The following is a 144,179-nucleotide window of genomic DNA, read 5'->3' as shown; positions in this document are numbered from 1 at the left end:
ATTCTGGAAAACCATAGAATTTGTATAAAATATAAAACTCTTCAATGAATGTAACTCAGAAGATAGATAGGCATTTTATGATAACACTTTTCTATTTTTTTTGTCTTAAAGAATATATAGAGATGAATTATTTACCTGTTAAGAGAATAGAAAACAAATATCTTATCATAACCCACAATACAAATATCATACAAATAACATACAAATATCTTTGTGTCTCAAAAGGGTCATAGAGAAAGGATTTGGAGAAGATTCTGATTTGTTTCCTTGTATCCCTTATCTTTGTGTTTTATTGTTTTTATTTCAGATAAATAGTTATGAATAAATCAAAATAGCTAAAAGTCCTTTGTTTTGAAAGTAATTAGTATTCAAAGAGAAGCATGACTTTCTATCTTAATTTAAATATTTTCATATTTTTTAACTAAATCCTGGCTTCCTTTATTCCTATTTTCTTGGAACAGTCTAAGTATAAAATATAACCAATCCTTACTTAAATCCATCCTGGCTTTCTTTTTATATGAGGCAAAATCAGAATATACAAACCAGATAAAAGAAATAAAAAAGTGAACACAACAAATACTTTTATTGAACAGGAGTAGGGAGAGAAAGTTAGAAGGGAGAAGACCCTTTGGAACTTTCTTCAGTTCTTAAAGAGGCTCTTCCAACTGATAGCTTCAAGTCCCATAATGTTTTCTAGGAATCAATAGTTTCTCTTCACTTCTCTGTCTTCTATTATAGCATAAGATCCTTTCTTTCCCTTTCTTCTTCCATCACCCCATAATGTTATTTTTCTCCAGTTCAGCAAGTTAAAGCACAGATGGAACTGAGGACATTGTCTCTATAGGAATATCATTCCTATAGACATTTATCTCAAGAAGTCCATGTTTCTTCCTCTCTAATACATTTTTTTCATATGTGTGTTTTTTTAAATTATTAAAATGACTCCTGTCTACCTTTTTCTTAAATATTGTAATAATAGAAATCTCTCTAAGGAAAAAATTAAAATCAAATCTCAGAATAACAATCAGTTCTCTTATTATATTCATCACCTACTCAGTACTTTATATAAGTAAACATGATTAATCCAGTGTCCCAGCTATTCATGTTAGAATACTATTCAACAAAAAATATATATCGACAATATTTGAAGTGGACCTATTTCCCTGTTTTGTTTTGTGAGAATAAAGTGAAATAATAGTTGTAAAGTGGTTTGAAAAGCCTTAAAGTGCTAGTTGTTGTTGCTGTTGCTGTTGTCATTCTAATTGTCCTTATTGTTACTATAGTTATTACAATGCAGAATATTACATGTGTTTAAATTGCTTGTAAGACAAATTCTTGCATGTGTCTCAGTGGTATATGATTATCCATATACCAAAAATACACATGACATGATGTTACCAACATCAACATATTTTGGGCACAGAACTAATATCAAAACTAAGCATAGAAAGCAAATTAATTTAGCTATATGTGTATGATGCTAATATAAAACAAATAATAAAAAGAAATAAAACAAGATCATATTAAATATGTGGTAATTAGAATTTGCATCAATGGACTTATTTAATTACTTGTAAGGTACTTATTGAATCAGTAAACATTAATATTATAATCTGGCTAACCAACTATGACATCCTTTAACCAGTTTCACTTGGAACATGCTAATCTTATCATTGGCCTCATAGTTATTTTTCTTTTGCAACTTGACTGGTTTATGTGCCTCTATAGCTTTGTCAATTGATGGTATAGGATAATAATAAACATCTTCAGCATTATAGTACTGTCATCTTAAATCTGAACTTGTAGAGACATGACAAATTCTGGGTCAGCAAGCAATATTAATAATCTTGATGTCTCTTTGGCTTAAATACTAGATATAAAAAGTGCTAACTATGTTCAGTTCTTTCCCATTACTTGAAACATTTGCTAGGGTGCAATGTACAAAGTCTTCTTCACTTGAAATGTATGTTTCTGACCACTCTCTGGGTCACTCAATATTTACTCAAATTCCAGGCAGTTTCACCAGGTAGTTTCACTAAGTGCTGAGATGAATTCATCAGTCTCAATTTGCTCATCAGAAAATACAAAATTATAGTGATTGTAGTGGATTGTCTTTGTTGGACTCTCACCAGTCATCCTGGGTTATTTTACAAACAGATAAATTACCAACTCCATAGTATATTGCCTTAGTTGTCTCCACAGCTGGGGCTGTACTAGTTTTCTATAAGTCTGGAAGGGTATTTTCTAAACACAAAAACTTCCTAGCAAAATTGAGTCACCATTTCAAAAAATTTCAAAGGTTCCCTATTACTTTTAAGATTAAATAGTGTCTTCTCTTTGATTTTTCAAGTCACTTATAACATGCTTCTTTCTTATCTTTCCAATTTCCCTACATTTTACTCCCCTACATGTGTTCTGTGATACATTACTACTGGTCCTCTTCTTGTTCCTTGAAAGAAGCATTACATATTTTGATCCTGAGCCTTTTCGCTTAGTGTCCCCCTACCTTGAATAGTGTTCCTTCCCACTTCCACCTCCTTGTTTCCCTGTTTTTTTTCCCCCAAGTCTCAGTTCTGATTCCATTTCAGATTGTCTGCAAGTAGCCTTTCCTGGTCCTTCCCTCTAAAATTAATGCTGAAGGATACCTTACACATGAATTGTGAATACATAGTTATTTGCATAGTTTTCCCCATTAGAATGTGAACTCCTTGAGTGCAAGAACAGTTTTGACCTTTTTTTCCTATCCCTAGTACTTAGCACTTACTAAATATGTTTACTCATTTGACTTAATAACAAGTTCAATTATCATTCATGTTATTATTTGTTTCTTTAAGAATATTTCTGACCTAAAGTTGTTGCAAGATGGTGATCTTTATTTCCTGTTTCTACCATGCCATGTACCCTGCTTCAATTTTCTCATCTATACAAGGTGAATGACAATTATATCTATTCCCTGGGGTTGTTGTGAAGATGATTATTACATGTTTAGCTAGCACAATGCCTGACAAATAGTAAAGGCTATATAAATCTTAACTATTATAATTGGTATTGCTATTGTCCTTACTGACTTTGAGTATCTCGACCTCCCCATTTTCAGAGACTCTTAATCTCAAATCAGTAAACAAGTGTGACACATAATCAAACATCAGCAAATATAAAGTCAGTAATAGTATTCCTGAAAGAGTATATGCATGGATTAGGAAAGTCACATATTGGCTCCACAGAGATTTTTGTTCTGATCTCAATGTCCTTATCATATTTGGGGGTCTTCTGTTGAAACATTCAAACTATGGGTCCCCTTAATTCAGATAAGGTTTTATTTAGACTTTTTGATACCAGATGAAGCTAACATTTTCTTGAGCTATATATATTTTCAAAGGCTCTACCTTAATCTGAATGGATGTGAATAGGAAGTCCTACTCTGAGAAATGCTTCTCTCACAATGCTCTAGCAAGTGTGGAAACATTCTGGTTCCTGGTAAGATATTCCTGTGCACAGCTTGTAAAATGATTAATACATATATTTGTGTGTATGTATATATCTACATACATATATCTACACATGTATATGTAATCTTAATATAACACATATCTATATAATATATATTAATATAACCAATATATATATTTCTCTCAGAGCCTTCTAGGGATCAAAAATAAATTTAATGAGTTCTTGAACTTGAGCACAGCATAATGATATCAGTGGTTCTTTTTCCATTGAAAATTTTCTTTTATGATTTTCCAAACCAAAATGCCAATCCCTGCATGCCAACACCTTCTCCTTTTTGAATAGAAGCTTCTTAAAAGTACACAATATCTTTAATTTTATATTTATATCCCTAAACACTTGGCATATTACTTAGCATGTAGTAAGCACTTAATAAATGTATTTTCATTCATTCATAAGCACAAAATATGAAAGAAAATAGAGTAACTTCAAATGGGAATAAAGAATTAAAATATTACTCCCAACACTGAAGCTACACATTTTCATATTACTAATGGTAATAGTAGAAATAGAAAACCATGCTCTATATTTTTCATAAGTTTAATAATATATCACATATCTCTAAAAACATAAAAGGCACTTAATAATTTTCTTGACTGAATGACTGATTCATTCATTGGTGGCCCTCACAAACATCACTTGCATACTTCTAGGTGAAGGATGATAAATGAATTGGCTAAGAGAAAAATTGACTAGGACTTGTCTCCAACAATGTTGTAAGAACATTTTTTATTTAAGTAGAAGTATGTATGATTTCAAATATTTTCTATCCAAGGACCAGTTTTAGATAAATGGCCAAAGGTTCCTCCCATAATACTGGTCACTAGATGATAAAATTCTTTTACCATAATGACATATGAAATAGATAAACGAATAATCAGAAAAAGAGGAAAGAAAAAGTCTCCAGCAAAAAACTTTACATTCTTCTTTATTAAATATGACTAATATTGTCAAGGGGAACATTATTCCTCAAAAAAGATGAAGATTTGTGGGGAACTGAGAGGTACTCTGATTCACTACTTGATTCTAAATGAATGACTTGTTTTCACATAGACTGTTCTTGTTATGGCTATGCATATTTTCATACATCTCCACTGTTTTTAAAAAAATAGCCCACAGATTCTGAACAGCTATGCAATTCTCTGAAAGAATTTGAACTATGCTTAGTTATGCAGATTAATCACAGTCACAGGCAGCAAGAGGATAACTTGAAACTTAATTTACTATGACCCATATACAGCTAAAAATTTTGTACTTATCCTCAAAGTTAGACATTTAGTGTAATAGGAAAAAAAGGAATGGCAAGCCTTCAAATATTTTGTGATGAGTAAAAAAAGTCATTTTGTCTCCTTGATAAAGCAGGGTTTCGAGAAGGAACTTACCTCACTTTCTCGATATGAAGGTCACAAAAGAAACAACAAAACTTGTAAAGATGATGTTCCCATGTATCATTTCTATCAACCAAGGTTAAATGTAGCATCGATTAGATGTGAAGTTCACTTCTTTTGAAAAGACACTTAAAGAATAGTAGAAAGAATATTAGACTTGGAGTAGAAAGAATAATAGACTTGGAGTGAGGAGATAGGAACTAGAATCCCAATTATTTTACTCTGTAACCTGAAAGTCTAGATTTGCTCCACCAAAAGATAGGAATATTTTTTTTCTCCTGATATATTTTTATATTGACCATCTTCCTCCGTTCTTCTCCCAATTTTGTTTAATATGTAGCTTAAATACCTTCTACATGCATCTTTTCCAAAGGCTTCCAAAAAGCTATGCTTCATGTGTAACTATGTTGTATTTTTTTTTTAATTTATTCTGTATCTCTATCTTTTCATCCCTCCTCAAACTTCCCATGACTACCCATCCCTCATTTTCAGATTATATTCTTGTTTTATATTTTACAAGAAAAAATGAAACCATTTGCTGTGAGTTCCCTCTTGTACCTTCTTTACCTTCTCATACACAAATGCCTTCTTCCACTCTCCCCTTCACCCCTATCCTACACAATGAAGTAGCTCTATTCCTTACCAAGAGGAACTTCTTTACTTGGTCAAGTACGTTCATTCAATCCTGTTTCCTCCAACAGATTGCCCCATTTCTATAACATTTATTTTAATCTTTTTCTGTCTACTGGCCTATCTCCTACTATCTATATATATGTCCATTTTCTAATAATTAAAAAATAAAAAAAATACTTGTTCCTTCTATTCCCACTAATTATAGCCATCTATATTTTGTAGTTAACTTCCTCAAAAAGACTGTCTACAATAGTTGCTTTGACTTCCTCTCTAAACCCATCAGTCCATTCCCTTAATCCTTATAATCCAGATTCTGATATCATTTACCAAAACTCTTCTTTCCAAATTTATTAATAATCTTAGTTGCCAAATCCCATGACCTTTTCTCAATCCTCAGTCTCCTTGACCTCTCGGTACTGTTTGACACTCTTAACCATTTAATGCTTATAGAATTCTACATCAATAACCACATATAGATGTAGGTAAAAACATTTATTACCTAATCAAACAGAAGTATGTTACTTTAAAGGAAAATTTTTCATTCATTCATTGTTTTTGTATTTCAAGGGTCTACATGTTAGGACTTTATTAAACACCTGTTGATTATGATGCCTACCCCCTAGATTGCTGAGAGAACTTCTTTTCTTAGAGTGCTACACAAATATACTTTATCAGAAATCAGGAATTGGATAATTGTACTGGTTAATATGCATCAATTAGCATTTCTGATTATGCTCAATTAACAATAACTTATTGACATCACAGTACTCTATGACCTATCTTTATTTTTGTATTGAAGAGTGGGCTCATATGTTATATTTCAGACATGTAAACCCCTTTTCTCTACTAATGTAGTTTTGCTCATCTTTAACTCACAGATTTATATAGTTGTCTGAGATATTGAGAGAACAGAGACTTGTTTTGTGAACTGAGGGGTTAACAGGTATTTACAAGGTCACATAATTAGTATATTCCAGAGACACTACTTGAACTTAGAATTTTCTGACTCTAAGAATCACTTTTTATACATTCCAAAGTTAATAATTTCTCAAGGTCTCTACTAGTCTTTTCTAATTACATTATATATTTTGTCTATTAATTCATTTTTGAGTCTTTTTATTATTAACTTAAAAAAAAAAAGGTTAATTGAAAATTCTTCAAAAATAGAAACCTGTCTCTGTAGCTCAAAATTACTATACCATAGGTATTTACCATACCTATGAGCCTATGGAACATTTCATCAGAAGAGGTAGTGCAAAGATAATGCATATAGTAAAGAAAGTTAAAAAAAAGTTTTAAAAAATGGACAACTAGTATTTCAATCAAGACCAAATATTCATTTGTTTAAAAAAAATAACTCAGAATATCAAGATTGAAAAAGACCTTCTACGTAATTTTATTGAACCTGTCTATGAACAAAGATTTCCTTTATAAAGTAATGGAATCTGATCTTTGCTTGAAAACATCCAGTGAAAGAAAACCCACTTAAGTAGTTTTTATTTCATTATTTCTTCCATCTAGAAAACTAGGCTCTATAAATACATTTAAAAGACATCTTTTAAGAACAGCTATATGATGCAGTGGGTATAGCACTGGCCTTGGAATCAGAGGGACCTGAATTTAAATCCAATCTTTGACATTTAACACTTGCTCATTGTGTGACCCTGAGCAAGTCAATTAACCCCAATTTCTTCATGCCAAAAAAAAGACATCTATTGAAAGTAATATCAAAGAACCATTATAATTTCCTAGCAATGTATCTTATGACTTAAATCATCTCAGTATATTAATTGTTCACTACTTTCTTATATATCATTTAATTATCAGCCTATAAAAGCAACCTAAACTTCACATGCTTAATTATTATGAAATGATGAACCATTAATTCTAGCTTCAGGCAATTTTCATCTCTAGTCCAACCAAATCTTCAATTAGCTTGCAGCTTGTTTCACTCAATAGCTATCAGAACATAGGACTCATACTGACCTTCATGACTTGAAAAAATTGCCAGAGTTAGAAAGGCAGACTTGTTTAAATCTTCTGTTTCAAAATTTTTATTATAAGGACACTGCTGAATATACTTTGCTACTACATTAATCACTTTTTTCTTGAATATTTATGACCATTCCCTTTGATGTCTACACACATATTCTGGTGACAGCAAGCTTATATTTAGGCTAGATTTGCCTCATATATGAATTTTCTTCTCTTTCATTCTCTTCTTTTCCCTTTCTTTTCTTTTCTTTCCCTTATTTCTCTTTCTCTATCCTTACTTTCACTTTTTCAGTAGGATAGGGGACTTTGAATCAAGAAACTCAATATACCAAAGGACAAAGTTATCTTTTCAAGAATCTAGTTTTGACAAATTACCTGGAATGCTAAAAAAAAAAAAAAAAAAAAAAAAAAAAAAAAAAGTGACATCCAGAATCACAAAGCCAATATGTATCAGGAGCAGGATTTGAATTGAAAGTCTCTCTAAGTCTTAGGCCAGCTCTCTAAGTGCATGAATATCTTATGAAAATCTCAAAATTAAATTTACCAGTCTTGAGAACGAATCTTCTACAGATCCTAGTCTGTCTTCAGAGAACAATTACTTTTTCAGCTTTGTTAGGATCATATAAGTTTATATCTATGATACAAAAGAAAAGCAAAGAATTGAGGCCTTTAATTGGAGCATGTATATAAAACTGTAAAGAACCTTAAAGGTCATTTAGTTTACCCATCTTTTTTTTTTTTTTTTACAGGTGAGAAAATGAAGGCCCAAGTAGGTTAAGTTAATTACAAAGAGTTTTATGGGTAGCTATTTCCAGAGGTATGATGGAAATGTAGGTCCTAAGATACAGGAATAGTCATTTTTCTGTATTAAGTCACTACTGGAAATTCAAGCCAACATCGTAGTTTTACTTGAAGTAGTACAATTATTCAATGCTAAAAGCAATTGCTATTGTAATCCAATTATGGTATGTATGGGTTACTGGGGAAATGGTAAAAAGACCCAAATGGAAAATGGCTTGAGTTAGCTTGAGTTTCATTAAACTGCAAATAGAATTAGATAAAATTTTTTAGAAATGCCTGCATGACATACAAAAACAGAGTGATGAATAATTAAATGAATTTGGAAAAAAGTCTAGGAAATCTTTATTTGTATTATATTCTTCATTGGATGTCTATGTATGACCAACAATAATAAAATTCAGGCCATGATCATGTTCTCCTTATATACTTTAGGTAAAGCAAATTATGGACAATTTGTCATTATACCTCCTCCCCAAACCTTGCATGTCACCATTATTCTTGTCTATTAATTCACAATGAATAAAGTGTCAGTCTTCATTATGAATTGAAACTCTAATCAATACAGGCTTGTACTTATTGTTGTTGCTGAACACACATACAATCACACACACACACACACACACACACACACACACACAAACACACACATACACACACTACCGCAAAATAGACTTGAAGCTATATGTAATTTTCCTTCTTTTATTTTTTTCCTTAAGAACTACAAAACAAAAAGATAAAGAAACAATTCTCTTGTAGAGAAACCCATTTTGGATAATCATTCTTTTTTTTATATTTCTCTTTAAACATTGAACGTACAACTTAATTAGCAATAAAAACAAATGTCTAAAAGATTGTGAAATATTGGAAAAATGAAAGAGATACGCTTGGGAGTAAAATTTAATCTTTTTGCCATTATTGACTGAGCCCTCCCCAAAGTTCCATCCAAAAGTAGTTTAGCATATATATGGGACTTTTAAATTTTAACCCTGAGTAAACCTACAGGGTAAGAGTATCTGCAGAGTCCAGAAAAAAAAAATTAAATAAAATGTGCAGTGAGGCAAAATCAAACATTTGGTTACAGGAAAGCAATTTGGGGGGTTTATTTTATTTTGAAATGGACATTCAGTGAAAATGTCCTTGAACTTTGAGATGTCGCATAGTTTTATTTGTGCTTTCCATCTTTGGTGTACAGATAAGTTTAAAATGTTCCGCTAAATGTCACATGTCATATTTGTAGGTTAATATAGGAGTCTTTTTTTTTTTTTTAAGGAATCCATTATGAGAAAAGTTTCTAAGGTGGAGGAATTAGTCAGTCAATCAGTAAACATTCATTAAATATCTACTATTTGCTGAGAATTATGGTGATTAGGAGGAGTTAAGGAAAATATTAATAATTTTCTGGTGAGTAATAAGTCTTTAAATTAAACTTCATCTAGATATTTGGTGCTTTGCAGAGTTGGCTAATTAGTCACTAACCAGTCACTAACATCACTTAAATTTTGGGGTAATGTTTCCTTTTGTTTACTGTTGCATAGTGTCTAAAATAAACATAATTATTAATGTTAACATAAAATGTTACATTATTTTGTATTGTTTCTGGTTATATAAATTTATAACATGTAAAAGAAATTTTGAGAATGACTCTTCTTGCTTTTGTGAAAGACTAGGATATTGGTGAGGGAAAATAACCTCTGCCAGGACAAGTTATATTGCAAAAGATCTCTGATTAAGTAATGAATCACTTGTTCCATAAATACATCTTACAACTTGTCCATGATATCTCTCATTCTTTGTAATTTTTGTTCATATTCTTAATGAATTATTCCACAGAGGATGCTATACATCTTTCTTCAGTTTTTTTCTTTTTTATAAGCTTTTTTAATTGTTGTTATCTGCTTACTTGTTTCATTTTGAGAGTGTTAATGAATAATTTGAGCTATTATCTCTCTTATCCTTGATTCTTGATATATTATTGATTGACCTCCTTTTTTAGTCTTACATTTCTTCAGTGATATTCCTTTTTGATTAAAATTCATCATTGGAAATAAACATATCACCCCTCCCTTCTACTCTTACCTTTTTTTCTGCTAGTGTTTCTGCCCTCCCTTCTCTCAAGCCCCTCCCTTTTCTTTCCTCTTTTTCCTCCTACTTCTTTATAGGATTAGATAAATTTCTATACCCAATTGATTGATTAAATTATTCCCTCTTAGAGCCAAAATTGATGATATCAAGCTTCAGATAGTGCCCATATCCCTCCCTTCTTTTCTTTGATTGTAATAGGTCTTTTGTCCCTCTTCATGTGATCTAATTCATCTCATTATGCCTTTCCTTTCTTCTTCTTTCAGTACCTTTTTCCATCCCCTAATGTTTTTTTCTTTGATATCATCATATGACAATCACACCTTTTGTCCATGTAATGCCCCACTCTGTCTGCCCCAGTGGCAGATAGAGTTCTCAAGAATTATAGATATTCTTTTCCTATCTAGGGATGTAAACACTTTGCCCTTTAAATAATATATATTTTGGAGACAGGTGGACAGAATAATAGCAGGAACTCAGCCAACTTCTTCCCCAAAGTGCTTCAAATTCCTTTAAGTAATGACTCTAAAGAATTTTAAAGCATCACAACACCCAAAAAGTTAGAGTAGTACATTTCCCAGTGAAAGGCAACTTAAAAGCTCAGTAGAAAAGGTCTCTTGATACCAAAATGGGATTTTTGGGGCGGGGCACGCCCACTCTGCCCTGAACTCAGTCCCAGCCCTGGCCTAGGCCCAACCTCTGAATCAGCAACAGAACTCATGACTTCCAGATTCCTCAGCCTGGAGATACCAGGAAGAACTCAGAAGGTCAGTGGAAAGAGTCTGTAGCAACCAGGTGGGAATCTGATGTGCAATCCAAATGCAGCCCAGTTAGCAAAGCCCCAACCCCTGCTAGCATATTATAGCTTACAGTTACATTGGGGTGGAGACATACCTAACAGTTCCAGGACAATGCTGTGGCCAGATTTCTAGAAAAATTTCTGAAAACAGCTGGACAAAACCCCTGAAGTTTGGAACAATGCAATCTCCACCCCGGAAACAGAGCTCTACTTTAACTTACAGTTAAAAACAAAGTAAAAGGCTAAAAAAATGAGCAGAATACAAAAATAGTTTCATACCATAGGAAATTATTATGGTGACAAGGAGAATCAAAATATACAGAGAAGGTGATGACAAAATCAACATTCCTATATCCAAACCCTTAGAGAAAAATAAGAATTGTGCTTTGGCCATGAAAGAACTCAAAAGGGACTTTGGAAATCAAGTAAGAGATATGGGAAAGGGGGCAGAGCCAAGGTGGCGGAGAAGACACACGCGACTTTCTAAGCTCTTCTCTTACCCTCTTTATCAATATTATATCAAGCCTCAAAAATAGTCTTGACTGCTACAATTCATAAAGATAAGAAGTAGAACAACTCACCAGCCAAAGAAAATCTGCAGTCCGACCTAAAAAGGTTGTTCCGGCAGGGGATCCAGCACAGATGGGGAGAGAAATTAGGTCTGAGAGAGTCTCAAACCAAGTGAAAGCACAGATCTCAGCACAAGCTCACAGCTCCAACCCCGCAGTACAGGGCTTTTCCTTGGGAGTGTGATCCTGCACGGCAGGAGGATGCAGCCCCGTTAGCCTCCAATCTGCAGTGGGGGCTCGGCTGGGCCATAGAGCTTTTCCAGGGCTGATTTGCATTGGGCAGAACACTGGGGCAGAGTTAGAGGTCTGCAGTCTGCAGTCTGCAGTCAGCATGCTAACTCACAGTCCCACAAGAGGCTCCGGCCTGGGGCAGTGACACTTCACCCTTAGTCTCTAGCCGAGGGCATCGCAACCCACACAGCCCAACTGGGCACTTCCATAGCTCGGCCAGTGCTGAATCCACTTCCTGTTGGGGAAGGGAAAAACTCTCACCAGAGCACTCCCAAACCTCGGAGTCGGAAATCGGTTTACATCTCTCCCTGCTGTGCAGAGGAAGCTTGTAACCCCTTGCCTAGAGACATACCCTAAAGGCTTTAAAACATGAATAAAAAGATGAAAAGAATGATTGACAGCTTCTATGCAGAAAAAGAGCAGGTCAGCAAAACCTGAAGAGACCTCAAACAGCAAAAATGCATCAGACTGTCCCTCCTTTACATGATGCTCTCATAGAAGAGACCATTAAAAGTCTCAAAGAGAGTTAGAAGATAAATGGAGAAAGGAAAGAGAAGCTCTTACAAGAGAGCAAACTATCTCCTAAAATACGAATTGAAAAGTTAAAAATTCCCTAGGATGTCAAGGAAACAAAATTTGTGAATTGAAAAAGTAAAAAAATCTCAGGAAAGTAAGAATTGTGAATTGAAAAAATAAAGAATTCTAAGAAAGTAGGATCTGATGAATTGGAAAAGAAAATAATTCACTAAAAAAAAAAAAATTACTGAAATGGAAAAAAATTCCACAGACCAAAACAATACATTTAAAAACTCAATTGACATATACAGAAAGAAGTAAAAAAAAGCTAATAAGAAAACAAATTTTTAAAAATTAGAACTGAACAAATAGAAACTAAAATTCATTGAGACAGCAAGAATCAGTCAAGCAAAAACAAAAAAATGACAAACTGGAAAAACCATGAATTATCTACTTGCAAAACGATCAGACTTGGAAAAATAGATCTAGGAGAGATAATCTGAGGATTATTGACTTCTCCAAAACTATGATGAAAAAAAGAGCCTAGATACAATTTTACAAGAAATCATCAAAAGAACTGCCCAGATGTAATAGAATCAGAAGGTAAAATAGGCATTGAAAGAATTCATCAAACACCTTCTGAAAGAAACCCTAAAATAAAACCCTCAAGGAATATTGTGGCAACATTTCGAACTATCAGATTAAGGAAAAAATTTTACAACAGCAAAAAAAAAAAAAAAACATTTAAATACCGAGATTGCACAATAAGGATCACCCAAGATCTGGCTGCCTCTACATTAAAGGAAAGAAGGGCCTGGAATATGATATGCCGAAAGGCACAAGAACTTGAGATGTAGCCAAGAATAAACTACCCAGCTAAGCTGAGCATTTTCTTCTAGGGAAGAAGATGGACATTTAATGAAACAAATGAATTCCATTTGTTTCTGAAGAAAAAACCAGAACTAAACAAAAAATTTGATCTCCAAGCATAGAACTCAAGAGATGCAGAAAAGGTAAAAATAACTCTTGAGAATTGTATTTGTTGTGGATATACAAAAAGAATACATGTATAATTTGACTGTACTGATATAACATAAAAAGGGAAGTAGATATGGAAAAAGGGCTGATGGCAGAATAAGGTGGGAAGGAGGGATAAAAGAGGGAAACCACATCCCACAAAGAGGCTTAAGGAAACTTATCATCTTAGGAATTTAGAGAGGGAGGAACATTGTGTGAATCTACTCTCATCAGAGTTGGCTCAAAAAAAAATAATTGACATTTGTTTTAGAGAAAATTCTCTCACCACATTTAAAAACCGGGAGAGGAAAAGGAAAAGAAAAGAGTAATAAGGGAAGGAAGGAGGAAAGACTCAAAGGGGAGAGGAGAGATTATAAAGAGGATAAGTATCGTGATACAAGAGGGACATAAGTTTAAAAGAGGAAAGAGGGTTGGGGAGGCAAGAATAAGTAAAGCATAATCTGGGGTTATTAGGATGCAGGAAATACAGATTTAGTAATTCTAACCGTAAATGTGAATGGGATGAACTCCCCAAAAGAGGAGGCAGATAACAGACTGGATTAAAAGTCAGAACCCTACAATATGTTGTTTACAACAAACACATTTAAAGCAGGGAGATACACAGAGTAAAGGTAAAAGGCTGGAGCAAAATCTATTATGCTTCAGGTGAAGTCAAAAAGAGGGTAGCCATCCTTATCTCAGATCAAGCAAAAGTAAAATTGATCTAATTAAAAGAGATAAGGAAGGAAACTACATCCTGCTAAAGAGTAGCATAAACAACAAGCAATATCAATATTAAACATATATCACAAGTGGTATGGCATCCAACTTCCTAAAGGAGAGTTAAGAGAGTTGCAAGAAGAAATAACAACAAAACTGTAATAGTAGGAGATCTCAACCTTGCACTCTCAGAATTAGACAAATCAAACCACAAAACAAATAAGAAAGAAATTAAAGAAGTAAATAGAATATTAGAAAAATTAGGTATGTTGGATCTTTGGAGAAAAGTGAATGGAGATAGAAAGGAATATACTTTCTTCTCAGCAGCTCATGGAACCTATTCAAAAATTGACCATATATTAGGACATAAAGACCTCAAAATTAAATGCAAGAAAGCAAAAATAGTAAATGCTTTCTTTCAGATCATGATGCAATAAAAACTACATTCAACAAAAGTTAGGGAAATAGACCAAAAGTAATTGAAACTAAACAATCTTCATCTTAAAGAATGATTGGTGAAGCAGCAAATTATAGACACAATAATCACAAAAAACTTTAATAATTTCACTCAAGATAATGAAACAATGAAGAGAATCATACCAAAATTTGTGGGATGCAGCCAAAGCGGTAATAAGAGGGAATTTTATATCCTTAGAGGCTTACTTGAATAAAACAGAAAGAAAAGATTAATGAATTGGTTGAAACAAAAAACTAAAAAAAGACCAAATTAAAAACCCCCAATCAAATACTAAATTGGAAATTCCAAAATTAAAAGGAGAAATTAAAATATTGAAAGTAAAAAAACTATTGAACTAATTAATAAAACTAAGAAGTTGGTTCTATGAAAAGCCAATAAAATAGATAAGCCTTTGGTAAATCTGATTAGAAAAAGGAGGAGGAAATGAAATTAGTAGTCTTAAAAAATGAAAAGGAGAACTTTCCACCAATGAAGAGGAAATTAGAGAAATAATAAGGAGTTATTTTGCTCAACTTTATGCCAATAAATTTGATAACCTAAGTGAAATGGATGACTACTCCAAAAATACAGACTTCCCAGACTAACAGAGGAGGAAGTAAATTGCTTGAATAGTCCCATTTCAGAAAAAAGAAATAGAAAGCATTAAACAACTCTCCTAAGAAAAAATCCCCAGGACCAAATGGATTTACATGAATTTTACCAAACATTTAAAGAACAATTGGCTCCTAATGCTATAAAATTCAATTTGATAAAATAGGGAAATGAAGAGTCCCAACCAAATTCCTTCTATGACACAGACATGGTAACTGATACCTAAACCAGGTAGGCATGAAAACAGAGAAAGAAAATTATAGACCAATCTCCCTATGAATAATTGATGCTAAAATCTTAAATAAGATATTAGCAAAAGACTACGAAAATCATCCCAAGATAATACACTATGATCAAGTAGGATTTATACCAAGAATCTAGGGATCTGGTCTCAATATTAGGAAAACTATCAATATAATTGGCCATGTTAATAACCAAATTAACAAAAACATATGATCATCTCAATAGATGCAGAAAAAGCATTTGATAAAATCCAACATCCATTCCATTAAAAACACTTTGAGAGTATAGGAATAAATGGACTTTTCCTTAAAATAAGTCACAAGCAATCTATTTAAAACCATCAGTAAGCATCATATGTAATGGAGACAAACTGCAACACATTCTAATAAGATCCGGAGTGAAACAAGGTTGCTCCACTATCACCATTACTATTTAATATTGTATTAGAAATGCTAGTCTTAAGCAATAAGAGCTGGAAAGAGATTAAAGGAATAAGAATAAAGCAAATGAGGAAACCAAATTATCACTCTTTGCCGATGACATGATGGTATAACTTTAGAACCTCAGAGATTCTTATAAAAGTTATTAGAAATAATCCACAACTTTAGCAAAGTTTGTTGGTTATAAAATAAACCCACATAAGTCATCAAAGATTCTTATATATCACTAACAAATCCAACAGTCAGAGTTACAAAGAAGGAAATTCCATTTAAAGTAACTACTGATAATATAAAAATAGATTTAGGAATCTATCTCCAAGGAAAATCAAGAAACTTTTATGAGCAAAATTACAGACCACTTTTCACAACAAATTAAGTCTGATCTAACCAATTGAAAAATATTAAATGTCTTGGATAAGAGCAGAAATAATAAAGATGACAATATTACCTAAACTAATCTATTTATTTAGCGCTATACCAATCAGAGTCCCAAAAAACTATTTTAATGACCTAGAAAAATAACAACAAAGTTCTATATGGAAAATAAAGGTCAAGAATTTCAAGGAATTAATGAAAAAAATCAAATGAAGGTGGCTTAGCTGTACACAGATCTAAAATTATATTATAGAGCAAGCAGTTACCAAAACTATTTGGTATTGGCTAATGGAATAGATTAGTTGATCAGTGGAATAGATTAGGTTCATGGATAAAAGAGTCAACAAATATAGCAACCTAGTCTTTGAAAAACCCAAAGATCCCAGCTTTTGGGATAAGAACTTATTGTTTGATAAAATTGCTGGGAAAAATTGGAAACTAATATGGGAGAAACTAGGCATTGATCCATACTTAACCCAGAACCAAGATAAGGTCAAAATGGGTCTCATGACCTAGATAAAGAATGAAATTATTAATAAATTAGAGGAACATAGGATAGTTTACCTCCAGACCTGTGGAAGGGAAGGTCTTTATGACCAAAAGAACTAGAGATCATCTGATCAAAAACAGAAAATTTTGATTATACCAAACTGAAAAGTTTTGTACAAACAAAACTAATGCAGACAAGATTGAAGGAAGCAATAAACTGGAAAATATTTTACAGTCAAAGTGTTCTGATAAAGGCCCATTTCCAAAATATATAGAGAATTAACTCTAATTTATAAAAAATCAAGCACCTCCAATTGAAAATGGTCAAAGGATATGAACAGACAATTTTCAGATGAAGAAATGGAAACTATTTCAGTCATATGAAAAAGATGCTCCAAGTCATTATTAATCAGAGAAATGCAAATTAAGACAACTCTAAGATACACTACACACCTGTCAGATTGGCTAAGATGACAGGAAAAATAATGATGATTGTTGAGGATGCAGGAAAACTGGGACATTAATGATTGTTGGTGGAGTGTGAACAAATCCAACCATTTTGGAGAGTAGTTTGAACTATGCTCAAAAAGTTATCAAACTGTGTCATACCCTTTGATCCAGCAGTGTTACTACTGGGATTATATCCCAAAAGATTATAAAGAAGGAAAGGGACCGATGTGCACGAATGTTTGTGGCAGCCCTTTTGTAGTGGTAAAAACTGAAACTGAATGGATGTCCATCAGTTGGAGAATGCTGAATAAATTGTGGTATATGAATATTATGGAATATTACTGTTCTGTAAGAAATGACCAACAGGATAATTTAGAAAGGCCTGAAGAGACTTACACGAACTGATGCTGAGTGAAATGAGCAGGACCAGGAGATCATTATATACTTCAACAACAATACTATATGATGACCAGTTCTGATGGACCAGGCCATCCTCCAAATCAGATCAACCAAAATCATTTCTAATGGAGCAGTAATGAACTGAACTAGCTATGCCCAGAAAAGAACTCTGGGAGATGACTAAAAACCATTACATTGAATTCCCAAACCCTATATTTATGCACACCTGCATTTTTGATTTCCTTCACAAGCTAATTGTACACTATTTCAGAGTCTGATTCTTTTTGTACAGCAAAATTACGTTTTGGTCAGGTATACTTATTGTGTATCTAAGTTATATTTTAATATATTTAACATCTACTGGTCATCCTGCCATTTAGGGGAGGGGGGGGGGGTAAGAGGTGAAAAATTGGAACAAGAGGTTTGGCAATTGTTAATGCTGTAAAGTTACCCATGTATATATCCTGTAAATAAAAAGCTATTAAATAAAAAAAAATAAAATAAAAAAAAGAGATATAGAGGGAAAAAAATTAGGGAAAAGAATTGAGAGAGATGCAAAATTTAATACAAAAAACTAATGAGGAGGAGAATGCTGTAAAAGCAAAACTGACCAGTTGGGAAAGGAGGTACAAAAGCTTACTGAATAAAATAATTTCTTAAAAAATAGATTTCAACTAATTTTTTATGAAAAATCAAGATACAATAAAACTAAAAAAAAATGAAAAAAAAGAAAATATGATGTATTTCATTGGAAAAATAACTGACCTGTAAAATAAATGCAGGAGAGAGAATTTAAAAATTATTGGTCTACTTGAAAGTAATGATTAAAAAAAAAAGAGCCTGGATATCATCTTTCAAGAAGTTATCAAGAAAAATTGTCCAGATATCCTAGAAAGAGAGGGTAAAATAGAAATTGAAATAATCCACCATCATCTCCTGAAAGAGATCTCAAAATAAAAATTTCCAGGAATAATATAACCAAAATCCAGAATTCCCAAGTCAAGAAGAAAATATTGCAAACATTCAGAAAGAAACAATTGAAGTATAGTGGAGCCATAATCAGGATTACACATGATTTAGCAGCTTCTTCATTAAAGGATGGGAGGGCTTGGAATATGGTATTACAGAGAACAGTGGAGCTAGGATTGCAACCAAGAACCACCTACCCAGTCAAACAATATAATCTTTTGGAAGAAAAGTTGGTCATCCAATGAGAGGATTTTTAAGCATTCAGGATGAAAAGACCAGAGCTAAATGGAAAACTAGATTTTAAAATACAGGATTCAGGGGAAGAATAAGGAGGTAATCAGGAAAATGATATCATAAGGCACTTAATAAAGTCTATCTGTTTATACTTCTACATGGGAGGATAATATTTGTAACTCATTAGAACATTCTCATTATTATGGGAGTTAGAAGGATCATAGATAGAGGGCCTAGATGTGGGTTGAATATGAAATAATAGTATCTTTTTAAAAAATAACAAAATTAAGGGATGAAAGATGTATATTTATATATATATATATATATATATATATGCACAAATATATACACACACATATAAAATAAAGGTATACAAAACTATTTTACCATGCAGGAAAATAGGAGGGGAATAAGATATGGGAAGGGAGGGAGGGTGATAAAAGAGAGAACATACTGGGAGAAGTATTGCTCAATAACAAAACACTTTTGAGAAGGGACAGGATGAAAGGAGAGAGAAAATAAATGGGGGGAAACACAATTATCAATATTAATTGTAAATAAAAATTTTTGAAGCAGGTTTCTCTGATAAAGTATTATGAGCATGATGATTTCAGAAAAAAAAAACCTGTAAAGTCTTCCATAAACAAAGTGAAATATACTGTATATAAAGTAATAGCAATATATTGCAATGACCAGCTGTCAATGACTTTGTTATTCTCAGTAAGACAATCACCCACACCTAGTCTGAAGAATTATGAAGAAAAATCTTATCCTTACCCAGAGAAAAAACTGATCAAGTTTGAACATAGATCGAAGCACTCTCTATTTCTTTCTCCATCTCTCTATTTTTAACTTAATTTTTCTTGATGATTTTTATTTTCATTTGGGTGGGAGATCTATGTTTTCTTTCACAACTTGACTTTTATGAAAATGTTGTGTAATTTCACATGTAGTTTCTTAATTATGAGGAGGCATAAGGGAGAGAACCTAGAACTCAAAAATCTTAAAAAGGAAAAGGAAAATGTTTTTTGAATGTAACTGGGGGAAAATATTAAATAAAAGAAAATTCAAAAAATATATAAATAATATATATGTATATATATTTTCCTGCTGTTTACATTTGTATGCTTCTCTTGAGTCTTGTGTTTGTAGATTAAATTTTCTGTTTAGTTCTGTTTTTTTTTCCCCATAGAAATGACTTTAAGTCTCTTCTTTGAAGATCCATTGCCTCCCCTGAAAGATAATGCTGGGTCTTGCTGGTACTTAATTCCTGGTGGTAACTCTATATCCTTTCCCTTACGGAATATGGTATTACATCCTTTATTGTAGAAGCTGCCAGATCCTGGGTAATCCTGATTATTACTCCTTGATAATTAAATTACTTTTGTGTAGCAGCTTGCAGTATTTTTTCCTTGAGATTGTAGTTCTGGAGTTTTGCAACAATGTTCATGGGGGTTTTCTTTGTGAAATTTCTTTACACAACACTCCTTGTATTTGCAGGAATACCTTTGCCTGTTCTTTTCAGGAAATATACTTCTGAGTTTCTGAGCTGGGACTGGAGATGAACTACTGATCTGTACTTTTAGTGATCCAGGACTGAGGATCTCTGTTGTTAATTTGGGGTTTCCCAAAATCTGTGTGAGCTGGGCTGAACATCTTTTTCACTCCAGTGAGACTGTCCTTTCTTGAAGTTTGTCCAATCTGTCTTGAACTAGTGAGTGGTTTCATTTCATCAGACTTTGTTCAGAAGCTTGGTTTCATGTAGTTTTTGAGGGAATCTGGGAGAGTTCAAGCATCTTCCTTGCTTCACTCCGCCTTCTTGCCTCTACCCACAGAAGTGCTAAGCATATTTATTTCCTTAAACTTAAAGTGTGAAGTACTGGAATTCTGTGATCCCATAATTTTAATTTTGCTAGTCAAAATTGGGTCTTGTAAACTTTTTGTCTTCTCATATTTCTCTTCCTGTTTTCTGAGCAATTCTTGGAAAAGTTATGACTACCACAAATTGCTTACATTGACCCTGAATGATTCTTTATTATATTCCTCCTAACTTTTCTAAAACATTTTTCTTTACTGTTTAGTTCCATCCTATATTTTTCGTGTTTTCAGAAGATATTCTCACTTACAGTTTTACTCTGTCATCCAAGTCAACTACTGAAATCATTCCCAACTTTCTTTGTCTGTCATTTCAATACATATCAATTATAACTCCTTCCTCTCTGTTTCACTTAGGTGGCACAGTGGATATAATTGTGGGGCTAGAATCAGGAAGATATGACTGGTTCAAATATTACCTTAGATCAGTGGTTCTCAAAGTCTGGTCCAGAGAATCCTGGGAATCTCTAAAATCCTTTCAGAGAGTCTACAAATTCATAATTAGTTTTATTTTTAATGTGATCAATATCTATAACTATAAACCACATAAACAAAAACTCTTTGGACAGATCCTCAATCATTTTTAATAGGATAAAGATATTGAGAACAATAGTTTGAGGACCACTGCTTATCATTTACTAAGTGTGTATACCTGGGCAAGCCACTTAATCTTAGTTTCTCTCGGTTTTCTCAAAAGTAATATGGGTACAATACCAACACCTACTTCCCAAGGATGTTTGAGGTTAGATAATATTTATAAAGCTCCTTGCACATAATAAGTCCAACATAAATGTGTATTTCTTCCCCCCTTCCTTTTCTCCATCTCTGCTATTATAAAATGAAAGATGTTTTCCCTCATTTACAAAGTTAATCCTCCACCTATAATCTTAACTCCTGACTCTTTCCTTTTGTTACCAAATTCATTGGAGTAGTACATACCCAATGCATCCATTTCTTTAATACTCCTGCTATAACATCTTGGAATCTGACATCAACCTTCCACCACATCTAGATCTATTACAAGTCACAAATGATATAATGATGAAATTCAGTAGGATTTTCTCATTTCTAATTATTCTGACAACTTTTAAAACAGTTGACAAAAATTGGTAGCAATCTTTGTTGTTGTTGTTGTTTATAACAAAATCAAAATAAAAAAGACAAAACCAGAAAAGACAGAAAAGGGGAGAAAATTGTCATGGGCCCAGAAATACATAAGGGAAAATTAAAAAATAATAATGAACTTCCGTTAAAAAATATAAATAACAATAGAAGACATTATATTCATGACTTTCCATCTTTTCCTTCTTTCCTTATAGGTTTCCTTTTATTCTCTGCTATGTAATTTTTCTTTATTTCTATTTTCCCTTTTCCTCCCCATCATTTCCCCCAAGCAAGCTACAGTTAAGCACAGATATATTTATGTGTATGTGCACACACACATTAAGATATATCTATATGTACACACATTTACTACATATGCACACAAATATATATATAGATATGCATTTACACATACATAGACATGCACCTAAATAATATCAATATGGGGGGGGCATACAATATACATTTCTCTCTTGATTGAATCTTTAATATTGACTTTGTCTGAGATTGATACTCCTATTATTTTTCTAATAAAGTCTACTCCAGATCATTGTTATGACTTTTGTGTATACCTCTTGTTTCCTATTCCTGCTAATTCTTCTAATTTAATTTACTCTTTAACTTGCCTTGTTATTACTTAACCTTCTCTCCCCATCCCTAGCCCTTGTTTCCATTAATATGATCTTCCCACACCCCTTCCCTTCTTTGTTTTCTCATTCCTATTAATTCACTCCCATTAATCTAAACATCATTCTATATCCTACTGTATCTTATGCCATCTTTTCCCTCACTCTTTATTCTTTTCCCACTAATCTATACACCTTGTCCTACTCCTATTAATATACACATTCATCTATACCTCACTTTATCCTATTCCTTGTCCCCTTATTTCTTTTTTTGTAGTATTTATTTTTTATTATATAGGCTTTCTTAAGATGGAAATTTATAGCTTTATATTTTTAATCCTCTCATGTTCTGCTGTGTACATGACAATATTTCTTGTCTCAGGTATCTAGAAGTTACAGGCAAGTGTGTACAAAAGAATTTGTAGCTGCCTTTCTTTTTGCCTTTCTTTTTGTTATTATAACTTTTTATTGACAAAACATATGTATGGGTAATTTATTACATTATCCTTTGCACTCACTTCTGTTCTGACTTTTCCTTTCTCTCCCTCTACCCCCTCCCATAGATGGCAGGTAGTCTTATACACGTTAAATATGTTATAGTATATCCTAGACACAATATATGTGTGAAGAACCATACAGTTCTCTTGTTGCACAACAAGAATTGGATTCAGAAGGTAAAAATAACCTGGGAAGAAAAAGAAAAATGCAAGTAGTCCACATTCATTTCCCAGTGTTCCTTCTCTGGGTGTAGCTGATTCTGTCCATCGTTGATCAATTGGAACTAAATTAGATCTTCTCTTTGTTGAAAATATCCACTTCCATCAGAATGCATCCTCAGACAGTATTGTTGTTGAAGTATATAATGATCTTCTGGTTCTGCTCATTTCACTCAGGATCATTTCATGTAAGTCTTTCCAACCCTCTCTGTATTCATCCTGCTGGTCATTTCTTATAGAACAATAATATTCCATAGCATTCATATACCGCAATTTACCCAACCTTTCTCCAATTGATGGACATCCACTCAGTTTCCAGCTTGTAGCCACTACAAACAGAGCTGCCACAAACATTTTGGCACATACTGGTCCTTTATAATCTCATTTTTTATGGCTAAATCATGGACCCATTTTGATCTTATCTTGGTGTATATTGTTAAGTGTGGGTCCATGCCTAGTTTCTTCCACACTAATTTCCAGTTTTCTCAGCAGTTTTTGTCAAATAGTGAATTCTTATCCCAACTTTTGGTGTGTTGTCTCATTGTTGTCATTCTCCTGGGTGAAATTATTGTGTCTATGATTAGCTGTTTCACCCAATAATTCTTTAGGATGAGATTATTTAGTTTCTAATTATTTTTGGTCTATTTTCCCCTGGCTTTTTATTAAATGTAATTTTCATTGTATTGTGATAGGTTTCCTTTGCCTCTTCATGAGATGTAATACCCCCAATTTACCCTTTTTCTGGTACAATTTCCTTTCTACCTCTAGTTTCTAGAACAAATTATACATGTGTTCTTTATGTAACTTTATAACAGAAATATAGTTCCCAAGATTTCTTTTTACCTTTTTATGTTTCTCTTGAGTCCTATATTTAAAGATCAAACTTTTTTTTAGTTCCTGTTTTCACTCTTGCACTTTATTCAAATAATATAATTAATATTTTTATTTTTTCCTAAATAGTTTTGCTTTTTAGAATCACATCATATTCAGCTATACTCCAATGTTTCTCTTGGATTGCCCAATATTATGACTGTCATTCTTAGACATATGTTTTATACTTTCATGTATAAAACATAATTAGTTTGTCTTTATTGAACCTCTTTAAATTAGTCTTTAATGTTGGTTATTATATGTTAAATTTTCTATTAATCTGATTAAAAAAGGAAAGAGGAAAATCAAATTGTTAGTCTTAAAAATGAAAAGGGAGAACTCACCAGTAATGAAGAGGAAATTAGAGCAATAATTAGGAGTTACTTTGCCCAACTTTATGCTAATAAATTTGATAATTTAAATGAAATGGATGAATACCTTCAAAAATATAGCTTGCCCAGATTAACAGAGGAAGAAGTAAATTGGCTAAACAATCCCATTTTAGAAAAAGAAACAGCACAAGTTATTAATCAACTCCCTGAGAAAAAATCCCCAGGATCAGATGGATTTACACATGAATTCTACCAAACATTTAAAGAATAATTAACTCCAATGCTATATAAACTATTTGAAAAAATAGAGAATGAAGGAGTCCTACCAAATTCCTTTTATGACACAGAAATGGTACTGATACCTAAACCAGGTAGGCTGAAAACAGAGAAAGAAAATCATAGCCCAATCTCCCTAATGAATATTAATCCAAAAATCTTAAATAAAATATTAGCAAAGAGATTACAGAAAATCATCTTCAGGGTAATACACTATGACCAAGTAGGATTTATATCAGGAGTGCAGGGCTGGTTCAATATTAGGAAAATTATTAGAATAATTGATTATATCAATAACCAAATTAACAAAAACCATATGATCATCTCAATAGATGCAGAAAAAGCACTTGATAAAATCCAACATCCATTCCTAATAAAAAACACTTGAGAGTATAAGAATAAATGGACTTTTCCTTAAAATAGTCAGTAACTCCTATTAAAACCGTCAGTAAGCATCATATGTAATGGGCATAAACTGGAATCATTCCCCATAAGATCAGGAGTGAAACAAGGTTGCCCACAATCACCATTATTATTCAATATTGTTTTAGAAATGCTAGCTTTGGCAATAAGAGTTGAAAAAGAGATTAAAGGAATTAGAGTAGGTAATGAGGAAACCAAATTACCACTCTTTGCAGATGATATGATGGTATATTTAGAGAACCCCAGAGAGCTCTTAGATACTAAAAAGCTATTAGAAATAATTCACAACTTTAGAAAGGTTGCAGGATACAAAATAAATACACATAACTCATCAACATTTTTATACATCACCAACAAAATCCAACAGGAAGAGATACAAAGAGAAATTCCATTTAAAATAACTGTTGATAGCATAAAATATTTGGGAATCTATCTACCAAGGGAAAGTCAGTAATTAGATGAGCAAAATTAAAAACCACTTTCTACACAAATAAAGTCAGATTTAAATAATTGGAAAAATATTAAGTGCTTTTGGATAGGCCGAGCAAATATAATAAATATGACAATATTACCTAGACTAATCTATTTACTTAATGCTATACCAAGCAGACTCCCAAGAATCTACTTTAATGACCTAGAAAAAATAGCAACAAAATTCATATGGAAGAACAAAAGGTCAAGAATTTCAAGGGAACTAATGGAAAAAAAAAATCAAATGAAGGCACCCTAGCTGTATCTGATCTAAAACTATATTATAAAGTAGCAGTCACCAAAACCATTTGGTATTGGCTAAGAAATAAACTAGTTGATCAATGGAATAGGGTGGGGGTCACAGGACAAAATAGTCAATAAGTATAACAATCTAGTATCTGACAAACCAATTTCTTTATTTGCTTCTGCTTAGCTTACTCTTTCCCTTTTCACTTTTCCCCTCCCACTTTTCAATGAGGTGGGGGAAGTTTCTTCCTAAATTGAATATGTCTAATATTTTTTTCTCTTTAAACCAATTCTGATGAGAATAAGATATACACTATGTTCACCCCTCTTCCTTCTTTCCCTCAGAAGTAAAAGGTTTCCTTTGCCTCTTCGTGAGATGTAGTACCCCCATTTTACCCTTTTTCTGGTACAATTTCCTTTCCACCTCTAGTTTCTAAAACAAATTATACATGTGTTCTTTATGTAACTTTATAACAGAAATATAATTCCCAAGATTTCTTTTTACCTTTTTATGTTTCTCTTCAGTCCTATATTTTGAGATTAAACTTTTTGTTTAGTTCCTGTTTTCACTCTTGCACTTTATTCATATAATATAATTAATATTTTTATTTTTCCTAAATAGTTTTGCTTTTTAGAATTGCATCATATTGAGCTATACTCCAATGTTTCTCTTGGATTGCCCAATATTGTGACTGTCATTCTTAGACATATGTTTTATACTTTCATGTATAAAACATAATTAGTTTGTCTTTATTGAGCCTCTTAAAATTAGTCTTTGATGTTGGCTCATATAATTTTCTATTAAGTTCTATCAATAAAATCTGAGAGTTCAATGAATATCCTTTAAAGATTTTATTCAGTATACACTTAATTTTGTTGTTTATGATATTTTTGGTTGCAAACCTAATTCTTTTAATTGTCAATATATATATATATAATATTCAAGAATCCGAAATCTTTTATTATAGTGCTGATAAATCCCACAAAATTCTCATTGTAGCTCCAGCATATTTCAGTTGGGGTATTTTTGTTCCTTTGTTTTTTCGAAATTTTTCTCTTTGATCTGTGGATTTTGAATTAACAGTAATGCCCCTATTTCTTTTTCTTGCAGGATCTCTTTGAGGTGGTGATCATTGATATTTTTTTCTTCTATTTCTACCTTTCCCTTTTATTCTATCACTTCAGGACAAGTTTCTTTGATTATCTTTTATATTATCATGTCAAGATTCCTTTTTTGGTCGTAGCTTTCAGGTATTTCAATTTTTGTTGTTTTTTCTTCTTGATCTGTTGTCCAGATCTGTTGTTTTTATTATGATATGTTTGATATTCTATTCTATTTTTCATCCTTTATATTTTCTTTTGTTATTTCTTGGTCTCTTATAGCTTGCTCCTCCTTGCCCAATTCTAGTTTTCAAAGGATTATTTTTTATCTTTAAGAGTCTGTATCTCTTTTTCTAATTGGCTGGGTTTTTTTTCATAATCTTGTTTTGCTTGGATGGTTCTTATTTTTTTCCCCTTAATCTCTCTCATTTGATTTTTAAAGTCTTTTTCAAGTTCTTCAATATTTGTTTTTGAGCAGATAACCATTTAACATTATTCTTTGGGGTAGAGGGTAGAGAAGACTATTTTTACTTCAATGTCCTCCTCTAAATATGAACCCCAGTCTCTCCTATTCCAATAATGAGCTTCTCTGGTTGGGTTCTTTCCTTTATGCCAACTCATCTCTAGTCCTGAAGTTGAGGGAATGGTGCCTTTGGCTTCACTTCAAGTCTTTTTTCAGGCCTGGAACTACAAACTAAGAACTCCATTCTCCTGTAAGTGCTACCAGCCAATAGCTACCTAACCCCATGGTTTCTGCACTCACAGGGGGTGCTTATTTCTTCTCAGCAAGGGCCATATCTCATTAGCAGAGCTAGACTTGGTATTTCTTATCAGCAGAGGTTCCCACAATATATCTGGACTCAGACCATCCACTCACTCCCCAAGTGGTTGGGGAAGTGAAAATTACTCTGGTTGGAGCTAAATCTTACTCTGAGTTCAGCTGGCCCCAAGAGTTCCCCTCTGGTCAGAGCTAGCCTGGAGGTATTTACATTTTATACCAGGTAAATCTCTGTGCTAGGTTTTTCTTTGAGTCTTCTGAGGTTGTACTAGGTAGACCCCAGTTCTGCTCCAAGTTTTAATTGTATTTCACTTGTCTATGTTCACTCTGAGGCACAATTTTGTTTTGTTTGTGGAGAAAATCTAGAGAGCTTGGAATTTTCTGACCTACTTCTCCATCTTTCCAGAATCCTCCAACTGTCTATTTCTTTAAAATAAATCTTTTTTTAAAATGTCTTTAATACCTCATTTCTTTTCTTTTCTCCATATTTTGGGTCCTTTCCTCTCCTTTTCAATTTTCCCCTATCTCTCTCAATTTCTCTCTGTTTTTATAGCTCTCTCTGTGTCTCTATATCCTACTCCTACCGCACCCCCAAGTGCAGTGTTGATTAGTGGTATTGATCCCATTCTTGATTGGTGTGATAGCTTTGACCTATTCTCTCTTTTTCTTAAATTTGCCTTTTCTTAAGCATCCAATGATCCCACACTCCCAGGGTCTCACATATGATACATGGGGATATCATAATTATCAGACTTAGTATGGACACAAATAAGCTTTAGTCCTACTGTAGTTCAAAACTTCCTTACTCAAGTGAAGCGCCAGTATTAGTTCTATCAGTAGCAGGGATTTTAGCTGTGTTATCACCACATCTGACCTCTAATTTTTCTGTCTTGGCTGTACCATTTATTCCTACAAATTAAATGATGTCTTCAAAATATATGATTCTTACACATCTATGATTAATTAGATTTTCTCAAGCTCAGTTTTCCAAAGCAGTTATGCATCATATTTTTATTGTTTATTCTTCAAAATCCAGTCCATATCATTTTTCATGATATATAAGCTCAAGATAAATATGAAACATTTGTTTAACAGTTCCATAAAGTTTCTTTTCAGCAGTTGCTTTTCCTTTCATTGAGGGGACTAGAATTAGATGAACAAGTTTAATAGTCTATTTCAATGATCACCCAAAAGCTGAAGTGATCTTGGTTTTTTTCCTTTAGTACCTTAGTTGTATCATTCTCATGCCACATTACATGCTATTTTGTTGTTTTGTTTTGTTTTGTTTTAAATATGACTTGAATTGCTCTGATGCAGTTTTCATACATTATTCTAGAAATTTATAAAGGTACAAATCTTTTTTACATAAGATCCAGAAGTTAATTTTTTTAAACTTTTTTTTAATTAAAAAATTCAAAAGTCATTTTTAGTGTAAGGGGGTAAAAGGATTGTGAGGATTTGATACTAACACAAAATGTATAAACCCCTGCGCCATTCAGAGCAGTAGCTATTTGTGTCTAGACTTTATACTCCATGAGGTTTGAAATATTGTCCAATCTAATGGGCTGAAGCTCGAGTTGATGCACTGAGGTCCCAAGCTCATGAGGCTAAATAGTATTTGGACCATACTCTATTAATATATATGCTTGGAGAAAGAATGGCCCCTGCCCGCTCTTTGTGCAAGTCCTGATGTGTTGTATAGGAAGTGACGATTTTGGTGGGTGGAGGCAGAGGGGCAGGAAGAGAGGCGGGGAGAGACTGCTGGCTGGTTTCCTGTTGCAGCTGTAAACATTGGGATCGTGATCCCCTCTTCACCTCCGATCCCCCTTCACCTCTGATCCGTCTTCACCTCTACTGAGAATAAAGATTGAAGATTTTTCCTTAACCTGAATTCCTGATTCCAGCTGATTTTAAAATATGCGATCATCACAGTCCAAACTTTGTCTTTCTCTCTTAGATTCTAAAACGATATTTTGTAAACAAAAAAACCAACTAAAAGAAGTCCAACAAGTATGATTTTGAGAAATTTAGAGGTGTGGAAACCATTTGTACCTTTTTGCTAGGAAGAAACAACTAAATAAGATACACATATACATAAGCACACACACATTCTATAACTATAAAACATTTAAATTATTTCACTTATCCTTCTTCCATAAGGAAAAGGAAATTTATCTTGTACCTCTATTTCCTGATTACCAATTCTAGATGTCCAGATGAACAAGGGCAGGCTATGTGTGAGTGTGTGTATGTGTGTGTGTGTGTGTGTGTGTGTGTGTGTGTGTGTGTCAACTACAATCAATAAGATAATGTTGATAGGTGTAATCTTCTCTGAGAAGCATTGTTAAGTACTCTTCTTACACAAATGTTTACCCAACTCAGGAACTAAGGAATTCTTAAAGCCCCAAGTTCTTCAAGCCATCTAGGTTAGAACTGTCTGTTTACCAGAATTACAAGTCATTGAACTATATTCCAAGAATGAGATTGAAAGTCTTATTAAAAAGGCAGTTGGGCATTTGAAGTCCAGTCTCAAATGTGCTGAGGCAAGCATATATTATTATCTCTCTTCTACTTGATGGAAGTCCAAGAGAGAGAAAGCCTGAATGAAAAGAAAGAGATCTAAATGAAATGGAGAGAATTGTTTTTCTTTTTTCCAGCTTTTAAATACTGCAGAGGGAAGAGACTTTATCACAAGAACCTATTTCCCATATTCTTCTGCCATCAATCAACTTTGACAAACCATCACCACAGATAACTAGGGGTTATTGTGGAGAGGACATTCAGCCTGAAGTCTGAAAGACTTAAATTCAAATACAAGCTCAGATGCTTACTAGATATATGTTGCTGGGAAAGTCCTTTAACCTCAGTTTGCCTCATTTTCATCAATTATAAAAATGGGAATAATAAAACACTTACTTCTCATGGTTGTCATAGGGATCAAATGAAATAATATTAATAAAACCTTTACCTTAGTACAATGTCTGTCAAATAGAAGGTACTTAACTTATGCTTCTTTACTCCATTTCTTTCTTCCCTTTCCTTTTATTCTTCCTTCCTTCTTCTCTTCCTTCATTGAGAACCAACAAGGTGTTTCCTGCAGCATCTCCTAAAATTAAATATTCTTCGAAAAAGAGCTAGAAAACATTCCTAGCTCCATGGGAGTTGTCATAATCTAACAAATAAGAGATTTATCTGATGGTTCAGCTAAACATGTTTTTTTTTTTTAATTTTCTCAATATCTCTATTCTGTAGAAATAAGCCTTCTTTGAAATATAATATAAAATTATTTTAATTTACTAAAATATAATTGTAAATAGTAACTTTTTTCACAGAAAAAGGAAGCATGACATAATGGAAAGAATAGTAGATTAAAAATCAATTGCTGAAAGTTTGAGTTCTGATTTTGCCACTTATTCACTTTGTTACTTTTAGCAACTCATTTTTTTTTTTCTATTTGGGCCACATTTTCCTTGTTAGCAAAATAAAAGGATTAAACTGGATTATATTCAGTGTGACTTCTAGGTCTAGTATTCCATATGTATAGCGATTATTTATATTTAAGTGAAAGAACAGCCTCTTATTAGATTTGGGGATCATTCATTTTCCTCAGCACCTTTGGATACTGTTGGACCATCCAGAAGTCACTGATCAGAAGCTAAAACTAAATACTGTGAATATTATGAATGTCTTTTGTTTCATAAAGCACTAATATGAGGGAGAAAGAAAACACCTTATTGTGGGTTTTGTGAGTAACATCTGCCTAATGAGCACAACCTGCTCATTATTCATTTTGTTTTGACCACATTTAATGGAAAAGCAGGTAGTGATTCTATCATCAATGACAGGGAAGAACAAAGTATGTATGGTGGGAAAGCTAGAGTAGGCCTCTGAGAGGACTTTCCCCAAGTCCTTGAGAGAGTGTTAATTTTATTTCAATGACTATTCCTAAGCTATCAGTGCCTATTGTTTCATTGATAATATGCTTTAATTGATTTTTCTCTGGTATTTAATTTTGAAAAATAGCCTGAAATAAAAAATAGCACATGGTGATCATTTAAAAGAATAAAGGTTAATATTAGACTAATTTTAGTTGTTGCTGATATTCTAGGAAAAACATATAGAAGAAAGATGGAAGGACTGGAAAAATAATGAAAGCAGAAAAAAAATAAGCAAGTTGATGGTTCAATTCAATTGATAAAACTATAATTATAGGTTTGGAAGTGACCTTAAAAATCATTTAGCCTAAATCTGTCATCTTACCATTAGGAAGGTCTAGTCCAGCTTCTTTGAGATTAAGGCCACTTTTCTTTTTACACTATATTTTTGGAGGCCATACTGCCTCCAAAAATGTTTATTAGACAAAGTAGATAGAGAATTAGTCATTGCATCAGAAAGAGCTGAGTTCAGTTTCTATCTTTAACTTGTAAACCTTGTAAACCAAAAATAAATTATTTAATTTCTTAGTGTCCCAGACTAACTTTTTAACATTGTAAATTGCAGAAGAATTTATGATGTGAATCAATGAAGGAATTTTTCATAATAGTACTTGTCTATCTCAGAGGTGAATCAAAATATGTGCTGAAAATACATACACGTAGGCATATACACATATATAGATACACACATTTGTGATCATGAAATAAAAGTCAATGTGCTAAATACTATTTAATGAAAATAGGTATTATGTTTTTCAAATCAAATTTTAACTCCATTTTACATATTACTTTGCTTTTTAAAACTGATTAGAACCATTTAATAAATCACTCAATCACAATTTTGTCATCACTGTTAAAATTTGTTTATTTTCTACCATTTCAGTACATTCACATAAGCTTGCTGCTAAGGCTATTTAACAAAAATTGTATAACTGTGGCTTTCTCCCTCCAAAAAACTTATTTTCACCTTTTCTTTATCTCCTGTGAAGCTCACACTGATAAAATTAGAATTTCCTTGTAAGTTTATATTTAAAAATATGGCATACCCCAATTATGTTAACTTATGTAAAGCTATACTTCATTTCTCTCTTAATTTCCTGCTATTTTCTCATAACTGATTTTTCCTTTGCTTTTTATTTCATGATAATATATGTTCAAAGCATCTTTCACAGAATTAAAGGAATCTTCATTTCATTTTCTTGAGTAAGTTCATATTTAGACTTTTATATTTTTTTAAGAGAGCATCTGCCTATTTCACAGGCAGTTCAAGAAGTTGATTGCACTAGTTATAAATGCAAGGCTTTTTATCAGCTCTATTTCTGACCTGACCTCCACATCAGGTACCATTGTGCTCACCTTATTAATCCTAAATGGACTATTAGAAACCCAGTTGGCTTAACCCAATGAAGTTTTGAACTCTCAAATCTCATGATTTCTACTAACTTCAACTTATGTCTCCCTGGTGCTAGGAATATAGATTTGTTACACTAAGCCTGACATCTAAACATTTCTAAGTAAATAACTATTATAAAGACATGATTACTTAGCTTCCTCACAATTGGACCTTTTAGAACTTCTTGTATCTTATTTTTAAGGTATCAGTATTTTCACAATGATTATCTTTGATTATGTTAAACCCATATTTTGAAAGGTCCTTTATCTTTTCATTTTAATAATAGTATGAATATTTCACAAAGGCAGATTTAGGTATCTACTCCTACTTACCTACTCCACTTAGAGTGATTTCTAGAATGTGGAGAGGTTAAGAGGGTCATGTAGCCAGTGTGTACTGAAGGTAGGATATGAAACCAGGTCTTCCCGATTATGGACTCAGCTATCTATCCACTTTGCCATAATGAATCAATTTGACCATAAATGACCAAAAATAAACTTGTATATCTATATCTAGATAGATAGATGAACATTTCACTATCTTAGCTAATATATTTTCAGCAGAATCTAGTAAAAAAAAATAAAGAAAGAAAGAAAATTAGGGACAGAAGTGAACTTAGAACTTCATCTATTTTCAGGATACCTTAAAGATGAAATAGCCACACTAGCATCATAAAGGGAAGGAAATTACAAAATCATGCTCCTGTCAGAGAAATAGAAATAGAGACAGACAGTTCACATCCTGTTTTTCATTTCCTGGTATCATCATCAAACAATGTTTGTCAAACATCTTCATGTACTAGGTTCTGTACAAGTATCATTTTAAAAAAATATGGTGCTCCTTTCTTTTATTGAAGACATGACAGACTGGCCTGGGATATTGACGATATAATTAAATGGAAACTATCAGTCAACTTGTTTTGCTTAATTGTTTTTCTTTGGTACAAAACAAGGTTTATTGTCTAGTTAATAAGCAACCAGTCAATCAGGCAATGAGCATTTATTAATCCCTTAATATGTACCAGGCACCATGTTAAGTCCTGGGAATACAAAAAGAAGGAAAAAATAGTCTCTGATCTCAAGGAGCTCATGTTCTAATGAGTGATACACCAATAAATATTTAAATATATTTTATATAAATATATATATATAGGTAAATTGAGATAATATATGTATATGTGTATGTGCACACATACACACACACACACATATATATATCTATATCTATATCTATATATATATATGGAGAGAGAGAGACAGACAGACAGACAGACAGACACAGACTAAAGCGGGGGGGGGGGGGAGGAGAAGATGAAAAAATAATTTTAATTTCAAAGAAGCCACTCACAAAGAAAAGAAGTCAGAGCAGGGGAGAGCTTCTTGCAGAAATACCTGAAATATAACAAAAGATATTAGTAAAATTTTAAAGTTGAAAAAAATCCTCTGATGGACTGCAAAATCTGGCTCTCCACCGAATTTGGCAAAAGGACACTAGAAGTTTGGCAAGTTTAATATTTATCTGAATATTTCCATTTTAATGAAGAAGACACAATCTACTTTAGAATTTTTTTCATTTTCTGTGTCAATGAAACAGGAGTAGTGTTTCCAAAAGAAACACCAATTTGTTTACTTGAAAGATAAATGTTGCTATGGAATTCAAGGCTATGGTAAATTTTGGATGCTTCACTCATGCCTGGAATTAAGCAGAATCTTTGGTTGAGGTATTTTTCTCTCAGATCCACCTGGAAGTTTTGTGAAGACTACCGTAATCAGAGTAAGCAAATTATGTCAAGTCAGCTGAAAACCTCACTAACAAACATAACTGTGGGACCATTCTCATGGCAATTAACTTATTAAATCCCAAAGCTTGCTATATGACACCAACACAGCAAAAAATTAAGTCAATAAAGCAATCTTTACCACATGATACTACACTACTTAAGAGTATGGCATATCTAGTAAAGCACTGAACTGGAAGTAAAGATATAGGATTGCATCTAAATTTTGATACTTAATTTGGTAAAGATAAATTAAATAGGAATAAAGATTGAATGAATGATTTCATCCCTAGAATGAACTCTTGACTGAGAAAGTTCTCTCTACCAGTTTGGAAAGATACTTCATCTGCAACATAATGTCTGAGCAAGTTACTAATGAGACTGAAAATTTTAATGACCTGCTCAGGATCACTTAGCCATTTGGGATCAGAGACAGGACTGGAACTCAAGCCTTCTTGTTCAACTCTTCATCCACTATATTATACTGTATCTCAAATGACATAGTGTTTGACCAACCTTTAAGCACCTACAAATATAAACTGTCATCATTTCCCATCTTCTGCATATCCCAGACTGGTTAAGCAAAATTTAACCTGATAATATGTATGAGCCAGATCCACTCTCTATCAATCATTTCCTGCATTTGGACAGTACTATCAGTTTGCAAGAGTCTTTCACAACAGTTCACTCATGTGAACCTCACAAGGACTCGATAAGGGAGGCAGAAGAGCAGTTATTGTCATTTCCATTTTATGATAGACTATTACTCAGAGAGGTTTAAATAATTTACCCAAAGTCACAAATCTAAAATAATGGAGCCTAAGGTAGGAACTAGACCATCTGGCTCTTAGTTCATTGCTTCATTTACTTTCATTTAATTTCTATAAATTAAAACTCAGAGAAAGGACTGAAAATGTGCCCCTTGATAAAGCTTAAGCATAATGGTCATTTAAAATTATTATTTTTTCTTATTTTAAATCTCTGGAGTGGGACATCTCAGGTTTCCTTGTGAGTCTGCAATTCACTCAGTGAAAGGAGAACAATTTGGATTTTTTAAAATTTAAATTCTAAATGAAAAGAGATTACTACCCAAAGAAAATGGAGTGAGAAGAGGAACACTTATGACATATACAGCATATAGAGAACAGTGAAAATGATTATGGATAATTGCTAAATGTAGGGACAAGCATCCATTATCCTTTAATGCCAAAAAGAAAGTGTCCTTCCATGTGAAACATTAGACTGAAAAAAAGGAATCTTAGGGAATGGCAAGAAAAGGGCAAGGAGCTTCTGATTTTGATCCTGTAAAAATTATATCCATCTATGTAGATAGTCTGCTTTTATTAATTCAGAGTATTTAACTTGTAAACCTACCCTATTCCATTGATCAACTACTCTATTTCTTAGACAGTAGTACATGGTTTTTATGACCACTGCTTTACAACATAGTTTTAGGTCTGGTGCATCTATGTCACTTTCATTTGCATTTTTCCCCATTTCTTGTAATTAATTTAAAAATCAATCTGATATGTCTCGTAAAAAAAATCTAAATAAATTAAATTATTGTTTCTTTTTTTCTTCTTCTGTGAAGAAGACTTCTAATTAATTAAACTTTCCCACAATCCTCTCTGGGTGTAGATGACTCTCTTTGACACTGAATAAGTGGAACTGGTTTGAATTGTTGAAGAGAGAGCCATGTCCATCAGAACTGATTGCCATATAATCTTGTTGACGTGTATAATGATATCCTGGTTCTGCTCATTTCACTTAGCATCAGTTCATGTAGGCCTTTCCAAGCCTCTCTGAAATCATCCTGCTTGTCATTTCTTTTAGAACAATAGTATTCCATAGAATTCATATAACATAATTTATTTAGCCATTGTTCAACTGATGGGCATCCACTCAGTTTTCAGTTTCTTGCCACTACAAAAAGGGCTGTTACAAACATTTTTGCACATGTGGGTCCCTTTCCCTCCTTTAAGATCGCTTTGCAATATAAGCCCAGTCAAAACATTTCTGGATCAAAGGGTATGCAGTTTGATAACTTTTTGAGTATAGTTCCAAATTACTCTCCAGAATGGTTGGATCTGTTCACAGTTCTACCAACAATGTATCAGTGTCCAAGTTTTCTCAAATCCCCTCCAACCTTCATCATTATCTTTTCATGGAATCTTAGCCAATTCGACAGGTGTGTAGTGGTATCTCAGAGTCATCTTGATTTGCATTTCTCTGATCAATCCAAATCAATAGTGATTTGGAGCACCTTTTCATGTTACTAAAAATAGTTTCAATTTCTTCATCTAAAAATTGTCTATTCATATCCTTTGACCATTTATCAATTGGAGAATGGTTTGATTTCTTATAAATTATATATTTTAGAAATGAGGCCTTTATCAGAACCTTTGATTGTAAAAATGTTTTCCCAGTTTATTGTTTCCCTTCTAATCTTATCTGTATTAGTTTGATTTTGTGGTCTTTATGTCCTAAAATATGGCCCCAATATATATTTGTATAGGTTCCACGAACTACTGAGAAGAAAGTGTATTCCTTTCTGTTTCCAATAAATTTTCACTTTAGATCATCTACATTGACAGTAAATCAGAGAGATCACCCATTCAAGTAAAGGCTTATTGGATTGGACAGAAAGCTATAAATACAATGCTGCCTTTGAAATTCTCCCAGTCTGTGCTTTTAGGCTTTGTCTGTACAATATAACTGCTGGCCAAAGAGAGGAAAATTTCAATTCTTCAACTAATTGCTTTGCTCCAAGAGAGCAAATGAACAGCCCAGTTGAATTTTTTTCTTCCTCTTCCTTGATTTATGGGCTGATTTGACTTTTTGGCTTTGTATCATGTAAACAGATCCTGCCTACAAAGTTTGTGTAATTTCATGGGGAAATCATTGAGGTCCTATGGATTTTATGCTCCTGGAAAATACATCCCTAATGCAAGATGAAAATGAGTTGATAACAACAAGAAAAATTCACCTGCTTCAATACCTTTAAAAAAGGAACTTTTGTGGGGCAAAGCCAAGATGGTGGAGAAAAGTAAATGACTCCCTGAGCTCTTCCCCAAACCTCTCTCAACATTTTTTAATTAACGGTATAGAACAATTCCTGAGCTAGCTGAACCAACAAAAGGATGGATTAAAATAATTTTCAAAACAAAGAGAACTTGGTTAACAAAAAAAAAAAAAACAAAAACCTGTCCCAACTTGGTAAGAGTGGAGCATTGTCCAGCACAGGCCTTGCCACAACACACCCAGCTTCAACAAACCAAAAGCAGGCCTTAGAAACAAGCAATGGCAGCAGTAGTTTTCAGAGCTCTTAGCCCATAAATTGTAAGAAGGATAAAGGACTGCTCAGAAAGAGATTATAGAACTCTACTTGCTAGCATTGAGGTCGGATTCTGTTGTTTTGCCAAATATTGGAACTGGGTCCTAGTTCTAAGTGGCAATTCCAAGATAAGGAAAAACATTACTATACCAGAGCTTGTGACCATAGTAGAGCATTGAACTTTGTCAGAGTTTAAGGACAGAAAAGAGTGCTTGTGATCAGTTATAGGCCAGAGCATAGACCAAGTGAGTAATAAATACATCTCACCTTAGATCATACCATCTTGGAAGAACTGAAAACTTACAGATCCCTAGAAGAATCTCTTAAAACAGCTACACAAAATCTGGAAGCCAGGGACAATATACACTTCACATGGAAAGAAAGCCTGTCTTTAGCAAAGAGATAAAAATCAAGAAATTCTGTGCTGATATGGTTCTGATTGCTAAACCAGGTAGGGTGAAAAGAGAGAAAGAAAAATATAGACCAATATCCCTAATGAATATTGATGTAAAAATATTAAATAAATATTAGCAACAAGATTACAGAAAGTCATCCCCAGGATAATACACTATGACCAAGTAGAATTTATGCCAGCATAATTGATTCAATAGCATTATTGACTATATCAATAACCAAGCTAACAAAAATCATATGATTATCTTGATAGATGCAGGAAAAACATTTGATAAAATCCAACACCCATTCTTATTAAAAAACACTAGAGAGTATAGGAATAAATGGACTTTTAAAAAATTGATTAGTAGTATCTATTTAAAATCATCAGTAAGCATCATATGAAACAGGGACAACCATTCCCAATAAGATCAGGGGTAAAACAAGGTTGCCCACTATCACCATTACTATTCAATATTGTTTTTAAAATGTTAGCTTTGGCAATAAGAGAAGAAAAGGAGATTAAAGGAATTAGAGTAGTCGTAATGAGGAATCAAAATTATCATTCTGCAGAGAATAAGATGGTATAACCCTAGAGAATCCTAGAGAACCCTAGAGAATCAACTAAAAAACTACTAGAAGCAATTCAAAACTTTAGCAAAGCAGGACACAAAATAAATCCACATAAATCATCAGCATTTTTATATATTACTGTAGAGAGCGGGCACTCTGAAAAGTTATACTTAAGACTCAATATGATTGATGTAATCTTACAACAAGATATTAACTTAGTGGCATTGATGAGATAATGGTTCCCTAGCGACATAATGACTGGCTTATACTCAGTATGAGGAATTGATGGAATTGTAATAGAGTATTTAAGAGGCAGACTCAGAACCAAGACAGAGACTGAGATGTGCAGACTGCTGACTGGATGATTGACTGACTGGAAGAGATGAGACACGGCAGATTAACTGACTGACTAAGGCTGTTGGTGCAGACTGGGAGACTGAAGGAGACAAGACTTTGGACTTTATTCCTGACTATTCTCATGGTGATTATTCTGCTGAGAGTTAGGTTGTCTGAGGTGTAGTATATTGATAGAAATAGGCCTGTAAAGATTTGGATGATTAGGCATATTCCTAATAGAGAACCAAAGTTTCATCAGGGAGAAATGTTAGATGGTACAGGGAGGTCGATGAATGAGTGATTAATAATTTTTAGAAGAGGATGAGTTTTACATAGATTGGTCATTAGTTTTTGGCCTTGGTCCCAGTTCAGAGGACTTCCAGAAAGCTTGCCAGAACATTACATATTACCATCAAAGTCCAACAGCAAGGGATACAAAAAGAAATTCCATTCAAAATAACTGTAAATAGTATAAAATATTTGGGAATCTATCTGCCAAAGGAAAGTCAAGAATTATATGAACACAGCTACAAAACACTTTCTACACAAATAAAGTCAGATCTAATCACTTGGAAAAATATGCTCAGAAATAGGCCCAGCAAATATAATAAAAATGACAATACTACCTAAATTAATCTACTTATTTAGTGCCAAACTCCCAAGAAATTATTTTCAGACCTAGAAAAAATAACAACAAAGTTCATCTGGAAGAACAAAAGGTCAAGAATTTGAGGATAATTAATGAAAAAAAAATGCCTATGAAAATACCCTCACTGTGCCAGACCTAAAACCATATTATAAAGCAATGGACATCAAAACCACTTGGTACTGACTAAGAAATAAAGTAGCTGATCAGTGGACAAAATAGTCAATTACTACTGTAACCTAGTGTTTGACAAACCCAAAGACCCCAGCTTTTGGGATAAGAACTCACTGTTTGACAAAAATTGCTGGGAAAATTGGAAACTAGGAAGAAACTAGGCATGGATCCACACTTAACAATGTACAACAAGATAAAATCAAAATGGGTCCATGATTTAGGCATAAAGAGTGATATTATAAGCAAATTAGAAGAACATAGGATAGTTTATTGTTGGTGTTCTTTTTCAAAACACAGCCAGGTGATAAAAGTTCAGATCTTTTATTGTGTCCTTCAATATAGCCCGGTTAGCTCAGGCCTATCTCTCTGCTTGGTTCTAAGAGCTCCTCCAAAATGTCTCCAAATCTAAAGGTTTATCCTTCCGACTCCAGCCAGCACCAAGGTAGAAGATACAAGGAATCTCTCTTGTCTCGAAGATAGGGCTTGTGGGCTTCCTCCCAGAGTGTTCCTCTCCAACCCCAGTCTATGTTCCCAAGAAAACTCTTTCAAGTGGCTCACTGGAGCTGTATTTATGCTACTTCTCTGAGAGTGGGATTGTGGGATATCTCCCAGCATGCTCTCTGGCTCTAAGAGCTTCAATGGGAGGTGTGAATTCAGATATCTCTTTCTAAACCCTGAAATCTCTCAAACATGTGAACTCCAATGAGTACTTAAATATTTGTTGCTTCTATGAGCTCTCTAAAGGTGTGAACACAAGCATTGTTTCCATGAGTTGTATTTAGTACCTTTTTCAAGTTCTGGCCCAAAATATCTCCTTCTAAGATCAAATCAATCATATTGAATCATGCTAAATTAGATAATTATTGTTTCTATCAACTCTAATGGCTTAACAGTTTGTAAAGATTCCAACAGTTTATCTCTCAGATCTGTGGATGAGGAAGGAATTTGTGTCCAAAGAAGAACTGGAACTTTTAATTGAACACCAAATAGATAATTTTGATTATATGAAGTTAAAAAGTTTGCATACAAACAAAACTAATGTAGTCAAGATTAGAAGGGAAGCAATAAATTAGGAAAACATTTTTACACCTAACGATGCTGATAAAGGCCTCATTTCTAAAATATATAGAGAATTGACTCAAATTTATAAGAATTCAAGCCATTCTCCAATTGATAAATGGTCGAAGGATATGAACAGACAATTTTCAAATGAAAAAATTAAAACCATTTCTAATCATATGAAAAGCTCTAAATCATTATTGATCAGAAAAATACAAATTAAGACAACTCTGAGAAACCACTGAGATTGGCTAAGATGACAGGAAACGATAATGAGGAATGTTGGAGGGGATGTAGGAAAACCAGGACATTAATATATTGCTGGTGGAACTGTGAATGGATCCAGCCACTCTGGAGAGCAATTTGGAACTGTGCTCAAAAAGTTATCAAACTGTGCATACCCTTTGATCCAGCAGTGTTACTACTGGGCTTATATCCCAAAAAGATATTAAAGAAGGTAAAGGGACCTTTATATGCCAAAATGTTTGTGGCAGCCCTTTTTATAGTAGCTAGAAACTGGAAATTGAATGGATGCCCATCATTTGAAGAATGGGTAAATAAGTTATAGTATATGAATGTTATGGACTATTATTGTTCTATAAGAAATTATCAGCAGGATCATTTTAGAGAGCACTGGGGAGACTTACATGAATTGATGCAAAGTGAAATGAGCAGAACCAGGAGATCATTGTACATGGCAACATCAATATTATATGATGATCAATTCTGATGAACCCAGTGGCTCTTTTCAACAATGAGATGAATAATGCCAGTTCCAATGATCATGTGGTGAAGACAGCTATCTGTACCTAGAGAGAAGATTGTGGCAACTGAATATGTATCACAACATAACATTCTCACTCTTTTTGATGTTGTTCACTTGGATTTTGTTTCCTTACTTATTTTCTTTCCTTTTTGATATGCTTTTTCTTGTGTACACATAAAAGAAAAAAAATAGTCTGTGGAAATATGGAAACAATTTTAAAAATCTGACCATAGAACATTACTATAGTGACAAGAAAGATCCAAATACCACTCAGAAGTTTAAAAAATTAAAGTTCCTACAACTAATTTCTCCAAGTAAAATATGAATTGGCCTCAGATCATGGAAGGGCTCAAAAAACAATTTTGAATATTAAGTAAGGCAGGTAAAAGAAAAATTAGAAGAAGAAATCAGAGTCATGCAAGAAATCATGGGAAAATGTGGCAACAGTATGGTAAAAAAACATACAAAAAATACTGAAGGAAATAATACCTTAAAAATAGACTATGCCAAATGGTAAAGGAGGTGCAAAGAGCCAAGCAGAATTAACCAAATAGAAAGATACAAAAATTAGGAAAAATTAGGAAAGGAGGTGGAAAAGTAAAAAAAAATAATTCTTTAAAAATAGAATTGAGCAAATGGAAGCTAATGGCTAAATAAGAAATAAAAAATAAAATAAAAACAAAAGAATGAAAAAATACAATGCAAAATATTGACAAAACAATTTAAAAATAAATGCTGAAGAGATAGTTTAAAGTTAATTGGATCACCAAATCATGATTTAAAAAAAGAGCCTAGACATCATCTTTCAAAAAATTGTCAAGAAAAAATGTCCTGATATCTTGGAACCAAAAGATAAAATAGAATTTGAAAGAATTGAATAGTAATGGTGATAGGGGCAATTTTGTTTCATCCTTGATCTTACTGGGAATGTTTATCTCCATTACATATAATGTTTGTTAACAATTTTAGAGAGGTGCTACTTATAATTTTAAGAAAAACTCCATTTATTGCTAAATTCTCTACTGTTTTTAAAAGGAAGGAGAGTTGTATTTTTTCCAAATTCTTTTTCTGCATCTATTGATATAATCATATGTTTTCTATTAGTTTTGGTTATTGGTATAGTTAAATATGCTAATACTTTTCCTAATATTGAACTAGTCCTATATTCCTGGCATAAATCCTTCTTGGTCATGGTGTATCATCCAGCTGATAACATGCTATAATCTTTTTGTTAATATTTTATTTAAGATTTTTGTCAATACTGTTTAGGGAAATTGATCTATAATTTTCTTTCTCTGTTTTGGTCCTTCCTAGTTTACGTATCAACACCATATCTGTATCATAAAATGAATTTGTAGGACTCCTTCTTCCCTATTTTTTCCAAATAGTTGTATAGTATTGGAATGAATTATTCTTTAAATGTTTGTCAGAATTCACTTATAGATCCACCTGGCCCCGGAAATTTTTTCTTAATAGATTGTTCAATTCCTTTTTCTAAAATGGAACTAATGTTTTCCTGTCTCATTCTCTCTCTCTTTTTTTTTAATAATTATAACTTTTTATTGACAGAACCCATGCCTGGGTAATTTTTTACAACATTATCCCTTGCACTCACTTCTGTTCCAATTTTTCCCCTCCCTCCTTTCACCCCCTCCCCCTGATGGCAAGCAGTCCTATACATGTTAAATATGTCACAGTATCTCTAGATACAATATATGTGTGCAGAACTGAACAGTTCTCTTGTTGCACAGGAAGAATTGGATTCAGAAGGTAAAAATAGTCCTGGAAGGAAAACAAAAACACAAACAGTTGCTTCTGTCCATCATTGATCAATTGAAATTTAGTTAGATCTTCTCTTTGTTAAAGAAATTCACTTCCATCAGAATACATCCTCATACAGTATCATTGTTGAAGTATATAATGATCTCCTGGTTCTGCTCATTTCACTTAGCATCAGTTCATGTAAGTCTCTCCAAACCTCTCTGTATTCATCTTGCTGGTCATTTTTTACAGAACAATAATATTCCATAACATTCATATACCACAATTTACCCAACCATTCTCCAGTTGATGGGCTTCCATTCATTTTCCAGTTTCTAGCCACTACAAAAAGGGCTGCCACAAACATTTTTGCACATACAGATCCCTTTCCCTTCTTTAGTACTTTTTTGAGATATAAGTCCAGTAACAGCACTGCTGGATCAAGGGGTATGCACAGTTTGATAACTTTTGGGGCATAATTCCAGATTGTTCTCCAGAATGGTTGGATTCATTCACAACTCCACCAACAATGCATCAGTGTCCCAGTTTTCCCACATCCCCTCCAACATTTGTCACTATTTTTTCCTGTCATCTTAGTCAATCTGACTGTGTGTAGTGGTATCTCAGAGTTGACTTAATTTGCATAAAATGGAACTATTTAAGTAATTTATTTCCCCCTCTGTTAATCTGGGAAATCTATATTTTTGTAAGAATTCACCCATTTTACTTAAATTATCAGACTTATCGGCATATAATACAATAACTCCTAATTATTGCTCTAATTTCCTCTTCATGGGTGGAAGTTCACTCTTTTAATTTTTGATACTGGTAATTTAGTTTTCTTCTTTCCTTTTTCCACTAAATTAATCAAAGATTTATCTATTTTGTTGTTTTTATCCAAAAAAACAAACCCTTATTTTTGTTTATTATTTCAATAGTTTTCTTATTTTCAGTTTTATTCATTTCTCTTTTGAGTTTCAGAATTCCTAATTTGGTATTTTTGAAGTTTTAAATTTGTTCTTTTTCTGGCTTTTTTAGTTGCATGCCCAATTTGCACTATTTTAATATTTATGGAATTATTTTCCTCAGTGAACTTTTTTACCTCTTCTCTCATTTGGCCAGTTTTCCTTTTTAAGACATTCTTCTCCTTATTACCTTTTTTTGTAGTTCTTTAACACCACTCTCAATTCTTTTCCTAAAAACAGCAAAGAGAAATCAAGGGACTTAAAACATTTAAACTCCTTAAGATGATATTTCTAAATTATAAAAATTTTCTCATTAGTAGGCCAGTTAGAAGAAGTATATATTTACAGAGGATAAATGTGTGAGTTGAATAGGAATAGATACTATCTAAAAGAACAAAAACAAATTTAAGGAGTAAAAGAGAGATGTTCTGGGAGAAAAGGAAAAGGAAAGAAAGAAAGCAGTAATTTATTTATCTCAATAGAAGTGACAAGAAAAAGTCTTTACTGTAGAGGGGAAGATGGGTGGGACCTAAGGAAGAATAAGTCAACCTTATTATCATCAGAATTGTGTCAGAGGGAATAATATCCACCCTCATATAGAAATAGAAATTACCAACTTAACTTACCAATATAGGAGAAGAAGGAAATAAGAAAGAGGTGGTAGTAGTAGAAGGGAGAGCAGTTTGGGGCAAGGGCTAGACAAAATCAAAAGGAAAGTGAAAATAGAATAAGAAGAGCAGTATAGAGGAATGTATAATTAGCAATAGTAACTGCAAAAATAATTTTGAAGCAAGTTTATCCGATAAAGGCCTCATTTTTCAAACATGTAGAGAACACAGTCAAATTTATAAAATAAGTTCCATTCCCTAAGAGATAAATGGGAACTGTTTTTAGACAAAATCAAAATTATCTGTCGCCACATTTTTATAATGCTCTGATTAATTATTGATTGGAGAAAGGCATAGTAAAACAATTTCCAGGTACTATACATATAATTATGAAGTACTAGATCATACACACATAGGGCAGAAAAGGAATATGACTAATGATGGAGGAGATATGGGAAAAATAAGACAATATACTATTGGAGATTCAACCATTCTGTAGAGTTATTTGATACTATGACCAGGGGTTATAAAACCATACATATCCTTTGATTTTGCAAAACTACAACTAGGTTTGTATCCCAAAAAGATATTAAAAAAAAAAGAAAGGGACTTTTTATACCAAAATATTTATAGCAGCTCTTTTCTGGGGGCAAAGAATGGGAAATTGAATGGCTGAACAAATTGTGGTATGCAAATTTGATGAAATTCTATTGTACTATAAGAATGAGGAAGAGTGTAATCTCAAAAAAAAAAATTGAAAGGACTCTCATGAGCTGATGCAAAGTGAAATGTACTGTGTACAAACTAACAGCAATATTGTAAGATGATGGCTCTGAATGATTTAACTATTCTCATAAATACAATGATCCAAAAAAACTCTGAAAGGACTTATGATGAAAATTACTTTTCAGACTCAGAGAAAAAACTGATGGTGTCTGAATACAGATTGGAGGACATTTTTTTTACTTTATTTTTCTTGAGGGATTGTTTTTTTTTTCCTCTGTTTTCTTTCACAACATCACTAAAATGAAAATATTTTGGTTGATTACGCATATATAGCCTATATCAAATTGCTTGCCTTCTCAATGGAGGAGGAAGGGAGAAAGACAAAGAAAAAATTTAAAAAATAAAATTATTGATTCATTAGGGGGAAAAGTCAACTATCAAATCTTATACTTTGATATTTCTCTTAAAAACAAATAATTGAATAGAAGAAACAATGTTAAGAAAGTTTTTTCAAAAATTATGAACAAAAATAAAAATTGGGAAGGAGATCTTAAAAATATTAACAGAAAATGAGGAAGGAATCCTAATACATCAAAGAGTGGTGAATTTTTGGATGAACTTAAAATAAGATGAAAAAGAAAACTATTATTTGGCTACAGGGGAACAAGATATCTTTCCTAGATAGAGACAAGAGTGAAGACCAGGAGAGCAGTGATTGAAGCTCTCTCCAAATCACACCCACTGAGAAGTACAAAAAAATTGCAGATACCTAAACCTAATTCTGAAAACAGCAGAATGAAAAAGCCTGAATCTCTGGATAGTGTCTTGCCATCACCAGGTGAGTAAAGTCCAATATTAGGATTAAATTCAAAATAAAAACATAGATTTGAAAAATGAATAAATAACAACACATAATTAAAAAAAAACTAAAAAAGGCTACTCTCATGGGAGGTAAGGTCAAGACATAGAGGAAAATAAAAATGTGAATGAAAACAAAGCCTCAAAAAATGTCATTTAAATATGTCAAACAAGAATTTCTGGTAGAAATCTAAAAAAGACACAAGTGAGAGATAAAAATTGGGAAAATAAATGAGAAAACTGCAAAAAAAATTATGAAAAAGAGAATTAATAGTTTGGAAATAAAAGGCACAAAAATCCTGGAAAAAATAATACCTAAAAACCCCAGAATTGATCAAATGATAAAAAGGCCAAAAATCCACTGAAGAAAATAATTCCTTAAAAATTAGAATTGAGTAAGTGAAACCTAATGGTTCAATGAGATATGAAGAAATAATAAAAGAAACTCAAAAGAATGACAAAATGGAAGAATGTCAAATATCTCACTGGAAAAACAACTGACCAGGGAAATACATTAATTTTTGCACTATCTGAAAGCATTGATTCAAGAAAAAGCCTGGATACTACATTTAAAAAAAAATTTTCAAAGAAAACTATCTTAGTTCTAGAAAGCAAAATAGAAATTGAAATAATTCATTACACATTAGACCTCATATGGGGTCACAAACCACAGTTTAAGAAGCTGGGCGATGAAGCAATAATTTACATTTTTTACATCAAATTTCTTAAATAAAGGCTTCATTTATCAAATATAAAAACAAAAAAGTCAAATTTATAAAAATAGGAACCATTTCTCAATTAACAAATAGACAAAAGATTTGAACAGGCAGTTTTCAGGTGAAGAAATGAAAATTATCTTTAGTTACATTGAAAAAGATATTGTAAATCACCATTGAGTAGTGAAATGCAAATTGAAATAACTCTGAGGTACCACCTCATACTTATCAGAAATGCCAAATGTTGGAGGGAACAAAGGAAAATACTTACCCTAAACAACTATTGATGGAATTGTGAACTATTTAAAATATTCTGGAGAATAATTTGGAACCATGCACAAAGGGTTATAAAACTGTGCATACCCTGGAATCCATCAATACCACTATTAGGTCTGTACCCCAAAAAGAGCAGAGGAAAAAGAAAAAAGGATCTATAGGTGAAAGAAATTTATAGTAGCAAGAAAAATGAAAAATGAGATGTTCTTCATTTGTGAAATGGCTAAACAAGTTGTGGCATATGATTTTGATGTTCTACTATAATTTTCCTGTAAAAAATAATGAGGGGGATGATTTCAGAAATAACAAAGGAACCAATAAACCAACGCAAAGTGAAGGGAAAAGTGGAAGATTCTTGTGCCCAGTAACAACAGTTCTGTAATGATGATCAACTAACTATGAATGACTTGGCTATTTTCAGCAATAGAATAATCTAAGACAATTCCAAAGGATTCATGATGAAAAAATTCTATATAAATCCAGAGAGATATTTTTACACTGAGTTATATTTTATAGATATGGAAATAAGTTTTACAGAATTTCACATATGTAATTGATATTTTTGCCCTGACTTCTCAATTGGGACAGGGAGAGAAGAATTTGAATTCAAAATTTAAAAAGAAAAAAATTAAAAATAAATAATATATCTGTGCTTTTGATAGATAAATACATGCTTATCCAAAAATATTATATTTATGTATGTGCTTTTATACACAGACACAAAGGTCATTTCTAGACCATGGATGTGCAAATGGGATGGATTTGATCTAGGGATGATAGTTTGCTGACTTCTGTATTATATCACAATTCCGTTGGAGTATGAGAAATGCCTCCATATCCCAAAGCAGCGTCCTCCAAAAATAAAACACAATGAGAAAGGATTTTTTGTCTAAGTAAAAGGATGTCATTTATTTTGTTAAAAAAGGAAAGAAGAATTGGACCAAGAATAAGTTAGTAATGTGAGATCTCAAAGTCCTTTGAGAATAAAAATACCATAAAACACGCTTTAGAGTTAGAAGTGAAATTAAGGTCATTAAGTCCAACTCTCTAATTTTTCAGTATTCTGAAACAGATTCTCAACAATATGTTTTGGCTTCCTTGTTACTCTAGAAATGAGGAACTTTTTTTTTCCTGCCAAGGGCATTTGGATAATTATTACATTATTCATAGGCCATACAAAATTAGCAACTTATAGCATTCAAGCAGTAGAAGGTTGTTGTACCCAGATTTCAGCTCATCATCACCTGCAGTTGCCTCAGCAAATGATTTTGTGAGCTTTATATGGTCTATGACCCATACATTCCCCCTCCAACTCTATACCATTCCTCAGCTGCTGATGTCTTTTTATCCTGAAACATCCCTCCCACAATGTCTGTCCACTGATGAATTCCTCGCAGGTCCTTCATTTTGGGAAGGACCATAGAGTGTCCATCTTTCATTGCCCTCCTGCCTCTGCTTCTGATTTTCCTAACTTTAAACTACGCCCCTATGCAGAAAACACTACCCTTTTTATTACTCCTTGAGAGTGGATACTGTCTTTTTGCTCTTCAAACTCTAATTTAGAGTTTAGTACACCCTGACACTTGATAAGCACTTATTAAAAGCTTATCACTGTCTGCCAGAAACATTAAATACTAATATCTGAGGTGAAATTTGAATTCATTTCCCTCTGACTTCCAAGTCCAGCCTCTATTCCCTTCTACCCCCCTATCTGTTCCTCAAGACTATGCCATTATACAAGGATAAAAAATTGACAAATCTTCATTCATAAAAATTATTAATTCATCTAAATATGGGCAGTAGCTCAAAGAGTAACTCCTTCTCCACTAAAAACAACAAAATCCTAAAATGAGACCTAATGTGGGTGAGCTGCTTTATGTTTGTTTCAGTGTTCCTTTTATTTTATTTTATTTTTCTTGGTGTTTCTCACCCAAAGTATCAGGATGCTACTACAATTTTTAGTGGAAATTTAGATCTGCCAAGCCCCAAAATGCCTGAAGGTAAATGAAGTGTTACATTGATTTTACCTACCACTCCAGCTCTAACATTAAGAGCCAGATTATTATTGCATTTCTTAATGCACCATGCATCCCAGAAGCAAGAACATATTAGCCTGAAGAGTCTGGATCTAGTTTCCTGAATCAATACACGTTCTTTCGTAGTGACACAGTAGCAGACAATTGCATAATGAAGCTGTCTGTCTTTATTTACACAATGTATTTTTGTATTCACTAGGCCAGAAAGAATAGTTCTGTGTAGCAGCTGTCATTGTATTTTTTGCTTATCTCTGTCCTGTCTGCCAATGTTATAATTCACCAGCTGACACCAGCCTTGGCAGAGACCAAGTGCAGAGATTCAAAGCCAAAGTAACAACAGTGCTCTGAACTCTGACACAATTCATCTTAGTTCGAATGAGCAAAGGCATATTCTTTGGGTTCTCTCTGTTGATGCATTTCACTGCTTGGAGCGGTGGGAGGGGGAGACTTGGGGTGGTGTAGGTAGGGTGGGAGCCGAGGAGAGAAGAGGGACAGTAGGTTGGGAAACAGTTATATCTCTGTCCCACACAGTGGAACAGCCTCACAGGAAAAAGAAGACAGGACCAGTTGTAAGAGATGATGGCTGGAGGCACAGATAATGAGATTCTGCTTGTTTGATTTTTGCAGAATTGGAAGGATATGAGAGCACATTTGGGATCCAAAAATACACTTCTGTTCAGTTTTACACTGTTTGGAAGTTCAAAGTGTAATTTCTGGCACTTTCCAACTTAGGAAGCTTGTAATCGGGGATGAAGGCAGTTGATTGTGGTCATCCAAAAAGAGCCCAGCTTTGATTATATATGAGAGACCAAGTAAAACCCACTCACTCAGTTGGGTCTCTATAGATGCATTTCTGTTACCACTAGTGTAACTCCAAATACCACTTGGATTGAACTTTTGCCTTAAAGTATGGCATTTAAGAAATATAGAAAAGTAGTGATCATATGAAATTATGAACTTCTCAGTCTTTGCCACTCTTTTTTTGTAACTGTCAATCTTTGTCCCTGACAATCTCTGGCTCTCTTTCTGTTTCTGCCTTACTCATAACATCTCTCCTGGCTCTCTATATGCCTCATAAATACATACTACATATATTCCCAAGATGCCCCAGATCCCTGTATGTAGAACAAGAACTCTATTCTCTAACCTGACAGATTCTATTTTCACATATAAATAGCACCTTTATACATATTTCAACAAATAAAAATTTAAGATGATTATCTGAGTAATTGAGGACTGCTCAAAGTAATTCTTGCTTCATTTACCCAGAGACATCAACCAACTGAAAGCTTCAATTGTTGGACAGGTTGGTAGTGGACAGTAGAAGGAGCACTGAATTTACAATCTAAAGAATTGGCCTGGGTTTTGCAATCTAACACCAGTTTTAGAAAATTACTCTACATCTGGATATCTTACTTTTCTTAGCTATAAAATTAAGACAGTATCTGTTCTACATATTTTAGGGAGTTGTGATGACCATATTAAAACATTGATGTATATAATATTTATACATATACATACCCACATATACATATATGTATATGTAATGGGGGCTGGAGCTAAAGTACAACACAATATGGAAGAGCCTGGGGAATCTGTTTCTGGAAAGGTATTATAAATATGCACTGGAAGTGCTCAACTTCCTCATTTGGAACATGTGTAGATATGCATGAGAAAGCTAGGTGGCTTAATCAATAGAGCACTATATTTGGAGTCAAGAAGTTATTGTTCAGTCATTTTTTCAGTTGTGTCCAGTTCTTTGTGAACCCATTTGGTATTTTCATGGCAAAGATATGGGAGTGGCTTCCTATTTTCTTCTCCAGCTTCTTTTACAGATGAGGAAACTGAGGCAAATAGAGTTAAGCAATTTGCCCAAGGTAACACAGTTAATAATATCTGAGGCCAGATTTGAACTTAGAACTTCTTGACTATAGCATACAGAATATGCTATCTATTATCACCCAGCTGCCCAAAACCTGTAAAGTGTTTTGCACACCTCAATATAAATTCTAGCTATTGTTATTTAGTATTATCATTCTAAAACTGCATCTGATTTACTAAATACAGATGAAGACATAGCTTATTAAATGGTTTTAGAGCCTAAACCGGGATGCATTCAAAAGGTGCTAGAGTCTACTTCTTAGTTTTCCTTTTTCCTGCTTAGTTGTATTCTGATATGAGAAAAATTATAAAGAAAGAGGCTTTGGGTCATATAAACTGTGAATAAAATTCTCTGTTCTTTGCCTCTTTGTATTTGTTCTTTCCTATTTTAAGTTAAATAGACTAAGGATGGATGTGACCTTGTGAGTCTTGAAAGATTAGGAAAATGAGACACCAGAAATGTGAAAGTATTCTAGGACTTGTATGAAAGCTAAAGTATAAAATGTAATAATCTGAGCATACCTTTCTGGATCAGTACACAACAGCAGAGTTGTAGGCTCATTTATACCATGTTTGGAAGTCAACCAGGAGGAGAAACTATGTAGAAATTGTTCGGTCTGAGTCCAAGCTCCACAGAAACAAAAATGGTATAGGAAAAAATGTATCTCCAGGGTTTAGAGGGGAAATGTTTATATTTCTTCTTGTATATATGGAACAAATACCTCTTTGAAAAGTTTAATTGATATTTGGTCAAATGGAACTGAGATAATAATCACTGATGGTTAACAGCGAGGCCAAAATTGAGGCCCAAGCCAAAAGAATTAGAGATTTACTCCTGACCCATCAATAGTACCCTAGAACCATTAGGGAGAGAGACAGCCTTTCTTCTAGAACAGTGTGTTCAGAGTCAATCAGTACATATAGACATATAGATGATCTAACATCTATTTATCTACATATATAATATTTGTATATGTACAAATTTGTATATATATGTATTATAGCAAACATTTTTCTATACTATATGGTAACACAAATTTATATGCTTTGTTAGTCATGAAGTATTCTACAAATTAATAGGTAATTTCTTCATTTTTCCATTTCTCCTTGTTTGCAGCAACACAATCTAATCAAGAAAGCTGTCGTAATGGTCATCACCATTAATTTAGAAAAAAAGTTGGCACTTTTTTTCACATGGTAAGGCTATGGGCCTTGATGGATTCTGGCTATATTCCAGAGCTGCTATGATTTCTCTGCTGTTATCTTGGTATTATTTAATAGGTTCAGCTGTTGAAATCAAAGAGGAAGTTGATATCACAGTTATTAGGAATTTCGCAGGGGAAGAAGGAAGGATGATGATTAAACAAAACCATTTAAATCTAAATTATAACCAGTACATAATAGAACATTATGAACAAAAGAGTGACATGTGAACTGGACAACAAAAAGTTGACATCATAGCTCTTAGTTACACCAGCCTTCCTGCCAAGCATCAGATGGTAGAGACTAAAGAGGAATATACCTTCCTTTGGACATGTTCTCACCCCTCAGGAAATTATATATATATAATGGTGGCTTTACTACCAGACATTTTTCTTAGGACTTCAACACTTGCCTAGTGTGATAGGTCAGAAATTGACTTGAACGCCATGTAGTTGGTAAAAGAAAATGAGGTGATGACAACAATGTTAATAGAAAGAATCACCATAGTACAATCAAAATCAAATGCTATGATGTCATAAAGGGTATTCTTGGCTTCAAAGAAGAGATATAAGATGATTCTTTCCCTTTTTCCTGATCAGATGATGAGGGGTCCATCTGATAAACATCAGAATTCTTCAATATGTTGATTAGCTTTGTTGACTTTTTTTTTTTCCCTTTCCTTTTAAAAAATGTTTTATAGTATATCTCTCTTAGAGGAAGGGAAGAAGAAAGACATGGAGAGGGGGTTTAAACTCATGGGATGCTACAGAACATTTTAAAATTCCAAGAGAAATACACTAACATTCAACACGTCTTGAATTCAGGGGAAACTACTAGCTAGAGGTGGCTCACTTTGAAATTATTTCAACTAAATTCCTTTTAATGACATTTTCACATGTTTAAGATATGCTTTTGTTTACTTATTTCTGTAAATGGCAGCATCTTTTCAAACTTTCTCTTAGGTGGTGTTACACCTTTTCAAACATGGACTTTCAGAGGTTGTTTTAAACACAAAGTCAATATGTAATGAGAAAGAAGTTGCCCTGCAGCCTATCAGATTCCAAGGATTGACAAGTGATGCAATGCCCAATAGGCATATATATCACAATAGTAAGTAAACACAGTTATTTAAGAATAAAATAAAAATATTTTCCCATTTATATGGGCTATTTTTTGAAACAGCTTCTAAGTTGCTAAGAGATAGTTTTAAAATTATTTATATCCATTTAATATATAAAACTGTTAAATATTATTATTATTTTACATATTGTCATGATGAAAACATTATTGAGACACTAAAGCCATTGTGACAAGAAAAGTTTGGGAACTTATATGATAGTGTTTTTAAACCCAAACAGAAAAAGGACTCTACAAGCATAAATTATGAAACCTTTGGGCATATTTTGACTTACAACATTATCTGTATTTTATTGTATGAGTGCATTTTTATTTGTATCTCTCAATTATGCTTTCATCTTCTTTAGGTCACATTTCAGGAAGAAGAAACATTTGGACACAGTCATCAATAAAAGCATCTGGAAAATGACTATTGAAGGAGAATTGCCACCAAGAGTGTGCTGGAGCTAGATAGTATTAACTCCCAAGAGGTGATTGTTAAATTTTCAATGGGAGTATACATATCTCAAAAATCAACAAATGCTACAAATTAGGACTTGCTTTATTGTTTCATTAATTGCCAGTAGTTCTCAGGGCAGAATGCTCAACCTTGATAAAGCTAAAATTTTTAGTAAATTTTCTTGCCTTTTAGGCCTAAATTTACTTCTTCGCAATTTCCATGCATTATTGCTAGTTTTACCATCTGGAACTACCATCTGGAAAATAAATTTAATCACATTTTCACATGATAGACCTTCAAACACTTGAAGATGAGTTTGAGGATTCATCTCTTCTCCATACTAACAAGGTACAGTTTCTTCAACTAATCTTCATACGACATGAACTCATAATCCATCACCATCTTTGTTACCCAATTCTGGGGTCTTTCTAGTTTATCAGTGACCCTCAGTCTATGGAACTATTAATTGAACACATTTTCCTTATAAGCTATGACACAGATAGAGTCCAGGGGATCACTATCTTCCAGTTATTGAAAATTTTGACCCTATTCATACAACCCAAGATTGAATTAGTTTTGCTGCCACCATCACACTGGTATCTCATACTAAATTCAAAGCACCTAAGAATTTCTTCAAGACAATTTTATCAATCTTATATTCATGAGACTGATATTTTTATGCTTAAGTAAAAGACTTTATATTACTTCCTATTCAATCTCCTCTTATTGTATTTAACCCCAAACTCCAGTCTATCAAGATTCTTTTGGAACCTGATTCTATTAGCAAATGTGTGATCTATTCTTCTCAGTTTTGTGTCATATTTGATGAGACTACAATCTATATTTTTATTAAGCCACATAAAAGTGTTAAAAAACAGCACAGGACCAACAACATCTTGCAGTACTCCATTGGACTAATTCTTGCAACCTTCATATTGCACCATTAATAACTAAACTTCCAAACAAACCATCAAATCTGTAGTGATTCCATCTGGTTGTATTATCATTTAATTCATACTTTTCTAAAATCTCCACAAAAATAATGAGATAATTTATTAAAAGATTTGCTAAAATCCAAAGTACATTCACAGTATTCCCTTGCTCTGTTTAGTAATCCATGATTTTGGGGGGTTTTTTGCATTTATTTTTGTTGTAAATATTATTTTATTTTTCTATGTACATGTAAAGAAGGTTTTCAACATTCATTTTTATAAGATTTTGAGTTCCAATTTTTCCCTCCATCCTTCTCATTTTCTCCCCCAAAAAGCAAGCACTCTGATGTGTTATATATGTGCAATCATGTTAAATATATTTATACTTTAGTCATATTGTGAAAGATTCAAAACAAAAGGGAAAAACTATGAATAAGAAAAAAAGTGAAAATAGTATTCTTCAATCTTCAATAGTCTCCATAGTTCTTTCTCTGGATGTGGATAGCATTTTCCATCATGAATTCTTTGGAATTTTCTTAGATCATTGTATTACTGAGAGGAAGTAAGTCCCATCATAGATGATCATCACATAATGTAGCCATTATTATGCTTGTTTTCCTAGTTTTGCTCACTTCATTCAACATCAGTTCATGTAAGCCTTCCCAGGTTTTTATGAAATCCACTTGCTAACCATTTATTACAATACTATTCCATTACATTAATACAGCACAATTTTTTCAGCTATTCCCCAGTAGATGGATATACCCTTAACTTCCAAGTCTTTGCCAGCCCCAAATGAGCTGCTATAAATATTTTTGTACATGTGGGTCCTTTCCCCCTTTTTATGATCTCTTTGGGATGCAGACTTAGTAATAGTATTTCTGGGAAAAAAAGGTATTCACAGTTTGATAGCCCTTTGGGCTGGTCAAAGATGGAGTCCAGAGTTTGGAGTCTGGAGTCTGTAATCTTGTCATGTGTCTGTGTCTGAAACTCCGGAGTTCCCAGTCCTTTCAGCCCTTAAATACCTCAGTATAATTACATCACTATAACACACTGATCATGTGCTAACTGTAGAACATTATATCACCACATCACACTAAGTATATGCCAATTAGAGTGATTACATCATTACATCACATTAAGTATATGTCTAACTAGAGAACCCTTATCCTATGAATCATACTTAGTAAGTGCTTAACTATGCTTGATTCAAGTATACCTTTCCAGAGTTCTGGCCCTCTACATTATTCAGTCATTCTTTAACTTACAGGCAGCTAGCTACATTTTTGACGAACTTTGTGGTGGCTCTCCTAACTTTATCATTTCTGCAACTAAAGACTAAGGCCCATCCAAAGATCCTCCAGAAAGCTAGCCCAGACATTACATTTTGGCACCCTAAATGCTGGGCACTGAAAAGGCAAATCTTTTCATATCCTCTTTATCCAGAGAGATGGAATAGAAACACAAAAAAGCCATTCTCTAGGCAATTGAGTAGGAGATGGAAGTCCAGGCTTAAGAATTCCCATATTTTGTTTGCATCTGTTCATCTACTTTTCTCAAATCAGTCAACATCCTCCATTTTCCAGATTTCTTTTTTATAATAAATACAAGGGAATTCCAAGAACTTAGAGAAGGTTGTAAATGTCCTTGGTCAAGTTCCTCTTGTACTATATATAATAAGGCCTGACTTTTATCACTAGCTAAGGGCCACTGTTCTACCCACACTGGTGTATTATTTTCCATTTAATGGGAATAGGTGAGAGTGCAGGCAGGCCTTCAACAGCAGCTCTGCCTAAAAAGCTGAAGTACTCAATTGTTATCCTAACTGTTGTAAGATGTCTCTTCCCCACAGATTGATGGGGATTTTTTCAACTACAAAAGGAGTAAAAACTCCTGTTTCATCTTCAAATATTCCTATTAAAGTAAGTAGCACTAACTTCAGCTGCTATTGATCCTCCTATGCCAAACATATGAGTGTCTGCCTTAATCTTTGGCCAATGACTGGGCCAGCTGGTACCTCTAATAACTGCACAATCTGCACCCACATCTACCAACCCTTTCAAAGGGTTGCCATTTACATACATAGTGAGCATAGGACAGTCAGCTATAATGGCTGCATTTCTGGATTCTGTTGCCGGGAATCAAAATCTGGATAAATATCACCAGATTGCCTATCATAAGTGTGTATCAGTAAAACTGATGCTACTACTTCTCCTAGGTGTTGTCATACATTGTCTACCTGTATTAGTGATTGAGATATTAGCTACACATTCCACAGTTTCCCAAATCAGTGTATGGATGGACACAGTTTTGTAAGCACTCTCAGAAGGTGAAATGATCAAGCCTACTGTGCCTGGAGGCAAAGGATCTATAGGCTGGACAGGGACAGATTTCACCTCTCCAGGGAATATCTCAGTAGTCTCAGCTGCATATAACTCTATTCTCCCTAATTGCAACCCCTTTTGTCCATCAGGTTGCTTCTCGGCTGATTGATCATGTTGGAGTACTGAACTTCTAAATACTCTCTGGGTGTAACATCAGCTTCCATCATGTCCCAAGTATTTTTTTTTTTGGGCCCTGGGGCCCATCCAGTTTCCCTGAGTCAATCTACATTCTAATGCCCAATAGAAAACTGTTGCATTTTGGACATGGGGTTTTGGATCTTGTTCTCCCACGCTGTTTTCTCACTCTATTTTTATGCCAATATTGAGCTTTCAAATGCCCTACTTTACCACATTGAAAGTATTGACAAGTTTCTCTGGAAGTCCCTTGCCAAAAGGGATCTTGTCTTCCCCATGTTCAAATCTTGAAAAGTCTGCATCATAGCTTGGGTATAAAAAGTATTTGTTCCTACTGTGGCACAGTGTCTTATGATCTTCTCTAAAGGAGCATCCTTGTGTAGTTCTATTATAATTCTTCTACAAACCTCATTAGCATTTTCCTTAGCAAGTTGTTTTATCATAATTTCTGTTGCTGCATTTTTACCAATAGTTTATATGACAGCTGTCTACAGACATCTCATGAAATCACCAAAGTCACTTGGACCTTGCACTATTTTTGTGAAGGTTTCCCCTCTATCTTGTTTTCCTGGGCAGGTACACCATGCTTTGATAAAAGCAGCAGCAATTTGCTCATATGCTGTCAAAGGGTAATTAATCTGCACTAAAGTGTCTGCATAAGGACCAAAACCTATTAATTGATCAAAGGTGACTGGTATATTAAATCCAGGTTCCCTATTTCATCGGGCTTGTATTCTACAGAGATCACTATACTTAGAAAGCCACAAGTTTTGTCCAGATTCTAAATATGGCAGGATCTATAGCTTTGTAATATTCAGTTAGTTGCTCTCCCACTATTTCCCACTTCTCTGGCTCTAATTTTTCTTTCTTAGCGATCCAAGGAGACATGTGCTTTACTATATTAAAGAGTCCAGTGATCTGCCTCTGAGTTACCAACAAATCTTGCTTTTCTATTAACCTAACTATGCATGCTACATACTTCCCTTGGGGTAGGGGAGGCTCTTTTCTTAGTATTTGCCCCATTTCAGCTGAAAATCAAAAGTGACTAATTTAGCCCTTACCAAATCTTCCCACTTTCCTATTTTTATACTCACCCTATTTCCAGATCACAGGAACTTATCCACTGAACTCATCAATCATGTCAGTTGAACTGCTTAGTGTTCAGAAAATGGAGGATGTTGACTGATTTGAGAAAAATAAATGAACAGATAGAAACTATGGGAACTCTTCAGCCTAGATTTCCATCTCCTACTCACTTGCCTAGAGAATGGCTTTTTTGGGTTATAGACATTAAAGATTGTGTTTCTATTCTATCCCTCTGGATAAGAAAGATATGAAAAGATTTGCCTTTTCAGTGCCCAGAATTTAGGGCGTCAAAATGTAATGTATGGGCTAGCTTTCTGGAAGATCTCTAGACGGGCCTTGGTCTTTAGTTGGAGAAATGATAAAGGCAGGAGAACCACCATGAGGATGGTCAAAATGGAGTCCGGAGTCTGGAGTCTAGAGAATGGAGTTTTCTCTTGTGTCTGTGTCTGAGACTCTTGAGTTCTCAGTCCTCTTAGCCCTTAAATACCTCAGTATGATTACATCACTACAACACACTGAGCTTGTGCCAAGTGTAGAAAATTACATCACCAAATTTCACTAAGTATATGTTTAACTAGAGAACCATTATCCCATCAATCACACTGATTAGGTGCTTAACTATAGGCATCCTGCTGTCTTTGATTTAAGTATACCTTTCCAGAGTTCCAGCCATCTACAGAATAAGTTATGGTATATGAATGTTATGGAATATTATGTTCTATAAGGAATAAGCAGCAAAATGATTTCAGAGAAGCCTGAAGAAACTTACATGAACTGAGGCTAAGTGAAATGAGCAGAACCAAGAGATCATGGTTCACAGCAACAGCAAGATTATTTCTGATGGACATGGCATGTCTCAACAATGAGATGATTAAGGATAGTTCCAATGACCTTGTGATAAAGAGAACTATCTATACCCAGAGAGAGGACTGTGGGAACTGAGTGTGGATCACAACATAGCATTTTCACTCTTTTTGTTGTTGTTTGCTTGCATTTTAATTGTTTTTTCCTTTTTGATTTGATTTTACTTGTGCAGCAAGATAATTATATTAATATGTACATATATATTGCACTTAACATATATATTACCATGTTTAATATATATTGGATTACTTGCTATCTAGGGGACGGGGTGGGGAAAAGAGGAAGAAATCAGAACAAATGCTTTTGCAAGGGTTAATGTTGAAAAATTATCCATTCATATATTTTGAACATTAAAAAAGCTTTAATGAAAAATAATAAAAATAAAAAGGCATGTAATAACCACTTCCCTTTCTAGATGTTTACCAACAATTCTTTAATAAATTGTTCAAGGAATTTTTCAAAGAATCAAAGTCAAGTTCATTTGCATTTGGTTAACAGACTCTATCATCCTCTTTCTGAAAAATTGGGACATATGTTCATCTTAATGATGAAATATCTTTTCCCCAGCTTGCCAAAATCTGTAAAATATCTTTCTCAATGGTTTAACAATTGCCCCTGCCATTTTATAGACCTAAGAATATAGATGCTACTGACAATCTTAAGGAAAACTCCATTTATTCTCTAATGTTTTTAATAGGAATAGGTTTTAGAAATACTTTTTATGCATTTATTGAGATAATCACATGATTTTTGTTAGTTTGGTTATTGATATGGTGAATTATGCTAATGGTTTTCCTAACATTGAACCAGTCTTATACTCCCAGCATAAATCCTATTTGGTCATAGCGAATTATCCTGGGGATGATTTACTGTAATTTCTTTGCTAATATTGTCTTTAAGAATTTTGCATCAGAAAAACTATTTTGATGACCTAGAAAAAATAACAACAAAGTTCATATGGAAAAACAAAAGATCAAGAATTTCAAGGGAATTAATGAAAAAAAAAAATCAAATGAAGGTGGCCTAGCTGTACCAGATCTAAAATTATATTATAAAGCAGCGGTTACTAAAACCATCTGGTATTGGCTAAGAAATAGACTAGTTGATCAATGGAATAGGTTAGCTTCAAAGGACAAAACAGCCAATAACTTTAATTATCTAGTGTTTGACAAACCCAAAGACCCCAGTTTTTGGGATAAGAATGCATTATTTGACAAAAATTGCTGGGAAAATTGGAAATTAATATGGCAGAAACTAGGCATTGACCCACACTTAACTCTGTACACCAAGAGAAGGTCAAAATGGGCTCATGATCTAGGCATAAAGAATGAGATTATAAATAAATTGGAAGAGCATAGGATAGTTTACCTCTCAGACCTGTGGAAGAGAAAGGAATTTGTGACCAAAGAAGAACTAGAGATCTCTATTGACTACAAAATAGAAAATTTTGATTATATCAAATTGAAAAGTTTTTGTACAAACAAAACTAATGCAGGCAAGATTAGAAAGGGAACAATAAACTGAGAAAACATTTTTACAATCAAAGGTTCTGATAAAGGAGTCATTTCCAAAATATATAGAGAATTGACTCTAATTTATCAGAAATCATGCCATTCTCCAATTGATAAATGGTCAAAGGATATGAACAGACAATTTTCAGATGATGAAACTGAAACTATTTCTAGCCATATGAAAATATGCTCCAAATCTTTATTAATTAGAGAAATGCAAATTAAGACAACTTGTGAAGACCGTGTAGTTTTAAAATCAGCAGGAGTCCAGAGTTCAGGTTAGGGGAAAATCGTCAGTCTTTATTCTCAGTGAAGAAGGATCGGAGGCGGAAGAGAATCGGTGATAGCAATGTGTGCAGCTGAGTCAAGAAGATAGCTAGACCCGCAGCCACACGACCAGCAGCTAGGAGAATGGAATCCAGGCCCAATCTCTCCCAGCTTCTCTTCCTGTTCCTCTCTCTGCCCCCACCCACCAAAATCGTCATTTCCTCTACAACACATCAGGACTTGCTCAGAGAGTGGGCAGCGACCATTCTTTATCCAATCATGTATATTAATAGAGTATAGCCCAATTACTATTTAGCCTCATGTACTTGGGACCTCAGTGCATCAACTCAACCTCAGCTCATTACAACAACTCAGAGATACCACTACACACCTGTCAGATTGGCTAGGATGACAGGGAAAGATAACACAGAATGTTGGAGGGGATGTGGGAAAACAGGGACACTGATACATTATTGGTGGAATTATGAACACATCCAGCTATTCTGGAGAGCAATTTGGAACTATGCTCAAAAAGTTATCAAACTGTGCATACCCTTTGATCCAGCAGTGTTTCTACTGGGCTTATACCCCAAAGAGATACTAAAGAAGGGAAAGGGACCTGTATGTGCCAAAATGTTTGTGGCAGCCCTGTTGGTAGTGGCTAGAAGCTGGAAACTGAGTGGATGCCCATCAATTGGAGAATGATTGAGTAAATTGTGGTATATGAATGTTATGGAATATTATTGTTCTGTAAGAAATGACGAGCAGGATGAATACAGAGAGGATTGGCGAGACTTACATGAACTGATGCTGAGTGAAATGAGCAGAACCAGGAGATCATTATATGCCTCAACAACGATACTGTATGAGAATGTTTTCTCACAGAAGTGGATTTCTTCGACAAAGAGAAGATCTAACTCAGTTTCTGTTGATCAATGATGGACAGAAGCAGCTACACCCAAAGAAAGAACACTAGGAAATGAATGGTAACTGCCTGCATTTTTGTTTTTCCTCCTGGGTTATTTATACTTTCTGAATCCAATTCTCCCTGAGCAACAAGACAACTGTTCGGTTCTTCACACGTATATTATATCTAAGATACACTGTAATCTCTTTAACATGTATAGGACTGCTTGCCATCTGGGGGAGGGGGTGGAGGGAGAGAAAGGAAAAATCGGAACAGAAGTGAGTGCAAGGGATAATGTTGTAAAAAATTACCCTGGCATGAGTTCTGGCAATAAAAAGTTATTTAAAAAAAAAAAAAAAAAGAATTTTGCATCGGTATCCATTAGGGCAATTGGTCTACAAATTTCTTTTTCTGTTTTTGCCCTACCTGGTTTAATTATCAGCACCATATCTGTATCAAAAAAGGAATTTGATAGAACTCCTTCTTTCTCTATTTTTTCAAATTGTTTCAAATTATATATATAATATAAAATATTATATATTGGAATTGTTTTTTCTTTAAATGCTTGGTAGAATTCACATGTAAATCCATCTGGCCCTGGAGATTTTTTCTTAAGGAGTTGATTAATAGCTTGTTTTATGTCTTTTCTAAAATGAGACTATTTAATATATTTTCTCTTCTGTTTACCTGGGCATGCTACAGTTTTGTAGTTATTCTCCATTTCACTAGGATTATCAAATTTATTGGCATATAGTTAGATAAAATAACTACTAATTATCGTTCCAATTTCCTTTTCATTTGGTAGAAAGTTCTCCCTTTTCATTTTTGAGACTAGCAATTTGATTTCTTCTTTCCTTTTTCTAATCAAATTAACTAAATGTTTATCTATTTTGTTGTGTTTTTTCATAAAAACAATTCTTAGTTCTATTTATTAATTCAATAGATTTCTTACTTTTTTTATTAATCTCCCCTTTTATTTTCAGAATTTCAAATTGGGTATTCAATTGAGGATTTTAAAAATCGTCCTTTTTCTAGCTTTTTAAGTTGTAAGACCAATTCATTGATCTTCTCTTTCTCTGTTTTATGCAAGTGAGCATTTAGAGATATAACATTTCTCCTAATATCCTACAAATTTTGGTATATTTCTTATTATTGTCATTTTCTTGGATGAAGTTATTGATTGTGTCTATGAGTTGTTATTTCACCCATTTTTTAGCATTAGATTATTTAGTTTTCATTTAATTTTTGGTCTATTTTCCCTTAGCATTTTATTGAAAAAAAAATGCATTTACTATTTCTGCCTTTCTACATTTGATTTTGAGATTTTTTATGCCCTAATGCAAGGTCAATTTTGTATAAGTTCCATGAACTGCCAAGAAAATCCATTCAATTTTCTCCAAACATCTATCAAATCTAACTTTTCTAAAATTCTATTTATGTACTTAATTTCTTTGTAATTTATTTTGTGGTTCGATTTACCTAGTTCAGTGAGAGCATGGTTGAGATCCCCCACCAGTACAGTTTTGCTGTCTATTTCTTCTTGCAGCTCTTTTAACTTCTCTAGGAACTTGGATGCTATACCACTTGGTGCATATATGTTTTGTATTGATATTGCTTCCTTTTCTGTTACCCTTTAGCAAGAGATAGTTTCCTTCTTTATCTCTTTTAAGTAGATCTACTTTTGTTTTTGCTTGATCTGAGATCAGAATCTCTATGCTTGCTTTTTTTTTTGTTTCACTTTACCTGAAGCATAATTGATTCTGCTCCAGCCTTTTACCTTTACTCAGTATATATCACTCTGCTTTAAATGTATTTCTTTAAACAACATATTGTAGGATTCTGGCTTTTAATTCAGGGTCTGCTATCCACTTCCATTTTATGGGAGAGTTCATCCCATTCACATTTACAGTTAAAATAACTAATTCTGCATTTCCTGCCATCTTATTTACCCCCAAGTTATGCTTTTCTCTTTCCTTTCTCCCTTTCCTCCTCCCCAATATTTTGCTTCTGACCTCCCTCAAATAGTCCTCCCCCTTTACAGCACCTCCTGCTTTCTTGCACCTTTCCCCTACTTCATCTGTTTTCACTTCTATTAACCTCTCCCTTTGTTTTCCCCCTTTTCCCTCCCACTTCCCTATAAAGTGAGATGTTTCTCTGTGAAACAAAATATATCTGATAGTCATATTCTCTCTTTGAGCCAAATCTGATGAGAGTAAGCTTCTCACAATATTCATTCCCCTCCTTTATTTCTCTCAATTATAATAGGTCTTCTTTGCCTCTTCATGAGATGTAATTTTTCCTCCATTTTCTTCATTTTCCAGTACAATACTCTCTCCACCTCTAGTTTCTTTTTCATATTATCACAATAAAATCAAATTATATCTGTACTCTCTAAGTATACCCATAACAGAGATATAATTCTCAAGAGTTCTTTCCTTTTTACTTTTTTTATGCTTCTCTTGAGTTCTGTATTTGAAGATCAAATTTTTTCTTTAGCTTTGGTCTTTTCATCATTAATAAATGAAATTCACCTGTGTCCATCTTCTTCCCTGAAAGATAATGATAAATTTAATTACATGGTTTACTCTTCCAAGTTCCTTTGCCTTTCGGAATATCAGATTTCAGGGCTTTCAATTCTTTAAGGTGGAAGCTGCTAGCTCCTGGGTAATCCTGATTATGGCTCTTTGGTATTTCTGACTGCTTGCAATATTTTTTCCTGATCTGATAATCCTGAAATTTTGCTAAGATATTCTTTGAAGTTTTCATTTTGGGGTCTCTTCAGGAGGAGATAAGTGAATTCATTTAATGGCTACTTTACCTTCTGGTTCTAGGACATGAGAGCAGTTTTTCTTGATGGTTTCCTGAAAAATGATGTTGAGGCTTTTTTTTTTCATCATTGTTTTCAGAAAGTTCAATAATCCTTAAATTGTCTCTCCTAGATCACTTTTCCAGATCAGTTATTTTACCAATGGGTTATTTCACATTTTCTTTTTTTTTCTTTTTTCTTTTTTTTTGCTTTTGTTTGACTTATTTTTGGTCACATTGAGTAATTTCTTCCATTTGTTCAATTATAATTTTTAGTGTATTATTTTCTTCAGTTACCTTTTTAACTCCTTTTGTATTTGGCCAATTGAATTTTTAAATTAGTTGTTTTGTTCATTGAATTTTTTTTCCATTTCACAAATTCTCTTTTTCAATGAATTGGTTTCTTTTTCACATCTATTTTGTAAGGAGGTATAAGTTTTTTCCCATTTCATCAAGTCTATTTTGTAGGTAGTTATATGCTTTTCACATTTTATCATATCTATTTTTAAGGAGTTTTCTTCAGATAATTTTTTGGTTTTCCTTGTTTATACTTTCTTCCAAAGATCTCATTTCCTTTCCCCATTTTTTCTAGTTCTTTTTAAAGATGCTTTTAGAAATTTTCCAAGTCTTTTGAAATGGAAAACAACTCATTTCATCATTTAGAGCTTCATCTAGATTTGATTTGCCTTTGTGAACCTCAGGGTTTAAGGTCTGTTGTTCTCTCTCTCCATAAAAGCTTTCTATGGTCAGAGTTTTTTTTTTAACTTTTTTGCTCATTTTTAAGGGTTGAAGTCTGCTCTTAAGGCAAAATGGTGACAGCTGATTTAATTTGCCATGAGGCAGTTCTTCTGCTGATTGACTTCTGGTGCTGTGAAACCCCTCCCTGGTCTCCTGTTTTTCTGGCGCTCAATGGCTAACAATTAGCCATTAATATTGGCCACAGTATTTGCTTGTGGGTGTTTTACAGCAAATCTGATAAACCACCTGCTTGCAATCAGGACAGAGTAGCCTAAAAGCCTCACAATAAATTCTCTGATGTGTGGATGTTGCAATGCTATGGTGCCCCACCCCAGTTTCTTGCCCCATGATCCCTGTGCTGTGGTCTGGGCTCTGCAGACTGTCTCCCTGTCTGATTGAAACAGACTTGTTCTGAAGTTCTTCCAAAGTATCTTCTGGAAATGTGTTGTTATCCAAATAGTTGTGGGTTCTGTCACTATCTGTTATTGGTTTGAAAGAAGGTTGGAGAAGGTCAGATAGAGATGTGTCTACCCTCTGCCACCTTGGTTCTACTCCCAAGACTTTTCTTTCTTTTATCATGTAATTTATTTTGTGCTCCGTTATACTATGCTTTGATATCTTTGATATTTTATTCATTTTCCCCCTCACTTTCTATTATTTTTTCTGCAAGTTTATCTATTGATCAGGTGCATTTTTCTTTAGGTTTTTTTCTCTTAAACATGTTGGAGTTTTTTAACCTTCCTATTCTATTTTTCCATGTCTTTTATTCTTTCATCACATTTTTGGTATTCCTTCTTTCAAAGCTTCACAGACACTTGAGGTGGGACTGATAGCCTCTTATATTCCAGTAGTTGGACCATCTGAGATTTAGCCAGAACATCGCCCTACTCTGAATACACTCCTTGAGTGTATTGAGAGAAATCTAAGTCCCATTGTGTTTCGATTTTTTTCCCTCTCATACCAACACTTGTACCTTCTTGTCAATAAGTATGAGCTGTCATGCTCCCCACACCCCCATACACACAGACGTACACACACACACCCTTCTAACAGTTCTGTGGCCAACAAGAATCAATATTTGCTAAGTCTTGGGGACTCAAAATCGTTCAGGACAGGTCATAAACATGACTCTATACTGAGAACCAGTGTTACACGCTTGTAGTTTTGGACTCATTTTAGTCTTATGTAGAATAAGTTGCAGTGGGAATGGTGATTAGGAGCTCTAATTAAAGATTATATCTTTAAAATTGTTGATGCTATTTCATGAAATTTTCAGCTTATATTAGTAAATAGCTTTATATTTGTAAATTAGCTATAATTTTTCTATATTTTTATGACTTTTGTATAGTTGTAGTTTAGAAAAAGCAACTACTTATTTGTCTTGCCAATTAATTCTATTTTCAAAACAAAATTTCCCTTCACAAATGATAAAGGGTTGATCAAATATGAACATATTATAGTAAATACAATCTAAAAACTCACAGCACTTACAATACACATGAGTGTGTATTTTGTAAGACAATTATTTAGCAGTAATTTGGTTTGATGTTGGATTACTTCTGTTTGTACAAAGAACGACCTGCTGTCAATATTTAACAGTAAAGCTCTCAAGCTTTTGGAGTTACTAAAAATTTAGTCACATTTATTGACAAGGTTTTTTCGGCTTGAGATCTTGGAAAGTTTTTTTTCCCTGAAGAAAATTCAGTGGGGTACCACAGTTAAACCTTAGTAGACATTTTAAAACTTCATGGGTCTCAGATATAAGTATCTGCTGGATGTGAAGGAGTGAAAAGCTGAGGACAAGATTAAGAAAGGAAAATTTGGACCTATAATATGTTAGCTTATAAAAATAACCTAAAGATAATAAACAATCATTCATATTTGAAGGCAGCAGCTGGTTAGGAATACCTCAGTTCTGATACCAATAAATATTCTGGGAAGGAACTTGGTAAAATTCACTATTGTCTTGTTGTGTAGGTTAGGCAGAAGGAGTGAAAGTGAAAACTTTTACAGAAGTTACACAAAATTGAAGAAAAAAATCTTTTGGATTTGGAGAATCCAAAATTTGGAGAGAAAAAATCCTCATAAACTTATTGGATACTTTATTAAAGCCTATCAACATGAATTACAAAAATGAATTACAAAATAATTAAACAATATAAAATTATTTTCTCTTTAGGAAAGGAGTCTCCCCAAATAGTGGTTGCATTTAGAGTCATAGTAGAAAATAATAATGATAAATATGATATCAAAAAACAATAACATTAATATTACTGGTTTAATCTATAGGTTATTCTTACATCAATAGAGACATACTTAAGTATTTCCTTGAATTGTAAAATTGTCTCAACATTTAAAATAAGTATCCTCTAAGGAAAAATAAAAATCCCTCATATGGCAAGTGAATAGACAGTGGAGATGGGAAGATAGCTATTGAAATAATCGTTTTTAGTGATAGTGATAACCTATACCAGACAGTGGAAACTAAAATGAGTTGATCAATGCAGGAGGTGACACAGAAAAGAAGTAAAAAAAAAAAAAAAAAAAGACATGATAATTCAGAGATAATAGAATATGGAAGTCAGGGATAAAAGTAAAATAAAATGCCAGCAAGGAACACAAGGAATCAGCTAAGAGATAGGTTGTTTTGGTTTTGATTTGTGTTTTCATGGATTCATAGAGCTCCTGGTGAGAAAATTCTCTCACCAATCCACCAATGTATATCTAACTCTGCAACTGAGCGATCAAGTACTAGGGTCACAGAGTTAATATATGTCAAACTTGGGGCTTGAGCATATGTCTTTCTGACTCCCACGCTAGGTCTCTATCAATTGTCACATTGCTTTTTCAAGTTATCCAGGAGATTGTACTGAGTGAAATCAGCTTGATTTGTGATTTTGTCTGGAATTATCCAAGGAAAAGGATTCTTAGCTCAGGAACAGCAAAAAATCAGGGAGGAAAGCCTAGAATTCTATGAAAATAGATAGTGAACCTTTAACATGATATCTCCAGGAAGAGAAATCTGATTATAAAAGCCAAAATAAAACCAGTACTGGTGGAGATGGGTATAGTTGGGGGCAGGGGACAACTCACTGAAGATAAAAAAATGAATTAAGAGATGCAAAGACTTGGTTGAGTGTAGGAATGTAAGATAGATGAAATCGAGGAACAAAATATCAAAACTCTTGATTAGGAAAAAAGAAGACTATTAAAAATATGGCAAGGTATAGGTTGTAGTCATGGTGATATGAGACTGATTAGGGAAAGGAGGTCTTCAGAGTTGAGATCCTTGAAAGTGAGGTCCTTGTGTTATCAGACTCTTTATTAAAGAAATCATCAACTTAAAAACATTTGATTTTAACAGCTATAAAAAAACTTTAGTAAGAAGCATTTCATGTCTTTGGCTCTCAAATTAAAATGGGCTATTCCTTTCAAGAGAAAGATCAAGTTTCTTGGAATTTTCATTAAGAGTTTCATAGATTGTAGCACTTATGTTCAGTCACCACAGATCCCACTGACAAACTGAAATGTCACAATTGAAAGCATTAGAGGGAGCACAATATCTTTCCCTAGTTAACCAACAACATAAACACCAAGAGCATTGCTTGCTGACCCTTGAATATTGGAAATGATATGAAATGAATATTTTTAGAAGATAAATTCTATTATTTTCTTTTATCTTTATTTTCTCAATATGCAGCTGACATCATAAATCTGTGAAAGAAGAATATTAAGTTAACATAGTTCAAAAAATAGCAAAAATGCCTGATGGTTTTTTAAACTACAAATCCTTATCTTTGGGTTGCTAAATCTTCCCACCTTAAATGATATATTAAATGACTGCATCTTAAAATATGAGATTAATTGATGTGCTTCTCTTGAAGTTTACCAAATCCATTTAGTAAGCATTCTATTTTAAAGGAAGGTAAATATTCCTTTCCCTTGAAATTCTTAATATTTTCTGTCTTACTGCCAGCTGTTTATGTGGAGAGTTACAAAGATTAACAGAGTCCTGTGTGGTAAGTAGTAAATCTGATGAAGATTATGGAGGTTTATGCATTTTGACATACTGTGCTGTGACCTTAATCTCACTAAGTTAAAGGGAAAAGAAATTATGCTTCCTTCTACAGGCCCATTATCTATTCTGAGATAATTCTGATTTCCATTTCATTTCTTTATTGACCTTCAATTTTGGTACATAGTTAGCAGAAAGTATGGAGTGGGGATGCCATTGGAAAATATGTCATAATGGATCAGATATTTGAAATATGATGCAAAATCTCCATAGTGTTGGGAGAGAAATCCATCCTTTCATTGACATTCACAGATGGTGACTAAAGTGTGAAAGTAGAATGTGTAATTTACAAAATTACCAACATTCGAAAGGACTCAGAATGAAGATTTCACTTGTCCTATTTCCTGAAGAGAATTCCAATGAGATTTAGTTCATGGCTACAAATAGGCTGCAATCACAAGCCAAAGAAAAGCTTTGACATGTGACTGAGTGTGAAAAGGATAGCTAATCACATTGTTCTTTTTGTATAGAGAGTGACCATTATCAGTGGCACCAACCTTAAATATGGAGAATAGTAGTGTAAATTGAGGTAGAAAACTATGACGTGAGTACTAAAGATGATCTGTGATCTGGTAGCTACTAAACTTTCCTTACCCTTATTTTAAGAAATTTAATCAAAATCCTTACTACTATCAAAAGATTCAATATCAAAAATATGTTCTCTAGCATGTTATAATGTATCTTCTTTAATGTCATTTCTATTATAACTTGCTTTATAACTGCACTCTCAGAAACATGGAATTTTTCATCTGACTTAAAAGTTGAAATTTTTTATCTATATGTTATCTTACTTATTGGAATGTGATCTGGAAAGCAAGAATTACATATTCTTTTCTATTTCTGTCACTAGTACTTAACATATAGCTTGTAGTAAGCACTTAATAAACACTTTCTTTAATTAATTCATAAATCATCCACCATAAACACTTGCATCAGATAAATGCTTTCAGCCTCTCTCATGAAATGGTAGTATAGACACTCAAATCCCCATGTGTCATTCTAATACCATTTTGAGATGTATCAATGATCTATCAAGAAAAGATTCCCTCTCTCTGTTAGAAATTATTATGAATTCTAGGAATCCAAAGGCATAGCCAAAGGGAATCCAGTAATGTCTAGAGAATTGAAATACATGGAAAAAATAATAGCTAACAAATAGTTACTGAATTATATTGAATTAAATTTAACAGAATTGAATTGTTGACTTGAGAGAGAATTGTTGCAATATCTACCACCCACATTATTGAAGTCTTATGGGGGGATGAGTTTCCTTCCACTCCATCTGCCACCCACATGTTCACAAATAAACTTTCACAGCATCAAGCCCTTAGGAGTCACATAGGCTCAAGTTTCACATTTTCTTTGCTTGAAAGGAATGTGATTTGGGTATGTCAAGTTCTACAACAACAGGAATTGTTTTACATATACATACCTCTGTGTTTGACAGTATAGTGTGGGCTCTTAATATGAAATAATAATGATAAGAATGATTTACAGAAAATGTTTGCTATCATGAAACACTATCAAGGTGCTATATAAAATCTAGATAATTACCCAAGCCAAACACATTTTCTTGGATTGTACAGATGATTGTACAGATAGCTTTCTCTTTTTTATTCTTGAATTGCCTGTGGAAAAAATTATATCATTTGACCACTTCTCTCTGTATTGATAACTAAGGGTATAATATCAGAAATCATTAATTCTAAATAGATAGTTAAAGAATCTTCAGTTTTAAAACTGATAAAAGTAATTTACCCCAAAATTATAGGGTTTTTCATAAATAACAAAAAAACTGAATTTGTAATGCTATAAGATTAATTCTAAAGTTGATATTTCTTTTACACTCTGCATTCAGTTGAAACCAATAATTTGAAATGCATTTCATTAAGAAGTAAGAAATAAGAATAGAATAGTACTGGATAGAAATGTTGTTAGTTTTCTATTAATGTCATTCCCTTAAAGCCCTTCCTTTGTGAAAAGAATTTTTCATTGTGTCATATTCTTGACACAATTAACGGCACAACACTAGTCCCCAGAATGAGGAGGGAGCCATGATGGATGGTCTACTTATAGTAATATAAGCCAAACTTTCATTTCTTGGACTTTTTTTTTCCATTAGAAGAGGAATTTGTACCTGTTTTGATCCAAATTCATTTAATAATGTTAGATCAGTATTCAGAAAGCTTTAAATGTATTCATTGTATTAAATCCTTTCTCCTCTATGTATAAAATTTAGGCTGGGGTAGGAGAAAAGAGAATATAATTCAAATGGTGGCTAGAAAAATCCATTCCTGCAGACCATCCTTCTAGTGAAGCCTAAAGCCATTCTTCTGCTCCCTTGCCAATTATTTCTTTGCCTCAGCAGAACCTCAGTGGAAGAAGGTCCTTGAGCTACAGAGCCAAAGGACTAACATACTACATTTCAGAAGAAAAATTTGTCCAAAGTAGTAAAATTATAATAGTTTATAATATTTGGGGAGTTTTGCTTTGGGACTTGTTGAATTCCCTTCCTCTCCCATCCTACCTCCCTGCTCTCAACTCCTAAATAACAATTCAGTTATTGAATGTTTTAAAATTCTATTCTCTGCCAGGTTACTTATTCATCTGAAAAAATAAATGTTTTCAAAGATGCAAAGTAAAGCTTAAAAAATGTAAGTAAAGTGTCCCTTGAAACTGTTTTGCTGAAATGAGTTGAATGTATGAAATAATGTGGAAACTCTAAACTGGATATTTTATGCCTTCAAAGCCTCCTTCGAGGTTCAGGATCATTTCCTACTGTGGTGGGTCTTATAGAACAATTTACAATCATGTTATTCCAATTCTACAGACTGTTAGTTTTCCTTCTCTATAATAACAAAAAGCCTAACTTTAGTTGGTTTAACAGTTTTTCCCCTTTTATCTATGCTGCTCTTTTCTTTAGTTAGATTGGGTAGATGAACAATAGATTTTTTTTCTTTGTAAGGAGAGCTGGCATCTAAATACTATAGGAGCACTGATTGGCAATCAGACATATCACAACTTTATTTCCTCTCTAAGCACAGTGTTCTTACTATTCTACTATTCTTACTAGTCTACTAGTCTACCATTATCCTACAGTGGTTCCTACAATGGATCACATGGCGTCTAAGGGTTCAGATTTTAAAAATGACTTTAAAAAAATATTAATCCTTAGGGGAAAATACCTCTCTACAAAGTAAAATCACATAACAATGAAGTTCTGTGGGGGCTTTCAGCAGCTTTTTCCTGGAACCATAGTGTTTTTTATTGACTCCTTGTCCAAAGAACCCCTAGCAATGTTTGAGAAAACTCTATCTGGAAGAAAAATTAATTTAAATTATCTAATCTGTTCTATAGTATTCTAGAATATAATAGTCCCAGTTAGTGGTATTGGGTGAAAGGGAGAATAGAGTTTGCTTAAATTGTCCTATATCTACTAGCATATAATATTCATTCCCTAAAATTTTTACAGGTGTTACGTAGGAGTCTTTTGCTTACCTTTTGAATGCCCATTGATTAAAAAATGGCATATTTTGTTACATATGTCTTATATAAGCACAGGCTTATCTAAAGATACCAAAACAAAACTCTTCTTAGAATTCAGAGTTCAATATGAAAAAGCCAGATGAATGTCTAAAAAATAATTCATCATCTTCTTCCCTCAATGTGGCCATATTGATTTGATAAGAGAAGGGAAAGAAAGGTAATTAATTATAAATGGTATAAATTTGTCTCTTTTTAACTTCTACCCATTACTAGGATGCCTGTTATTTGGGGGAAAGCAGATGAGCCTAATATTTTAAATTAAGAGACAAACACCAAAGAGGCTTTGAAAAAAAAAAAGAAAATAAAATCTACCTCAACAATATTTCATGTGAAAAAATCTAGTTGTTTTAATGATTGAATTTCAAGCTCAATGAAATTTTAGAGAAGCTTAGATTTGTTTTTGCTTGGCTTCATAAAGCAGAACAAGGAGCAATCTGTAGTATATGCAGAAGCATATCTCAGTTCAATATAAACAGAAAAAATGAAAATTTCATAAAAATCAGAGTTTTCTAAGAGTAGAATAAGCAACTTTGTAAGGTGACACTTAGTGAATTGTCACTGAATAGAGGCTATATAACCAATTGTTGGTGATGTATTATAAAGAATATTTCTAGAGTGGCATAGGTTTGATCAGATGGCCTTCTACAATGTTTGATTCTGAGATTCTATGATTCCTGAACTAGAAGGACAGAGTTGAGACAGATCATGAATGCCTTTGAATGATAAAAAGAGCAGTTTATATTTTATCATAAAGGAAATAGGGAAGTATTGAAGTACCTTATTTAAGAAAGTGAAGCAATCATATATGTATCCTTCAATATGTTACCATTCCAACATTTAAAAGTGGGGGGGGAGAATACTCAAATGAAAGGATTGCCTTTGTAATTGTGGAACTTCAGTAATAAGAAAATAGCTCTGTGTGTATATATGGGGGGTTCGCCATGGAGAATTGCAGGGGAATCATTTTTGAAGGGAGTGTTTTCAAATAGGCAAATGTCTTCTGAACCCAATTTACTTTATCCAGTCCACTCACCTCCTGATAAGAAGAAACAACTAACTTCTACCTCATGTTAAATGGTAGAGTATTGCTATGTCCAGATCAGATGAAATTGATCTTCAACATCTGTGTTAATAAACCTCACATACAAAAGGGGAAAACATGGCTTTAGGGATTTGACTTTTGGAGAGAAAACTCTCCCTTTCGTTGATACCACCTCAATACAATAAACAAATAAGCATTAAAGCTGAAAAAAATCAGTAGGTATAACTATTTTCATTCCCAACCCAGCCCAGTTTCATAGGCAGCTTTAAAGCCACTCAAAATATCTATTTTCTACCCTAGTTGAAATTGTATCTCAGAAACCAGCTGAGGAAACCAAATCTGAAAGATTGAGGTACCTATGTATTAAAAATAATTTGCAGAATCAAGGAAGAGCAATTTTTGTGTTCATTAGTTCCACAGGTATTCTAACCTATGTTCCTTTTCAGTTCCTCAAAACAAATGTCAATGAAGAGAGAGATCAGGCTCTTTATGCTTTCTTTTTCTTTCTTTTTAGCTTCTTTTTGTTTTTCTCTAAATTTCCTTTTTTCATCCTTTCTATTTGCTTATGTTAGAAGAGACTCTTATAAGTATTAAATTGGTAGTAAACTATGGGAAATCGGAAAAATGCTATGTGTTTGTTGAGTATGAATAATTTTGTTTTGAAAGATAATTATAATCTTCAAGTCTACTTATAGTGGCAGGACTACTGGAATGCTTAATGTGGCATTTCTTTGATTGTCAGTCATGTCAGTCATATTCAACTCTTATGACCTCATTTTGGAGTTTCTTGGCAAAGATACTAGAGTGGTTTACAATTTCCTTCTCCAGCTCATTTTATAGATGAGGAACTGAAGTAAATAAAGTTAAATAACTTGCTTAGGTTCACACAACTAGTAAGTAATTGAGGCCAGATTTGAACTCATAAAGATAAATGTGCCTGATTCCAAGTGTATTGCTCTCTCTGCTGTGCCACTTAGTTGCATTTACGAGAAAATTAACAACTGTGCCAGGTTGACTATACAAGGTGCTCTAGTGCAAGACACTTGAAGGACAAGAACAAAGCTTTCCCCTGACCTGAAAGAATTTTTCAGAATTGGGGGGTGCTAAAGGCAGCCCAGTTTATTTTCTGAAGGTAGCAAATATTTAAAAGGTGGAATAATATAAGTAGCAAGGAGCAGAATTGCCCTTCTTGTCTCCATGTAGCCATTGTATTTGCACAATACTTGTGATATCTTTTGGGAAAAGGATAAATCTTTATCCAGACATGAGATATAAATTGGAGATCATAAGAAAGGTTAAAACTAGATAAAAAGATTTGTAAATTCTCCTTATAGAGGTGATATTTGAATTCATATTGAAATGATAGGATATCTCGAGGGGAGAAAAAAGGGAGGAAGAGATAGAATTTGGAAGTCAAAACTTTTTTAATGTTAAAAATTATTTTAATGTCTAATTAGAAGAAAAAACAAAATAAAAAGAAATCATGGGAGTTGATGAGGTGAAAAAGAAACAGTTTAAATGAGGGGGAAAAGAAAAAACTCAAGGATGGAGATTTGGGAGACAGTCATTGTTGGTGAACACAGACAGATGAAGAACAAAGAAAGAGAAGGAGGAGCAGTTAGCTAGGAAAGGGCAGGGTTGTGTAAATTTAGAGATGACAGAGTACATAGCATAATAAGGCAACCATTAACATTAGGGGTTAAAGGGAGATTTAAAAAGATGACAGCTTACTGAGGTATCAGAGAGGGAAGGATCAAGTGAGGCAGCTAGTTGGTGTAATGGAAAGCACACTGGCCTTGGAGTCTATATTCCAAAGAAATGATAAAAGAGGGAAAAAGACCCACATGTGCAAAAATATTTGTAGCAGCTTTTTTTTGTGGTGGCAAGTATTTGTGAAATGAGTAGATGCCCATCTATTGGTAAATGCTGAATAAATCATGGAATGTTATGTTTTGTAAAAAAAAAAAAAAAAATTATGACCAAGCTGATTTTAGAAAGGCCTGGAGTGATTTACATGAACTGATGCTGAGTGAAGCAAGAAGAACCAGGAAAACATTGTACACAGCAACAGCAGGATTGTACAATGATCAATTCTGATAAATTTGGTTGCTCCAAACCATTTAGTGATCCAAGGAAATCCCAATAAACTTTGAATGGAAAATATCATCTGCATCCAGAGAGAGAAATATAGCAACTGAATGTAGATCAACACATACTATTTTCACCATTTTTTTCCTCATGGATTTTCCCTTTTGTTCTGATTTTTCTCTCCCAACAAAATTCATATGGGAATATGTAAAAATTGAATGTACATGTATAATTAAAAATGTTTTTAAAGTAACTGGGGGAAATAATAATAATAATTTGAGAGCTGAGAAAAGACTATTACATTGGTATTTAAGAAATCACTCATGACTCTGAAGAGACAATAGCAATGAAATGATGAAGGATGAACTCACAGAAGTGGGAACAGAGATTGTAGATGACTTTTGTAAGAATTTAGACTAAAAGGGAATGATAGAAATGAGACAAGAGGGAGCAGGAAGGGAAAAATAAAAGAGGCAGCTAGTTGGTGTAATGCATAGCACACTGGACTCGGAATCAGAAAGATTCCTGCCTCACAGAGTTACTAGGTCTGTAACTCTTGGCAAACCACTTACTAATTTCTTCATCTGCAAAATGGATAATAATAACACATTACTCAATTATTTAGAGAATCAATGAGATAACATGCAAAGTATTTTCAAACCTTGAAATGCTATGTAAATACTAGCTCTTATTATTAATAACTAGAGACATAAGTATATTAAGAATGAAAATTGCTAATCATTGGAAACTTTCCAAACTAGAATGAGCTGTCTTGAAAAGTAATAGGCTCCCTTTCATTAGTGTTTTCATGCAAAAGCTGGATGACCAGAGGATAAATTAAGAGCTATAAGTAACCTTAAAATTTATTAAGTCTAATTACAGATTTACAGATGAATAGAAGTATATGATTTAATCCAAGTCACACAGGTAACAGATGGCATTGGCAAGATTTGAATCAAAGTATTTTAATTCCAAACCCAATAGTCTTTCCACTGTTTTATACTACCTAATACATTATAGTTTTACCATTTACTATCTGAGTGATGCTGGGCAAGTCTTTGATCTCTCTGTCCTCCATTATCTCATTTGAAAAATTAGGAATTGAAGTAGATCTTAATTTTCTAAACTGTGGGTCATCACCCCACCTGGGGTCACATAACTGAATGTTGAGGTCATGAAATTATGATTTATTATCAGTAAATGTTTGACTTGTATATCTATTTTATATGTCTAGGATTCCAGAGAAAATGGGTTGTAAGTGGGAAAAGTTTAGAAATCCTGAACTATATGGTTACTACGGTACCTTCTATTCAAAATCTATAATCCTAATGATCCCAGATTTTGAATAATTAAATCAAATAGTCCTTGAACTCCCTTTTTAAGGATGAGATTTTATAGATTCAATGGTGAAGGTCTATGATTTTGACTCAAAGCCATAATCAGAATAGTTAAAGAGCAGTCTTCATTCTATATTCATGTCATAGAAGTAATTAGCAGCCTCCCTTTCTGTGCAAGGAAGTGGAAGAACTTTTTAACTTGTTGCCAATAACATTAACAGTGAGATTGTCAATGAATCCTATGGGAAAAAGTCAATAGGATACACATAATTCAGAAAAGCAGCAGGGACCAATGGGCCATCATTAGAGAATAGCAGAAGAGCTTCTGAGACTAATCAATACACAAATCTCATCTGTTAATTGATGCTTGCCTGGCTTAAATTACTAATCCTGTTAATACACTTTGCTTGAGCCAGCACATCACTCCTTAACAGAAATCTTGATTCTAAAAGAGAAAACTCATCAACATAATAATCGTTGACAGTAACATAGAATCATATTATTCCAAAGTTCTTTCAAATGCATTACATCAACATTTTGAAGAAGGCATTAAAATACACATTTCATAGCAAAGGAAACTGAAAATGAAATAAGTTATTTGTCCAAGTTCACTCACAAAGTAAGTGCTAGAGCCAGAATGTAAACTCAGCTATTGGTTTTCCAAGTCCAGAGTTTCTTGTTCAACCCTGTTTCTCCAACTATACCCAATTTACTAAGCTAATATTGACCAGCATCAACAGAGGGGATGGAGAGGGAAGCAGGAGCTTGAGAATAGGAGGGAAAGAAAATTGCAAGCCCATTCACCTAAGAAAATGAGAACAAGAATTTTTAGATTTTATTTCCATTGCCTTTTTTCTTCAGAATTTGGCCAAGATAGTTAAAAAAAAAAAAAAAAAAAAGTAAAATGAGCAAAACAGTACCATGAATTCTAACATTTTCAACACCTTCATGATTGTCAGACATCATCAATAACATGAACAATCCATCTATAGAAATGAATGTTAATGATGAAATTAGCAAAATATGATCATATTGACCATTGTCAATATACACTATATCACATATTGTAACTATGTAAACATTATATGCATTATATTTATATAAACGGTTGAAATAAGTAATTCAGATTTTTGTCCTCATTAAATCCAGCAGAAAAAAAAAACACTTTGGTCCTGGATGGTGAATTACCTGTGAATTTGACATAATCTTTTTGAAGATATTTCAACCCATAGATCTCTTAGTCTAAAGTTGAATGGTAAGGATAATTAATCAGGGCTTCTTGAACTTGTTCCACTCATGACCCACTTTCACCTAAGAAATTTTTACGCAACTCTGAATATAGAGTACTTAACATAGGTATACAAATCACAAATTTATTGATAATAAATTATAATTTCATGACATCCACATTCAGTTATATGACCTCTATATGTGGTCGCAAACCAGTTTAAGAAGTTGAGCTAAAAAATTACACTATTAAAAGGCTTTAATGAGAAAAGAAAAAAATGAAAGAAGAGTATTTTACCTTATTTGGATTATTTGGGAGGAGATATTTTGGTCTAAAACTGTGATTTTATTCAACTGGAAAATTACTAACATGAAGATTCTCTTTACCTATATACATCAACAATACATCATAACTTAAGAACGAAGAGAATTACATGAAAGTTTTTATACACAGAAAGTTTTTATAAGTGAGAGGTAGAAACTGAATCCAGATCTGCCTGATTTCAAGTCTAGCCCTTTATCTTATATTGTTTCTCTCTTATCATGTTAAAAATTTAAATTATATGTGAGAATCTAATATATTTATATGGATGGTGATTGCAACTGTACATACGATTCTGCTAATTTAGGTAACTTCTGGATAAATAAATATCCTCTTACCAATTCAAGTTGGCACTGTCTATGCAATTTCTTATCTTAAACATTTGCCTGGGACTCACTGAGATTAATTGATTTTCCTAGTATCACACAACCAATATACTTCAGAGGAAGGACTCAACTTCAGGTTTTCCTGGCCTCAGGGGTAGAATAAGTTGTCTAATAACTTCACTTTTGTGCAAAAAGTGAGTCTGAGTCCTATATTGGGAACAAATGAAAGAAAAATTTCTGAAAGTCACTCTGAATAGATCCACATCTCTTTTAAGTCACACTATACTTTGTTACCAATGCCAAAATCAAGGGGGAATATTCTATTTGCAAACTATTTAGGTGAAAAAGGATCTTTTGCAAGTGCTTCTTTATCATATAAGAAAACTTCCAAACCCCTTCATTAACTTGATATTGTTTAGAACTGGATCCAAATTTATTTGGCTGTCAACACTACTCCAACATTTCTGGATTTTTTCAAATCTGATATTCAACTGCGACAGCCACTTGAGATACCAGTTCCATAATGCATGTCCAATAGACACTGAATATAATTTTTATAGAGTTCTGATCGGCTAACTTGACTGGGTTTCATATTAATATGGCACCAATATAGTGAACTATTAAGAGAAGGGAACTACCATGATTCCTAAGGAGGGGAAAACCAGAGGAAGTCAGAAACAGAACTATCAGAGTTCATGGTCCAGTTAGCATTGGGATCAGGCCTATGCAGCACTTCTCTCCTGTGGGAGATAGGAGAACCCAATCTTAGATACAAATAAATAGACAGAGATATAATGAAGAATTCAATTTGTCATTCTAATCTTCTACTTGAATCTGATCTACATTTGCAGCTGAATCCCTCATTTTTATTGAATACAGTTTGCCTAAAATGAAGTTTTAATTAACTTAGAAACTAATGTTGCAGAACTGTTAACTACTCTATTCATGCTATAATACTATCAATTACTACTAACAGTTTTGGATCACAGAAAAAAAATGATTTCTTTTGAAAGGAAGAAAGGAAGGAACAGAGGGAAGGAGGGAGGAAAGGAGGGAAGTATGAAGAAAGGAAGGGAGAGAAAGAGAGAAACGAAGGGAGATAGAAAAGAAGGAAGGAAGAAACAAAGAAAAAAGAAATAAAGTGGATTTATTGATCATTCTGTGTGCTGAGGTATGAAAAGATAAAACACAGAAAAGTGAGAGAAATTCTGTCCTTAAGGAGCTTCTCTTATATAAAAAGAAAGCATATGTATAGAAAGAATTCACCTGCAGAACAGGTGGCACAGTCTATTTCTGTAGAGCTCAGTATCAGCATGTATGGCTATGCCCAGTCCTCAAGCGGGTAAATTACCTGGTTAGGTAACAGTACTTAGGTTTCCAGAGGGTATGAAAGGAGATACAATGCCTATGTCCAATGATTCAAGAGAGCACAGTTGCAAAATGAATAGCAAGGTAGCACTATTTTGTTATTGTCTGTACATTTTCAATACCTAACACAATACCTGGCAAATAGTAAGCATTTAATAATGCTTTTTTTTTAATTGTGATATGGAGGTAAAAATAAGTAAATTATGTCAACCTATTTCCCTTATGCGATTTACATTTTTTTACTGTCTTGACTGTTTTTTTGCTTAACTTGTTAAGTCAATTTAATACAGCTGAAATATTCCATGCATAAGGAAACAGGCTCCTGTGAACCTGAATTTCAATGAGAAGTTATGGTAATCATAAAATATTGGTCCTGGAAGGGAGCTTAGTGAGCACCCTACTCAACTTCATAAATTTATTGTTAAGGAAACTTAAGTAGAGGGAGGTCAATTAACTAATCATTTGTTAATTACCTACAATGTGGTAGGTTTCCTGCCTAGTACTGAGAATATAGTTTAAAAATGGAAATAATCCATCTCTCCTTTCAATGAGGTTATACTCATCTAGAGGAGATAATGATGTTTCATAGATAAGCAAATAAAAGATACATATAGAAAATTAATGCAGAATGATCTGAGTGATTGGACTTTAACAACCAGGCAAATAAAGAATGGCATCTTAAAAATAAGGTCACTTATACTGAGTTTTAAAGGGAGCTTAAGATGTGGAGGCTAAGAAAAAGAAATTTCAGAATATGGGAGGCATCACCTGGACAAAGTTACAGAAGTGGGCAATGCAAAATGGTATATAGGGAATAAATAGCAAATCAGACAGTTTGGCTGGAAGATAATAGTATGTGGCAGGGAGTTTTATATATACATAATATAAAGATATATATATATAGATAGATAGATAGATAGATATGACAAACTGAGTTGTGAAGGTATTAAAACAATGAAAGGGAGTTTAGATTTTTATCCCAGAAGCAATTATGAACCACTAAGGCTTGTTGAGGGTGAAAATGACATAATTAAACATGTTTTGAGAATATCGATTTGGCAGTTGTGTGGATGATAATTTGAAAGGAGGGACTAGATACAGGGAGATCATTTAGGAGGCGATTTTAAAATTCTAGGAGAAAGGTAATGAGAAGTTGAAATAGGTGAGATGAGAGAAAAAGTAATGAAAGTAAAGTGAAAAGAGAACAAGATGGAATATGTTGTAGTTTGAGACTATAAAGAACAAAGGATAATTCCTAGATCATACCTAGAAGAATATAGTAAATTTGACATAAATAGGCAAATTAGGAGGAAGAGTGGCATTGGAAAACACAAAGTTGGAAAAATACAAAGTTCACTTTGGAGCACTGAGTCTAAGATGTCTACGCCTATACAACTGGTGAGGTGCAACAGGCTTCAGGAGATAGAAGGATGAAGGCTAGAAATATAGAAATAAAGCTCTGAGGTGATGATCATCTGAGATGAGATGGTGAGATGATGGTTTGAATGCATGAAAGCTGTACAAAGATTAAAGAGATCTGAGTAAATTGGGGTTTTTGTTTTGTTTTGTTTTTGGAGGAGATGGGGTCTTAACAGACACTTGAAGGAATAAATGAGGTAGAGATGAGGAAGGAGAATGTTGCACCCAGTGAAAATGCCCAAAGTTGAGGTATGAAATATCCTAACTAGGAACAGGAAGTAGGTCAGTGTAATTCAAGCATAGAGTACCTGAAAAAGAGAAGGAAGAGTTTATAGAAGGGAGATAAGCCAGTCTATAGGGTACAATAAAAAGAAAGGGTAGAGTGAGAAAAAAAAAATAGGACAAAAATGGATGAGTATGAGAGAGTAGAGAGTAGTGTCCACTGAATCACAAGGATTCTGAAGTTGGAGATAGGAAAATAGACACTCATATTTCTCACAGTAAAGGTGACAATGTTAATTTGATTATCCTTTCCAAAGCAAGAGGTAGGAGCAGGAAGGGATTCTTTGGGGAACTGTTAAAAGTACATAGAGGCAGCTAAATGGCATAGTACAGAGTCCAGGGCATGAAATTTGAGTTCAAATGAAGCCTAACATACTTATTAGCTCTGTGACATTGGGCAAATCACTTAATCTCTGCCTCATTTTCTTGAATTGTAAAATGGGAATGCTAATAGTACTTCCCCCCAGAGTTGTTGGGAGGATCAGAAATAATTGTAAAGCACTTAAAATAGTTTCTGACAAATAAGAAACCTTACAAAAATGTTAGCTTTTACTTTTATTATCATTATTACTATCTCTGGCCTTAGTGCAAATGTTCAAGTATGGCAAGAGGGCAGATGGTAAGTCTTGGTCCAACTGGCTTAGGTAGCTTCCAATAATGCTCAGATATGGGGTCAAATGACTAGAAAGATGGAAGACACCTGGCTAATTATAGAGGTTTGGAGTATAGGTTATTACTCTTCTTTTTATAATCAGATAGTAAAAGTCTGACCTATCAAAGTTAAATCATTTCCCCTAGTTTAAGGAGCAGGAAGTAGGGTGTGTTGGAAAGCACATAATGGTTTCTGATCACATAGAGGTGAGATAAGATTAGTGGCAAGGCAGATGCCCTATATTATTTAAGCCCTGGCCTTGGTGGCTCCCACTAGAGTTCAGAAGCAATGGTTGAAGGTATATTGGGAAATGGCAATTTGCTAAAGTTAACACAGTTATAGCTAGGTAGTGACAGCATGACATCATGGATTTGGAATCAGAAAGAAGGCTTTTACACTTGACCCTTATTGGTAAATCTATGAGCCTTATTTTCCTCAGGGGCTTCAATGCTTTACAAAGCTTAAAGTCAGGTAGAAATATGATGTATTATTATTAGAACCCAATTCTCCTGACTTTCTGTCCAACATTCTTAATATTTTGTCATTCTTTCCCATTATACATGGCAGAAGACATTCCTAAATAAAAACTTGCCCTTAATAAATGTTACCAGGAAATCATGAATATGGCTGACAGACCCTGAGAACTCAGCTTATTGCCATTCCTTCAAAGTACCATTCTATTTTTTTTCATATTCTACATTACTTTTGTCAAAGGACACTGTCAAAGTCAAAGCCTGTACTCTACTCAAAAAATTAGAAAACTCACTAAAATCTGTGGCCCTCCAACTTTCTTACCCACAACTATATGGATTTTTAAAATGTTTATGTTCTATTAAGAAAATACAAACCTCTGGTTTAGTTTATTTTATACAATGAAATTTGAAAGTTGGTAAAGCAAACCACTGGTAAAAGTCATTTAAAATTTTGAGCAGACAACTTTCACCTAAAATTAAAAAAAAAAAATCAAGGAACAAGAACCACTATAGCAGGAAATAAGTGCTGATCTATCATTAAATTTTTAAACAAAGCAGATTATAAACCATAAAATTCACCAATGTGTTCACATAAAGATAATTCCATCCCAGGTTACTGACAGTATTTATAAATTATTTGATCATTTATTTCCAGTGTAGGATGTGTACAGTAACCCACAGTAGAATTATGACCTTATTGAATAAAACCAAATGCACATCATTGTGTATTTATCTGTGTAAATGTGTCTGTGTGTATTTGCTGGGGGGAATTGAAAAAGGAAAAGAGAGCAGAGTTATATAGACATTTTAATAAATCTCATACAGCCTATATTCCATTAGATAAGGTTATTAAACCACTAGATCAATAAAACATCATGAAAAGCTATTATGGTCACTGGTAACCATAATATGAAAAGCTATTATGGTCAACTGTTGTAACCAGTTAAAACCCCTCATTTTTGTCCACTAGGGAAGCAAAAGTATTTTGGTTCCTTTGGAGTTTCATAGATAGCCAAATTCCTAAATCTGGTATGATGAAAAAAATGAGTCTGGATTGGTATACTCTACTGATATTTTGAACTGGAGCTACTTGAAGGGATTGTTTAAAAATATCTTCATTTTCATTGGCATGAGATGAGTTATATTTCACATGTTTTGATTGGGTTTTCATTATTTTTATGCTACTGCATGAAAATAATATTCTAAATCTTAAAGGGAATAGAAGAGCTTGATAAAAATATAGGGAGAGGTTGACTATTAGCAACATGACTGAGTGAGAGATCTCCCTCACTACCTCAAAAAGCAAGACTTGCCAAATAAATCAAAATAAATAAAGGAGCAAAACAATGAGAAAGGAATCAAAACCCCACAAAATAATTCCTTCATAAAATGTAAGTTTGAGTTGCTTGCTGCTTCTAACTATGTTTGGTACTTACTCATCAATTCATTGCTAATGCTAAAGAAAATAAATTGCAATAAAGAAATTATCTCTTATATCTCTCATTTTATTTTAGAGGACTGAAAGGATCAAAGGGAGAGCACCTATGGATAATATTGAAGGAAACCAAGAGGAATAAAGAGGGAAAAACTGAATTAATACTGCTTAATCCAGAACCCATATTCTCTAAATAGTGAGGTTAATACTCTTTTGTATATATTTTAATGCTAAGAAGATCTTTCAAGCAAAGATAAGGAAATAAGAATTAGGAGAATCAGGGATCTGAAGGTATACTTCTACCTATTTAGAGGTAGGTTTGAATTTAGGGTGATGTGGTATTAATGGGGTGTGTGTGTATGTGTGTGTGCGTGTGTTCTAGCCTCTTCCACTAAGGAGTATTGGGCTAGCATGGGGTGGTCCAGAGGAATACTATAGAAAAAAAGTAAGAGCTTATAAATTCCTGAGAGCTCTAGAAGCAGATAGGTTATCCAGGGAGAAGTCCTATAACACTAGAAAAATTTCATCTCAGGTGACAGAGAATGTCATTGCTCTCTCCACTTTGCTAAAAGAGTTGGTGGACAGATGACAAAAAAATTATAGACTGGACAAAAGTAATGAGTGGAAGTCCCTGAATCTGGCTGCATCTCTGACAAAACTGAGAGTGTTAGTTAACACATTAGATAACAGTTATGATTCAGAAAAGATCTTGGCAGGCTGGAATGTTGCACTAAATGTAATAAGGTAAAATTTCTTATGAGTTTTCAATATTTACATTATGGTTTTGGGTGGGGAGCTAATACAGAATACAGCAGAGTACTTTTATAATTTCTAAATAAACCCAGTAGGATTATAGATCCCAACCTTGCCTCGCTTTGAATCTCTACTTCTGAGGCATGTAACTCATATGTCAACTTTCTTCCTTTTTTTTCTTTCTCTCCTCTATTTACTTCTCTTTTCCTCTCTTTGTTCCTTCCTATCCCTCTCTCTTCCTCAATATAAAAAGCAGATTCACTTTTCTTCCCATGCATGCACACATATACATAAATCATTAGGTTCCCCCTGCTCTTTCTATGTGTCTCATTCACTAGATTAGCCTGTCCTCTTTTTCCTAAGTTTCCTACCATTCCACAGTACTGCAATACTACTTTATACCTTCTAACTAAAACCTTATTTCTACATACTCAGAAACTAGTTTCTTTTATCCTACAGGGCTTTCTAAAAAGGTCCAGCATATAACTAGCAGGAGTGAACTATTTCCCTCTTTTCTTATAGGTATGCAGGCACTTATTTTAGCAGCATTCACACCAAAAAACAAATCAGCAACTACTACAGCAAAAACAAACAAACAAAACTATAGTAGATCCTTGAAGCATTAAACCATAGGAGCTATTTATTTATCTGAAATTAAAGATTTTGAGATAAAACAAAATGAAATGACACCTTGTGGTAAACAGTCAAAAGAGTTTTGCCCATGAACCTGAGCAAAACCAATTAGATTTAGTCAAGAGCTTTTTGTCTAGTACTGTCCTTTTCATCTAGCAATGCATTATGGACTTGCTCATAAACTAGATCTGTCATCTGAGAACCAATCTACCTAAGAGTATAATTACCACATTAGAATTCTTTCCCGTTACACTGGCATAGCTTTGTAACTGTTATAGGAATAAAGGCAATGTCTATGGATAAGCTGTTATACCACCCTCTTTCTCCATTAGAAATAACACATAACACATAAGGCCCATCTTTCTCTGTGTACATCTAGTTATTTTAATTATGCTATTATCAATGCCTATCTTTTCTCTCTAATTGGACTGCAAAATAGGGACCCAGCCTTGTTCAACTTTCTACCCAAAAGTCTAGCCTAATGTTTTATATATTTTATGTATTTAATTTTTTAAAAAATTAGTGAATAGAATTCTCTCATTTCTAGAACAGAACATAAGTCTAGAGTTAGAAGAAGCCTCAAAAGTCACTGAGTCCAATCCCTTCATTTTAGAGTTAAGAAAACTTATACCTATGAAGGTTAAGTGACTTGCCCCATATCACCCAGGGGGTAAGCATAATAAATGGGATTTTAATCCCTCTTGTGTTAGTATTCTTTCCGATGAATTATATTACCTTCACAGCATGAACAAGGCAGCATTTGCAATTTCAGTAACTGTAGTTAGGGCTCAAGGAAAATATGGATCCAGTATACCATCAATTCCATTGATGTTTAAAACTAGCAGCAGCCCATGTGTCTGATTAGAGCCATGTGGCACTCAATTTTATGGCCACATGGATATATGGATATATAGACTCTGCCATTACTTGGATAATATGTCTCTTTATGTTTTCATTTGAGTAGCTTCCTTCTGAAGAAGTGTTTCCAGGCCACATATAAATGGATGATGGCAGTCTGCTGAGCATAAGAGTTAATATGTATAGAATTAAAAGGGACCTTACACTTAACTTCTTCTAGAGAAAAAGTCATATTGGCAAAGTTCATCACATCTGTTCCCATTTCCTTTTACCCATTTCTATGACTGACATATCATCTTACTCAGAGAAAATAAGGGACAGACCCTGCAAATGAACTATGCCTGTTACATTCTGGAACTTAATATTTGTTTATTAGAATGATAATGTGAAGGATACAATAACTACCGAAGAGCATGTAAGAAGAAAAAAAGAAAGGCAATGTTCCCACAATTTGAAAATAAATCAAAACACCATCTGGGCTATTTCCCTATTTGAATTAAATCAAGGCTGACAGCAAACATCAGTCTTTGGTTCACAGAAACCTGTGAATTCCAACCTGTTCCATTCATAGTTTCCCTTGGGACTGAATCCTGATTGATTTAGATATCTAATCTAGCCAACAGTGTGGGTCCTAGTGAGTTTCATCCTTGTTTTTAGATGGCCCATTTCCTAGAAGTTCATACTTCATTACCTTTTGTCACGCTGCCCATTACTTAAGGTATTACACCACATTTAGTTAAGAAAATCTGTATTGCTTAGTTCTACACTTACTGATTATCCGAAAAATAATGGGGTTACAATACATTCAAAGCCAGGTCTTCCCAAATTCAAAGATTTGGCCATTACTTGGTGGAACTTTAGTTAGTGGAAGTCAATTCTCAGTCAGACTGAGGTAAATAAATATCTCAAAGATATAACTTTAATACAAGAGTTTTATTTTTATATATATATATATATAAAAATGCTATCACAACTTATACTGGTGCCTGAGATTCAAAGACAGGGGATGAAAGGCATAAGTGTATGGATAGGCAGAAAAAAGTAGAATTACATATTCCTAGCAACCCTAATTTCCTTGATGAATACCATAGTTAATATTGTATGACTTATAGTATAAGGGAAGTAGGTGGTGCAATAGGGCAACTGGGTGATGCAATGGATAGAGCACTAGGTTTGAAATCAGGAAGACTCATTTTCATGAGTTCAAATTTGGCCTTAGACACTACTAGCTGTGTGACTCTGTAACTCACATAATTCTCTTTGCCTCAGTTTCCTCATCTGTAAAATGAATTGGAGAAAGAAATGGCAAGCCATTTTAGTATCTTTGCTGAGAACATTTCAAATGGGTTCATAAAGATTTGGACACAACTGAAAAATTGACCGAACAATTCATAGTATCACCAGTTCTTGCTTTCTTGGTCTCATATTTGACACCTTATTACATTATATCTATTTGAGTAGGGAGAAAAAGGACAGGACAATGTAAGTACTTGCCCCTCTCCTACCTAGCTCTTCATATAAATATACAGGAATGTAGAACTACTTCTAAGTGGGTTATGAGTTTGAAAAGAAGGGCTTTCTGTTATATATTTCAAAGCACAACCTGTTTGATCTACTAATATGGTCCTACATCAGTATGACTCAGAAATTGACTTTTTGTTCATAGGATGTTTATCTGCTTCCCCTTGTTCCAAAATAACTACTTTCAGTGGAAGAGCTTTCAACAAAGAAAGACAGTGTCATTCAGAGAGACAGAGCTGAAGACCCAATGTGTGACTGCTTGTGATCTAATTGGGCTTGAAGGAGTAAACACCATTTCGGAAATTTTATTCTGAGATCTAAATTCCTCTCCTACCTTCTTGTGTCTGGGGAAGAAAGAGCTCAAAGGTCAAAGAATCATGATTTGAACTGGATTCAGAGCCTTTTCACTTTCAGGGAGAAATAAGAGATTTTTGAGGCTTGATTTTATTGTCTTTTTCTCCCTTTTATCTTTCTGTCCCTTTCAGTATGTCTCTAGCTCTTTATGTTTTTCTATAATTTTAATTCTCTCTGTCTCTGACTCATTTTCTCTTTCCTTCTTTCTATGCTTCTTTCTCTGGGTCTATCTGTCTATCTGACTCTGTCTCTGTCTTTTTCATCCTGCCCACCTACAGAGCAAAATTATTTTTATGACGTTTAGTTTTTCTGACATACTAAGATCCAGGCCAAAAGATACCAGAAATCCTCAAAAACTTATGATATGGGGGTGTAGCATCCTCAATAGGTAATACAAGTTGTGGAAGGAGTCACTTATCTTCATCAACATTGTTTATTAAAAATTAAGATGGCAAGGGCAGTTGGTGGCTCAATGGATAGAACACTAGCCCTGAAATCAGGAGGATTTGAGTTCAAATATGGTCTCAAACATTTAACACTTCCTAGCTGTGTGACCCTGGACAAGTTACTTTAACCCCAATTGCCTCAGGAAAAAAAATTAAGATCTAAGTTCAGAGAGCCAAGATGGTAGAGTAAGGTGAAGACTCACCTGAGCTCTCTGCCATCTCTCTCCAAATACATTTAAGTAAATATTCTAAACCAGTTCTAGAGTAGCAGAAGCCACAAACAGATGGAGAGAAGCAATTTTCCAGCCAAGTCAGCTTTGAACTTCATCAGGGAAGGTCTGTTGCACCAGGGAGAGAAAGGAGCAAAGTCCAGCACAGGCCAAATTAGTGCAGACAGGGCTCCAGCAAATCAGGATCATAACTTGGGGTGACTGAAATAGTGACAGCATAGTATTTTCCAAACTTTTTAGCCCATGGATGATAAGATCAGAAGAAAACTGATGAATCCCTTTGTTGACACAAGGAGCAGGACTCTGTTGCATTGTCTACACTGGGATCTGGATCACAGTCCTGAGTCTTAGACCCAATGCAAGGAGGAACACTAGCAAAACAGAGTTTGTGACCACAGGGGAGCATAGTTCCATGATTGAAAAGAACATATGTGGTCACTCATAGACCAGTGTACAATATAAAAGAATAGTAAACACATGTCTTCCAAAATTATACCACCTTGGAAGAACCCAAAACTTAAAGATCCCCAGAATTACCCCGGAAAACTGCTGTACACACACACACACACACACACACACACACACCATACATACCTAGAGCTTGGGACAGTGGGCCTTCCATTTGTAAATCAGAGCCCCACTTAAGCTTGGAGTTAAAAGTCAAGAAATAATCTGGGGGAAAAAAGAAAGCAATCAACAGGAAAAATTCTAACCATAGAAAGTTACTATTGTGGCAAAAAAAAAAAAAAAAAAGATCAAAACACACACTCAGAAGACAATAAAATCAAAATTACTGTACCCAAAATCTCAAAAATTAGTATGAATAAGTCTAGGACATGGAAGTTTAAAAAGGATGAAAATTAGAAAAAGAATTAAAGTGATACAAGACAATCATAAAAAACAAGTCAACAGCTTAGTAAAGAGGGCACAAAAATACTGAAGAAAACAATACCTTAAAAAATAAAATAAGCCAAATGATAAAGAACACAGAAAAATCCAGTAAAGCCAAAAATGCCTTGAAAAGAAGAATTGACCATATGGAAAAAGTTATACAAAAATTCGTTGAAGTAAAGAATTCCTTAAAAGGTAGAATTAGCCAAATGGAAAAAAAGAAACAAAAAGCTCACTGAAGAAAATTCCTTAAAAGTTAGAATTGGATAAGGGGAAGCTAATGAATTTATGAGACATCAAGAAAAAATCAAAAAGAAAGAAAAAAAAAGAAAAAAATAAGAAAATGTAAAAATATCTCATTAGGGAGACAACTGACATGGAAAATAGATCCAGAAGAGATAATTTAAGGATAATTGGACTACTGAAAGCCATGATCAAAAATGACCTGGAAATCCTCTTTCAGGAAATTATTAATGAAAACTGCCCTAGATGCAGAACCGGAGGTAAAATAGGAATTGAAAGAATCCACCAACCACCTCTTTAAAAGCATATCAAAATGAAATCTCCCAGGAATACTATAACCAAATTCCAGACATCCCAGAGTAGGGAGAAAATATTGCAAGCAGCCAAAAAAAAAGTAAAAATTCAAGTGTCATGGAATCAGGATAACACAAGGTTAGCAACTTTAACATTAAAGGATTAGAGAACTTGGAATATGATATTCAAAAGGGCAAAAGATCTAGGTTTACAACCAAGAATCCCTTACTGAGGGGGAAAATGTATATTCAATGAAATAGAGGACTTTTAAGTATTTAACACTGGAGAGCAATTTGGAACTATTCCCAAAGTATTCTTAAACCATACATATCCTTTGACCAAGCAGTATTTGGTCTATATCAAAAAACATAAAACAGTTTTGAACTGAACTGAAACTGAACTGAGACTATCAATTACAGTGTGCTACCAGGATATTGAAGCAGAAACCAGAATTTGTGGCAGAAATGGAGACTTAGTTCTAACCAATCTATCCAAAATTACATTACAATTCATACAAAATTCAGTATCCAGAATACAAAAGGGATAAGACCAAACAGTAGCTGACCATACCTTGAGCCAGTATGGAGCTGGCACAAAGTCTGAATCTAGTAATAGAAACTAAAGATAAGAGTAAACAAAAGAAAATTATACAAAAAGAAATACTATGAGTGTATGGAAAACAAAATGATTTTTTCCAAAAGAAGAGAGTAACTCCACAATAAGTATATAGCCTCTGAAAAAATAATAGTTTTGTCCAAAGAACTCCAAGAAAGGAAAGAAGAAAGGAAGAATGAGATTTTTTTTTAAATGGAACTATAAATGAGATTAGAATACTTGAAAGGGAAAAAAAAAAGTAGGAAGAAAATAAAAAGCATTATCCAAAGAGAGGATGCCCCCCCCAAAAAAAAATTTGAACAGAGCTCAATAATTCCATCAGACAAAAAAAAATATTAGACCAAAGCCTTTTAAAAATGAAATATATATGCAAAGTATCTGACAAAACCAATAGACAAGGAAAAATGTTGAGGAGAGACAATTGAAGAATCATCAAACTGTCTAGAAATAAAAACTGCTTGCTACATTTCAAGAAACTATAAAAGAAAACAACATTTAAAAAAAGGCAAGGGCGGGGGGAATTAATCTCCCTCTATTTAAAAAAACCCTCCAAATTTAAAACATCTAGAAATGGCACAGATAAAATATGGAACTTCCATATGAGAGAAATCATTAATAACTATCATTTTGGGGAGATTAGGATTTCTCCTTTTGTCTTTTATTATCATTTCAAACCTCACTTTCAGAACATTGAACTCATCTTCTCCTCTATCTCGACCCCACCATGGTGGGGAAGCCAATGTGCTCTAGTCAGGTTTGGATGATGATAAATTCTATCAATAGATTACCCAGGGCTAGGAATAACTCAAAGTTCAGGTTCAGCCCCTCACTGCAACATTCATTCTCTCATTAATTGTTAACCAATCAGACTTGATCACCACTGTCAAGAACACGTCCCTATTCCAATGAGGATATAAGCCTTGAACCTGCCCCCATTGTCTTTGGTGTAAGAGAGAGGCATTTAAATAGCTGATCCTTTTATTAAAATGTTGGAATTACTAATAAAATGATCAAATTACCCAGTGATTATGTTTCATGAATATAAACATGGAAGAAAGTATTAAGAGAATGCCTGAATTTCATTTTTATTTGAACTACATAAAAGATGCTTGAACATACACAAAGACCTTAGTGAGGAAATACTTTAAGAATAGATAGCAAGGCAGAGGGAGGGAGTGGTTAGTCAAATACTGGAATCTTCCCAAGATATCTTGCAGATTTATGGACTAGATTTCTTTCTTAAGGATTATACCTTAAATCCAAACCAATTTGATTCTTATTGTTTGGCCACTAATAAGTACCAGGCCAAGCCCCATTTGGTCATTGTTTGGGTTCTGATCCATATATATTGAATGTAAATAGCAAACATTGTTACTTTGGCTAGAAACCCTGAGGGTTTTTCTCTGGCAGATTTATTTACTTATTCATTTAGTTGTGTGTGTGTGTATGTGTGTGTGTGTTTTTTTTGACTAAGTGAAAGAGGAGATTCTTTGCCTCAAAAGTTACCTACCCTTAATCATGAAATGGTTGAGGTCTCAGTCAAACTGAGATCTGTTAAAGACCTTAGCTTAAAACTCTGGGAGATGACTATGAACCACTACATAGAATTCCCAATCCCTCTATTTTTGTCCACCTGTATTTTTGATTTCCTTCACAAGCTAATTGTACACTATTTTAAAGTCTGGTTTTTTTCGTACAGCAAAATAACTGTTTGGACATGTATGCTTATATTGTATTTAATTTATACTTTAACATATTTAACATGTATTGGTCAACCTGCCATCTGGGGGAGGGAATGGGGGGAAGGAAGGGAAAAATTGGAACAAAAGGTTTGGCAATTGTCAATGCTGTAAAATTACCCATGCATATAACTTGTAAATAAAAATCTATTAAAAAAAAAAAAAAAGACTTTAGCTAGGTAATGGAGACAAACTGCAACCATTCCCAATAAGATCTGGAGTGAAACAAGGTTGCCCACGATCACCGTTACTATTTAATATTGTATTAGAAACGCTAGCTTTAGCAATAAGAGCTGAGAAAGAGATTAAAGGAATAAGAATAGGCAATGAGGAAGCCAAATTATCACTCTTTGCCGATGACATGATGGTATACTTAGAGAACCCCAGAGATTCTACTAAAAAGTTATTAGAAATAATCCACAACTTTAGCAAAGTTGCTGGTTATAAAATAAACCCACATAAGTCATCAGCATTCTTATATATCACTAACAAAATCCAACAGTCAGAGTTACAAAGAGAAATTCCATTTAAAGTAACTACTGATAATATAAAATATTTAGGAATCTATCTGCCAAGGGAAAATCAGAAACTTTATGAGCAAAATTACAGACCACTTTTCACACAAATTAAGTCTGATCTAACCAATTGGAAAAATATTAAATGCTCTTGGATAGGGCGAGCAAATATAATAAAGATGACAATATTACCTAAACTAATCTATTTATTTAGCGCTATACCAATCAGACTCCCAAAAAACTATTTTAATGACCTAGAAAAAATAACAACAAAGTTCATATGGAAAAACAAAAGGTCAAGAATTTCAAGGGAATTAATGAAAAAAAAATCAAATGAAGGTGGCTTAGCTGTACCAGATCTAAAATTATATTATAGAGCAGCAGTTACCAAAACTATTTGGTATTGGCTAAGGAATAGATTAGTTGATCAGTGGAATAGATTAGGTTCAAGGGATAAAACAGTCAACAAATATAGCAACCTAGTCTTTGACAAACCCAAAGATCCCAGCTTTTGGGATAAGAACTTACTGTTTGATAAAAATTGCTGGGAAAATTGGAAACTAATATGGCAGAAACTAGGCATTGATCCATACTTAACGCCGTACACCAAGATAAGGTCAAAATGGGTTCATGACCTAGGCATAAAGAATGAAATTATTAATAAATTAGAGGAACATAGGATAGTTTACCTCTCAGACCTGTGGAAGGGGAAGGTCTTTATGACCAAAGCAGAACTAGAGATCATTACTGATCACAAAATAGAAAATTTCGATTATACCAAACTGAAAAGTTTTTGTACAAACAAAACTAATGCAGACAAGATTAGAAGGGAAGCAATAAACTGGGAAAATATTTTTACAGTCAAAGGTTCTGATAAAGGCCTCATTTCCAAAATATATAGAGAATTAACTCTAATTTATAAAAAATCAAGCCATTCTCCAATTGAAAAATGGTCAAAGGATATGAACAGACAATTCTCAGATGAAGAAATTGAAACTATTTCTAGTCATATGAAAAGATGCTCCAAGTCATTATTAATCAGAGAAATGCAAATTAAGACAACTCTAAGATACCACTACACACCTGTCAGATTGGCTAAGATGACAGGAAAAAATAATGATGATTGTTGGAGGGGATGCGGGAAAACTGGGACATTGATGCATTGTTGGTGGAGTTGTGAACGAATCCAACCATTTTGGAGAGTAGTTTGGAACTATGCTCAAAAAGTTATCAAACTGTGCATACCCTTTGATCCAGCAGTGTTACTACTGGGATTATATCCCAAAGAGATTATAAAGAAGGGAAAGGGACCTGTATGTGCACGAATGTTTGTGGCAGCCCTTTTTGTAGTGGCTAGAAACTGGAAACTGAATGGATGTCCATCAGTTGGAGAATGGCTGAATAAATTGTGGTATATGAAAATTATGGAATATTACTGTTCTGTAAGAAATGACCAACAGGATGATTTCAGAAAGGCCTGGAGAGACTTACACGAACTGATGCTGAGTGAAATGAGCAGGACCAGGAGATCATTATATACTTCAACAACAATACTAGATGATGACCAGTTCTGATGGATCAGGCCATCCTCAGCAACGAGATCAACCAAATCATTTCTAATGGAGCAGTAATGAACTGAACTAGCTATGCCCAGAAAAAGAACTCTGGGAGATGACTAAAAACCATTACATTGAATTCCCAATCCCTATATTTATGCACACCTGCATTTTTGATTTCCTTCACAAGCTAATTGTACAATAATTCAGAGTCTGATTCTTTTTGTACAGCAAAATAACATTTTGGTCATGTATACTTATTGTGTATCTAATTTATATTTTAATATATTTAACATCTACTGGTCATCCTGCCATCCAGGGGAGGGGGGGGGGTAAGAGGTGAAAAATTGGAACAAGAGGTTTGGCAATTGTTAATGCTGTAAAGTTACCCATGCATATATCCTGTAAATAAAAGGCTATTAAATAAAAAAAGAAAAAAAAAGAAAAAAAAAAAAAAAGACTTTAGCTTAAAACGGTCAAGGTCTCTCCAGGGTCATCTCCAGTCATCCTGATCTATATCTGGTCACTAAACTCATATGGTTCTAGAAGGGAAAGTGAGGCAAGTGACTTTGCACAGTCCTTTCTCACTTAAATACAATTCACTTGCATGTCGTGGTATCATTGATGCGGGTTGTGGTCCCTTTAAGAATTGATTCCTTTCTTTCTGATTCCCAACCTGTCCTAGCTCATGGATTATCAATTCAGGAAGCTAGGTCCTTTGATGCACAAATCCTGGTCCCTTTGAATTCCAATAGAAGATCCAGGCCTGTCCCAGCCCCCACCAGATCTGGGCCAGCTTGGGCTCTCCAAGCCCCCATTCTAATGATCTGCTCAGGTTTCCCAACCCCCTCCAAGCAAACTCAAGCCCCCACTGAAAGCCAAAAGGATCCAACTTGGGACTCCACCTATAGGCTCCTTTAACTAAATCTCTCCTTATAAAAAAATCAAGCTCGAATCCTCTCTTTGCAGAGGTCCTAAACATGCCAGCCTGGCATGCCAGGGATCTCTGTCCACTGGCAGAGTGGTGTCCTCTTATCTCTTTATCCTCATCTATTTCCTTAACAATACTTTAACCTTACTTCCAAACCCCATAATAAATCTCTTTGGGCCTATAAATTCTTTTATAGGGAACTCATGTGCTGCTTCTAGATCTCATTTAACTCCATATCCTTGTGCCAAATTCAAAGGGGTTCCAGGGAGCTCTATTTGACTCCTTATACCCCAAACCTGCCATTAGACCTCAATTAAACCCTAATTTCATTTAGGTACCCCATATCTATCCTTCATCATCACCTCCGTGATATCATGATTCTCTTTGAGAATGAAGGACAAACAACAACAAAACTGAAAAATAAGCAGTCTTTGCTAAAGAACTGAAGGAGGACCTGAAGCCAGAGGCATTATCCCCCACACTCCAGGATTAAAGATGATTATAAAAAAATAAACTGCTATGAATACTATACACATACACACACACACACATACACACACTCACACACACACATACAGGCAAGTGAGAAAGAACCCAACCTGAGAAAGTTATTATGTGAAAACAAAAGACCAGAGTTCACCTTCAGAGGTGGATACTGAAACAAAAACAAAAACAAAAACAAACAAAAACCTCTCCTACCCCAAAAAGTAACTTCATGTGGTAACCTGCCTATAGAATCTATAGAACAATTCAGAAATGACTTTAAGTATCAAATGAAAAAAGTGAAAAGTTTTAAAAAATAAAAACAATACAAAAAAAAAAAAAACAGGAATTATGAAAAGAAAGCCAACAACTGGAAAAGGCAATCTAGAGTCTGAAGAAAATGAGCCCTTGAAAATCAGAATTGGACAAGGGAAATACAGCAAAGTTATAACCAACCAAGAAATAACAAAACAAAATATAAAGAATGAAAAAAATTAGAAGAGAATGTGAAACATAAAAAAAAAATCTGATGTGGAGATAACTTAAGAATAATTAGACTTCCTAATAGCTCCAATCAGAATAAATGAATGACTAAATAAAAGAATCTTGATTCAGTAATACTGACTAAAGTAAATTGTCCTGTAAAAATACAAAAGGATACACTGATCACTACCTGAAAGAGATCCTGGGAGGAAAAGCTACAGGAATATCATAGCCAAATTCCCAAACCCCTACATCAAGGAAAAACTGTTATAAGCAACAAAGAGAAAAAAAAACAATTCAAATACAGCAGAGGCAAACAGAATCATAGACCTCACAATGGCTGCACTAAAAGACCACAGGTCTTTGAACACAGTATATCAAAGAGCAAAAACAACAACAAAACCAAAACAAAACAAAACAAAAACAAAACAAACAAACAAACAAAAAAGAACTGTGATTGCAGCCTAAAAAAACCATACCCTACAAAGTTAGGCATAATCTTGAATTGAAAAAAAATCAATAAATTCTCAGACTTTTTAGAATTTTGTAGCAAAAAGAACAAAATTTAACAAACAAGTTCCAAAAGAAATGAGGTAAACACCTATGACTAGTTACAAGGGACTCAACAAGGACAAACTGTTGACTTTCTATATGTGGAAATGTAAACAACAGGTCTAAGACTATCAATAGTGATGAAATAATTTGAAAGAATAAATGAGGAACAGCTGAGTGTGATGCACTCAAAAAGCAAAGTCATATGGGAAAATGTAAAAAAGGAAAAGAAAATTATCTTATATGAATGATATGTGGGAAGAATAATTGATATGGAAGAATTAAATGAGAGAAGAGTGCTGATAATTTGGAACTCTATTCTCATTGGGAATGGGTTAAAGAGAACACTACATACATATTTAGAAGTGTATAAATGTCTTCTAACTCTAGAAAGAAATGAGAGTATGGTGATATGGAGGGGGAAGAGGGTAAGAAAGGGATTTTTAGAGGGAATTCTATTCATATTATATCTTGATTAAAGAGAAAAACAGAAACATTTAGAAGGGTATAAAAGCCTTCTAAAATTATAAAGAAATGAAAGAGAAAATAAGAAAAGGGGAAAGTACTGATGGATGTGTAGACTAATGACAATGCGATAAGGGAACATCATATATATTTGGAAGGATAATAAAAGTCTACTAAATTCAGACAGAAATAAGAGGAGAAGTAGAAAAGGTGAAGGGGAAGATAAGAGATGGCTCTTTGGAAGATGGATAGGTGAAGTAATAGGAGGGCAAGGTAGCAGATAAAGTAAGCAGTTAAGTTAAGAAGGCTAGGAAATAAGAAATACACCCAAACATAAAGCAAAAATCAAAAATAGAAATGATTAGGGAAAAAAGTGGAAGTAGTGATCATGATCTCAAAGTTAAGATTTAGTCAAAAGAGAAAAATATGTAAACTACAATGTCAGTCTTATTAATCAATATTGTTTTAGACTATTAAAAATAACTAGACAGTATAAGGTTGTTAGGATTCTTACAAAGTGATGTCAGTGGTCTAATGTTAGCATCATGCTTAGCAGTTCTCTAGTTCAGAGTTCACACCTTTCACACCTTTAAGAGTTCACACTTTTGGGAGAGTCACAAGTCAGGATTCAGCATGAGATTCACAAATTCAGTGGAAGAGATTCACAAGTCACAATTCCCACAATACCACTCTCAGAGGAGGAGTCAACCTTTGAGTTCACATGTGTAAAAGAACATATAAAAGGACATATGGAGAGATAGAGAGCCAGAATTCAGTTGGGAGATTCAGAACCAGGATTCAGAGGGAGCTGGAGGCTGAAGCTGAAGCTGGAAGAGACAAAGGACTAGTGGCAAGAGCTCTGGGAACCAAGGAACTGGGCTATTTTGGAAGAGACAATAAAGGACTGAACTTTTAACAGCTGGCTGCATTTGAGGTGATTATTGATCTGAACTGAAACTAAGGCTGCTTCCAGATGTCCCCCAGAAGCTCCCAGAGAATGATCATATTTTAGAGAAAAGAACACTACACAAGGTTGGAATTTTTTCTGTGATGTAGGAAATGATGAGTTGACATATTTAGAAAAGTATGGAAAGACTTGGACTTATGAAGGAAGATGTTATTCCCCTTCAGAGAAAAAGAGGACATACAAAATAGTACAATTTTACATAAATGCTTAAGAAGGTTTATGTGTATATATGATATCTGTGCATATGTATGAATATATAGAGATATATGTGTGTACATATATGTATGTATGTATAAATATGTACATGCTTAATTGTAGTTTTCTGGGGGGAAGAATTTAAAAGGAGGAAATAAACTGAAGTAAAAAGTGCACAGCAAAGAACACAAGAAAACTTATAAAGAAGCAAAAAAAAGAAAGAGAGCTCTGAACACAATGTATAATATTGTGTATATTTTCTTGAAATTGAAATGTATTCCTTTATATTTTGAATTCTCTCATGTTATGTTGTACACAAGGCAAATTTTTTTTCTTTTCTTATTTGTATTTGCTTTTAAAATAAATAAATACAATTATTTGCTCATTCATAAGAATCTGGTAGCAGAAGGGATCAGAAAGCAGATGGAATATGTTGTTTACCAGAAATATATATGAAATGTAAATCAGTCAATCACAAGGATTTTTTTAAATACTCATGTATGGATTTAAATTTTGCTGAGTTTAGGGACTAAAAATGAAATAAATGAAAGAATAGATATTTTCAAGAAGCTTATATTCTAATGGGAGAGGGAAAAAGAAAAGTTAAATATATATACACAATTAAAGATAGACAATACAAAGTATTTAAATTCAAGGAAATTTTAGACAGAGGAAACTACTCATTTGGGGAATCAGGAAAAGCTTCATAAGTAAGTTTATGGTGTATCTTGAAGGAAGAGAGGGTTTGTATGAAGCAAAAATGAGGAAGGAGTACATTATATGCTTGGAGGAGAACCAACACAAAAATATGAACATGGAACTACAGAGGAAAGGAATGGGGTGAGTTTAAAGATACATGATAGAACTACACAGGTTTGAATGATAAACATAGAAGTGTGTATATATCTCTGTGTGTGTGTCTATATCTGTGTGTGTCTGTGTGTGTCTGTGTACTTGTGTCTTCCCTAAAGGAAATATGGAACCGTTGGATTTGATTGAAGTGGAGAATAATATGGTTATATATGTACTTAGTGAAAATAACTTTGACAGCTGTGTGGAAGATAGATTAAAATATGGAAAATAAAACCTTTGAATAATTTGTGACATTGAACTGATATGTGCATAGTATTAGAAAGAAGAAGTCAGATATGAAAGATGTTGTAGAGGTACAAATGGCAATGTTTGGCAACTGATTGTAAATTTGGAGAATTAGAGAGTAAAATCATATATAATTCTAAGATAATGAACCTGAGAAACTAGAAGAATGATTGTGTCTTCAAAACAATAGGAAACTCTGATAGATAATTTGTTTTTTTAGGGGAAGAAAATGATAATTTGTTCTGTTTTAGTCATTTAAGTTTAAGATATCTCCAGAATATCAAATGTGAAAAATTCAAATAATTTGGTATTGAACCTCAGGAGAGAAAATGAGGCTGTCATTTGCATAAATATAATGATGCAACATGCCAATGAGAACTGATTAAATTACTGGGAGAGAATATGAAGGGTTGAGGACAAAACTTGGGTGAACAGCCATAATTAGAGGTCAGGATGTAAAGGCAGAACCAGCAAAGGAAATTAACAAGGACTGTTTAGAAGGGAACCAGGAAAGTATAGTGTAATGGAACTCCAGAGAGGAAAGATCATCTAAGAGAAAAGAGTTATCAATGAACACACCTACAAGATGGAAAAGAATAAGAACTGAAAATGCACCAATAACTTTGTCAATTAAATTTTCATTGGCAAGTTTGTAAAAAAAAAAAAAAAAAAAACAATTTCAGTCAAATGATGAGGTTAGAAACCAGGTTGAAAATATTGAAAAGTTAGTGTAAGAAGATATGGAAATATTGAATATAGAATGTTTTTTTTCTTTTTTAGTTTATTTTTAATACACATTGTTTTTTGAATTGTGTTGAGAGAGAAAAATCAGAACAAAAGGGAAAAATTATGGGAGAAATAAAAATTAAAAAAAAAAAAGAAAAAAGAAGTAAACATAGCATGTGTTGATTTACATTCAGTTTCCTTAGTACTTTCTCTTTCATTGCAGATGGCATTTTTCTGTCCAAGGTTTATTGAGATTGCTTTGGATCACTGAACTATTGAGAGGAACCAAACCTTTCATAGTTGATCACAGGTAGATAGTTTTTTCAAAGGATTTGCTGGGTGAGAGTGGGAGGAGGGGGATATATACCATAATAAATTAAAGAGATTATAGAGTTTGGTTAAGAATATTTTTTAATGGTGGAGTTGTGAACGAATCCAACCATTTTGGAGAGTAGTTTGGAACTATGCTCAAAAAGTTATCAAACTGTGCATACCCTTTGATCCAGCAGTGTTACTACTGGGATTATATCCCAAAGAGATTATAAAGAAGGAAAGGGACCTGTATGTGCACGAATGTTTGTGGCAGCCCTTTTGTAGTGGCTAGAAACTGGAAACGGAATGGATGTCCATCAGTTGGAGAATGGCTGAATAAATTGTGGTATATGAAAATTATGGAATATTACTGTTCTGTAAGAAATGACCAACAGGATGATTTCAGAAAGGCCTGGAGAGACTTACATGAACTGATGCTAAGTGAAATGAGCAGGACCAGGAGATCATTATATACTTCAACAACAATACTAGATGATGACCAGTCATGATGGATCAGGCCATCCTCAGCAACGAGATCAACCAAATCATTTCTAATGGAGCAGTAATGAACTGAACTAGCTATACCCAGAAAAAGAACTCTGGGAGATGACTAAAAACCATTACATTGAATTCCCAGTCCCTATATTTATGCACACCTGCATCTTTGATTTCCTTCACAAGCTAATTGTACAATAATTCAGAGTCTGATTCTTTTTGTACAGCAAAATAATGTTTTGGTCATGTATACTTATTGTGTATCTAAGTTATATTTTAATATATTTAACATCTACTGGTCATCCTGCCATTTAGGGAGGGTGGGGGGTAAGAGGTGAAAAATTGGAACAAGAGGTTTGGCAATTGTTAATGCTGTAAAGTTACCCATGTATATATCCTGTAAATTAAAGGCTATTAAATAAAAATTAAAAAAAAAAAGAATATTTTTTAAGAAAGTAAGACTGATATTTTTGAAGACATTATAGGGAAGGCATTACAAGTACATAATGGCTAAAAATTAGGGAGGAGAAAATTGGTGTTATAATTGTCTGGAAAAGATGAGATGGAATGAGATCAAGAACATATATTGTGGGATAGGTGAACTTTGTCAAGTAGAAGTGATAGTTTAATTATCAGAGAATAGGGAAGATGAGGAAAAGGTAGGGGAATGATTCAATGCAATGAACATATTGTTGTTAAGAAAAGAAAAAAGGGATTGCATGTTAAATTGACTCAATTTTTTTCAGTAAATAATAAGCTTGTTGGCTGATAGGAGAGGGAAAGATAAAGAAAATATTAGGAAAGAAGGCTTGGGAAAGTTTTGGGGATCATTAGATGAGAAATCAAACTTGGAAGAATAAAAGGATTGCTTTGCTACAGAAAAAGTGCACTGAACTTGGATCACATGAATATGTAATATAACCAGTTAACTCACTTATATGCGATTTCCTTTAGCAGCAGTAAACAGCACACAAACAAGAATGCAGGTTATGGGAGTAATCCAAAGTTGAATTTTGGCAATAAATGAATGAAGACAAATCCTTTAATCTATTTTTCTTCTCTTATTGTCAAAGCTAACATTTCTAATACAATATTGAATAGTAATGGTGATAGGAAGCAATCTTGTTTCATCCCTGATCTTATCGGGAATGCTTCCAGTTTATCCCCATTATATCTGATGTTTATTGACTTTAAAAAGATGCTATTGATCATTTTAAGGAAAACTCCACTTATTCCTATACTGCCTAGTGTTTTTTAATAGGATTGGGTGTTGGATTTTGTCAAATGATTTTTCTGCATCAATTGAGATAATCACATGATTTTTGGTTAGTTTGGTTATAGATATAGGTAATTATGCTAATGGTTTCCTAAAATTGAAATAGCATTGCATTTCTGCTATAAATTCTGCTATACTTGGTCATGGTGTATTATCCTGAGGATAACTTTCTGTAATCTCTTTGCTAATATTTTATTTAACATTTTTACATTAATATTCATCACAGAAATTTCTTTATAATTTTTAGCACCATGTCTGTGTCATAAAAAGAATTTGGTGGGATTCCTTCTTTTCCTATTTATTGGAATTGTTCTTTAAATGTTTGGTAAAATTCCCAGGTAATTCCATCTGACCCTGAAGATCTTTTTTTAGGGAGTTGATTAATAACTTGTTCAATTTCTTTTTCTAAAATGGAACTTATTTGTTTCCTCCTCTTTTAATCTGGACAATCTATATTTTTGATATTCATCAATTTCAGTTAGGTTATCCTATTTATTAGCATACAGTTAGACAAAATAATTGCTAATTATTGCTCCAGTTTCCTCTTTATTGGTGGAAAGTTCATCCTTTTAACTTTTAATACTAAAAATTTGATTTTCTTCTTTCATTTTTGTGATCACATTAACTAAAAGTTTATCTGTTTTGTTGTTTTTTTTTTTCCTATAAAACCAGCTCTTAGTTTTGTTTATTGGTTCAATAGTTATTTTTGTTTGTTTATTTATTTTTATTTTCAATTTTATTCTTCTCCCCTGTTTTTCAGAATTTCAAGTTTGGTCTTTACTTGGGAGTGTTTAATTTGTTCTTTTTCTATCTTTTTTAATTGCATACCTAATTTTAAAAAAATCCCTTTGCCTTTCAGAATATCAGATTCCATGCCCCGTGATCCTTTACAGTGGAAGCTGCTAGGTCCTGAGTAATTCTGATTACTTTGCTCATGGCTCCTCAATATTTTAAATGTTTCCTTCTGGCTGCTTGCAATATTTTCTCCTTTATTTGATATTTCTGAAATTTGGCTATGATGTTCCTTGGAGTTTTAATTTGGTGTCTGTTTCAGGAGATAATTGGTCAAGTCTTTCAATGACTATTTTACCTTCTGGTTCTAGTACATCAGGACGATTTTCCTTGATGATTTCATGAAAGATGATGTTTAAGCTCTTTTTATTTAATCATGGTTTTCAGGAAGTCTAATAATCCTTAAATTGTATCTCTTGGATCTATTTTCCAGATCAGTTGTTTTTTTCAAATAAGGTATTTTACATTTTCTTCTATTTTTTTCATTTTTGGGTTTTGATTGACTAATTCATAGTGTCCCATTGAGTCATTCATTTCCAATTGTTCATTTCTAATTTTGGTGAATTATTCTCTTCAGTTATCTTTTTTTGCTCCTTTTGTATTTGGCCAATTGATTTTTAAATGAGTTGTTTTGTTCAATAGATTTTTTCCATATCGCAAATTCTGTATTTCAAGGAGTTGTTTTATTTTTCCATTTTGTCAACTCTATTTTGTAAGATGTTATATGTTTTTTTTTCATTTTGTCAAGTCTATTTTGTAAAGAGTTATTTGCTTTTTCCCTTTTTAAGGAATTTTCTTCAGATAATTTCTTTGTTTCCTTTTTCAAATTCTCTTGCAAAGTTCTCATTTCCTTTCCCATTTTTCTTCTAACTCTTTTTAAAGATCTCTTTTGAATTCTTTCAAGAGATATTTGTGAGATGGGGACAAATTCATATCATCCTTTGGAGCTTCATCTAAAGATGATCTGCTTTTAGTGTCCTCAGAGTTTGAATTCTGTTCTTTTCTTTCTCCTTAAGAACTATCTATTGTCAAAGTTCATTTTGCTTTTTTTGCTCATTTTTTATAAAGTTGATATTTGCTTTTAGAGTAAAGGGAAGATTGGCCAAGTTTCCTCTACAGGTGACAGTGGCTATGTTGGGACAGTGCTGAGTAACTTCTGGTGCTGAGTGGGTGTAGCCATGTCCCATGTTATTTTGGGATTCAGTGGCTCACTATTTGCCTTTTGTCTTTGTGCTAGATGTCTTACAGCTAATCTGCTGATCTATTGGCTTGCAACCAGGAGAGAGTAGCTAATACTGCTATAAATTCCTCCTGTTATATTCCTCAGTGTGCAGAACCTACATTGCCTTGGGTCTGAGAATTGTTCCTATGCATGGCCTCTCCCCCCATGCTTGACTGAAACAGACTTTTCTGAAGTTCTTCCAAATATCTTCTGCTGGAAAGTTGTTACATTCCAAATATTTCTAGATTCTTTCACTCCAAAACTAGTTCAGAGGCTTGATTTGGTGTTGATCTGAGGGATATCACAGAGATCTCAGTTTAGACCTGTCTTCTCTCTGCCATTTTGACTCTGCCCCTCTACTGGTTCTTCTATGTGAAGAATAGGCAGGTTTAAACCAGATAGTATGAAAGTAATCTAGCCTAATAGAATTGGGATCCTGCTCCATAATGATGCCTAATATTTACCCTTCAAAGCCAATTCATGTGATCACTGTAAAGTTGAATTTGACATAAATATTCAGTAGGTGCATATTCTTTGAATCAGCAGTACCCCTACTGGTTCTGTATCCCAAGGAAGTCAAAAGGGAGGAAAAAGGACTTGCATGTGCAAAAATGTTTGCATCATCTTTTTTGTGGTAGCAACAAATTGGAAAATGAATAGATGCCTTTCAATTGGGGAACAGCTGAATATGTCGTGGTATATAAAGGTAATGAAATGTCATTGTTCTATTAAAAAATGATGAACAAACTGATTTTAGAAAGATCTGGAAAGATTTATATGAACTGATCCTAAACAAAATAAGCAGAACCAGAAATACATTGTACACAGTAACAGAAAGAATGTGTGATGATCAACTATGAAAGACTTGGTTCTTCTCAGTGATTTAGTTATCCAAGGCAATCCCAACAAACTTTGGAAAGAAAATGTCATTTGTTTGTAGAAAAAGAATTATGGAGATGGAACACAAATTGACACATGCTACATTCACTTGTTTTTTCTGTTGTTTTTCTCTCTCAGGTTTTTTCATTTTGTTCTGACTTATTTCTTCTAACATGGTTTTTTTGAAGAAATATGAATATTTTTAAAAGTTTATATACATATCTATATATACATATATAAAAGCAAATATTCAATCTGATAGAGAGCTATAAAAACACATTGTTAGCCTAACAATTGCAGTACTGAATACAATTCAGTTTAACAAAATTCAAATTGTTGCATTGTAATTTTAATAATGAAATATTTATTAGGATTAAAACATTGCTCAAATACCCATTTCCTTCAAGTTTCAGTTTGAGCTTTAACTTTCTTATGAGTTTTTTCCCAGATTCCTGCTATTTCTATTGTTATATCTTTAATTTTTTTTCTTTTATTAATCTCAAATATTTCATATTTTGTTATTGCATTCTTTGGCATGATGGAGTTTATATTCTGTTTCACAGACATGTCCATTGTCTAATACAGTGCCTGACAATTCTTAGTAAATATTTATAGATTGATCAGAGTTTATTGTCATCTGTAATTCATTCTAATTGCTTTGCATTGATTTATGAGTTGATTCTCAGAATAAAAATAATTGGCATTTATGAATTTGCTAATTATGTTTATATGCATTCTTTCACTATGGGGATAATAAAGAATATGGGATTCCAAATCTATGGAAATGTAAAGAAGTTTTTTTTAAACCAATAAGCATGTTTTTAATAGTTCTTTTTAAAGACTGATCTGCAAAACTAGCTTTGAAAATATAAATATGCAGAGAACAAATTTGTAAATTTGACATCCATATTTTTTGCTTCCCAAATATTTATCTGTGACATATGCTGATTATTTCCTTCCCAAAGCATTTGCTACTTTTTAATTGACGGGATTCAAAACAAAAATGTTTCTATGCAAACTTCTAACATTGTATTCATGTTAATGAAATTAACACTAAAACAATTCCCAATTTTAGTTTAAATGTAAAGGAATAGTAATTTTCTTTGATTTCAGGAATTAAAAAAAATCTTAATGTATATAATGGTATATTTTGACCTTGATGCTTCTATCCAGGAGTGTTGTTCCATATTCTAATACTTGAATTGCATTTCTATAAAAGATTTATTTGTCATGAGTTACCACTTTGGCAGTTCTACTGTAATGAATGATTAACACAATTAACCTAAATACATATGATTATGAAATTCACAACTTGTAATTAGATTGCTTAATTAGGAAATTATGATGCAGAATAAAATAAGTATGAAATGATGACTTAAAACATCTTTGTTAAAATATCTTTGTTTTCTTAGTATAATATGTGATCAACAAAATTATATACTCTTCTGCTTTTTCCATTCTCACATTTTTGAAAGAAAGCAATTAATAAACATTCAGCAGTGGTTCTTAATATGCTTTAAGGAAACAAATTAACACATGCTCATTAACTAGGTACTCCCTTCCTTTCACCCCTATGATTGTAAGAATCAATCTCGTTATTAGTTTCCTTTTCTTTTTTTCTTTTTCTTTACCTTTAGAAGAAAAAAAATAATTCTTACTTATATAACATTTTTATTATTTTTTACAAAGTATTTTCCTTACAAGAATTCTTTTTATTTTATACTCTTTTATGGATAAGAAAGCTCAGATTTGGGATCTTTAAGTGATCTGCCCATGTTCAGCACAGCTAGAAAGTCTAATAAAACAGGACTTGATACCAAGTCTCCCTGATTCTATCCATTTAACAAAGCTACCTTTCATTGTTAGACACCCAAAAATGAACTCCTACAAAATACCTCACTTTTCCACTTCTCAGCAATCTTTCTATTCCAGCTAATGGTTTACTCATTTCTCAGTGAATATGATTTGAGTCCCCCCCTTGCTGCTATTTACTTGCATTATAGAATGTTTATATAATGTAGCATGCGTCTATTGATATCTTATCCATCTTTCCAGTTGCAACTTAAAATAGCACTTCCTACATGAATCCTCTAATCACTTCATCCAGATTTGATTGTCCCCTTCTATGAACCTTTATATCACTGTCTCTGCCAATGATACTAATATTTAGATAATACCCTCTAATTCTCGAGACCCTTCTTTTCTACCTTTGCTATCTTTCTCCAAACACTCTCCAATTTTCTTGGGTTCTTTATAAAATATGGTTCCTAAAATTAAAGACAGTACTTTAGATGTGAACTAAAGAAAAATAAAGTAGAGGCATTATATTTTTAGTATCAAAAATCATTGTTCTTTTAATATTGTTAATTTTTTTTGTTTTCATAACACATCAACCTAAATTCCAAGAGTTTTTTTTTAATCAATATGTCTCCTATTCATATCCCATATTGTAAAACTTATATCTTAAAAGTTGATTTTAAAATTGAAATATTTATACCTATTGCCTTTCATTTCACTAGATTCAAACAAGATTTCTTATCTATCAAGATCTTTTTCATTTTAACTGTCATCCATAGTGTTAACTATTACTTTTGACTTTGTGTCATCTTGAAATTTATTACCTATGTTATTTATGTTTTTATCCCAATCACTGACAAAAATGTTACACTTTGTAAAATTCAGAATAAGATCCAGAAGTTTTACACTAAAGATTTCCAATTGACATCCAGCCATCAGTAATGAACCTTAACCTAAGCCATTCAGGAAGAGCTGAATACACTTTACTATCCTCAATTCCAAATCTTTCCATTTTATCCCAAAGAATATAAGGAGAAAATTTATTAAATTCACAGAAATTAAACCTAGAGTATTTCTATGAATATTAATGTAGAAATATGTAAAACAAAAAAAAAAATTAATTTAGTATGGCTTGTTCTTTTTTTATATATATAGTAACTTTTTATTGACAGAATCCATGCCAGGGTAATTTTTTTTATCCCGCACTCCTTCTTTATTTTCCCTCCACCCTCCATCCCCTCCCTAGATGGCAACAGTCCTTTATATTTGAATTGTCCTAATATATCCTAGATACAATGTTTTGTGCGATCCAAACAGTTTTCTTGTTGCCGGGAGGGTGGATTCAAATAAAAATAACACGGGAAGAAAAATAAAAATCAAACAGTTTAATTCATTTCCCAGTGTTTTTTCTTTGGGTGTGCTTCTGTCCCATCATTGATCAATTAAACTGGAAATTAGGTCTCTTTGTCAAAGAAATCCCTTCCATCAGATTATATCTTCATACGTATTTTTTGGGTTATAATGATCTCTTGTTCTCTTTCCTTGCATCAGTTCATTAATTCTCTCAACTTCTCTGTATTCATCTTGCTGGTGATTTCTTACAGAAAATAAATTCCTAAATTCATATACCAAACTTAAACCATTCTCCAATTATAGGCATCCCTCAGTTTCAGCCCACTACAAACAGAGCTGCCCCTTTAAACTGGTCCTTTTTCCCTTCTTTAATCCTTGGGTTTAAGGCCAATGAAACTCTGGATAAAGGGTAACGGTTTTGTTTTTGGGCATAATTAGATTGCTCTCAGAATGGTTTATTCGTTCCGCTCCACCAACAATGTATCAATGTCCAGTTTTCCCATCCCCTCCAACAATTATCCTTATTTTTTGTCTTTGAATCTGACGGTGTGTATGGTATCTCAGAGTTGTCTTAATTTGCATTTCTCTGATTAATAATGATTTGGAACCTCTTTGTGAGGGGTAATAATTTCAATTTCAAAGAAAATTGTCTTTCAATCCTTTGACCATTTATCAATTTGGAAATGCCTTGGTTTCTTATAAATTAAGTCAGCTCTCTATATTTTTGGAAATAATTTATCAGAACCTTTAACTGTGAAATGTTTTTCCCATTTTTGTTCCCTTCTAATCTTGTTTACATTAGTTTTGTTTGTCGAGCTTTTAATTTGTTAATCAAAAAATTTTCTGTTTTTGTGATCAATAATGGTCTCTGGTTGTCTTTAGTCCAAAAATTTCTTCCTCTTCCACAAGTCTGGAGATAAACATCCTATGTTCCTCCAATTTTTTATAATCTCGTTCTTTATGTCTAAATCATGGACCCATTTTGATCTTATCTTGGTTCACGGTGTTAAGTGTGGGTCCACCCTTTTCTACCTTTTTCCAGTTATCAAGGTTTTGTCATTTGGGAATTCTTATAAAAGTTTGGATCTTTGGGTTTTTTTTTTCTTAGTTCTTTTGTCTTGAAACCTAATTTCCATGATAAATTTTTTTCTTAGCCAATAAAATTTTTGGTGATTGTCTTTAAATATAGTTTTGTCCAAAGTAGGCCATATTTTTATTTTTTCATTAATTTTTGAAATTTTGCCTTTTTTATTTCCTTTGTTTTTTTATTTTTCGATATTTTTATTTTCTTGGTTATTGGTGTGATAAAAAATGTTGGGTTTAAATTTTTATTATATTTTTTGCCCAAAGATGATATTTTAATTTTTAAGTCATTTATTTTTGGAAAGATTTTTTTTACTCTTTTAATTCCTACTTTCCTTTGGTAGTAGTTCCCAAATTTTTATGGTGACAGTTTTTCTGAATGGAATTTCCCCTTTTATCTCTTGGTTTGGTTTTGTTGGTATTTAAAAAATGCAGGTTTATGGGGGTTTTTTATAAACCTGCAACTTGCTAAAGTTATGGATTATTTCTAATACTTTTTTGTAGAATCTCAGGGTTCTCTAAGTATACCATCTATCATCTGCAAAGAGTGATAGTTTGGTTTCCTCCTGTTATTCTGATTCCTTTAACCTCTTTCTTGACTCTTATTGCTGGGCTAGTGTTTCTAATACAATTTGAATAATAATGGTGACAGTGGGCACCTTGCTTACCAGATCTTACTGGAAAAGTTCAGTTTTCCCCATTGCATTGATCTTACTGATGGTTTAAAATATGCTCCTGACTATTTAAGAAAAAGGTCCATTTTTCCTATACTCAAGTGTTTTATTGGAATGGATGTTGGTTTTCAAAAGTGCTTTTTCATCTATTGGGATTCATATGGTTTTGTTGGTTGTTATTGATTGTCAATTATGCTAATAGTTTTCTTAATTTAACCAGCCCTGCATTCCTGGTATAAATCCTACTTGATCATAGTGTTAATCCTGGGGATGATTTTCTGAACTTTTGCTAATATTTTTTTAAATTTTACATCGATATTCATTAAAATTGGTCTATTTTTCTTTCTCTGTTTTCAAATACCTGGTTTGGGTATCATACCATTCTTTTGTAAAGGGTTTGGTAGGACTCCTTGGTCCCCTTTTTCAAATAGTTTAATTAGCATTAATTTTGTTCTTTAAATGTTTGGTGGGAATTACTGAATCCATCTGGTCCTGGGGATTTTTTCTTGGGGTTGGTTAATGGTTTGTTCTATTTCTTTTTCTAAGATGGACTGTTTGGATTTTACTTCTTCCTCAGTTAATCTGGGCAAAGCTACATTTTGAAGGTATTCTTCCATTTCATTTAAGTTGAATTTATTCCATAACTTGGGCAAAGAATTCCTAATTACCAAATTTCCTCTTCATTGATGGGAGGTTCTCCTTTTCATTTTTAAATTAACAATTTGATTTTCCTCTTTCCTTTTTTAATCAGATTTACTAAGGGTTTGTCTATTTTGTTGGTTTTCATAGGAAAACTCTTGTTTTTATAACTAATTCAATTTTTTTTACTTTCAATTTTTGATCTCCCTTTTATTTTAAATTTCAAGTTTAGTGTTTGACTGGGGGTTTTAATTTGTTCCTTTTCTAGCATTTTAGTTCAAGCCTAATTCGTTGACCTCTTTCTCTACTTTATGCAAGTAAGCCTCTAGAGATATGAAATTTCCCCTTATTACGCTTTGGCTGCATCCCACAATTTGATATGATGTCTCATTATTGTCATTTCTTGGGTGAAGTTATTAATTATGTCTATGTTTGCTGTTTACCCAATCATTCTTTTAATGAATTATTTAGTTTCCAATTATTTTTTGGTCTACTTTCCCTGGCTTTTTGTTGAGTGTAATTTTATTGCATCTTGGTCTGAAAAGGATGCATTCCATTTCTGCCTCACTGCATTTGAGTTTGAGGTTTTTGTCCTAATATATGTTATTTTGATGGTTCCATGAACTGCTGAAAAAAAAGTGTACTCCTTTCTGCCTCCATTTTGTTTTCTCCAGAGGTCTATCATATCTAACTTTTCTAGTATTCTATTTACCTCTTTGACTTCTTTCTTATTTATTTTGTGATTTGGTTATCTAATTCTGAGTGCAAGATTGAGGATCTCCACTATTATAGTTTTGCTATCTATTTCTTCTTGCAGCTCTCTTAATTTCTCTTTTAAAATTTAGATGCTACACCACTTGGTCATATATGTTTAATATTGATATTGCTTCATTATTTATGCTACCCTTTAGCAAGATATAGAGCCCTTCCTTATCTCTTTTAATTAGATCAATTTTTGTTTTTGCTTGATCTGAGATCAGGATGGCTACCCCTGCTTTTTTGGTTTCACCTGAAGCATAGTAGATTTTGCTCCATCCTTTTACCTTTATTCTGCATATATCTCCCTGCTTCAGGTGTGTTTCCTGTAAACAACATATTGTAGAATTCTGGCTTTTAATCCATTCTGCTAATCGCTTCCTCTTTATGGGGAAGTTCACCCCGTTCACATTTATGGTTAAAATTACCAATTCTGTATTACTTGCCATCTTGTTAACCCCTATTTATGCTTTTCTCCCTTCTTTCCCCCTTAACCCCCCTTCCCAGTATTAAACTTGTAGGCACCACTTGCTTCTCACAGCCCTCCCTTTTTATCCCTCCTCCCCACCTTAGGTTCCTCCCCATCTTCTCCTTTCCCTCACAGTTTCTGTATTCCCTTCTGTAGCTTATTCCTTCCCTTTTCCTTTTCCCTTCTCACTTTTCAGTGAGATGGGAAAGTTCACCATATATTGAATATGTCTAAAATTTTTTCTCTTAAAGTCAATTCTTATGGCAGTAAAATACCCACTATATTCATCCCCCTCCATTTTTTCTCTCAGATATAATAGGTTTCCTTTGCCTCTTTGGATATAGCACCCCCATTTACCCTTTTTCTGATATAATGTCCTTTACCTCTAATTTCTAGAACAAAGGTATCAGGTATTTTTTATACATCTTTACAGCGAAATATAGTTCCCAAGATTTCTTTTTACCTTTTAGGTTTTCTTGAGTTCTATATTTGCAGATCAAACTTCTTGTTAAGTTCTGGTTTTCACAAAAATAGGTGAAATTCACTTATTTTGTTGAATGACCATCTTCTTCCCTGGAAAAAGATGCTCATTCTGCTGGAAGTTATTTTGGTTTGCATACCGGTTCCTTAGCCTTCGAGATATCATATTCTAGGCCCTTCAGTCTTTTAATGTGGATGCTGCTAGATCTTGGGTGATCCTTATTGTGGCTCCTCTTATATTTGAATTGGGTTTTCTAGCCGCTTGGAGTATTTTTCCTTTGTTTGAGGGATTCTGGCATTTTGGCCACTATATTTCTTGGTGTTTTGATTTTGGATCCCTTTCAATGGGTGATCAGTGAGATCCTTTCAATGTTATTTTACCTTCTGTTTCTATGACTTCTGGGTAGTTCTCTTTGATAATTTCCTGGAAAATAGTGTCCAGGCTCTTTTTTTCATCTATTTTTCTGGGGATCAATGATTCTCAGATTGTCTTTCCCTAGACCTGTTTTTCCAGGTCTGTTGTTTTCCCCAGAAGGTATTTCATATTTTTCTCCATTGTTTGGTTTTTTTGGTTTTTCTTGACTGATTCTTCTTGTCTCCTCAAGTCATTCAGTTCCATTTGTTCTATTCTGATTTTCAATGAAGTGTTTTCTTCACTCACTTTTTTATATCTTTTTCTAATTGTCCAATTTGTTCTATGGAATGCTTTTCCATTTCGTCAATTTTATTCTTTAGAGAGCATTTTCTGTTTCCAGTTCACTAATCCTATTTTTCAAGGATTTGTTTTCTTTATCCACTCTGTCTTTAAATGAGTGGAATGACTTCTCCAGTCTCTCTTGCCAAACCTCCCTCTCCTTTTCCCATTTTTCTTCTAGCTCTCTTGTGAGAACCTTTTTAATTTCTTCTATGAGATTCATCTGTGCTGAGGAACAGATGATCTCCTGTGGGGATTCACCTGAAGATAATCTGTTTTTAGTCTCCTCAGGGTTTGGAGTCTGTTCTCTGTCTGTATAAAAGCTATCAACCGTTAAAGTTCTTTTTAACTTTTTGCTCATTTTGTCAGAGAAGAATCAGAGACAAACTAGCAAAGAAAAAAAAGGAAAAAAAAACCCAAATGGAATCTGCTTTTTGGGGGGAGGGGCTGGGAGGCGTTACTGAGCTTCCTCTACAGACTGAGGGGGCAGCAGCGAGGCGCTAGCAGGACTGTGTTGCACCTGCACTCTGAGACTCTGAGAGCGTGCTGAGATGCTGTAGGAAAGGGGTGGTCAGTCTCAAGGAACTCCAGCTGTTTGGGGTTGTATTCTTCACCCCCGGTGTTTTTAGTTTCTCTGCTGGGCTACTGACTTGCTGCCAGGGCAAAGTATCCAATCCTGTAGTGAAGCTCTCCCAGCAGAGATGGCTGAGATCACACCCCAACTCCCTCCGGTCTGCTGAGCTCTTGCTGCCGCTGCCTGCCCTCAGCCTGTGCCCGATCTAAAACCGTCCCCGCTCGAGCAAAAACAGACCTTTCCTGGCGAATCTCAAGGATGTCTTCTCTTGGTAACTGTTGGTGGGGTTTTTTTCAGTCAGGCATTAATTCAGAGGCTTGTCATGAAATGAGTTCTGAGAGAAAATGTGAAGCTTACACAGCTGTGTGCCTCCTCCCCGCCATCTTGGCCGGAAGTCCCTAGTATGGCTTGTTCTTAATGAAGACAAGTCAGCTGTTTGTCACTCCTTTCTTTTCTGCATATCCACTAGGCATTCCTCTGTTAAAATTTTATAATAAATATTTACTAGCCAGGTACTATGTCAAACACTTTATAATTCTTTTACTTGGTAGTCATAGCAACCCTGCAAAACAGGTACTATTATTGCCATTTTACATATGAGTCAAGCAAGGCAAATAGAGGTTAAGTGACTTGTCCACTTAACTATAAATGTCTGAGGATATGTTTGAGTCTTCCTGATTCCAAATTCAGTGCTTTTTCTATTGTAGCAAGTAGCTAGAATATTCAGTGTAAGAAAGTGTGCCCTGTATGTGTGTGTGTATGTGGTATGTGTGTATGTGTAATGCCAATATAGGTTATGTGTATATCTACATGTATTGTCAAACACTGGCTTATGGGGAGGCATTGATAGCCATCTCTTGCTTATCTAATATATAACTAACATGAAGGCATTATATTTTAAAATAATTAAACTTTTACACTCCATATTCACTACCTCGATCCTTCCCACCATTGCTCATTACACAGAAGAACATCACAAATAGCAAATAAATCTATTTATTCAAGCAAATTGCAAACAGAAAAAGGAGGAGTTACAGAACTTAGATTATATTTCAAAAAAGACACAGAATAACTGAATTCTCCCTCCCTTCCAATCTCTAGGGAGACATATTGGAAATTAGGAATCTATGGAAGCAAAAGATTCTCTACTGTTTTCTAATTCCTAAATTCTTTTATCTTTCCACAGTTCTCTTCCCAAAGAGAGTCTTAAACTGTGTGTCATTCTTGAAACACTTTTCTACACAGCACCAATTCTGTCCTAAATGAAGGCATGCCTAAAAGTGTGCATGTCCTTTGAATCAGCAATCTCTCTACTAGGTCTATATCCCAAAGAGATCATAAAAGAGGGAAAAGGACCCACATGTGCAAACATATATATAGCAGTCCTTTTTTGTAGTGGCAAATAACTAGAAATTGAATGGATGGACATCACTTGAGGAATGACTTAATAAGTTATGGTATATGAATGCAATAGAATGTTATTTCTCTATATTTCAGAAAAACTTGGAAAGACTTACATGAAGTAATGCTGAGTGAAGTGAGTAGAACCAAAAGAACATTGTACATAGGATTATGTGATGATTAAATGTGATGGACTTGGTTCTTTTCAACAATGTGATGATTCAAAGTAATTCCAATAGATTTGGGATGGAAGATGTCATCTGCATCCAGAGAGAGTACTATGGAGACTAAATGTGAATCAAATCATAGTATTTTCACCTTTATGTTGTTGTTGTTTATTTGCATACTTTTTCCTCTTTTTTTTTTCTTTTGAGTTGATTTTTCTTACACAGCATGACAAATAGGAATACTGAAGACTGCTAAAAAAAATAAAAATATATACTAAAAATAATCAATGAGTGAAGGCATACATTGTCTCATTATAATTCTCTTCACTAACAATGAAAATCTCATGCAAATGATCCAAACTTAAAATTTAGATTGCATTAAAAAGTTAAGATCACTATCTTCTAGGTTGCTCTTCTCTTTTTTGAAAATTGGAATATTTATCCCTCTTACTTTAACTGATCTTCTCCCATTCTCCATCTTCTATGAAAGATTATTACAGTGGCTGAACAAGCATTTCTGCCAATTGGCTCAGTACCCAACTCATCAGGGGAAGTTATAAGCTCTCTTGGACACTCTCTATTAATCATTTTTGTGCTATCTTTTACAATCCAAAGATTATTCTTGGAAGAAAAATATATATAAAATAATAGCTAAGTGTCTCAGTTTTCTCTCTTCTGTCAGTTATCTTCTTCTTTATCTATATATAACTATTGTTTTAATCTTCTTTCTACAACTATTGATAAAGAAACCTTTTTATTGTCCCAAACTTTCCTTATAAGTTTAAGGTCTGAATCCCCTGAGATTTAGGTCTCCAGCTTGTTTTTATGGCATGCTACTATTTTAAAAATTCATTCTTTCTTGTCTGACTTTGCTTTCATCCTCTCTTTGTGTCTTTAAAACAAACATAAGTTGGACAGTAACTTCCCTGAGCAAATGTGCTAAAAACTTTAGATAGCTTTTCCTTTTCACAGAATATCATTTTTGTACAGCTTCTTTTCACTCCATGGCTGTTTTTCCCTGTATAATTTTAGGTCATACAATCTTCCTATGAAAATTTTTAAATATCTCCAAATTCGTGATCTTTGCCATCTTATGTCAGCTTTTCCTCTTCATTTCTAATAAATTTTAAGAAGGAATAATAATTTTTTCACTATAATTCATCATTTCTATCTCAGCAATCATGTCCTTCTTGGTAAGAATCAAATAAAGAAAAGAAATCTCCTTGTTGGTTCCTTCACTTTATGAAGAATGAAATTAGCATGAAGGCGAACTCAAGAAAATATCAATTAATCTGTTTTGGATAGAGATCTCTAGCAGACATCTGACTCATAGAAGACTCACCCTCTAAGTTATTGTGCATTTCCTGTCTAGCCACATTCTTGACCTTTCATATGTTTAAGTGCCAGAAAAGTGCATTCAGCCTGTGAAAATTTCTTATATACATCTAATGCTATTTTAATGGAAATATTTTTTCCTTTTCCTAGATGTAAACAGTCCACATTTTTTTCTGAAATACAATTATTACAAAATTTGAGCACATTTTAAAAATTTTTTGCTTAGTAAAACTATAATACATTTGAAGACTATGAGTTTCTGGCTAACTTTCGTGCAGTTCCGAGGTGGAAGATATCACTTAATATAGATTTTCATTGGGTTCCTTGATCATCAGTCCATCTGGAATTATTTTAAATTAATTACTAAGGTAATGAAGACATGGACTAGGAGCTGGGTGACATGCTAAAGAGGTTAGAATCTAAGAACCAATGAAGACAAAAGTTGTGTTAAAGTTGCCACAATGCTAGGTTGAAAAAAAGTAGAATTTTAATTAAAATAGTTGTTTTATTGCACATAACAAATTAACTTCTGAATTTCATCCCCATTAAATTCCCTCAGAGAGGGAATAACATATACACTGAATTAAGTATAAAAGACTATCTTATCCTACAGGAAAATAGGAGGGGAAGGGGATAAAAGAAAAGTGGGTAATAGAAAGGAGGGTAAATTAAAAGCAAAACTCTTTTGAGGAGGGACAAAATGAAAGAAGAGAGACAGTAGAATAATTGGGGAATAGGATAGCCAGAAATACAGTTAGCAAAAGCAACTGTGAAAAAAAAAAGTATGCGGTATTTCTTTGATAAAGACTTCATTTCTCAAATCTGCAGAGAACTGAGTTAAATTTGTAAAAATAAGAGCCATTCCCTAATTGACGATCAATAGATATGAATGGTTTTCACATGGAGTAATCCAAGCTATCTATAATAATATGAAAAAAATGTTCTCTCTCACTATTGACTAGAGAAATGCAAATTAAAACAATATTGAGGTATGACTTCATATATATTAGATTGGCTAATAGGATAGAAAAAGAAGATAATAAATGATGGGCAAGATGTCAGGAAAATAAGACATTAAAGCATCATTGGTAGAGTTGTTAACTGATTCAACCTTTCTATAGAATAATTTGGACCTATGCCCAAAGGGCTATAAAACCATGTATATTCTTTAACTAGCAAGACCATTACTAGATCAGTATCCTCAAAGAGATAAAAATGAAAACAAACAAAATAAAAACAAAAAGAAAAGTACCTATATGCACAAAAATATTTATAGCAACTCTTTTCTGGTGGCAAAGAATCAGAAATTGAGCAGATGTTCATCAACTGGGTAATGATTCAAGTAAAAGACTTCCCTAAATTCAAGCAAAGTAAAATGTACTAAGTACAGAATAAAAGCAATATTGTGAAAGGATAAGATGGGCAACTTAGCTATTCTCAGGAATCCAATGACCCAAAACAATTCTGAAGGACTTTCAAAGAAAAATGTTATACATCCCCAGAGATGTTGTCTAAATACAGATTGAAGCATATTGTTTAAAAATATATTTTTTTTCATGAGGCTTTTTTTTTGTTCTGTTTTCTTTTACAACATGATTATTATGGAAATGTTTTGCATGACTAATACATGCAAAAGCTGTATCTCGCTTTCCTTTTTCAATAAGAGGGGTAGAGTGGGAAGGGAGGAAGGAAAAGAATTTGGAACTAAAAGTTTTAAAAAATGAATGTCAAAGTCAGAAGGACCTATGTTCAAATCTGGCCTCAGACACTTAACACTTCCTAGCTGTGTGACCCTGGGCAAGTCACTTAACCCCAATTGCCTTGGCAAAAAAAAAAGTTAGAAATTATCTTTACATATAACTGGGAAAAAACAAATTTCTAATTAAGTTTTTTTTAAGAAATGGTTTATGAAATTATTTATGGAGGGTAAAGTGATTGGAGAGTACTCAAAGTATCAAAAACATTAAATAAATATGGTCAAATTAATAAATAAAAAGCTAAATAAATATAATTATGTAAAAGTCTAAAAGTCTCCCATAAATGCAAACTCTTACTATTTATTTTACCCAATTTGTCTTTTTTTCCACTGAAAAGTTGCTTCAATACTCAACAATGTGAGTTATATAACCTGGTGTCCCTCTATATGTAACTCATGTGTGTGTAGATTCCTCCAAGAGTTGCTCATATTTTCTCTCCATAACACTTTTCAGAATGATACCACATACAGATCAATGAATATCTTTTTTTTTCCCTAGGTAGCATAATTCATTAACATTAAACTCATAACCAACAGGACTCTAACTCATACCTGGATAAAGCTTATCTAATACATTTTCTCCATAAGAAATATATCAAAGACTTTTTGCACTTAGGAACACTACACAATACTTCAACACTATACTTTCAGGGTTATTTAAATAGCTAAATCATCAACAACAAATCAAAAATGTGGAAAATATGCCTCTAATTTGGCCACAATAATTACAGATGTATACTTATAAGAACTAAAATAAGTAAGATCTGCCTTATCTGACCTCAGCTGGGAATGGGAATGTTAGAATCAAGTGACATAAATTTGTCACCATTCAATATATATCCACAAATGACCACAATGTCATTATTGTGCCTTAAGGATTGATTTGATTTGGGGATTATAAATAAATTTTAGCAAATAAGAGAATTTGTAAATACAGAATCAAAGAATAACTATAACTATGTAGTTATAACTATATATATGTATTTGTCATATTTATATACATACATGCATATGTGTGTGTGTGTGTGTATATATATATATACACACACACACACACACACATATAGAGACAGAGCCAAAGATACATAGAGAGATAAAAACAATGAGACAGGAAGATAGAAAAAAAGAAAGTCAGAAAGAGAGTAGAGATAGAAAGAGAGAGGGGAATCAATGTTAACTATTATTATATTAAATTCCTCCTATATATAGTACACTGTACTAGGTAATAGTGAGAGAGATCCAAAGAAGTTATAGCTCTTGCTCTCATAGAATTTAGTATAATGTTTTTCACAGAAATATATTGAAACTATTGAGAATATCAGCATGATAAAATGATCCAGTTCTGAAGTCAGAAGATTCTGAGTTCAAATCTTCCCTCTGATACATGTTAGCTTTCTGACTATTAACTAATTTTTTTTTTAATTCCCGATGCTACATGGAGCTTTTTAGTTCTACAACTTGCTGGTCTTCATTGTAAAATGGAGTTTTCATACAAAGAATTCTCAACACTTAAAAATCAAAAGTCACTACAACCCCTTCCAAAAAATACATAGATAAAAACATGTATGAGTAAAAAAAAAAAATGATAAATACACTGCAGTGGTTATCCTGAAGAACATTCTATTTTAACATATAATAGTGATCTCAAGTCCTTAAAGCAACTTATCCACTTAAGTCTAGGGTAGTTTGGGGAAATGAGGTACTACTACTGATTTAACCTTCTTCTTTTAAATTGTAATCTTCCCTGTGTGGAATCAGATAATTAAATAAAGTATATTCTGAATAGGTAATGAGGTAAAGATTTAGATGTGTTCTCATAAAATAAATATGTTATTTCACTGAAAAATGAGGGCTGACAAAATATAGAAAACAACAATAGAACAGTATTTTTGAAAATTAAACATTTTCTTATGCTCAGAGTTTTACAAAGCATATTGACTATACTCCTAGGGAAAAAAAATTATTTTCTCTGGAAGTTAGAATATGATATATTTTTTAAATTGTGATAAGTTATAAATAATGAACATGCTTGCTTCTAAGTGCAACTGTGTATTTCAGTGCCAAATTCAAATAGAAATGGAAGCCACTAAAGTCTACATAAGAATTCCTGTAGGTTTCATATTGACTTAGAAAACTAACAAGATTTATGTATTATATCATTTTTATATAGTTTATTACATATTTTCTAATTATCCTTTAGTCCAAGTTGGGCCACATTTAAGAATTTTGCAGATTACACTTATGAATTTTATTCTCATAATGTATACTTCAATGAGACAATGAGTTGCAAGGGTCATAGATTCTTTTCCCATCTTCTTATTTCCCCAAGAAAAGGGAAAGAATATGTGCTTGAAATTCAAGACTTCTCCAAGTTCTATTAAAAAATAGATAGACTGATAGATTTGTTATTGAACAAATAATTGATATGGCCTTGGTTTCTCTATATAAAGGGGATTTGACCACACTTTAGTTTTTCCAATTGTCATTCAAACTTTAAAATTCTAATGTGAGGTTAAGTGTTCAGTTCTGCAGTAAACATGGCTAAGCTAGTGTCAAATTTTAGTGGGCATGAACTCATTTTTGGTTCTGTGTTCTGCCCTAATAATATTGCACTTTCCCCCAATAATATGCTAATGGACAGGAAATAAAATAATTTCCATGTAACTGGCATAGTTTCCTCATTTAATTCCCTGGGGTAGTCATTTCTGAAGAGACAGCTCTATCTCAGCTATCATATTTCACTGAGTGCTAGTGATGTACAATTTGTTTTGCACCAGAGTTCAATATCCTGCTAGGTCATCATTCTAATTCAGTGAATGTTCTTCTTTCTATCAATACAACAGTCACCATGTGCTTAGGGTCATTGTTCAAGGGGGAAAACATTATTTTTATCCAATAATTGTCAGATAAATGTATTAGCCATCTCCAGATAACAGATGATACCAATTAGTGACTGTGTTATCCTAGATCCTGGAAGAAAAAAAAAAATCTCAATGGCTAAATTAGCTCACAAAAAATAGGGGCCTTATAAGTTTTAGAAATATATGCATATAATCTATGGGAGTGTGTATCTTTAATAATATATTGCCTTTTAAATTTTTTTCTTTCTCAGAATACTACTGCATTTTAATTTGGAAAGGAAATAAAAATTAATGGAAAAGCCAAAAATTACTTTAGAATTATATATTTCAAAGTATTATTTTTAGCTTAGGATATGTAGTAGTAGGAAAGGATCCTTTGAGAATAGTGGGAAAGAAGGAAATTGAGTTTTCATATTAAATTTGAACATCCAAGATCACTCTTTTATGGATAATGAATTTCTGCTCTGGATGACTGAGTTCATACTTCATATAGCTTCCCTCCTTCCTGAAATGTATCTAATATATTTATTTTTCATATATAACACTATATACTATCTTATAAACCTTTCTACAGATCCATTTGGAACCATACTCCAAAAATTCTCAAATATTCTACATATTTATTAATTTGTTGTGGTTTCACTAAAGATACTTCTATAATTCATTCAATAAGATTTATTTAGTGCCTGCTATATGCGAGGTACTGGAGGTAAAAGGCCAAGTCCTTAACCTAAAAGAGTTCATATTCTCCTGCAGGGGAGCTATATGTACATTGTTAAGTCCAAGCAATTTTAATTTTTTTTAATTATATTTAAATTTTATTTTATTTTTAATTTATGGAATAAAACAAGTATTTTGCCACATACTATGTAAAAAGAATGTACATGAAATTGCAAATCTATAATGTAAAACTTATTATTCCTTTAAACTATATAATAAATTTATTTTGCAAATTTCTTTTTTCCCTCTTTTTCCTTCTCTCTCCTCAACCCTAGTGATGACTACCATTAGACACAAATAAATATGTATTATTATTCTTTACATATTTCTACTTATTAGTTCTTTCTCTGAATGTAGATGGTATTTTTTCTCATATGTGCTTTATTGTTAATTTGGGTATTTGTGCAAAGTAAATTCATAGTTATTTCAGAGACAAGGAGGCACTAACAACTGAGGATTGTCAGGAAAGAAAGAAATACACCTTTTGCTGAAGTTTGAAGGAAGACAAAATTCTAAGGAGGGGAGTCATGACGTGTAAAAAAGAGAACATATTCCAGAAATAGGAGACAATTCATGCAAAATCATGAACATAGGAGATGAATACCATGGAAAAGAAAGAGATGAGCAGGTTAGCTAGAATGTAATGAGAGAAGTGAAATAGAAATAAATAAAACAAATCTTAAAAGAAAAAGGAACCCTTTTAAACTTCTGGAGATTGATTATGGAATGGGTGTACATTTGAGGGGGATTAATGCAATCAGATAATAGATTACTGAACTTTTTTTAAAAGTAGGTAAAATCTTCAAGTGTGAAAGAGCATTTGAAGATTAGCTTGTCCAGCAGAAATCCCTATCACAATATCTTTGACAATACTTGTCAACAGGTGTCCCAAACAGTTCACTCCAATTTTGGACAGCTATAGTTTTTTTTTAGAAGTCTTTCTTTATAATAAATAAATATCTTCCATCTACTAATCTTTCATCTTCCGAAACTAGATAGCATAAGTCCATTCTTTCTTGCACAATATTCAAAAAGAAATTTCAGGTCCTAGTTACCTCTTACCATATTCCTTCAAGTCTTCTCTTCCCTAGACTACACACTTCTTGAGATGCTGGTTGGCAGGGGCAGTGGTAATGAAGAATCACACTGTACTCTCCAGCAAGCTGACTGAAGGTTTGCTATCAAAGAAACCAGTGACATTTATTGATTTTAACTTCCTACACAATTTCTCACATACAAATTTACATCTAAGGGTTCAAAAAGCAAACAACATTTCCATATGAAACTGTAATTCTTACACTCTACTCATTTTCCTTTGTCTCTCAGAAGTTATGAAATCTTGTCATAAATCTTCATCAAGTTAAAATAATCTTACTGAAAATCATATAGAATTTTTCCCCTTTTTGCCTTAAAAGTGAGAGATAAACATTCAAAGGCCAATTTATAGTACAATGGCTGAATTTCAGTTTATTATATTCTCTTCTTCCTTCCCCAAATTAAAACATTTAAGCAATTTTAAATATTTTAAATAACTGTTTTAAGTATTTGTAGTCTAGGGAAGAGAAGACTTGAAGGAATATGGTAAGAGGTAACTATATATATATATATATAAGGCCAACTCAGTTATTGGTTAACTGAGGGAAAATATTTTTAAGAAGGTGTGGGTTTGTAAGAAAGTTTGTAGTAATTGATTTTTCAAGAGGAAATGTAAGATATATTTTTTCATAACATGTTTTGCTATATGACCATTTCCCTATAGATAGGATGAACTTAAAGAAGGGGTGGCCAAAATGGGCTCCTATTGAAATATAAACTCTCAGTGCTCTTGTGTGATCAATGTCACCTAATTATTTTGACTCCCCAAGCTTTACAGTTTGCAAAGCACAACCAAGAGGCCTTTCACGTTAGAAAGTGAGAGATATTAGATATCACTGAATTGAATAGAAATATTAAAAATGTCACATCCATGAATGTTTTGGAGACTAAGGTCTCTTATTTATCCTTTAGGCTTTCTGTGTTCATTTGGTTTAGTTTTGTTGCACAGTAAAAGTTCCTAGTATTTTATAGGACTTTTCAATGACATTTCAATTCTATCTCATCCTTTTGTTCTTCATATACTGAATATTTTTTGAGGACTGTAAGACACGATCTATTAAAGGTCTTCTATCCTTAAAGCAATTTAAAGGGGAGATATTATTTTATGTAGCATGATCCTTATGTAACTGTTAAATCATCTATTCCTTCTAGATGACATATGCAAGCAATACCATTTTTCTAGCTAAAATGAAACGCAGATGTTTTAATACATCCTATTGGGTATTTCAGAATGAATGGCTTGGGAGAAATTTTAGATTCGACTTTTCAGAAGATAATTTATTGTCTTCATCCTCCCCAATCCATCTTATTTCCAAACTTCTCCATTTTTGCTAAATGTATCATCTTTCTTCTATTCTTCCAAGTTTTTAATTTATTGTTGAGTCTTCACTGGATAAGCAGGTCAGCATACCTGAAGCAATAGGGCACACTAAGAGAGACAATAGAAAAAGTGTTTGCCAGGCAGGTCAAATTACCACCATTACAATGGAAACCACCTCTCCTTAGAGAGATAGACCATGACCTTTAATCCAATGTTTACCAAAATGTTGGGAATGGCAATGTTTACCATGCAATCAGATATGCTTCTAACCCATCTCCCACAAATACTTAACAACTCTGACCAATAGTAGAATCCCCTCCTCTATCTGTTCTGCCTCAAGCCTGTCTCTCACTCACAGGTATCATCTAGGGAAGCAAATTCCATGGAGAGAAGTTCAACAAACTTTACAATAATGAGGGCTATCCCTGACAAGTACCATGAAGGTATTCTTTTTGGTTCAAAGGGAGCCAGAATAGCTTATTTTAATACTCTACTTACTCCCTTCTTCAAAGGATACTATAATTTCTTTCAGCAAGGGAATAAGAGATTCTCCTCAGAGAGAAGGGGTACCAGACTTATATCTATCTACTTTTTTATTATTTGTCTGGGAAATGTGATTTTCAGATTCTAACTAACTTCTGATCATTTCATCATTAATTATGGGGAAAACAGCATCCCCAGAACACTAATATAGCAAGATGGGAAGAGTGAACTTTTGTCTCCCATTCTCACCATCTCTAACCTGTACCTCCCACATGTTCAGGGCATTAATCTTCACTGATAAGAAAAGAATATTATGCCATTGGGTTTTGGAAAATCCTATTATATTACCAATTGCCATTCACAGGGCAGATAGCCAGTCTAAGTAAAAAGTGAGACATCCTATGGGAAAGACTGGAGGTAACAGTCACTACCACTTTGACAACTATCTCCTAGACCTTAATGGAGACACCCAGTATTCTAAACCCCAAAGCTTTGAGAATAACAAAGCTTGCAGCTCAGTGCCAAGATTCCTGAGAATCAAAACTTGTAGAGACACATTCTGGTAACTGCTCCCTCAGATGCTACAGACAAAGCTACAGAATTCCCAGAAAAGAAAGTTTGTATCATCAAAATCATTACCACTTCTTTATTCAATTGATTCAGTATTTGACAGAGAATCTTTCTCTTCTCCCCAACTCTGACCTGCATACTGCAGGGTTTCAACATACAAATGACTATTCTCAAATACTTTAATTGGTCAGTTATTCAACCTACTCACTTCCCATGAGTTAGTCTTCCAAGCCACCTCAGTTACATGCAAAGATGATCATACTCTTCATCTTGTCATCATATGCAAATCTACTACCTTCATATTCAAGAGCTCTCTAAAGGTATTTCACAATATAATAAAAATAATAATAACTACTATTTGTATATGTATCAGGCACTGGGTTAAATGCTTTATAAACATTAATTCATTTTATTCTCACAACAATCCAGGAAGAAGAGGAATAAATATTTTTTATCTTTTTTTTTGCATTTGAAGAAACTGAGATAAAGGTTAAATGGTATGTTTAAGGTCATATTTACCAAGTATTTAAGAAACCAAGTACCAAGTACCAAGTATTTAAGGTCATATTTAAACTCAAGTATTTCTAATTCAAAGCCCAGAACTCTAGCAAGTGCAATAGCTGCCTTACTTATTGGCTTTTAATTACACAACTCAAACTCTATTTTTTGTCTATGCACTGATTTCCAATCATTACACTTCTCAGATCCCTCTTAGGTCATCACTTCTGCAAAAGCCACTCTTGTCTTTTACCCACCTTGACACTAGTGAATCAGATCAACTCTTAAGTTATTTGTTTCTCTTAATTCAGTAGGCCCCTTATCTTATCACGAATTGCACAATGACAAGTCTTAGTCTTGGATTATTCCCACTAGGAGTAATCACTCCTACTCATGTGCTGTTAAAGGAAGGTGAATAAAATCACATAACTATTCTGATTAGGTCTGCTACAAATTTGTTTTGTATCTGCATGTACTGAGATAACTATATTATTTGAATTTAACTGAACTGAATCATACTACTGCTAGTATACTACACCTCCCTTATCAACCTTCTATCCCACTCTCCCCAAGAACTCCTTAAAACTCTTATGACCTTTGTCCTCTCAGCTGAACAATGTTCCCTTAGAGGCTAATAGAAGGGAGAAGAGAAGTAGAAATGGAAAGTTGTAAGAAAAGGGAAGGGGCTGAAAAAGGGGAAGGCTGTTTGAAGGAAGTAGTGATAAGAAGCAAAATGCTTGGAAGGAGGGAAAGGGAGAAAAGAAAGTGAAAAATATGACTTGGGGGAAATAAGATGGCAGGAAATATAGTTAGTAATTTTAAATGGGAATGGGAATGGGATGAACTCTTATAAAATAGAAGTGGATATCAGACTGGATTAAAAATCAGAGTCCTATAATATGTTGCTTACAAGTAACACATTTAAAGCAGAGTGATACATACAGAGTAAAGGTAAAAGGCTATAACAGAATCTATTATGCTTCAGCTGAAGTTAAAAAAAAAAAAAAAAAAGATTTGGCAATTCTGATCTCAGACCGAGAAAAAGCAAAAATAGGTCTAATTAAAAGAGATAAGGAAGGAAATTACATCTTGCTAATGGAGAACATGGATAATAAAGTAATATCAATACTGAATACATATATATATATGTATATATATATATATATATATATATATATACACATATATACATATATATATACATCAAGTGGTATAGCATCCACATTCCTAGAGGAAAAGTTAAGAGAATTACAAGAAGAATTATACAGCAGGACAATACTAATTGGGAACCTCAACCTTGCTCTCTCAGAACTAGATAAAGCAAAAATAAATAAGAAAAAAAGTTAAGGAGATAAACAGAATTTTAGAGAAGTTAGGTATGATAGACTTTCAGAGAAAATTGAATGGAGACAAAAAGGAATATACTTTTTCCTCATAAAAAGGAATGGGTAGAGGGTTGATAAGGGAGGTGTAGTATACTAGCAGTAGTATGATTCAGTTCAGTAGGTGTGGAATCTACACAAAAAATGAGTATGTATTAGGACATAAAAACTTCAAATCAAATGCAGAAGGGCAAAAATAGCAAATGCAACCTCTTCAAATCATGATGAAATAAGAATCAAATCTAATAAAGAACCACAGAAAAATAGACCAAAATTAATTGGAAACTAAATAAGCTAATCCTAAAGAATGAGTGGATGAAACAATAAATCATAGACACAAGAGAATGACAATAATGCGACAACTTACCAAAATTTATGGGATGCAGCCAAAGCAGTTCTTAGGGTAAGTTTTATATCTCTAGATACTTGCATAAAATAGGGAAAGAGATCAATGAATTAGGCATGCAACTAAAAAAAGCTAAAAAAAAAAAAAAAAAAAAAACAAATTAACCCCCCGAATTAGCAAATTTGAAATTTTGATAATAAATCAGATTAATAAAAATTGAAAGTTAAAAAACTATTGAGCTAATAAATGAAACTAATACTTAGTTTTTTTATGAAAAAACCCAACAAAATAGAAAAATCTTTAGTTAATTTTATTAGGAAAAGAGGAAAGAAGAAAATCAAATTCTTAGTATTAAAAATAAAAGGGAGAACTTTCTACCAATGAAGAGGAAATTAGAGCAATAAATTAGGAGTTATTTTGCCCAATTGTATGCCAATAAATCTGATAATCCAAGTGAAATGAATGAATACTTACAAAAATATAGAATGCCCAGATTAACAGAGGAGGAAATAAATTATTTGCATAATCCCATTTTAGAAAAAAGAAACTGGACAAGCTATTAATTAGCTCCTTAAGAAAAAATCCCCAGTGCCAGATGGATTTACATATGAAGTCTACCAAACATTTAAAGAACAATTCATTCCAATACTATGAAAATGATTTGGAAAAATAAAGAAGGATTCCTATCAAATTTCTTTTATGACACAGATATGGTGCTGATACCTAAACCAGGTAAGTTCAAAACAGAGAAAGAAAATTATAGAGCAATTTCTGTGATGAATATTGATGTAAAAATCTTAAATAAAATATTAGCAAAGAGATTACAGCAAGTTATCCCAGCAAAATGCACCATGACCAAGTAGTATTTATACCAGAAATGCAAGGCTGTTTCAATTTTAGGAAAAACATTGACATAATTGACTATATCAATAATCAAACTAACAAAACTCATATGATTATGTCAATAGATGCAGAAAAAGTATTTGACAAAATCCAACAGCCATTCCTATTATTAATACTATAGACTATAGGAATTAATGGAATTTTCCTTAAAATGATCAATAGCATCTATTTAAAACCATCAACAAGGATCATATATAATGCAAATAAACTAAACCCATTCTCAATAAGATCAGGGGTGAAACAAGGTTGACAACTATCACCATTACTATTCAATATCTATCACCATTACTATTCAATATTGTTTTAGAAATGTTAACTTTGGCAATAATAAAAGAAAAAGAAATTAAAGGAATTAGAGTAGATAATGAAATTATTACTCTTTGTAGATGATATGATGGTATGCTTAAAGAATCCTAGAGAAATCAACTAAAATCTAGTAGAAACAATTCACAACTTTAGCAAAGTAGCATGATACAAAGTAAATTCACATAAAACATCAGCATTTTTATATGTTACCAACAAAGTCCAGAAGCAAGAAATACAAAGAGAAATTCCAATTAAAATAACTGTAGATAATATAAAGTATTTGGGAGTCTACCTGCCAAGACAAAGTCAGGAACTATATGAACACACTTACAAAACACTTTCTATACAGTTAAAGTCAGATCTAACAAAATGGAAAAATATCAAGTGCTCATGTGTAGGTCGAGCTAATGTAATAAAAATGACAATAGTACCTAAATTAATCTACTTATTCAGTACCATACCAATCTAACTCCAAAGAAATTATTTTACATGTCTAGAAAAAAGTCAAAAATTTCAAGGGAATTAATTGAAAAAAATGCAAATGAAGGTGGCTTCATACCAGATCTAAAACTGTAGCAGTCATCAAAAATATTCGGTACAGACTAAGAAACAGAGTAGTTGATCAGTGGAATAGGTTAGGTTTACAAGACACAATAATTGATGACTATAGTCATCAAGTATTTGATAAACCTAAAGACCCCAGCTTTTGGCCTAATAACTCACTGTTTGACAAAATTGATGGTTAAATTGGAAATAAATATGCCAGAAATTAGGCACTGAGCCGCACCTAACAAGATAAGGTCAAAATGTGCATACTGTAAGCAAATTATGCCTTCTGCCCTATTCCTTTTTTTACATCGCAAAGGTGATCCTATTCCTTACTAAAGCAAACCCCTCTACCTGAACAAGTGATCCCATTCCATCCTACCCTTCCAACAGATTACCCTTTCTGTCATCCTCACTCTCTCCCTTATCTTCAGTGTCTTTCTGCACATACTTTTCTTTCCCTGTTCTTGACAAACATGCCCATATCTCCCCGCTTGCTCATCCTTTTTCTTTCCATCTCCACTGTCATCTCATATTTCTTCTGCTTTTTGTGACCAAATATCTTGAGAAAGCCATCTATAACAGATGCTTTCACTTTCTTTCCTTTTACTTGGTTCTTATCCTCCTATAAACCAATTTCTGATGTCATTGTTATATGAAAACTATTTTGTCCAAAGTTTCCAATGAGCTCTCAAATTCCAAATCCAAAGACCTATTCTCAATCTTCATTCTTTTTGACCTTTCTGTAGCCTTTCATCCTGTCAAACTCTTGATATCCTTCTCCCTACTTTTTAGGGCATCATTCTCTCCAGGTTCTCCTCCTATCTCACTACTCCTTAGTAGCCTTTGCTGGATAGTCACTGAAGACATACTTGCTAACTATCTCATGTAAAATAGAGCTTTCCTGGATCCTCTTCTCTTTTTCTTCTATACTCTTTCACTTGATTTATTACAGATTTAATTATCATCCCAAGTTTGATGATTTTCAAATATATCTTTCCTATCTTATCCTCTCCCCTGATCTCCAGTTTCACATCACAAAATACTTTTCATAAATCTCTAACTGAATGTTCAATACCCATCTTAAATCCAACATGTTCAAAACAGAATTTATTATGTTTCCCAAAAAATCTTCCTCTTTTTTAAATATAACTATCCTCGTTAGTCTTCCATTGTAGAAACCTAGATTTTACCCTTGATTCTTCACTCTATGTCATCTCCCAATCTTTTTCCAAGGTCTATTGATTTTATCTTCACAACAAGTCTCAAATTCATCCATTTCTCTCCTCTGATAAAATCATCACTTTAATGTAGACCTTCCTCACCCAGACTACTATAACAAAATATCCTCCTAATTGATCTTTCTTTTATAAATCTCTCCGCAATCCAACACATTCTACATTTGGCTACCAAAGCTGCATTTATACAGAGGTTAATTAATATCACTGCCATATTCAGTATTAGCTCCCTCTCGCCTTCATGATCAAATATAAAATTCTCTCTTTGACATTTAAATCTCTACATAATCTACTCCTTATACCTACCTTCCACCAATACACATTCTTCATCCAGTGACAGTGTTCTCTTTACTTTTTTACAATCAAGACACTTCATTTCTAAGGTCTAGGCATTTTGGCTGGTTGTCATTCATGTAATGAAATGCTCTTCTTCATCTGTCTTGATTTCACTGGTTTCTTTTAGATCTCAATTAAAATCCCACCTTCAACAAAGATCTTTTCTCACTCTCTTTTAATTCAAAATCCTTTCCTCTATTACTTAATTAGATTTCCCACTTATCTCATACATAATTTGTAAATATTTATTTTTAAAATGATTTACTGTACATATTTCTTTGCTCTCCCCCATTTGATTGTGAGCTCTTTGATGCTTTTCTTACTATATCTAGAACTTAGCATTTAATTAATGCTAAGGCACTTAATAGTTAATAAATGTTTATTGATTGACTGACTGACTGACTAAATGGTACTGTTCAATCTGATTTACAGCAAAATCTTTTTATATGTGTTGTTTCTCCCTAGGCTGTGAGCTTCTTGAGAGCAGATCCTCTTTTCTATTTATATACCCAATACTTACTATCATACTTTGTGCATAGTAAGCATTTAATAAGTGATGTACTCATGTATTCATCCATTTCCCCCTTCTACATATCCAATCAGTTGTAAAATATCGCTATTTCTACCTTCACAACATCTTACATATGTTTTTTATACTCATCCAGCCACTCACATTTTTAGACACTAATCACCTCTTTCTTAGCCTTCTAATTCATCTCCTTGCTCAAGTCTTTCCACCCCAAATCATCTTTCACACAACTGCCAGAATTATTTCCCTAAAGAATAGATCTGACCATGTCAATAAACACAAGTGGTTTCAAATTGTCTCTAGTATCAAATATGTGTTCCTCTGTTTCACTTTTTAAAGCCCTTAATAAGTGGATCTGAACTTCTCTTTCCTGATCTATTGTATATCTTTCTCCCCTGCCACAGTCTGTGATGGGCCAAAGTAGTTTCCTCTGTTTCTCACATAGAGCATTCTACTTTCTGTCCTGACTTCACACTGGCTGGCCTTCATGACTGGAAAATGCTTCTTCACTTTTATCTTATAAAATCTTAATTTTCCTTTAAAAATGCAGCTTAAGCTCTATCTTCTTTCTTTGCATGGTCTGATCCCATAAATGTTAGGACTTCTCTCCAAACTACTTTCTTGGCAATCCAACATGTTGTGCTTTAAACTTGGAATAAGGAAGTCTTGAGTGCAAATACAGCCTCAGACACTTAATACCTGTGTAACTGGGCAAATTCCCTCAGTCCCACTGTTCTTCAGTTTCCTCTTCTAAAAATAATAGCACCTGTCTTCTAGTATTATTGAGAAGGTAAAGTGAAATAGCATTATGAATCACTTTCTAAATACTAACTTGATACATGAACACTATTATAACTATTATTTTTAACTACCTGTAGTTCTTTAATTCATCATTCTCTTAGCCATTATAATGATTTTTATAAAGGATATTTTTAATCATTATCTCTTTACTCAATAAAATTCAATGGCTACTGATTGCTTCCAGGATCAACTACTAAATATTCTGTTTGGCTCTCAAAGACTTTCCAAACCTAGTCCCCCTCTGCATTTTCTGTCTTCTTACACTTTATTCCTTGAAATAAATTCATCCATCTAGTGACATTGACTCCTGGCTGCTCCGTGAAAATGGCATTCCATTTTTTCTGCTCTGGGTTTTTCCTCTGACTATTCCTGAAATGTTCTCTGGTCTCTACTTTGCCTACTGACCTGCCTGGCTTCCTTTAAGTGATGATTAAAATCTGGTGTTTTATTGAGAACCTTTGACAACTTTTTACATTTAATATCTTCCCTTTATTAATTATTTCCTATTGCTCATGAACATTGTTTTGTAATTATTGTTTGACTGACATTTATTATAAGTATACATTTATTTTTCTACTACCCATATATGATCTTGCCTCCTCTGTTAGAATATTATATTCCTCAGAAGTAGGGATTTTTGTTCTTGGACTTGTATTCCTAGCACTTATAAAACAGCAGATAATTATATAAATTTTTCTGAATTAAATTTAATTGAAGATGTTTTCTGAAAAGGACACAAAATGTAAAAAAATTTACTGAAGATAAATTTTAAGGTGAGAAGAAACAGAAGACAATTTTGTTAATAAGAGAGAACAAGATAAACATATTTATATCTTTTGTTATATAATATGTTCTAATTTTAGTATGAAATTAGTATCCAACATCCATCCATCCCCAGAAACTCAAAGACAAACTCTTTGTGCTTAGGAGAGAATCTTTTGGCATTAGGATTACCCTGATAGGTACATTTTTAATGCATTTAAAATTTATGATGGGAAAATTTTTTCAGTGTGATATTTATATGCCATTTCCTGAATTAAGGGCATGAAATAAAATCACCAATAAATTAGGAAAATCATAAAATACTGTGGAATATCATGGACATGGCTGAGATCCAAGAATAGCATGTAAACAACCAAGCACTTTGCTACTTTAAGTTTTCCTTGGTTTTCAAGTGCTTTTTGTTTGTCTTCCTTAAGAAAGATCTTTAACAGAATGGCAGAGGCTTGCAGTCCCTTTGGGTCCCAAACATTCCTGGCAAAATATAGAGGCAAGGGGCAGGTCTAAGTGAGATTGATTTCTAGAGACAGAATTCTAGTTTAATAGGCTTTATGGGACACTAACATTGCTACATTATATCTAACTTTCATGAAAATGAATGCTGATTGCTCCACTGTACAAAAGAAACAGGCTGTCTTTTAAAATGTGTTTACACAAAGCAAATACTCAATGTACATTTTATTTTCAAATAGTGATGAGTGAGGATAGCCTGAAAACAGGCATTTTTAAAGAGAACTTCTTGGAATTTATATTTATGCCTTCCTTTGTAGACACATTAAAAACTGTCTAAGTACTCTTTCCATAATATATTTTCATGTATATCTTTGATTAGATTTTTTGTTAACCTCACATGCCCTCTTTCTTTTTCTACCCACCCAATCCTTAAGGGACAAGTTTAAATTTCACATTCTTAGAGAAGCTGATTATGTCATCCATAAGTGACATCACTACTCTCAGAATTCCAGGAAGAGTCCAAGAACAACAAATATTGTTATATTTTTCAAAACAGGGAAAAGAGTAAAACTATAGGTCAATGCAAACTTATCTAGCTATAAATTTGGCTTTAGTTTCTGACAAAATTCTAGCATGTATATTAAATTAATTCATCTTGAAAAGGAAGTAGTATTCACATATAGTCATCATGACTTCTTAAAAGAACTACCTTTATTTTCTTTCCATTAAATTTTTTGATAGAATTACTATATTGATTAATTATGAAAAAAAATTTACAGAGTACTGTGGCAAGATCTGAGGAAATCATTGGACAATCTTCCATGTGATATTGTAGATGGAATGAAATAAGATGGGCAGACCTTAATATAGTTATATGGATACAGGACAAGTTGTATGTCATTCCCCAAAGAATACATTGAAGTTTAGTGTTAAAGTAGCAAAATGTCTCCAATGGTTTTATCCAATGAATCTATGCCTGGCCCCATCTTGGTTAATAATTTTATATTATTTGAATAAAGTTATAAATGGCATGTTTCTCAAAATTAAAAATGATACAAAGCCAGAAGGTATTTTAAAAGATTTTGCCAGGCTAGACTTTAGGGCTAAATCTAAGACAATGGAATTCAATAGGGATGAAAGTAGTAACTAGATGCAAAAAATAAATTTCACAAATCTAAGATGAGTGATATTGGAGGATTTTAGCAGATGCTAAGTCATTTGTAAGAAAGTAATAATAAGGGTAGTTTCATAAAATTTTAGAATTGGAAGCAGCTTTAGAATTCATACACTCCTGCTGTCACATTAGTTTTAAATATGAGAAATCTGAGACTTAGAGAGAGTATATGGTTTTCCCAAAGCCTTATACTAAGAGTCAAAAAATCAGGATTTGAACACGTCTGACACTATATCCTGAACATCTTTCACTATTTGGTGTTGTTCAGTTGTTTTCAGTCATGTCTGACTTTTTATGATACTATTTGGAGTTTTCTTGGCAGAAATACCAGAATGATTTGCCATTCCTTTTCAAACTCATTTTGCATATGAGGAAACTGAGACAGAGTAAGTGACTTGTCCAGGGTCACACAGCTAGTGAGTATCTGAGATTTGAACTATATCCTCCTCACTCCAGGACTGGCATTCTATTGACTGTGCTACCTTGCTACTCCATCTTTCCCTACATTAAACTGTAATAATAATGAATTAATGCTAGAGGCACCTAGGTAGCATGGTATAAGATATTAGACTTGAGGTTGGGAGGTCCTGAATTTGAATTCTGTTCCAGACTTTTTCTAGCTGTGTGGCTTTGGACAAATTGTTTGGCATCTCTCAGCCTATTTCTTCATTTATTAAAACAGATAATCAGAGCTCCTATTACACAGAATTATTGGAAGGTTCATCTAAGGTTATATTTGGAAAGCACTTTGCAAATGTTAAAGCACTTTTATTAGCCATTGCTATTAATTGTTTATTTCTTTTTTGTTATTAAATATTAGCTACTGTTATTAAGCATTCTAAGGTTTACAAAACTCTTACTAACTTGGTACTCTGAGCTGTGCATAATGCTTTTGATATATTATTTTATTTGATCTTAGCTTTAGCCCAGTATGTGTGGTTGGTGAAGATATGGTTTTGTTTTATAAAACTGGATATAATGGCATTAGTTAAAATGGGATTCTGCCTGAATTCTAGTTCTGTTTTAGCAATAAATAGATTTGGAATTCTCTATCTACTCTGTGCAAAATAAATGTCATGTTCAGAACAGAATGACGCTTTATTAAGTCTGCACCATGCCTCAGTGAACTGCTAGTGCCTCAGTTTAATATTAAATACTATTATTAGCTGCTTTTTAAGTTGAAAAGAGCAAACACCCAGCCCTTTTGTTCATTTTCCTGAGAAAGCAGGTGGCCCTTGAAGACCCCCTGGGGCTAAGGAGCACAATCTTATCTTTAGTCACTGTCACCTCTAGGAGTATTTGGAGAGGCTCTCCAGAGAGAGCTGGCCTGTTCATCTGCGTGTAAATCTCCAGAGCTCAGTTGGCTCTGACATGAATGCACATAAGAAAATGGCCAGTCTCTGAGAAGCAGCTGCACACATTTCCAGCAGGCCCTGTTATTTTATCTCTGCTCCATGCTAGGAAGGAGGCAGCTGTGGAATGGAGCCACACTATTCACACAATGAAGGGAAGGAAACACTAAAGTAAGACTCATTTTCTTCAGTGCCTATTGCAGACAGTGGACTAATATTAGAGCTACAATTACTCCCCTGCTGTGTACTTTTACTCAGTCCTGAAATTTCCGGAGGCGCCTGTTCTGCAAGTCTAAAGAAAAGTCATGGCCAAAATTCACAGAAGAGTATAGAAGGAATCATAATTAAGCAGGACAATTTTAAAAACTTTACTCTGGATTGATTATATACATAAAATTAAAAAGCAAATTCCACATACATCAAAGATTCAAAGATTTATATATAACCACATTGAAATCCTCATCTTATTTGGTGTTTTTCAAATTTGAATTATTTTTAAAAAACATAGAAATACTCCAAACTCAACATATACAAAATGTAATCCATGATCTTCCTCCGTAAATTCATCCCTGAAACCTTTTGTATTCCCTCCTATTCTTTAAACTTCATAATTTCTATTAAAGGCAATATCATCTTTTTGTTACTTATTTACAACCTCAAAGTCACAATGGAGTCTTTTCTCTCTCCAATCAGTTGTTGATGTTATTACTTCTCCCATCCCAACAACTTCACCCTTTTTTCCATTCATATCCCCACAACCAATATTTTGGTCTTCATCACCTCTTCAGGATTCCTACAATAGCTGTCTAATTGGTCTCCTGTCTTTCAGTTTTTCCACTCCCCAATCCATCATTTATTCAGCAGCCAAATTGATCTTCCTAAAGTATGTCACTATTCTGGCTAAGAAACCCCAGTGGTTCTTTGTTGTTTATAAGAGAAAATGCCAACTTCTGTATCTGGCACTTAAAGCTCAGTACAGTCTCACTCCAGCCTATTTTTTTCAAACTAATCTCACATTATTCATTCTAACATACTTTATGTTCTATCCATACTGGTACCATATATCAGAAATGTCAAGCTCTCAGACCTCTGCAACATATGAGATTGAAATATAATTGAGAAATGTTTAACAAAAACAAAAATAAAATACAATATAAATAATGCTAATTTGTGGTTTTCTATCAATATGTGGCCTGTATAGATCCACTTCTGTTTGACACCACAGCTTTTCGTGGAATTTTCCAATTCCATGCCTTAGCACAGGATGCTCTTGATTCCTGAAATCATCTCCCTGCTCAAATTGGATTCTTTGAAACACTAGTTCCTTTCAAGGTTTAGTTCAAGCACCAACCTCCTCTTCCACGATTTTTTTCTGATCTTTCTCCTTATCAAGGAATCCTTCTTTATATATCTGAAATTACTTTATATTTCCATTGTACATTCCTTGAATTTACTTCATGTGCATAGCTCTGGATGTCAGGAACCTTCTGAATTTGGGTTTTGTATCTTGGGACTTTGCATAGTACTTGTCACATGTTAATTGTGGTTGAACCTGTAATTTCATTGACCTAGGGAGCTTTCAGATGAAGAGATCTTTGTAAATCAATACTGTTTCTGCAAAAGATAGTCTAAAAGATTCACATAGAACTTTCTCAGATCAAACAATTTGCCCACTTGCTATGAGATTTGAATTCATGTCTTCCTGACTCCAGAGAGAGAAAGAAAGAGAGAGAGAGAAAGAAAAAGAAAGAAAGAAAGAAAAGAAAGAAAGAAAGAAAGAAAGAAAGAAAGAAAGAAAGAAAGAAAGAAAGGAAGGAAGGAAGGAAGGAAGGAAGGAAGGAAGGAAGGAAGAAAGAAGGGAAGGAAGAAGGAAAGGAAGAAGGAAAGGAAAGGAAGAAGGAAAGGAAAGGAAGAAGGAAAGGAAAGGAAGAAGAAAAGGAAAGGAAGAAGGAAAGGAAAGGAAGAAGGAAAGGAAAGGAAAGGAAGAAGGAAAGGAAAGGAAGAAGGAAAGGAAAGGAAGAAGGAAAGGAAAGGAAGAAGGAAAGGAAAGGGAAGGAAGAAAGAAAGGGAGGAAGGAAGGAAGAAAAATTTGTCAAATTTAATTGAGTAGAATAAAATTTTAATCACTGCTTCCATCCCAAGGCTTTGAAGCTGGGAATGAGTGTCAGGAATAACTTTTCATAATTAATTAACAGCTAATACAGTAGCTTGGATTTGAATGAATAATGATCAATTCCTTTTATTTTTACAAAACAAAGTTCTGTCATCTCTCCCCTTCAGGAGTCACATTGTAACAAAGTATGAAAATGACTATTACTTTCAGTCATATCTGACTCTTCATAATGCCATTTGGGGTTTACCATTTCCCCCTCCAGCTCATTTTACAGATGAAGAAATTGAGGCAAACAGATAGTGATTTCCACAAATAGTTACTGATAGCACATGTTTAGGAGAGAGAAAATAGATATTGGTGCCTGATTGTTGTTAAGCAGTTGTTTCCATTTCTTCATGACCCCATTTAACATTTTCTTGTCAAAGATACTGGAGTGCTTTGCTATTTTCTTCTTCAGTGGATAAAAACAAACAGGTTAAATGACTTGCTCAGAATCATAATATGTCTGTGACTAAATTTGAAATCAGGTTTTCCTGATTTCAGGCCCAGCTACCTAAATTATAGTTGATTATAATCTTTGAGGGAGTCTGAATAAGACCTTGAGAGAAGACTAAGAGAATTACTTTCCTGAGAAGACTTGGAAAAAGAATCCACAACAAAGAGACGAACAATCACATTTAAAAGAATCTAAAGATAGATTTTGAGGTATGTGATTTTTAATTCATTCTGTGGAGAGCATATTCCATGGAGAAGACATTCTGGAGGGAATTGCCAAGTGACTTAAACTGTCATCCTCACAGAACTACATCATTGGAATGTAGTTCAAGAATCTTGAAGATGTATGTAGTTATAGTCATTGGTGATACAATTATTGTCAATATATTTCCTTTGCTTTTGAAGAGCTTAAGAGTGATTTTGGTGTTGATCTTTCTCATAATCGACACATTGTTCAAATATATATCTATTGTTATGAATTTGTTACTAATAATTATTGATACTAATTTTGTTACTATTGCTATTGATATTGTTACTATTAATAAATTATATTAATTTTAACATTAACATTTGTCTAAGGCAATGAAACAGAATTGAGAATGAGGAAGCATAGAACATAACTTTTCCTAGTTTTACCAGGTTGAAACCTAGGAACTACTTAATAAGATATCATTTTGATTTTCAATATTTTTTATTTCATTCTCAATCATGTCTACTAGATAGCCTTTTAACCCTGTGAAAGAATTAATAAGATAATGACCCAGTATCTGACTGAGGAAATTTGGTGTATTTGAGTCCAGGAACATTTGAGATGTAAACTCTCATTTTACATCCTATACTTTTGGTCAATCAGATAATTACAATTGGATTAGCAAAAAACCCTGCTACAAAGGTATGGTACAAGTACTGGACAGTCCACTCTAATCATGTGTGGTTCTACATAAATAAGAAAAGCTCTGGAGTCAGTTTCAAATCATTATGATTCACTCAATCTACAGAATGAGATTTGCAAAGTAGACAGGATTTACATTGATAGTGGAATTTGGTGCCTAAGAAAAGGGTCCAAAGGCAGTTTCAGATCAAGTGTGGAAAAGCATGTGATCGTGTCAAATAATAAAAAGACACTTGGCAGAAGGCTGTCAACATCTTGCAACAATGACCATGTTCCCCAACCCAAGTTATAGCCCTACCTAGAATACCTAGTCATAAGATTGTTGTATGAAATACATGAAATAATTATGTAAAGTACTTCAGAAACTTAAAATCACAGTATAAATGACAAGTAATCACAATGTTTAGTACCTTTTTGGTAATAATCTATTCAGAAGAATTTATGACAAGAAATGCAGTATTTTCTATGTAATTTAGTGAGAAGTAATTTAATTACCAGAGCACCATCATGCGTACCTGAGTCTATGCCTTTTACTCTTCTCTTCCACATCTTTGTCTACTGAAGTCCTTTGAATTCTTTAAAACTCAAATCAGATGTCAACTTATACCCAACTCTCCCCCTTATGCAATTATGACTTTTGCCCCCTCTCGATATACATAGTATTATATTTTGTACCCTTCCAATGCACTTATCATGCACTATTTTATTTAGGTATGAGTATTTGTAATTTATATCTTTCAGGCTATAAATACAGAGAGAATAGTAAACATATTTCACCTAAACTTTCTATTACACCAAGAGTCTCACATAATATTGGTCCATAGTATGAGTATTACAGAGTTTACTGAATTGAATTAAAAATATCTTTATTTTCCTTTATGTTTCCTCTTTTTGGTCTCTTGTGTGTATTTTTTAGATGAAATTGAAGAACCTACTACTTGCTAAAAGCTAATGCTAAAATACCAACTAGATGTTTAAAGAGAAAATGATGGGTGATTTTAAGTAGTTCTTAAAATGATAGAGGCTTAGTTTATTCTATTTCAGGGAAGAAATGATTAATGTATTGATTATAAAGAAGAAAGAAGCCACTTTTTACCTCCCAAAGAATATCAGACCACAGAAATGAACACCATAAAAGTGTTGAAAACTTAGAAGTGTCAAACTCAAGGTCAGCTGTCAGCAAGACTTTCCAGTTAAAGCAAATTAAAATGTAATTGGGAAATTCTTAATAAAATAAAAATACAGCACAACATAAATATATTAATTAATATAATAATCCATGTTTTTAAATTAGTATGAAGTCTGCAGGGATCCATTTCTACTTGAGTTCAAAACAGCTGTTCTAGGTCAAAAATTCATAACCTTTTTTTGTGCATCAAAGACCTTTTTGACAATCAAGGGAAGCATAGTACAGTAACTAGCACATAAGTAGGCTCCTAACAGATGTTCATTTAACTTATGCTTTGATTCTGGTGATCATTTTCCTGATTCATCATATTGCTTAATGAGATTAAAAACTATATTTGCTAAATTTTACCAAATTCTGTCTCATAATCTTATGAGACAGTTTTCTCATCTATAAAATTTATATAATATCCTGATACTCAGAAAGATTTATTAATCCAAACTTACACAACTAGTATCACAACTGAGACTCATACTTAAATCTTCTTACTCAGAATCCAGAGGTCTTTCCACTGTCACACTCCTTCTGCTTATTCCTGTAGAAATGTCATTTTCTGTCACATTGCTTAGCAAAGTGTGATGCTTCTAATTTACCCAAGATTCAGAAACTTATCAACATCTGGATGAGATGCAATGAATTACTTTCATCTGAAGCATAGGATATTCTCATTTCATATCATGAGACACGTTCACTGTATTGATTTGTTGTTTGTTGTTCTTTACCTACCAGTCCATCATTTGTCAGCACATCCAGCATCAAAAAAGCAGTGACAGTATTAACTTCTTTATTTCTTAGGATAATCTTTAGCTGATTGTCAGATTGCCCTGACACAAGTGGATAAAGAAAGATGAGTCTTCTTCAGAATCACCATGGATCTATCATTTAGTAGTCAACCTCATTAAATCTCTGTTAGCATTGTAGACATCTTTTTTTACATATACTGATAGCTTAACAATTCTTAAAAAACCTTTTGATGAGACTTGGAACCCATTGAGTTGGATGAGTTTCTTAGGGAACCAAAAATGTTATAACATCTGTTCATAGTGTCCTTTGACATGACTAGATAAAGTGGACAATACCAATGCAATTTCAATAGCACTTCTACAATAGTCATATAGTGTTATCAATTCTAACTCATAACTC

The sequence above is a fragment of the Sarcophilus harrisii genome, chromosome 4, assembly GCF_902635505.1.
Source record: "Sarcophilus harrisii chromosome 4, mSarHar1.11, whole genome shotgun sequence".
NCBI classification, from domain to species: Eukaryota; Metazoa; Chordata; class Mammalia; order Dasyuromorphia; family Dasyuridae; genus Sarcophilus; species Sarcophilus harrisii.
Note: the sequence above shows the minus strand (reverse complement) of the source record.